Here is a 107471-nt window from a genome sequence, read left to right as displayed (position 1 = left end):
ATCAACACGAAGCCGGTCTGATCCCCGGGCGGCACCACCATCCATAAGGCTGGGCAGGGACTGGTCTCCAGTCTACACAGCAAGTGTTTCTTAATAGGGGCAAACACACACACTAAAAGTAAATACCCGTCTCTGCCAAGCGCAAGGTTTTTGTCCTCACGACAACCCCATTCTCTGCTCCTCTGACACCAGCCGGGTGCCCTGCGATTCACTTCTTTTTTTTTTTTTTTTTAATTTTTCAAATGTTTATTTATTATTGAGAGAGAGAGAGAGAGACAGAGCACGAGTGGGGGAGGGGCAGAGAGAGAGGGAGACACAGAATCCGAAGCAGGCTCCAGGCTCCAAGCTGTCAGCACAGAGCCCGACGTGGGGCTGGAACCCACGAACCGTGAGATCATAACCTGAGCCGAAGTGGGACGCTTAACCGACTGAGCCACCCAGGCGCCCCATCACTTCGATTCTGACACTAAGTGCACAGAGTGGGTGCACGGAGCTAGTTCCAGACCCCACGGGTGTCGGGGCTCAGTCCCACTAGACCGCCCTCGCTTCAGACGCCAGTCTCGAGATTCGGTTCCCGGCTCCCTCACACTTCCGTCCAGCCTGGCTACAAAATCCGGGATTCCCACAACCCCGCCCCCAAACAGGTCCCACAGTTTGCTGAAAAACCCCCGGAACTCAGGGAAACTCTATATCTGCAATGGCAATTCATTACTGTTAAGTTAACCGAGCAAGGAGGCCGTTAGACTGAGGCAGCAGACTGGTTAAGCAAACCCAAATCTAAGCCTGTAAATGCCTCAACGTTAAGAAATCAAAGCCTGAAGGGCACTCAGTCACAGAGAGCCCATGAGCTTTAAGCTCCGGCCGGTCTATAATTTCCTTTCTTGCTTCTGCGCCTTCTCTGTGTGTCTTTCCCCAGCTTCCGCAGAGCACTCCTTCCCACTTCCAAAGGTTTTTGCTCAAACTCTTCCAAGTGTTAATATGCTTCGGCTTCTCTTTTGCCACAAAGCTCACAAGTGAACGTCAGATGAAGAGGTGCGGAGGGCGAGGTCCGGAGGAGTCCCGCTGCAGAAGCTTCTGTCCCGTGTATCGCACGGTGCCACCCTCCCAGCACATGGATGTGTGTGCCAACTGGGAGGCTCCCTGAATCCCATCATTTAAGGGTCCTATGGGGGTTTTGTTTCGCAGGCACGATTGGTCAGTCATTGCCCATCGATGATAGACTCAATCTCCAGCCCCTCCCCCTCCCTGCAGGTTGGGGGTGCAGATGGGGCGGGAAGGTCCAAGCTTCTAGTGGCCAGCTCCCATCCTGAAGCTTCCTAATGTCATCTCATTCCTGTAAACTCTCATGGGTGAGGGGGCTCCTTATGAATAACAAGAGATACTCCTATGACTCCAGAGAACCCAAAGGTTTTAGCAGCTCTATGCCGGGAACCAGGGACAACGATCAGATATCTTTTTTTTTTTTTTAACTATACTACCCCAAGGGATCCAGGCACATCCACCAGAAAGTCAAACATAATAGTTGTGACGGTACATCTAAATGTTATATCGCCCTTTTTAGTGACGAAGATTCTCATACTTCACCCACTCTATGCCGGCCACAGGAGACACATGCGAAACAGAGTGACTCCATGTTCGACAGGAAAAAGGTGGAATGAGATATGTTAAGTGAAGGAGACTTAAAGGCCTAGACTTGAAGTAAAATAAAGGAGATTTCCGAGAACCACGACATGCAATGAAGACATGTTTGCCATGAACCTAAAGTTTCTGAACAACAGGACAAGTGGCCAAAACACAACTAGGATGGAGATTTTGCCAGTTCCTACTGACCAAGTAAGCACACAGGGAAATAGAGGACCTCCAGCTAGAGTCATTGCCGGGGTACGGTTGGCAAATATGGAATGAATAAAAAAGAATCCCCTCTGTCTTTTTAACGCCCATGGAATAGTTTTAAAACTGGATTACATATCAAGCCACCAACACCTTTTTAAGTTCCAAACCCAGAACTTACACATGACTACGTCCTACACCACAATAAAGTAAAACTGGAAATTGGAAAAATATGTAAACTGGGGCGCCTGGGTGGCTCAGTCTGTTAAGCGTCTGACTTCGGCTCAGGTCATGATCTCACGGCTTTGTGGGTTCGAGCCCCACATCAGGCTCTGTGCTGACAGTGAGGAACCTGCTTGGGATTCTCTCTCTCCCTCTCTCTCTGCCCCTTGTCCTCTCTCTCTCTCTCTCTCTCTCTCTCAAAATAAATTAATTTTAAAAAAGAAAAATATGTAGACAAAAAACGCCCAACTACTTGGCATAAAAACACTCTTCAGAATAATTCCCGGATCAAAGAGGAAATCAACACGGCAATTTTCAGAACCTTTGGAAAATAACGGTGATGAAAATACCGCGTGTCGACCTCAAGTGGAGATAGCCAAATCGGTAATTAGAAGCGACTTCAAAGTGTTCAATAAAAATAATAATTAACATTTGTGGAGCATTACTACGTGACAGGCACTGGGTGGGCTAAGCACTTTTACAAGCAGTTTCTCAAGTATGTCTCATAACCGATCCAGAAGGCTCTTACGATCACACAGGAGAGTAAAACCAATGCGAAACAAGCATGTAATTGAAGAGGGTAAAAGAGGAACATTAAATTAAAGCTTAAAAAACAGAAGAAATAAAGCTAATAAAAAATGGACTGAACGGGACACCAAGAGCAGAGTTGACAATTAAGCCCCAGAGGGCGCCTAACAGCAGCTTCCCATAGACCCCGGGCATCTTGACTGTGGTGTCTTCTGGAGAAATTGCAGCGTCAGCATTTGCGCTCCTTTGCACGACAGCTGTTTCTGAGACTGTGGCAGGCCTTTCTGCGCATGCCTAAGACAGGCTGTAAGTGCGGAGGAATGATCGCCGGGACCCCCCCCCGCCCACCGCCAGCACACCTCACCTCCCCACACAGTAGCCCTTGACCACTACCTGCGGAGCTGTGTGCGAATAACCCCACTCCACCATCCCTCGGGTGGGATGCCTTTGACACCTGCTTTTACTGCCCGGAGTCCCCGGGGATCACGTTCCAGTCCCAGCAGTGGTGGCGGACTCAACAACTCCTCCTTTTTGGACTGCCTTTCCCTCCCCAGGGTCACCTCCCCGCTCCCCTCCCGTGTTTCCCTGCACCAACCAAATAAACTATTTGAACTCAGCGGCGCCTGGCTGGCTCAGTCGGTTGAGCGTGTGACTCCTGATCTCAGGGTGGTGAGTTCAAGCCCCAAACTGGGCGTACAGTTGACTTAAAAACAAAACAAAACAAAAACAACAACAATAAAAAAACCCTACTTGAATGCAAATCCTTGTCTTGGGGAAACCCTAACTGCACACCAGATAAATACTCAACACACACAAATAAAAATCTATACCTATAGAGGGAGAAAAAACAAAAGAAAGAAAACCAAACTGCCCCAAGTTAGGGATGATAGCCACAGATTAAAACTAACGATTATAACCGCACAGGTAGGGAGTAACTGGTGTTTTTAAGTTCTATGTAAAGCTTTTTGCCAGCTTATTTGAAAATCGGAACAAAACGGTAAATTTATGGGGAGCTGTGACTTGTCAAAGCTGAGTCAAAAAAAGGTACGTCTGAAAAAACTAAGAAGAATGGAATAAATTGTAAATCACTGCCAAAGAACTGCATCTTCCAAATATGGTAAGTCTAGGGGCACCTGGGGGGCTTGGTCGGTTGAGCATCTAACTTTGGCTCGGGTCATGATCTCATGGTTCTGTCAGCACAAAGCCCCAATGGGATCCTCTGTCGGCCCCCTCTCTGCCCCTCCCCAACTCACACACTCTCTCTCTCTCTCTCTCTCAAAAATAAATAAACATTAAAAACTAATCAAATATAGTAGGTCGACACACAGTCCCTGAACATGACAAACAAAATCTGTATTTCAAGCCAGCAGCCAGTTGTTAATGCTAGTGAAAAAAGGAAGTAGCCTCTACAACATTAATAGTTGATGAGATATATTTCAAGTCAAAAATCTGACTAAAATAGCACCAAAAGGAGAAAATTACAGACCAACCTGACTTATGCATATAGATACAAAAATTCTGAATAAAATATTAGCCAATTAAATGCAGCAGGGTGTTGAGAGAATAACATACTGCGATAATGTAGGCTTATTTTTGTAAGAATAATGTAAGGACCAAAATTAGAATGTCTATTAATATGTTATTACCCATAAGGAGAAAAATTAAAAGATTAGCTCAATAGATACTATAAGCATTGCTTACTGATACTAAAAAAGAAAAACCTAAATAACCTACAGATGAAGACATACTTATGTAATAAGAGAAGGACTATCCGTTTAAAACCAATAGGCAATGTTGTATTTAAAGACAAAACTTTAGACATGTTCCCAGTATGGTAAAGAGTAATAAACTGTGGGGCTCCTGGGTGGCTCAGTTGGTTGAGCATTTGACTTTGGCTCAGATCATGATCTTGAGGTTCAGGAGTTTGAGCCCTACATCGGGCTAGCTGCTGTCAGCGCAAAGACTGCTTCAGATCCTCTGTCCCCCTGTCTCTGCTCCTCCCCCACTCTCACCCTGTCTCAAAAATAAATTAAAAAAAAAAAAAAGAGTAAGAAACTGTGGTTGCTACTGCCCCCATCAGGTAACACTGTTGTGGTGGTTCCAACCCTATGCAATAAGACAGGAAAAGACATAAAAATGTATGGGTATCTGAAAGGAGGAAGTTGTAACTGCCGTTCACGCAATTGCTATCTGTAAAATCCCAGAATATTTTGAAAATAAATGAAGACCATCCTAATGAAAATGGGCTATTTCCTCAGAGCAGAGGAGTCGGCCACCTTCACTTGCTTTGGTGGAAACTCAAAGGCAGGCAAGGAACAGTGGGAACAGAGGGAAGGGTTCAAGTATGTTTGGAGAGGAGGCTGCGGGCAGGCTAACTGGATGCATCTCATGGGATTGGTTTGGGGAGCATATTTGGTTTTCTCTGGTTGGTCCTGAGTTGGAATCAGGGGGAGAAATGGGGGAGCTGGCTGTCACTGGGCAAGTCCTCACTTTGCTGAGGTGATTGCCACAGATGTTTTGGTTTGACTTCTCCGGTCAGCTGCTGCAAAGGTTGTGTGTCACATGGTCATATATGATATGACTGTTGTTCATTTATATAATTAGTCTTTCAATATCAGCCAAAAAAGAAAGAAAGAAAGAAAGAAAGAAAGAAAGAAAGAAAGAAAAGAAATGAAAGCCAATGACAAAAGAAGGTAATGAAGTCCACCTGTAACCTGGATTTCTGCTGCTGGAGCATCTTCAAGCTGTTCAGCATCTTGGATTACCTTTCTCATTAATTCAAACAAAACAGCTTGATCCTACACCCCATGTAGAAAACCCAGCATCCAGTTAAATAAGATTCTCAGGGGTCTTTATGTTTCTCCCAGTTATCTCTTGCCGCGACTCCTAGGTTTCCCTGGATTCTTAGTCTTTGCCCTGAACTTGCCTCCAAAACAATTTTATTCTTCCATCATCCCTTAGCTCCACACCGGATACTGCCCCGTTCCTTCATCCGTGAAAGCACTGTTAGTCCAAACCTGTTGTATACAGCAGACTTCTTACCAAAGCAACTGAGAAAATAAAGAAGCTTCTGTGTGGCACATCAGTGTAGGTGACAACACTGACTGGAAGGCGTCATTGTCTTAAAGATGCATTTTTGATTCTTCAACATGGGGACTTCCCCACTGGCCATAATCCTTGGGTGCCAGTCTACAATAGCATCTCAGCCACTTTCTCTCCAGTCCTCCTCCTCCCTCTCCAGACATCCCTTACTGTCCTCTCCCCTTCCTGCTCTTGACCCCTCGCCCCCTCTCTCAGCCTGCTCGCAGACACTTCAACTTCTTCTCACTTTATAATAGTGTCATTCAGGCCTCTTTGAGTCTTGCCAAACCGAATATGAGGCCGTGACTTTCTCAAGCAAAAATGCCCATCAAGGCAGTTGCTTAAGACACAGATCCATAAACTCTAAAGATGAGTTATGATATTCATCTAGGAGGCAGAGTTATTTTTTAAATCTACTTTTGTGTGCTCTCTTACACGATATGAATTTGCAAAAATCAACTATATTTTAGTGTAATAATTTATGGTGATAAATTCTGTTTACAATATAAACAATAAAAAAGATGCTCAACAATAAATATAAAAAGTATATTGAACTGATATAAAGAAAGATTATAAACCTATATTGAGGAATATAAAAAAGGTTTAAGAGAGACATACCGTATTTCTGGATGATAAAATTCAATATTGTAAAAATGTCAGTGCTTTCATATTAACTCATAAATTTAATGCAATCTCAATAAAAATCCCAAGGGAATTTTTTTGTTTGCAAATCTACACCGTTATCATAAAGTCCACCGTGAAGAATAACAAATGAGAATAACCAAGAAAATATTGAAAAAGAAGAAAGAGAGGTATCTGCATTGTCACCTACGAAAATGTATTACAGTGTTAAAATCAAACTGTCTAATCTTGTTACATGAATACGCAGATGCTCATGGAAATTAATAAGATGCCCCCATCAGTTGGAATTCGGCTCACCTGCAATGACCAATAAAAATAACAATAGCTTAAACACTATAGAAGTTTATTTTTCTCTTATTTATTAAAGACTAAACAAGGTAAGATAAAACAATCTGCAGCTGGTAGAACGTCATCAAGAACTCCGTCAGCACCAAGACTTCTATTTGGCAATAACGTTCAACAAGTAACTTCTACTCATGGTCCAAGATGGCTGCCAGCATTCTTGTCATCAGGATGACATTACATTTGTCAGAAAGGAGGAAAAGACATAAAGAAGAGGAAGGTCCTGGAAGTTACATATCACACATTGCCTTATATCTCACATAGCCACATGACCGTACCTCCCAGCAAAGGAGATTGGAGGGCATTGTTTCAATTTGGGGGAAACATGTGCCCCACCAAATTAGGAAGTTCTGTTACTAAAGATAAAGGGAAGAAGGGATATTGGAATGCCTCCGGCAGCGAAGCACAGACCAACATACACTTGTGGGGTGCCTGGGTGGCTCGGTCGGTTAAGGTTCCAACTCTTGATTTCAGCTCAGGTCAGGATCTCACAGTTCATGAGACGTAGTTTTGCATCCAGCTCTGCACTGACAGCACGGAGTCTGCTTGGGATTCTCTCTCTCTCTCCCTCTCTCTGCCCCTCCCCTGCTCTCTCTTTCTCTCTCTCTTTCTCAAAATAAATAAATAAATGTTAAAAAATGAAATCATGAAAGAGCTAGACAAAAATACACCATCTTGGGTTTGGAAAACTCTTCAACTCTAACGCCAAATATAGACTCCATAATGGAAAAGATAAACAATTTTGACTGCAGGAAAATTTAAAACATCTCTCGGTCCCAAAATGCCACAACTAAAATTAAAGGCAAGGGCCAAATCAGGACAAAACGCACGCAGTACTAACCAGGAGAGGTACATTCTTGTTTTACGAGATCACAAAAGTCAGTAAGAAAAATATGATCACCCTAATCGGACGGAAACAGACAATTCATAGAAGTAAAACGCCGGTGGGCAAAATAGCATTCAACAAGGAGTGACCAAAAAACAAAAGTAAGAAAAAAAAAAAGACTATTTTTAAATAGTCTTATTACATGGGGGGGAGGGGGATGAAATAATAGTATCACTCAGTCTTGGGAAGGATAATTGGGGGGTTGAAGTAACACTCATGTGGCTTGTTGGAAAGACATTGGACCATGCCAGTCAAACATTCTGAAATGGTCTTCGGACCCTTGTAATTCCGCCGTTGGGGGTCTAAAGGAAATAATTTGAGATGTGGGCAACGCTGTGGGTACAGGGCTGTTTATTAGAGCGTCGCGTGGATAGTGTAGGAACAGGGTCTCCACCTAGTCTCTGGGGGAGAGAAACTGTAGATGCTACTTCGCCGCACTCGTGACTGGACCGTAAGTGGTGCTGATCGGTTTAACGTCATCTTGAGTCTTGTCCTCCCTTCAAAGGTGCCCCCGAAAATGCTCGTGTTGGAAAGCATGAGACGAATATCAGGGTGAACACCCCGGTGATGTGAAAGACTGTCCGCCACGTGAGGGCATGCTGCTGATAGATTTTTCCCACGCGAAAAAAGGGCACGAGATTCTACACCCACAGTATAGTCTGATTCTCCGTAACGTCCTCTCCCGGCCTCCGACCCGGCTCCTGGGCTCTCTCGCGCCTCTCCACTCTAGCCCATGCTTTGTTTCAAGCCCAGCAGCACAGCCCAGGGGTGTCGTTAGGAGCACCCATTTATTACTGGCCAGTTGAGTCACAGGGTACAGTCCACCACGCAGGGCAGGAAACCACCTGCCAGTTAGCATGGGACGTTCCCGGCAACAGGGACTTCCTCACTGGTCGTGCACCTCCGTACATTCTACCATTTCCCGGTCTTGCAGAGCGTCTTCTCCATTCCCTTTCCCTCTACCCCTGGGCCCTCAGGTGCCCCAGGCCCTTGAGCCGCCAGCTCAAAGTTTCCTCCTGCTCTGGTGGGGAGTAACTCATGGCTCTTTTTAGCTTCGCCTCCTCTTTCCAGAAGCCCACCGCGCACAGTATACAGACCGCGAGGCATGTCTCGACATTAAAACAAATCTTCCCTGGGATGAATTCTGTTGTCCTCGTAAAGGCAGAAGCAGCCGTCATCTTGTGCCTGCATGTGTGTAAACGTGGATGTCTTTTCCTCTCCGCTTCATATTTACACGTGCTTCCAGTTACAAAAAAAGACGACAAAGTGTACCCCAAATGTTAACGATGATTAATTCTGATCGTCGAGATTACGAAAGCATTTTCTTTTTTTTTTTTTTTAATTTTTTTTTTTTTTCAACGTTTATTTATTTTGGGACAGAGAGAGACAGAGCATGAACGGGGGAGGGGCAGAGAGAGAGGGAGACACAGAATCGGAAACAGGCTCCAGGCTCTGAGCCATCAGCCCAGAGCCCGACGCGGGGCTCGAACTCACAGACCGCGAGATCGTGACCTGGCTGAAGTCGGACGCTTAACCGACTGCGCCACCCAGGCGCCCCGAAAGCATTTTCTTTTCTTTCTCTTTTCAATCTCGATCTCCATCTTGATGTTTAGTTTTCAGAAATATTTATATCAGCCATGTGTCTAGATCAAGCATGTGCGAGACAGTAGACAGGCTGAGATCAAAGTTTATTTATTTTGAAAGAGAGAGAGAGAGGGAGCACGAGCAGGGGAGGGGCAGAGAGAGGGAGAGAGAATCCCAAGCAGGCTCCAGGCTCTGAGCTGTCAGAACAGAGCCCAACGCGGGCCTCAAACTCACGAACCACGAGACCGTGACCTGAGCCGAAACCAAGAGTCGGTCACTTAACCGACTGAGCCACCCGGGCACCCAAAGCATTTTCTTTTCTACTCATGTTGATATGGTTCCCAAGTCTTTTGCAATGAGTATATATTAAGTTTATACTTACGAACATTTTATTTTTAGGTAATCAAAGGTACCGACAAAAAATTCTTTTGTTACAGAATTTTACTTCTCAAATACAAATGTCTTTTACATCGCCTGAGTTCTTTTACCCACCCCCGCCCCTGCACTCACCAATACACTTAAGGAGAAACAGTTTATAAACACTTACAGAGTATAAAATACGCATTTCAAAGATGTGGAGGGGCAAAGATGAATAAAAGCAAAAAAGCAACTATTAACTGATGTGCAACACGGATCCTCAGGTTCTGAATGTGGATGGAAACTGTCCAGGATTTATACCACCAATTTTTTTGGATTTACGCTGTGGGTCGCCTTTCGGCAGCATTCGATCAAAGTTGTAGACGTTTGGCCGGATTCACGGCCCATGAATTTTAAGGTACAATTTGATAAAATCTCTCAATCTTGATGTTTAGTTTTCAAAAATATTTATATCAGCCATGTGTCTAGATCAAGCACGTGAGAGACAGTAGACAGGCTGAGATCAAATATGTGGATGATGTCCATACTCTGGTGGGAGGGAACAGTGGGGTGAATGGTGTCCCCCCACATTCATGTCAACCCAGAACTTCAGAATGCATCCTTATTCGGAAATGGGGTCCTTGCAGATGTGGTTAATTGTATTGTGAGCGTAGAAGAGAGTAAATGTGAGACGAAAATGTGGTTAATCAGCAGGAGAGACTATACTGAGAATCAGTTGAATTGACATGAGTACCATCGAAGTAGAGGAAGTGGGACTCAGGCTCAGGTCTGGGAGCCAGTTACGCCCCAATGCTACCATACGCCCTCAAGGAGGAAAGCATAGGGGTTGGCCCTGGCCTCTGGATGAGAGAGCTGAGGCCTCCGGGGTCTGCATCGATGGGTGACCGAAGACCTGGCTCCCGTCACAGAGAAGAAAGAGCAGGGGCGTGGACGGCGTGTCGCTGATGCAGCCAGTGTGGCCAGCTTCTGGGTGCAGCCTGAACGTTATTAGCATGGCATGTGCCAACTTGAAACTAATCCGAGGGCCCATGAATCTGACCCATCCGCCTCACCGCCTGCCTTGCCTGTCTCAGAAAAGATTGTGAATAACTCAGGGTCAGATGCTATTTTTATATTCAATACATTCTGCATGGGAAGTATTCAATGCATAAATGATGATAATGGAAAACCTTCCTCCCTCATTGGAGGTCGAAGTCAGTGGCCCCAGGACCGGGCAGACAGGGTGCCCAGCTGTGTCGATAAGTCCCTCGAACGCTCTCGACCTTCAGACTCAGATTGAATTACACCTTCCCCGTTCTCCGGCATGCAGACAGCAGATTGTGGGACTTCCTGGCCTCCATGATCGCACGGGCCAATTCTTACAAGAAATCTCCACATACACCTGTCTGTTTCCTACTGTCCTGTCTCTCTGGAGAGCCCCAAAGAATACAGGAGGCTTTAACTGCTTTGAAGAGGAGGGGTACATACAAAAGGAAGGGAAGGAGCTCAGTTCAAGGCAGCCGGGAGGTGCCTTAATTTAGTATAATTTGATATAAATGACTTTCTGCATCCTGGTTAGCGAGCCTGACCTTCTCTATATTAAGCCAAGAATCTTCCCTCTTGGTCCTGGCTGAGAAAGACAGTGAGGCTGGAGGGGAGCCCAAGAGGCTGCCCAGGAAGGCTGGCTCTTCCCAGACCCTATGCCACCCCCGCCCCGCCCCGGGGCTGGGAGCCACCCACCCACCTTCCCAGATAGCAAGGCCTTCCCAGTCTCATTGAGCAGCTCTGACATGGGGCGGGCATCTGAGGACCCCCTGAGTCGGAGTGTCCTGGGGTAATTGTCGCAAAGGCACATTTCTTGCCCTGCTGAGTCAGAATTTTGGGGAAGCTGGAAATCATTATTTAAACGCCTTCCCCCCCCCCCCCCCCCCCAGCCAATCTAATGCACACTACGGTGTGAGAGGCACTTGGTTGATTGATGTTGCTGCCATTTATAACCACGACCTCCTCATGGCCTCTCATCCCTGCCAGACTCCAATCTGGGGCGTCAGGGAAGGCCCCAGGACACTGGGAGAGAGACCTTTGGAGGGAGATAGCCCTGTATGGACTATCTCTGCTGGGTGCCCTGGAGCCACAGGGGCATGAGAAGGATCTGGAACCACCAGGCCTCTGGCCCCATGCTCACCATGGACACTGGCTGTGAATCAGTGCCTGTGGACCTCAGTCCTCATGGCTTGGGGTCTTCTAGGGCTGTCTTCCAGGCAGGGAGAGAGGGCTGGGGCAGGAGAGAACTCCGGGGGCTCCCTGAGGGGATCCTGACCCGCAGAGGCACCGGGCAGTGGCCAGCGGCCCCTCCCATCCTGGGGAACTTGGCCGGGCCTGGCGGGTTAGGGAGGCTCTGCCCGCGGGGGTTTCAGGCTTGGCGCTTAGCTCGCTCCAGACACAGGAGCCGCAGAGGTGAGGAGGGCAGAAGCCTAAGCCATTCATGGCGAGCCTGGGGCTGGGATGACCTTGGCTGTGGAGGGGACACAGGGGAGGGTAGGTAGGATTAGGATCCACGTGGTGGGGGGGATCCCTCCTTTCTGGGGGTAATGCCAGCGCCACCCACGTCTTGGAGAACAGGCTCTGCCCATCACACCAGGGTCCTAGGAGTAGGTGACAGTCCTGGTTAGCTGACTGCTGGGGAGCCTGGCGCCCCGAGGGCACGAGGCCGCTCTTAGGGACGGTCCTGTCCTGGGTCCCTTTCACTAGGTGGAGTGTGGAGGGAGGCTGGGGGAGATGTTTTCCTCAACAGAATGGTCACTTAAGTTCGGTTTCCTAAAATCTCACACACTTGTTCTGGATCACTTTTGAAAGCAGAACGGATAAAGGCAAAATTGAAATTTAAAAAGAAACTGAACGGTGTGGCCTGTTAAATCATCAGGTGGAGGACTGTTTTGTTGTTTCGTCCGTGTTGCGGATTCAAACGGTGACACGTCAAGTTTCCCCAAGTGGGGAGGGACACACCTGGAGAAGATTAGCAGAAGATGATGTGTCTTGTTTCATATAAATAGTTGCGTTGTTATGAAATGGGGAAAATCAGAGAACCCGTGTAAGTCAAGCGGTTGAGACGTCACTGGACCTCTTCAGTGACAGTTCCCACAACTTTTGGAACAAAAGCTTGGAATACTTGGTAGTTTTCAAACGATCTTAGCTCTAAAAATGCTTTGATCGAGTGAAAGGATCATAGCTCGTTTAATGACAGTCGGCTTTGTGTTTTCACATATCGGCTCACCTCGCCCTCACAACACCATATTGTCATTGTCTTTGTCATTGCAGTTGAGAAATCCGAGGCTACGAGAGGGCACCGTCCCTAAGACCACACCGCCACCCCCAGAGCCAGAACTCAAACCCAATTCTGTCCCACACTCCGTAATCGTGTGAAGCCCTCTCCTGTGAAGGAAAGAAGGGAGCTCTGCTGATTACAAAGAATGTGGAGCCTTCCTTGAGCGCCACGAACCCTACTTCTCATCCCAGGAGTTCGGTTTAAGAAACACCCATTTTCTTCTGTGAAAATGGATTAAAACTAAGAGTTTTGCCATTATATCTCGTTAGAGAACTCTTTAAAATGTTTCATCGTGATTAAAACACATGAAAATTCTCATAGCTCTCCTGGGCTCCCCCCTCCCCCAGCCCCATCCCCCGGCCTCACCCCCCAATAAATCCAGGGATTCCCAGGAGTTTGTAGATGGGAATTTTAAAATTCAAGGGAAAGTCAGGTGGGAGACCGCAAGCACGATAACGTGGCACATAGTGACATCTACTGGTAGCTTGTGGGATTGCATTCAGTTTCCTTCCACAGGAAATAAATCAGCCAGTTCAGGCTAATTCCACTAGGCTCCCGGGTAAATCCAAATAGGAGACATTCCTGGCGTACAGAGAAAGCAGAGGGGCGATCTTGGAATCGTCCAAAAACAGTTACAAGCCCAAGTTATGGTCCTGTCTTTGCCGTCATTAGCTGTATAGACTTGGCGTCCTGGCCACAGGAGCCTCGTCTTGAATCACAGGGGTGGGGGGCGCCCGCGTCAGAGGCTCTATCCTTGTGTCCCTGAAGCACTAAGGGTACCCACCGGGCCATGTCAGAGAGGCAGGGCCAAGACAGGCTCCTCTCCTTCTCTTCTCCTCTTCCTCTGATCTAGACACTCCTCTTTTTGTCTCCTTACATACAAATTTCTAAAATAATATTCTGACTTCCAAAAGAATTCCACGGATATTTTTAAGTTTCCAAAAATTCTGGTTTTGCCCCGGAGACCTGGCCAATCGACAGCAACGACATGTACTGTGCCCCCCCGCATTGGAAGGCCCTGTACTGACTCTTTACAAACAGGAGTCCCGGCCCCCTGCTCTTAAAGGACTTACAATTTCATCGTGGAATGAAACAGGTACATTATCTACTCCTTCCCGAACAAAAATGTTTGCCAAAGCAATTGGGATATTTTTTCCATGTGATCGTGTCTCTGATTTTATGATCCAAGTCAATGGGAGAGAAAATTCTTTTTACAGTCGGTCTTGCTGGCAGGCATCTTCGCTGCGAAATGAGTGTTTCAGGAGTCTCTCGGGAAGGACCCTTCATGGCGCTGATATCCACTGTTGTCACTATGGAACAGCGCCCTTCTCATGGGAAGCACGCGGGATTAAGAGACTTCGTGAGCATCATCTACTGTTCTTAAGCAAAGCACAGAAGGCTCTGGGCGTCCCAACCCACAAGACAGGCTATATATCTACAAGGGAAGGCACGTAGGAGACATCTTTGAATTTCCCATTAGATGAGTTTCCTATTCATCTTCACTTCTGAATGAATGAACCAAGTTTAATATTGAAGCATTTCTATCAGAGTATAGGGAGAAATTTACTTCTTATTGATGCAAATAAGGTAATAAGAATATTATGAATAATTAGTATTGATTAGGCACTGGCTCTGGCCCAGAGCTTCACAACTTCCCCAGAAAGTACCTTCTATTTTCTCTCCCCGTTTTACAGAAGAGGAAACTGAGGCACCGGGTCATTAAATAACTAAGGAAGTTATGATTGGCTGACACGGTTGATCCAGACTTTCTGCCCTTGGGGAAGTATAAACGGGGGTCACAGCACCCCCCACTGTCCACTGCTTACTCTCAGAGGCTCTGCTGTGGGCAGCTGGCACCCAGCTCTGGGCTCCGGGACTATTTGGACAGTTGAAGAACCCCGCCTTCTGCACAGGGCCAGGAGTGGCATGGTCGGTGCCTGAATATTGCTTAGCATTGCATCCGATAACAAAAAAACAACTTTAAAAAGACAGTCAAGTCCTTGGGGCCGGTCTCCGTCTCTTGGCATCCTGCACAAATCTATATGTGATCAGATTAGATTTATCTAATCTAATCCTCCTTTAGGTTAGATAAAGGAGGATTATCTAATCCTTCTCGGGTTGGGCCCACCTGTATGGTGTTCAAGTCGAAGACGTGAGAGTTTCAACACTCCGACAGGCATAAACGAATCAGAGTTCTTTTACTGTCCCCTTTTTCCTCCATCTGAGAATCGGCTGTAATTTGTGAGGTCTCCAGACCCTGCCTGAAGACGAAGCTTGGAGAGCTCCCTTGCCACGTTCCCCACCTCCCCTTCCAGCCTCTGTCCTGGCGAGGACCCCAGCCAAGCCCCTCGGGCACCACGGGAAAGCTCCCAAGGGGAAGTGTTCTCACCCTTAAAGCATCTTTGCAGCAGCGGGAAGTATAAGCTGGAGACTCCCGATCTCAGCTGGACGACGTCTGGGACCAGCCGAAGGAACATCCTGATCCCTGTATTGTCAACCCTTCTTGTAATATGTGTCATTTATCTCCTCTAGGAAAGGTGTGTATAAATTTTAATGCACTGCGCTTACGGACAATAAACAAAGTCACGGCTTGCTACCCCCATGGGTTTCCCAGGAGGAAGGGGAAAGCCGTGACCCCATGATGAGCATTAGGGGGGGCTTCAGGCCCATAAAGGGCAACGTGACCAGAGGGCTCCCAAAGGGAAGGCATCTCTGATTTGTGAGGCCCTAAGCCAATGAAAGTATGTGATCGCAAGATGGTTCCATCCTTCAAACCCCAGGTACAAAACCGTAGGTGACGCTGAACGAGGACGACATATCTCAGGACTCCAGGATTAGAGAGACGGACTCCGCTTACCAGCCAGAGAAAACGGCAGTCGCAGAAATTCTGGACAGGGAGGATGGGAAGGAAACCTCTGGCCTCCCGTCCGATGCGTTTTTCCCATGCATCCACAATGTCCTTGGCAAATGGCCGGCCTCCTGTTGTGTTGTCCAGAAACTAAGGAGAAAGATGTCTAATTCGACACTGGGGACAAACGCTTACCTCCCCTCCCCCCGTGGGGGCAGCTACAAACCCCAGGCTACCTTCAGGCGGGCTCCCTTGTAACCCGCTGAATAGACTACAACTTTCTCAAGGTGTGGATTGGAAAACGAAGCCACCTGTCCACCCCTGTCCTCCGCGCCGGCTCTGAGAGTCCCCACAAACGCACCGAGGGTCCACGTGTCAGTGTGAGACTCACTGTCAGTAAGATAGGCAGTGTTTCCTGGTCCAACATGACCATCCGAGTCAATGCACTTAGCACTCTCCCTTCACAAGTCCCAGATGGAATGAGGTCTGGCACAGAAGGGGACAAAGACTTCCGTGCCTCAGGGTGACCCGGTCCAGCCCGAGTGACCCTCAGAGACTCTCTCGTTTGTGGAGGACGTTGCCACGCAGGAGCCCTCCTGGCCAGAAGGGGGACTGCCTACACTTGGGGACCCCCTTGTTACCGTCACATACCATGGCATTTCTAAGATGATTCAAGTCAAGAAGACATAAACTTGTTTCCTTTGCTGACACTAAAACACTTCGATGGAACACATAATCTCTAACAGAACATCTGTCATCCCCTGTCTGGACCAACACAGATCTTCCTCTGTTAGGATTAGAACCTGGAGAAAAATGACCAGATATAGAAGTAAAGGGACCAATGTGAGAAGTGCCAGGCAAATTCAATATAATAAGGCTCATTCGGATACAGTCCAGCAAAGATTGAAACGTCGAAGATAAAGAAAAAAAAGGCCTACAGCCATCCAAGGAGAAAACAAACAGATGGGCTATTTAGGCTGAGAAGTAGCAACCTTAAACGCAAAAATGTCATCCAGCAGCAGGACAGATAGTAAGTGTGTGTAATGGAAAAGGATAGGGCAGTGAACGTAAGTGGGCTTCACCTGCACTCTTGAGCGAGAAGGAGTCACACACACACACACACACACAATCCTGGGCAAAAGGAATGTTCTAGAACAGCAGTCTGATTCCGTATGTGCAGGGGTCAGACGCAGTCAAACTGGGCAACGTCTTATTTCGGGATCCACAGCTGAGAGGGAGGACCACGGGCCAAAAGTGAGGGCACCCAAAATGCAGGACAGTGGTTTCAGCTGGGGAAGGAGTGGAGGGGTGCCAGTGGAAGGAACTTGCAGGTGGCAATGGGCTTGGTGGCCGCCGCAGGGGCGTTTGTCTTAGTGTTATCCTGTGACCCCACACAGATACCTGTTGTACGCTATTCTGCGTATAGAGGATGTTCCCAACAAAATTGTAAAACAGACTGAAAAAAGACATCTCAAGTGGAAAACAAAGAAAATACACCAGTGAAAACGTAACTTTTAGCAGACTTAAAGAATATATCAGCTGATGTAATAAAAAAGAATTAAGCATGGGCAGTGGTAGGAATATTACATGCAGTCTATTTCAAGAAAAGACCTGACAAAGCACCAAAAAGAGAGAGAAAAATTACTACGGACAAACTTCATTCATGAAGATAGATGCAAAATTCCTAATTGTTTTTTTTTTTTAAACAGGCAATCAGCCTAAGAAGTATGTTATTAGAGCTCATCAGATACAGTCAGGTATCGTTAGCATTTATAATAAAAATACATGCATGGTTCGACATTAGCAGATCTCTTATGATAATGTATTAAATTCAGAGAAAAGTCTCAGGATAATATCAGTAAATGCTGACAATTCATTTGGTCAAATTCAACATATTTTACTGGTAGTAACAAGAAATCAAAACATCAAGGACCCACGAAAGTATACCTCCTTGACAGAATGAAAAAATGTTCACTTCATGGGGCGCCTAGGTGGCTCAGTCGGTTAAGCATCCAACCTCAGCTCAGGACATGATCACATGATTCGTGAGTTCAAGCCCTGCGTTGGGCTCTGTGCTGATGATGGCTCAGAGCCCGGAGCCTGCTTCAGATTCTGTGTCTCCCTCTCTCTCTGCCCCTCCCCCGTTCATGCTCTGTCTCTCTCTGTCTCAAAAATAAATAAAACATTAAAAGAAAAATTAAAAAAAAATCTAGCAAATTATGGGCACCTGGGTGGTTCAGTCAGTTGAGCGTCTGACTCTTGATCTCAGCTCAGGTCTTGATCTCAGGGTTGTGAGTTCAAGTCCTGCATTAGGTTCCCTGCTAGGCATGAAGCCTACTTAATTAAAAAAATCAAGAAAATTGACTAAAACATAATTAGCACTAAATAGAGAGTTTCTGTGATATGTTCGGTTGCAAAATAAATATGCAGGATTTGACAGTGGTGATCACAACCTCAGATGCCTTCAGGCAGACAACAGAACAAACGGAGTGGACTTCACTCGGTGGGACCTTCGTGAATACCGCAGGCGATGGCTGCACGTTTTGTTCAAGAGGGAAAGTGAGCTCAGACTTGCTGTTCTGATTGTTCAAGAGAATTTGTGAAACCAGTGTTTTGTAACAAATTTCCTCGTTTTTATATGCAGATAACTAACTTGTCTGGACTAAAGATACCCATAGGTTAGATGTGACCGTGGGCCTCCAGTGGGCAACTTTTGATCAGCACTTTCCTGTACGATTTATCTGAAAATATAATGGGAGCAAACGTAAGACAGGACAAAACTTAACTAGTTTTTGAATAACTAACCGTTCGAAATAAATCGAATTAAACTTCTCCTTATGTGACACCAAATAATGTCCACAGGATAAAGATTTCAATGTAAAAAATGAAAGTAAACAAGCACAAGGGAAAAATATATAGCTAAGGGAGACCTGGGTGGCTCAGTCGGTCAAGTGTCCAACTTTGGCTCAGGTCATGATCTCACAGTTCGTGGGTTCGAGCTCCGCGTCGGGCTCTGTGCTGACAGCTCGGAGCCCAGAGCCTGCTTCGGATTCTGTGTCTCCCTCTCTTTCTGCCCCTCCCCTGCTCGCTCGCTCTCTCTCTCACTCTCTCTCTCTCTGAAAAATAAATAAGAAACATTAAAACAAATTTTTAAATAAGAAAATATAAATAGCTAAATATTTATACGACCCTAGGGTGGGTAAGCCTTTTTAAAAATAACCAAAAGGGGGGGCGCCTGGGTGGCGCAGTCGGTTAATGACATGGTGCCATTTTCCCCTATTGATTTGACAAAGATTTTTTTTTTTTTAAATGTCTTTGGGTCCAGGTTGAAAAGGCATTTATGACCGATGGAAGTATACACAAACAACATGTAGAACGATTTGGCAATATGCGTCAAAAACTCCCACTCAGCAGGTCTATTTCTGGAAGTTTAATCTAAGGAAATCAGAATACATACAAGGACTTGGTTGTAAAATGCCATTGCTGATATCCGAGCAGAGCACGAAACCAAAGACGGAACAATGCCAACGCTGAGGGAAAAATAGTTAAATTAGTCCGTCCACACTGTGCGATTCTTGGCCGTGGTTTGAAGTCCAAAGAAGTCTTGAAAAATATTATCTTTATTTATTTATTTTTAAAGATTTTATTTTGAGGGTGGGGCGTCTGAGTGGTTGGGGGTCCGACTCCTGATCTCAGCTACAGTCATGATCTCACGGTTCATGACTTGGAACTCGGCTGTCAGGCTCCCCACTGGCCTACTGGCAGTGTAGACCCCGCTTGGGATCCTCTGCCTCTCCCTCCCTGCCCCTCCCCTGCTTGCGCACGCACATGTGCTCTCTCTGTCTCTCTCTCTCTGTCTCTCAAAAACAAAAAAATAAACTTTAAAGATTTTATTTTTGGGAGGAGCCTGGGTGGCTCAGTCGGTCAAGCGTCCAACTTCGGCTCAGGTCATGATCTCACAGTTCGTGGGTTCGAGCCCCGCGTCGGGCTCTGTGCTGACAGCTCGGAGCCTGGAGCCTGCTTCGGATTCTGTGTCTCCTTCTCTCTCTGCCTCTCCACTGCTTGTGCTGTCTCTCAAAAGTAAATAAATGTAAACAAAAAATTAAAGATTTTGTTTTTTAAGTAATCTCTCCACCCAACATAGGGCTCAAGCCCATAACCATGAGATCAAGGGCAGCACCATCCACTGACCCAGCCGGCCAGGCTCCCTGAAAAATACGATACATTGCTAAGGGGTTTTTTTAATTTTTTTTTTTGAAGTTTATTTATTTATTTGGAGAGAGGCAGAGAGAGAGAGTGCAAGCAGAGGAGGGGCAGAGAGAGAGGGAGACAGGGGATCCGAAGCGCGTTCTGTGCTGACCGCAGAGAGCCCGATGGGGGGCTCGAACCACAAACTGTGAGATCATGACCTGAGCCGAAGTCAGATGCTTAACCGACTGAGCCACCCAGGCGCCCCTTAAAGTTTATTTTTAATCAGGTTTATTTTAAATTAAAACAAATAAAGTTAAGTTCATTTTTAATTGTATGTTACAGCAACTCCAAACTACAAGGCCTATAGAGAGATCAGAAAGGAAGTTCCCCAAGTGGTTTTTCCGGATTGTGCACTTGACAATTATTGTGTTCCGAATTTCCTTGTTAACGTCGTGTTTGTCCATAACGGACACACCATTTTGATTTTAAAAAGAGGAAAACTTTATTTTTAATTAAAAGATGGAGGAAGTTGGGGTTCTCAGGTAGACTCATTGATTATTATGCAACTTAGTTGTATTAGACATAGTTCATAGGGTTTAGCTTGCTGTGTGTGTATATAAATATATGTACCGTATATAATCAGCAGGCTTACCTTCCTTTTTTTTTTTTTTTTTTTAAGTTTATTTTGAGAGACAGAGAGAGCCGGGGAGGAGCAGAGGGAGAGAGGGAGAGGGAGAATCCCAGGCAGGCTCCATGCTGCCAGACCGGAGCCCAAGGCGGGGCTTGAACTCACGAACCGTGAGATCATGACCCGAGCCGAAACCAAGAGTCAGACGCTTAACCGGCTGAGCCACCCAGGCGCCCCGGCAGGCTTCCCTTCCTACTTCAGCTTTACTTAGACTGCTTTTATTTTTTTTTAATATTTTTATTTATTTTTGAGACAGAGAGAGACAGAGCACGAGCAGGGGAAGGGCAGAGAGAGAGAGGGAGACACAGAATCCGAAGCAGGTTCCAGGCTCTAGACTGTCAGCACAGAGCCCGACGAGGGGCTCGAACCCACGAACCGTGAGATCGTGACCTGAGCTGGAGTCAGACGCTCAACCGACTGAGCCACCCAGGCGCCCCCACTCAGACTGCTTTTAACGTAGAGTCGTGTGCTGAACACCGGTCAAGACAACCACCCCAGAAACACGCAAACTGCCAGGAGACGGCTGAGGCAGGCTTTCATTCCACACTCTGAAAAACTAAAATTTTATTGCAGATAATCCACAAAGTGGGTTTTCTGCATGTGGTTTATCAGAATTGCCTGTAAGTGCCTGGTTTCATCCACAGCAACTTAATACAGTTAATGGACCTTATACAAATATTTATAGGCCCAGAGAGAGATTTATTGGCAGACTTGGCCTTCCTTCCAGGCCCGGTTAACAGTCAGATCCTGCCAGCCCTTCAAACACACCGAGAAGCCGGAGAGATTTTGCCAGTGACTTGGGCACGGAAAAGTGTGGGGCTGCGAAGGATGTGACGTGCCACAGATGAATGCGAGAGTGTATTCATAAATAAAATGCCAGTGCCCAAAATAAACTGAGAGGGACGTCCAGAAGCTACAAATTAAGAGCCCACACTCTAAAAACAAAGCGGCGTTTCTCTGACCCGACTGACCGCTTCCTGTCCCCTTTGCCCGCCACCGTCCACCTAGACTCTCCCACGGGGCAGGCACCCACCCCGTGTTGCGAGGGACATCTGGAATTTCGTGGCTGTCCTGTGACTCTCCCACCAAGACTTCTGACGTCTCAAACTTGACGTGTCCACTCAACACCCTGTCCTCCCCCCTTTCCTACTCCTTCCCTCAGTCTTCCCGGCTCGGGGAAGGGGTCACATCCCCCTGGCTGCCCCGGCCAAAAGCCAGCCTTCGTCAGGGATTTCCCTTTTCCTCCGCCCGACCCCAAATGCTTCAGTAAGCCCTGCCGGTTCTGTCTCCAGAACATAAAACTATGTGCCAAAGCCACCCTCTGTTCACGGTCCCGGGCACCGCAATCCTGACTGCATTCGTCGCCTCTCATCTTCATGACTGCAATAACCTCCGGGTGGGTCTTTCTAGAACCTGCTGTCCCCTGGGTTGGCAGAGGGGTCTTTTTCAGTGTAACTTATATGTGCTGAGATCCCTCCAATGGCTTCCTGTTGCACTTGGGAAAGCCCTGAACTTCTCACCATTGGTCCACAGGATCTACGGAGGCCCCTCCTCTGCTCCCCATTTCCTCGCAAATTATTCTTGGTTCTATTTCTGGGATTCCAAGTTCATTCTACCTGAGGGCCGCTGCGCTTTTCTGTTTCCTTTTCCTGAAAGTCCTCCCACCTCACTTCCACCCCATTCAATGGGAATTGGAATTTTAAAACAGTGAGGAATTAGGAATATGCATTGAGGGCACCCACCGTGTAACCAGCAGTCAGCAGCCCTGGAGACCGGCCTTCCAGTATTTTCAAGAGAGGACACCGCCTCCAAGCCACGGTGGTCACGACTGCGGCCAGCAACAGCTGAGGTGGTTCCTTGACCCACGGTCTCCTCTTCTCTGGGACCCTTCCCCACACGTACCTTCTCTCTTGGAAATCTAAAACCCGGACATAAAGATCCATAAACTGGGGGTCCCCGGAGCCAGTCACCTGCTGTGGAAGTCCCCGAGCTGTCCAATTTCTGGCACCAGACGTCCCCATTCAGCTTTTTTCCTTGGAGTTTATGAACTTCCCAGTACTTTTTGGAATAAGTCCTCTAGCTGAAGTTGGGTTCTGTGACTTACAACTGAAATCATCTTTGAGGAAAACAATCGAAGGACCCCATCTTAACTGCCTCGTCTGCTTCCTGGAACTCAGCCTCACGGGACCCTTCTCTTTCCAGTGACTCTCGGTTACTAAGGGGTCTGTGGGATCGAGGGGCACCAGGGTGGCTCAGTCAGTTAAGTGCCTGGCTTCAGCTCAGGTCATGATCTCACAGTTCATGGGTTCGAGCCCCACATCAGGCTCTGTGCTGATAGCTCAGAGCCTGGAGCCTGCTTCGGATTCTACGTCTCCCTCTCTCTCTACCTCTCCCCTGCCTCACACTCTGTCTCTCTCTCCCTCTCAAGAATAAATAAACATTTTATTTTATTTTATTTTATTTTTCAACGTTTATTTATTTTTTTGAGACAGAGCATGAACGGGGAAGGGGCAGAGAGAGAGGGAGACACAGAATTGGAAACAGGCTCCAGGCTCTGAGCCATCAGCCCAGAGCCTGACGCGGGGCTTGAACTCACGGACCGCGAGATCGTGACCTGGCTGAAGTCGGACGCTTAACCAGGCGCCCCAATAAACATTTTAAAAAGTTAAAAAAAAAAGAATCACTTCACTAGGAATAGTATTTTTGTGCCCTCCCTCTGCCCCTGTGCACGCACACCACCATTAATTCCCACCGTTGTCAATGGCTCACCCGCACCCCTGTAATAATAAAGTAAAGCTGGTTCCTCCCCCCTGGGGTTTATTATGCTGAGAAAACACACGCGTGTGCATGCATGCCTGCACACACACACACACACACACACACACATGCATCCGTAACAATTACAGGCAGTTACACTTATGAGTCATTAAAAGCTTCCCATCAGAGCTCTTCCCCGGGACAAACATTTTAAAGTTTCCTAGATTACAGTTGATCTCACACAAGTGGGTTTTAAATGCTTCCCTTCTTGGGGAGGCATTCCTGGACCCTGGAGGAGATTAGGAAACTGCCAAGCCTTATCAGCAGCAGCCCTAGCAAGGATGTCCTCGCGGGTTCTTTCCTGGGAAGATTATCACAGTGATTAATCTCATCCACTTTTTGTTGTCAATTTCAGAAGTTGACATTTTTGGCCTTGTTCCCGGATTCCAGGGTTACTGTCAATCTGAAACCTACGGCTTCTCATATACTGACTCTACCTTCTCATTAGGAAAGAGGTGTGAAAGCGCTGGGAGTGTCCTGGGTGCCTTCTCCCAGCTAAGGTAGAGTGTGCCGAGGAAAAGAAAAGAGAGCAGGTGGAAAGAAGAAAGACGCGTGGATGCAGCAGAGAAAGCAGCATAGACGCAGAGGCAGGTCAGGACTGGACAGAGAGGAGCCCTCATTCCCAACCAGTGCCCGGCTCAGGATTGCCCACCAGCCCCTAAGGCTTCGCTTCCTGACGGCAGCTTCCATTTGGGTTGCGTATTTGCTTTTCAGTAGAGTGAACAGGGTCTGGGGCAGGGTTCTCCTGGGCGCTGGGCATCGCTGATACTTGGGGCCACATGCACCTTTGCCAAGGGGGCCATCCTGAGCTTGTGGGTTCCTTAGCAGCACCCCTGGCCTCTGCCCACTAGATGCCGGTAACGCCTCCCGCTTATGACAACTGAAAATGTACCCAGAGTCGGGGACAAAAGTGCCCCTGGCTGAGAACCACCCAGAGAGGAAAGTTTCCCCCCCCGGACAGATTTACGTTCCGACTCTCACTCCATCCCTTACAAGCCCATGACCTTGAAAACACCCACTGTTTATTTGAGGCTTGTCCGCAGTAACATTTATCTTGAAAAGTTGTTTTGGGGAGTGAAACGAAGGGAGAAGCATATAGGTTCACAATAGGTTCTCAACAAATATTTGCTCCCTCCCAACTCCAGCCTCATTTACTTAACAAATATTTACTGAGTACATAGGCTGTGAGCGAAGGATATAAACACGACACAGTTCTGGTCTTCCAGGAGCTAACCCACTCGGGGACAAGAACGGGAGAAGCACACAGGCTTAGAAACAGCAGGGCTGGGGCGCCCGGGTGGCCCCATCAGTTAAGCATCCCGCTTCGGCTCAGGTCACGATCTCACAGTTTGTGAGTTCGAGCCTCACATTGGGCTCTTTGCTGACAGGGTGCAGCCTGCTTCGGATTCTGTGTCTCCCTCTCTCTCTCTCTGCCCCTCCCCTGCGTGCATGCTCTCTCTCTCTCTCTCAAAAATAAACATTTAAAAAATGAAAAAAGAGGGGCGCCTGGGTGGCCCAGTAGGTTGAGCGTCTGACTTCGGCTCAGGTCATGATCTCACGGTCCGTGAGTTCAAGCCTGTGCTGACAGCTCAAAGCCTGGAGCCTGTTTCAGATTCTGTGTCTCCATCTCTCTCTGAACCTCCCCTGTTCATGCTCTCTCTCTCTCTCTGTCTCAAAAATCAATAAAGGTTAAAAAAAATTTTGTTTAAATGAAAAAAGAAAAGGAAAGAAAGAAAAGGGAAGGGAGGAGAAGAAAAATGAAGGCTGGGAGAGCTGGGAGCTAGACCAGTCGGGAGCTGTTGATTCCAGACGAGCTGAGGACTCCGCAACCACAATGGCGAGGTGCCAGGAGGCCCCCGGGGACATTAGAATGTGGAACCGGCAAGAGTCAGCGAGGGATTAGATGAGGAGGTGGGTAGTGAGCAAAGAAGGAGGAATGGGGGGGGGGGGCAGTATAAGCTTCTAGCTTAGGAATCTAGCTGGATCCTGAGGGCATTTGGAAATGACAGGCTCCCAGAAACTGCTCCTTTCCTATTCCGCGCCTCGAGCCCACTGGGCGCTGGGCAAAAGAGCCCACTCTCCTGGCTCCCCCTTGACGGAATGGGGCCCGACTCGATTCGACCCTCCTAGGGCTGGGCGTGGCCCGCTCAGCAGCCCAGTGACAGGTGTCCCCTGTCGGGCTCCGCTCGGTTCTGGGAAGGCCCCGGAAAACGAAAGCAATGGAGAAGCATCGCTGTTCCTAGGGAGCTCACAGGCCACACGCCAGAGACCCGCACATGGAGAGGCACGGGGACGGTGCGCCCCGCGCTGTGTGCACGAGAACCGCATCAGAGAACGTCTCACGAAGAAGCTCATCCAGAAAGGGGCGGCCGTGAGAGAGACAAGGGAGGCGAAGAGTGAATTGGCCGGAGTATCAACAGCTGCAAAGGCACGGCTGTGGGGCGCGGGGAGGTAGAAGGTGATGCTAGCCGCACAGGCAAGGGCCAGAGCATAAAAGGCATAGGGCGCTAAGGATTATCCAGGGGGTAATGAGCCACCGAGTGATTTTACGCAGGCAAGTTTCAGACGAAGCTCCCAGAGTTTGCCCAGTATTGGAGGAAAGCAGATAAGCCAACAAACATCTCAGTGCCTCGTGTTAAAACATAAACCAAGGCATGCCAAACTTTTTAAGAGTTTGAGTAAGGGGCGCCCTGGGTGGCTCCGTCAGGTAACCGATGGACTTCGGCTTGGGTCACAATCTCGCAGTCCGTGGGTTCGAGCCCCGCGTCAGGCTCTGTGCCGACGGCTCAGAACCAGGAGCCTGCTTGGGATTCTGTGTCTCCCCCTCTCTCTGCCCCTCCCCTGCTTGCACTCTGTCTCTCTCTCCCCCCGCCCCCAAAATAAATAAACATAAAAAAAAAGATTTTGAGTAAAAAGTAATTCCAGGCGGGCAGCGTGAAACTGGCTGAGGCACGTTCTGCCAACAGGAGCCTGGGGACAGGCGTTCACAGACAAGAGGTGGTAACAAAGCAAGGACGGTATTTGGTTGGCTATAGCTTAAGCTGTTGCATTACTTGGAGGGGTCCCTGGGTGCCTCAGTTGGTTGAGCTTCCGACTTCGGCTCAGGTCATGATCTCAGTCGGGTTCCTGAGCTCGAGCCCTGCATTAGGCTCGATGTTGGCAGCGTGGAGCCCGCTTTGGATCCTCTGTCTCCCTGGCCCTCTGCCCCTCCCCCGCTCATGCTCTTTCTCCCTAAAAATAAATCTTAAAAAAAAACATTTTTAAAAAGCTGTTGCGTTATTTGGGAAAGCCTACATGGCTGTTTGTGATCGGTCATTCGTAAGTTTTGAGTTCCTAACCTTGAGGCACTGACCGGCATAGCTTGGGGTTTGCTTAGACAGGGTATTAGAGGCACTAGAACTGGCCTCCTTGTTTAACGAACACTCGTATGAACCAAGCTCTGCGCCAGCCTCGTCCGACGGATGGGCCAGCCAAGCGCTCCCGACGACTCTACGGGCACTGTGCTCCAGCCAGTGTCACGTGGGGGCGTCAGCACCTTCCCAGCTGTGTCCTCTGTAAGACACGGTGAGTCTCTGGAAGCCAGGACATGTGTGGCCCTTGTACCCCCAGTCTGGCTGAGGGCCTGAATGAATGAATGACCTACCGGGCCGCTTGTTCCTGAATGTCCTGCCTTCTAAGGTCCCGTTGGCCATCTCACCGCATCTAAAGGACGCGGGCAGCCCCGAGAAGGGGGGTGACTTTGGCCCCAGGGGATCCGGGTTGTGCTGCTGTCTCATGCTAACGCTGGCCTTGGGCAAAGTGCCTACGTTCTGAGGGTTCTCACCCGTGAAAACGGGATTTGAAACAAAATCCTCACGTCTCAAAACAACGTGCGAAAGAACTTCATACCACTGCTCAAACCTACGTTGTATACTATATCATCCTCTCCTTTACAAATAAGCCTGTGCTCAAAAGTCAGGAAACCGTAGGCTGAGTTTAAGGCCTTGGATTACAGGCCAGCAGAAACGCCAACATTAAAGGTGCTTGTCAACTCGCCTTCACGGTGGGCTGCTGACGACTGCAAGTGAGATCCTGGCTGTTCCTGGCGGGCTCCATTTGGTCTCACTCCCCTTCTTGCGCCTCCTTCAACAGGCCAGGCTCACCCGTACCTCAGGGCCTTTGCCCTGCTGTTCGCTCTCTCCCGGACACCTGTGTCAACAACGTCTCATCCTCACTTCCTTCAGGCCTCTGCTCGGAAGCCGCCCCCAAGATGCCTTCCCTAGGGGTGCCCGGGGGGCTCGGTCGGTTGAGCGACCGACTCCGGGTTTGGGCTCAGGTCATGGTCTCACAGTCCGTGAGTTCGAGCCCCACATCGGGCTCGGTGCTGGCAGTGTGGAGCCTGCTTGGGATTCTCTTTCCCTCTCTCTCTGCCCCTCCTGTGCTCTCTCTCAAAATAAATAAACTTAAAACGAATACTTTATAAAAAAAAAAAAAAACCAACAAAAAGATGCCGTCCCTCAGCGCCCCGTCTACAGGAGCACCACCTCCCCTCCTCCCTGCCGCGGCTCCCCTCTTCTTAGCCCGCCTTTCTTTTCCTTCCGGTAATCCCCACAATCGTGTCTACTCCATGGCCTCCCATGAAAACACAAGCCCCGTGGAGAGAGTGCCTCACGTAGAGCGGCCTCCCCAACACCCAGGACGGCGGCTGGCACACAGGGGACGCTCCACACCTCTGGGTCGTTTGCTCAATGAAGGGCATGGGGCGCATAAGGAAGTTTTTCGCTGTCGTCACCTGTCATCGCGTGGAATCAAGAAGGACTTGCAAAATGAAACACAGCAGAATCAGACCAGACGTGTCCTCGCCAGTAACAAGCTATTTGGCCTTGGAAAGTCACGGTTTCTGAGCGTCAATGTTCTTCCCCGTAAACGAGCAGTGATACCCTCCACTTCCCCGTGTCACAAATCACAGGACTGCTGTGGCACTTAGCGGGGTCTCACACAGCATTTTATCAACAGGGTACGTTTCTGACTTTACCGTTAACTCTCCAGGCGCATGGACCTAGTCTTACTCGTCTATTATAGGACTCGGCACGGGCCAGGATCTATAAATAATTGTGAAAAAATAGGGAGCAAAGGTGAAAAACTTCCTTTGATAAATGAACCGAGCTTCAAACAGTCATGCTCCAAATGATCTTCACATAGCCACTGTGTCATTTCGTTTCCTATGGCAGACAAAACCATTGGCAATGTGTCTGAGCAGCTAGGAATATTCCGTCAGTCTGGGTTTTGTTTAGGATAAAGAATACAAACGCTTGTTTTTACTAAATGAATGGTTCTCCCGGGTCAGCGCGGAAAAAGTGCTTATGCCATTCTGATGCTTTGACCCAGGCAGAAGACACGTTCCCACGACAGAGCGCCGGCCCCGTGAGTGACACCTCCACACGATGGGGTCATAAGTGCCAACCGAGGGGCATGAGCCGAACCTCCGCTGCTTAGTCAACTGTCAAGACGGAACCAGGCCTCTGAAAATTCTGCACGTACATTTTCACATATAGCCACTGCCTTTTCAAAGAACCAGATCAACGTTAGAAGGAATAAAGTCATAGTAATGGGCAGTTTAAACAATTATTTGGTATAAGTCCAGGTTATTTTCCTATATCCATTAGACCGAGATGGTGGGGTGAGGGGTCGGGGGAGGGGAGGAAGGCTTACGTCTAGACTCCACATTAGCTCCTTCTTTAAATGCTTGTAAACAGATGTTAAAGCTGGGGAGGCGATGTGGAATGGCTAGCTCTGTGCCAACACCGGGATGGTAGCTCATTTAATCCTTGCAGACGATCCTGAGCATTATGGTATCGTCCTCACTTCACAGACAGAAAACTAGTCCGCGTAGCTGAAAGGACCTCGCCCAAGGTCACACACTGGAACTTGAACCTCAGCTATCTGAACCTGTGTCCTCATATGCCAAACTCTCAAGTCTTGGTCATGAGTTATAAATGCATGAATCCACGCACACGGTAGAGCGAGAGGAATCTAATCATGATCAGTTACCTTCTGGAAATTACGGTCACGTAATTTCCATAGCTTGATCTACCACAGCGGGGCTAACGCTCGGTTCTGCAAATCAGCTTTAGCCCAGGCCAGGGAGAGAAAGGGCATTATCAAGTCAGCCGTCGCAAAGCAAATAAAATCTGGTGAGAGGATTTGGATGTGGGAGGGGATTATTACATGTCTGGGATGATTAAAAAGAAGTTTGGGGCCAGCGGGAACCTCCGCCCAAGTGAGAACTGGCCCTCGAGCAGATACTGCAAGTTTAGGAAGGACACACTGGCCGACGTTTGTGACAGTTAGTGCCGAGTCCTGTTTATTTTGCGGCAATCTCCATCTACCGGGCCTGCGCGCTCCGGAGAAAATCCAAAACATAACAGAATGGAAGGAGTAGGGCAGTCAGGCAAAACTCTCGTCAGATTCTAGCCCGGACACTTAGTGAGTCATCTAATCTTTGAGCCTCTTTGCTCATCTGTAAAACGGGAGTACGAATGCCAGCTCCAACTCCAACACCAAAGTGTTGCCGTGAAAATGAACCGAAGCCACATACGGCAGAAGAGGGATCCTGAATCGGTGAATCATGAAAAGCCACAACTTAACCATCACCACGTTGTAAAATCAGTTCGTCGGTCGTCGTGGGGGAGGGGTGGATATGAGGAATCTAAACACGTATAATCTTTTATCTGAAAAACTTCTTAGGGATGATGCCTACCCTGGGTTTTCCTAGGAGGGAGACAGAAAGACGCACACAAAGAATTATTTGTTCGACTTCGATGGGAGGTAAATTCCTTTACTTCTCACTTAGTTGTAAAGACCAGGAAAAGATCCAAAATGCTTAATTACAGGTTCTCTAGCACGCTCTTCCGGAGAATCCAAGGTCTATTCTTTAAGATTAAACACAAAATAATTGGAGAAACTAGAAAACGGACAGGCTGTTAAAATGATATAACAATATTAAAGTTTTGTAAGAAAAGACTATTTCTAGGAGATGTGTGATGAATTTACCGGTGAAGTTCACTGATGTTTGCAACCTCATATGGTTCAGAAAAAATTATATATACAAATAAATAATAAAAATAATATGTATAGGGTGCCTGGCTGGCTCAGTTATTGAGGGTCTGACTTTTTCAGCTCAGGTCACGATCCCACGGTTGTGGGACTGAGCCCCACGTCAGGCTCTACACTGAGCATAGAGCCTGCTTAAGGTTCTCTCTCTCTGCCCCTTTTTCCCACTTGCACTCTCTCTCCTTCTTTCTCTAAAAAAAATAAAATAAAAATAAGGGGCGCCTGGGTGGCTCAGTCGGCTAAGCATTTGACTTTGGCTCAGGTCATGATCTCACGGTTAAGTTCAAGCCCTACATCCAGCTCTCTGCTGTCAGCACAGAGCCCACTTCGGATCCTCTGTCTCCCTCTCTGCCACTCCCCCGCTCTCTCTCAAAAATGAGCATTAATTTAAAAATAATAATAGTAATAATTTAAAAATAGTACGTGTAAATAAAGCAAATACAGCAAAACACTAATTGTTGAACTTTGATGGCAGGTTTATGGGCCGTGTTTAAAGTGTTCATAATAAAGCACTGGGGAACAAACAAAAACACGAGGTTGCATTTAGAGACTGTCCCATGTGAAATTTTCCATCTTTTCCCTTTTCTACCCACTGTACAGATGGTTGAGGCTGGGTGGTGGTGCAGAAAACTAACTGCAAGACGAGTTTTATCCAACTTTTGACACAATGTTATGTCACAGAGTCATTCAGCCAAATGGTGAGAAGTCAGTAACTAAGATCTACGGTTTTACGAGTCTTGTGTGGGGGCCGGGAGAATGTGAGCCTTTCCAATGTACCTAATCCAGGAAATTTATCTAGAGATATTTAAGGACATTTTGAAGACAGTAAGGCAACTACTGAAGAAAATAAGCCATGTGGTCTGCTGGGTTTAGAACAGATTCTCTTAAGTACGGTGCCTCATATGCTAATAATTAGCGCTTATCTATAAACGGGTACATTGATCTTAAGGTACATTGATCATTAGAACAAAAAGAATTGTGTAGGAAATAAGGCAAAGTCCTATACGATTTTAAGGTGTTCTTAAAGGACTACTAAAGACACCAAAAAGACTGCAAGTGAAAAGAAGACAAGAAGAGATTTTATAAAACCAGGAAGAAAAATGAAAAAAATGAAAACCCTCAAGAGACAAAATAAAATCACTTCATGAATTTATAAATGGTTTGCAGCCTACGAGCTGCAAAACAGCCTCTACATCTTTTGAGAAATGCCCACAGTTCTTTGGGAGAGAATGTCCCCCCAGGGCAGGTTCCGCACTTGAAGCTCTGCCCAAAGATCCCAGCAGAACTCCACCGACTTCTAAGAATATCAGACACTCTGAGAATGTTAAGGGAATGATCTAAGACATGGAAAACGTTTAAAGTCTTAGATTAGAGGCAACTGTCGAGGTTTCACAGTGGAAGACTGACCTATTTATGATGTGAACATCCGTGCGATGGGAGTGTTACTCAGCAACTTCAATGTAAGTACAGAGTAAGCCGCGACAAAAACAGAATATTAAAACAAATTGGGAAGTTAATAAGTGAATATACTTATGACAATCTAAAAAATAGTCTGGAATACCAAAAAGACAATTATATTGGGATACTGGAATTCCATGTTTCCCACCCCTTTCCCACCAGTTCTACCAAAAAAATAATTGTTTTTTTTTTACATTTGTTTTTATTTTTGAGAAACAGACTGAGACAAAGCGTGAGCAGGGGAGGGGCAGAGAGAGAAGGAGACACAGAATCCGAAGCAGGCTCCAGGCTCTGAGCAAGCAGTCAGCACAGAGCCTGATGCGGGGCTCAAACCCACAAACTGTGAGATCATGACCTGAGCCGAAGTCGGAAGCTCAACCAACTGAACCACCCAGGTGCCTCTCTACCAAAAAAAATTTAATTATTATCACAAAAGAATGAAAAAAAAAAAAAAAAGGATAAAAAAGTCATGGCTGGAAGGCAACTAATGAACAATCACATACGAAGAGTACTCAAGGTAAGACCTAACATGGGATATGAGACTAGATGCTCTAAGAACGGTCACCATCTCCCAACAATTAATGGTCTCTGCTATTTTCATTGAACAACAACCCATGCAAAACCACCCATTCTTTCCCTCCTTCTAATGGCAGGTCCCAAAACACATCCATCAAAGAAGTGCTCCCAGTAACAGCATTCTTGTTTATGACCAGCCTGCAGACATTACTCTCAAAGTCTCTTTTTGGCCGGAACTGATATGAAATATACTACTTCTCTAAAGTTGTGCGCTGTGTGTGTGTGTGTGTGTTTTACTATGAAAGAACAATGTCAATTACTCATCTTTTAAAACCACAAAAGCAACCTCCTACATTTTAGCTTCTTAGGGAGTCCCCAACCTAGATGGGGACTAAAAAAAAATTTAGGTTGCTTGTTTGAAACTCAGAAAACATTTTTTCCTAGAAATATGATAGTAATAAGGGAAATGGTCTGCCCAGCAAAGCCTCAGGTCCACAGTCTCTCCCTCAATTTCCTGGTCTGAAGACTAATGATGCTTCTTAATGCTTTCCAGAGCCTCCCACACAGGTCTCCATTTCCATCATAGAATTTTCTTCAGAGGGGTATTTTTAAGCTGGAAAACACTTTACTAACAATGTAATTTTTTTATCACTTAAAATCTACTACTTTGCATTTTCGCAACACAGATGACACAAGATTCACTTAAATTCCAGACGAAAAATATTTTTAAGCAATCAGAAAATTAGGGGCGCCGGGGGGGCTCAGTCGGTTAAGTGTCCAACTTCAGCTCAGGTCATGATCTCACGGTTCATGGGTTCGAGCCCCAAGTAGGGCTCTGTGCTGACAGCTCAGAGCCTGGAGCCTGCTTCGGATTCTGTGTCTCCCTCTCTCTCTGCCCCTCCCCTGCTAGCGTTCTCTCTGTCTCTCAGAAATAAATAAACATTAAAAAAAAAAATGAAAACTAGAAAAAAAAGCAATCAGAAAATTAAAAACAAAGGGGTATAAAAGAACACTAAAATGTCCTTAATAGTTTGTGGACTTCAAACATCAAAAGCAGGATGCTATTTTAAAATAATGTAATGACTTCAGTTTAAAGATGGGTGAATTTTAATTTAATCCTTTCTGCATAAAACCAAATGGTAATGTAATACCATGAGACTAAGTGCTGAAAAACTAAGTAATGAAACAGACATGTGAAACATGATTACAGTTTAAATTCTTTGGGCTCTTTTCTAAGCCCCCACTTTCAATGCAGAATGAACTTTCCCAACCTAAGCACAAGAGTTGATATTTACCACTTTACGTCTAAAAGCTGTACTTTAGGAACATTCCGCGAGTTTTCACAGCTATTGGGAAAGCTTTCAAAAGAAAAAGTGGGGGGTTGAAAAGGAAAGACAGCTTTAGACTCTGCAGCATAGCGTAGCTGGTACGAATACCGGGTTAGACCCCGGGACTGACTACATTCCTCTATTTTTCTTCAAAAACCTTTTGGCATCTGATAGTTTCATCAGCCTTTCGGTGTTGAAACAAGTAACCTTTCCTTCCCATCGTGTTCCCGATGAATGAGGCCTAAGATTTCCTAGAGGTGGACCTCAATGATTGAGTCCCCTTTATATACAAGGCAACCATTCGTTTTAATCTCCCTTGGGGCCGGGATTCATGCTCCCAACTGAACTTTCACCAGCGTGCACAGGATGTTCAAAAATGTCTCCAAAGCTCTCTTCTGGCCCATTCGGCACCATCAGAATGTACTGGAAGTGGCCGAAGAACGGGAGCCCGAATTAGTCATATTTGATTCTCTCCGCCAGGGGTTCCTGCTTGTAATGGGAAATAATTTGAATTAGGATGGAACAGTTGATAAGAAGGAAGAACAAACCAGCTAACCAGATAAACAGAAAGGTGTTCTTTCCCTGAAACTCCAGGAGGTACGCAGGAGCCAGCCAGAGGGCCTGCCCGATGAACCACAGCATCAGGAGAACCACGGCGCGTTTCCACCGCATCCTCACCAGCGGCATCACCAGGGGCAGCAGGCAGAGGTACCAAAGAAAGTACTGGGAGGTGCAGACTTTGTTAAAAGTCACGAAGATGGCCGTGTGCAGGAAACAGCAGAAGACGAGGTCCCTGTAGTAGGCGAACGACACGGCCGACAGCAGGAGGAACTGCGGCAGGAAGGCGGCGAGGCCCAGGGAGAAGCTCCACGGGCTCTCCGCGGTCAAGTACAGCATGTAGAAGTAGGGCGAGAAGTTGTGCCGGATGTCCCGCCTCGTCAGGTGGTACAGGTAGGTGTGCTCCAGAAACTCCCAGCCGTATTTCTGGTAGAAGCCGAAGCTCAGGGCGAAAAACGTGAGCCCGGCGACGGCGACGAAGAGCAGCACGGCCCGACTGCACAGCCTCTTGAGGAATTCGTACAGGCGGGCCTGGAAGGGGCAGCGGGGCCGGCCGGGGTCGCCGGGGTGGCCGCCGCGCTCCGGGAGCAAGTGCAGGGCGATGGGCAGGATGTAGGTCACCGGGTACATCTTCATGTGCACGGCGAGGCCGTACGACACCGCGGCGCACGCCACCTGCCTCCTCGCGAGCAGGTACAGCGTCGCCAGCACCAGCGCCGCGACCATCGAGTCGGCGTTGCCGCGGCTGGACACCGCCATGGGCAGCGGGTTAAGGAGCCAGAAGACACAGTAGCCGCAAGCCCGGCGCCGGCCCAGCCCCTTGAATAGCAGCAGGCGGTAGAGGAGGAAGGCGGTGAGCAGGTCGCAGCTGATGAACAGAAACTTCCCGAAGAGCTCGCACAGGTACACGTTGGGCGTGAGCAGCCAGCCCAGCAGCGGGGTGTAGCGGTACGTGGCCCGCAGGTACGGGGAGCGCCCCTCGGTGACGAAGCGCGCGGCGTCCGTGAACACCCGGTAGTCGACGTCCGTGTACCGCACGAGCAGCGTCCGGTCCTGGAAGACGCCGTAGAAAACCAGGGCCACCCGGGCGAGGAAGGCCACCCCGAAGACGCCGGCGGGCGGCACCCGCAGGCCCAGGAACCACTCTCCCCAGGGCTTGGTGGGGGCCATGACCGCGCGGCGCCTCAGCCGCTCAGCCCCAGCGCCGAGCTGCCTTCGAACGCCCGCCCTTCGCTCGCGGGCGCATCTCCCACCCGCCGGCCGCCAACCGAAACCTCGGCCGGGCGGTCGCTTCCGGCAGGAGGCCCCGCCCCCGCCCCGCTTCCGGTCGGAGGCGCCGCGCCGCGCCGCGCCGCGCTCTCAGTGGCCCGGCCGAGCGTGCCTTCCTCTGGATTGGCTGTGTCGCTGCCGCGCCTTCCCTCGGCGGGGGCGGGACCTCCGGTCCTTGAGGGAGGCGTGGTGCCCTGGCTCCCTGAGGGCGGCCGGCGTGGTCCCGGAGTCGCGGCGGCTTAGCTCTGATCGTGCCGCCTGTTCCCCCGCCGCATCTCCGGTCAGCGGAGACGGAGCCTGGGACGGGACGAACTTCGGGCCGCTCCCCCGGGCCGGAGACCCGCGGATGAAGGGAAGATGACCCGCGATCGCTTGCCGGGCGTCCCTCCGCCAGCCCGCCGGGAACCGGGGCGTGTGGGCCGGGCCCAGCGTGCGTGCCCCGTGAGTACTCGGGAAGCGCCTATATGTTGAAACTATGCCTCGTGTGCCCGGACTGGAACCGAACCGGACGGCTGCTGTTTTGTCCGGCAGCCCTGGGTGGGAGGGAGCGGGCAAGGTGTCCCCGGGTCTCGCCGCTGCGGAGTTGGCCCTTCCTTGTGTCAAGGTGGCCTTCCCGTCCCCAGCCAGCAATTCGACCCTTCCGGCCTTAAAAAGCACGTCCTGGCTCTCAGATTATGGTTTCATCCGCAGTGTGATGTAGTTGCCTCCTTTCCGCCGAGGGTGGACGGACTGGGGTGCAGGGGCCTCTAAGCTCTAGGTCGTTCCCGCAGGAGACCTTGCCTGCTACCTAAGCCCTGGCCGGTGCCTGCCATCCCGGTGCTCCGGCCCTCTCTTACGGAATGACCAGTCTCTGTTACAGCATTTGTCGCACTGCCTTGTGATACCCGATTTTTTGTTCCTCTCGCTTCCCTCGTTTTCCGCCTTGAGTTCTTTGAGAACAGAGACTGTCTTGTTCTTTTTCTGTGCCTCAGCGCCTAACACATTAGCAGGCTGGTAGTAGGCATTCTGTACAACTTGAATTGATTTTGGACGTTCCTCTTTTTTTTTTTTTTAAATCTAAAATTTTTATTTTTTTTAGCCGTCGTCACACCCGCTACCCGCAGTGGGGTTACCAAAACCAACCCCTCTCCACTCTCCAGTGCCCTGGTTTAGAGGGCCGCTTATAGGGTTTTAGTTAGCCCACTGCTGGCTGCCCGTCGCCCCATCATGTCTCCTTGGCAGGACAAAGCCAGGTGTGGCCCTCTGCTGTCTCTCTCCTTCCCAGCCTGCCTCCTGTTCAGCTAAGAGTTCTCTGTTTGTCTCAAGTGTCCTTAGAGCAGGGTGTGTGGGCACAGGGCCTGGAAGCCCCCGCAGGGAGCAACGGCAGGCCACAGGCCACTCATAGCAGCCGGGGGTATACAACACACTTGCCCAGACTTCCAGAAAGCCCTACCCCAGACAGACCTACAGAATGAGCACTTCCACTCATTCTGGAAGAGGGGAGACCCTCTTCCTGGTCAGTCCCGTTGTGCCAGAGGCCGGACACATGCTCCTCTCTATGCACATCTCCTGTAACCCTCACGACAAGTCTCCTTTTATAGACAAAGAACTTGAAAACCAAAGCGGTTAGTGCCTTGCTAGGCGTTCCCAGCTAGAAGCCCAAAGGTAGGTCTCACTGCCACGTGCACATAAAAACTGCCTCCGCGGCAGCTGTGGGGCACGTGGGGCTACAGACCGTGCTTAGTGCTCACTGTTGTGAGCACTGAGCGTGGAAACAGCCATTTCCTCTTTGCCCCAACGTCACAGGTGCAGCAGAACAGCAGGTCCGGCACCTGCAGGGCAATCTGGATCGAGCTCTGACCAGAGTCCCTCTAGGGTGGCATCCTCGGAGGACTCCCTGCTCCCAGCCCTTTTCTCTCTCTGATGTCCTTCACCTGTCTCAGCTTCTGCCCCCTTCCTCCCCATCCCCCCCCCTCCCCCGACCGTGCTCCCCTGAATTTCTCACCAAGGACTCCAGCCCATTAGCTCTTTCCCTTCTTGGACACTCACTGCACTTAGTCTGCAGAACCACCGGATGTCCTCATGTATTTCAGGTTCTATTCGTAACCTTTCAATGAGATTGTTGGGTTTCTGAGGTTAGGGATGATATCTTATCCTTAGTTTCTTTTCAGTCACCCATAATTGACTGCCATGTTAGGCACATTAGAAATGTCGGGCAGATATTGACTTACAGGTTTTACAGAGCAGGTGAGGCCGTTCAGCCTCAGCGTGCAGCTCCCAGGACTGCTCTCCCTTGCCCCGTTCATCCATCACGCAATTTACATTTATCCCTTGGATGAACCGTATTAATCGTATTAACACTCCATATTTATATCCCGATACCTTTTTCTCCCTTTGTGTGCCTCGGTGTAATGACGTGCCTTATGTGGATAGTTCCTTTTAACTGTCGTTTTGGTACCGTGGCCGCGTCTGTAAGGACAGCGCATCACCCTGCTGGTGATGGTGGTGACGATGACTTCAAACAGCCGGCTTTGTTGAGGCCTTGTTTGCAGTGTGTCAGGCATCGTGCTCGACACTTACCACGCAAAGTGGATACCCTGCCCAAATGAAGAAAGCAGGACTTAACGGAGGTCAAGTAATTTTTTCCTAAGTCCCATCATGACCTAAAGGCAGAGCTGGAAAGCAAAAGCAATTCTATCTGGCTCAGATCTTTTTTTTTTTTTTAATTTTTTTTTTTAATGTTTATTGATTCTTGAGAGAGAGAGAGAGATTGAGCAGGGAGGGGCAGAGCCAGAGAGGGACACAGCATCCGAAGCAGGCTCCAGGCTCTGCACTGTCAGCACAGAGCCCGATGTGGGGCTCCAACTCCTGAGCCGTGAGATCATGACCTGAGCCAAAGTCGGACGCTTCACCGACTGAGCCACCCAGGCTCCCCTGGCTCAGATCATTTCTAACTACCGTGTGGCTAACCTGCAAATAAAATGTTGCTGGTGCACTCTGATCTCCCTCTCTGCCTCCTCTCATTGATCTCTTGAATGCATCGTTCTCATATTTACTCTCACTGTGATCCTTGCTCTGATGATTCTTCTCATCTGCCAGTGGTACATAAGTGAGGCTTAGTCCCAGAAAGTTAGGGGAGGTGGATGTCTGAGGATTAACTAAGGCTTCCTCTGGCGCAGTTGGTTTAGTAGTGTGGCAGAAAGGCCCCGACCATCTGACCCTCTAGAGCTTATTTATTAATAGGTGGGAGGCACCATATTGGACAGATAAGGAAACAAGAAACAGCTAACCAAAAGAAACTCAGCTTGGAGCACTGTAGTCAAAGGGCTGAGATACAGACAGTAGTTGAGGGACTGAAGAAGGGACTGGAGTTCAGGCAAATAGATTGGACGGGGAGGTCCAACTTCTGTTCCTTGCTTCTAGGTGGGACAGAACCACAGGCTTGAAGGGGCCCATACCAAGCTTTGGCATTGGGCTTAGAGATTCTATTTCTCACCTCCTCCTGGAAGAGCTGCCATTTTTTCAAAGCTCACGTGTGGATTACCTCTTTAGCAATTACTTAACACTTCCCCCTTTCACTGTCTGCCTCTAGGCTCTCACCCTTTTAGAGCCCATGGCTAGGGAAAGCACGCACGTGCGTAGCTTGTCCCTAGCTAGCCTCCTCGGCCGGTGCCTTGACCTTGGTCATCAAACTGTCTTGCTCTCATTACCTTTCCAGATCTATTCTCCATCTTTTCTGCCCTGTTCTGGGCAGCGTCATGCGGCCTTCCCTGCCCTCTGGCTCCCCATCAGAATAGGCCAGTGGGGGTGACTAGCAGATCTTTGGCAGTGGCTGAGTTCGGCTGCCTGAGACCCTGCCTTCCACTGGAGCTACTCCAGCCCCCTCCCTTTGGCTCCAACTCTCACCAGGTTCCAGTAACCTTCCGGGCAGGTTTAAGGCTGCTAAAGGCTTCCTGCTGTCGGGAGTCCCTGGGTGCCTCACCAGCCCTTGTTGGTTTATTAGCCCTGCCCACACCTTTGTAAAAATCCCTTCACCGAGTCCTCTCCATATTAGCCCTTGGAGTGCACCATCTGGTTTCCGCTGGAATACTGATCAATTCAGTCACTCTTTTGCATGGATCTTGCTTATATTTTCCGCCTTTGTCATTTCTTTTTGATCGATTCCTAATTCTTTCCAGGCTCAGCCTCCTGTACCTTAGTCCAGACCTCCAACAACTCCACTTAATCATACGTCCTGACCACCTACACTACACGAGGGTCTGTGGTGCTTACCTCCCCCGCCCCCGCCCCTCCCCCCCAAGCTTTTGTAGGTCTTTTAACTGGTTTAGTGTCTCCTGTCTCTCAATTCTGCTGCTAGGCTGATAGCCATAAACAGCACTTTAATTAGATCCTTTCCTTCCTCAAACATTCTCAATGGCTCCCAACTGCCTACAGAAAAAAATAATGGGCCATTTAACGTGCCATTCAGTCCCTCCATTACCCTACCTTTGCCATCTATTCGCCTATAAAGCCCTCTGTTGCGGCTTTAGTACCCATCCCTTACTTAAGCCTTGTGCTTTCTTCCTGCCATGCTTTTGCTCATGCTGTACCATCTACAAAGGGCCGAATTTCTTTTCACTTACTTAACTACTGTTGGTCCTTGGATGCCGGATTCCAACCTCTACCCCTATGTCAACTCTCCCTAGACCTTAACTGGTGGAAATGATCTCTCGTTGCAGAACAGTAGAGTTTAGTGTCTGTTCTATTTTTTGTTTGTAATCAGTTAATTGCGTCATGCCTTAGGAGATCTGCTACCTAAGTCTTCTGTGGGCGTTTAACAGACGTATGAGCTCCACTGTATACTAGCGGTGTGAACTCCAGGCAAGTTCCTTCCCTCCCTCTTCCCTTCCTCTTGAGTATCATACATGCAGGTCTTGGGCTAAGTGCCAGCCGTGCCCGTGACCAAACCCTGACATGAGTCCCATTCACATGGCACTTAAAGTCTGGTGAGCAAGACCGACATCAGTGAGATCCATTCACAAGTGAAGTTGCCACCCCGATAAGTGCTATGAAAGGGGGGTATGTGGCGAAGCCGTAGCTTTTTTTTTTTTTTTTTTTAATGTTTATTTATTTCTGAGACAGAGACAGAGCATGAGCAAGGGAGGGGCGGAGAGAGAGAGGGAGACACAGAATCCGAAGCAGGCTCCAGGCCCCGAGCTGTCCGCACAGAGCCCGACGCGGGCCTCGAACTCACATACCGCGAGATCATGACCTGAGCCGAAGTCAGACGCTCAACAGACTGAGCCACCCGGGCGCCCCAAGCCATAGCTTTTAACAGGCATTTTGGTCTGAGAAGGGCGTCGTAAGAGTTAGCAAGGCTTGGGGTTGGCGGACAGGAGGGAGTTGCGCAGGAGAGCAGAGCAAAGCCCAGTGAGGCCGTCCATCCCTCATGGCAGGTGTCATGTCTTCTATCCCTGTTCCTCGAATGGTACTCTTACCATCCACATAAGAGGAACTCAGCATTTGCTGATGTTTCTTGAAGTTTCTTTTTTTTTTTTTTTAATTTATTTATTTTTGGGACAGAGAGAGACAGAGCATGAACGGGGGAGGGGCAGAGAGAGAGGGAGACACAGAATCGGAAACAGGCTCCAGGCTCTGAGCCATCAGCCCAGAGCCCGACGCGGGGCTCGAACTCACAGACCGCAAGATCGTGACCTGGCTGAAGTCGGACGCTTAACCGACTGCGCCACCCAGGCGCCCCAGCATTTGCTGATGTTTCTTGAACGTTCCATCAAATGTGTTCTAGCCAGACCTCGTAGATTGTTATCATCCCTTGCCTGGTGCTTGTCCCTGTGAAGTATTGTTGTCCCCCGAGGTCTCACTCTCTAGCACGTGTTGTGAATGGCATACCTGGTCCTTAGCGGATGCTACCTGCCATTGGCCTCGGTGCCCGTGACTTGTTACTCTGTCTTGTTTTCCACACAAGTTTGCAAGTTTCTTCAAAGTTTGAGGGACTGGATGTTTCGTACATCCTCCGTCCCCCGTGTCTTACGACTGCCTCGTCCCTAAACTAGTGTTGCCGAAATGTCGTGGGTAAAACATCTGTTGACGATGATACGAGACCCGTATCCTCCCTCCTCCTCCCTCTGTCCTTCCATTTCTAGGGAACAGGATTCAGTGACTCCGGGATGTGTTACTTCTTGTCAGAGACGGTTCGGGACCGGGGACCGACAACCAGATCTTTTTCGGGTGAGTGCTGGGTAAGCGTAGAAGAGAAACCCATTTCTCTGAATGTCGGGGCAAGATGCCCACAGTTAAGTGAACGGGCTTGGAGAGCCTCGAGGATGTGTGAGGAGTGCGTGCACACGTAGCATGGAAGGGAAATCGGGCGCGTGAATCACCGGCTGGAAGGGCACGGTGCCCGGGACCCAAAGCACCTGGGCTTTCCCGGATTGAGCTGAGCCAATATCCAGATTTCTGGGTCTTTAAAAAAAAACCAAAGTCGAGTGTGGAAGGGATTTGCCAAACTAAAGGCCCCCGAGGTTGATGAGGTTGATGAAGGGAGCTCCCGGAAGGAGGGAGGGAAGTGGGAAAGGGGAGGGGCCTGGCCACGTGCTCCCTTCTTCCGCCCCGCCTCACTCCACCCTCCCTTCCCTCGGGCCTGTGAGTTCGGGCCGGGCTAGGATTGGCTTCGACTTAGAGCAGAGATTCGTCCCATTTTGTTTAGCAGCATGTTGTGAACAGACTAAAATACAATAAGCCAAAGAAGCTCACGTCTTTTTTAACCAGGTAAAAAGAGCTGGTTTCGTCTGAACGCGGGGAACGGAAAAGCCGTCCCTGGACACGTGTGCTTCGGCAGAACCGGCCGATCCGAAGCCCACGGGCGGTGGGTTTTCTTACAGAGACACTAGATTAACCGGCGCGAGGAGGACCGAGTAGCAGCCGGGGGGGGGGGGGGGGGGGGGGGGCAGCGTCCCCGACTTGCAGCGGTGTGGGAACTGCCTGCCCCTCCCTGCTGGGGCCTCACAGGGAAATCTTTGCACGGTCTTCTTAGCTGGCAGGGGTGGGCCGTGGCTAACGAGGTGAAGCACAGAGTCAGGATTTCAGAAGCCTCCCGTGGGACTGCACCCTCCCCTGGGGCGGGTGGCCCCACTCCCCCTTTTCACCCCGCCCCCCCCGGTGCCCGGTGCCGGTAGTAGGACTCCCGGCATAGACAGTGTCGGGCCAGATGCAGCCAGGGCGAGGGCTGGGGCTCTGCCTCGAGGCTCGTCCGCAGCCCGACACCTGTGCAGTCCCGGCGTTTGGGGTCTAGGGTGGGGACGTCCCCATCTGTGCCTCCCACCCCCCCCCAGGGGGGGTCAGCTTCTGGTGTGACAGCCCCCCCACCCCGCCCGCGTGCCACGGGGCTGGGGCTGCAGTCCCCCCCTCCCCACCCCTGTAGAAGAAGGAAATACAGCGGACTTCAAGACCAGGAAACAGAAGGTGCTTTTTATTTTAAAACCAAAAAAAAAAAAGTGCTACAGTGACAGGACACTGCTGGGGCGGAGCGCGCAGCGTAAGTGGACTCTAGATGCCCGTGGCCCAAGCGTCCTCCCCCCGTGTCCTCCTGTCCCCCTCCTCCCGGGCCTCAGCACGCAGGGGTTGTCAGCAGCCTCATGGGCGTCTGAAGAGCGGCTTCCACGCCTCCCTCTCCCGTCCTCAAACCTGAAAGCCTCATCAGCTGTCTCCTCGTGGAGACCAGGATCACTGGGCAGAAGTCTGGAAATCTGGGGAGCCCTCCCCCCGAACCAGAGCAACAGAACTGCCCCCGTGCTAAGATCTCCTTTCTGTACATTCAGTATATTTGGTCCTATAAACATCTATATACATACATCTGTCTACATATATATATTATCTCTGTCGCTTTCTCCTTAGGTAAACCTTCCATTTGTACCATGTGCTACTTCCCAAGCCTCCGCCTACGACTCGTCCGCTAGTCCAAGGGAGACTCCGGCTTCGTGATTTCACCAGGTCCCTCAGCACCACCCTCTGTCTTCGTCACACCCTGAGTACCCTCCCTGTCGCTTGTTTTGCCCGTCTGGAATCTCCCGGTTAACATGGGTGCCCAGTGCTCTCCTGACATCCCAAGTCCATGGTTGCTGTGGTCAGGGGACCCACTGCTCACCAGACGTGGCTGCTTATAAAGCTTGTCCGACAGCCGGAGAAAGGATTTCAGCTCCGAGGAAGAGGGGGTGATACAAAGAGCCGGTTAGGGTGGGGGGGAAGCGCTGTCCTCCAGGGAGGCTCATGGCTGAGGAAGCCAGGTTGTGTTAAAAGGACAGTATGATTTAAAGTGCAGCTTAGAGCAAAGTCTGGGGTCTGGGAGGAGAATCAAAAAGGTTAAGGCAGAACATGTCCTTATTTTGTTATGCAAGAATCTGAGTCTGGGGGCCTAGAATGGACAGCGGGGCACTCGGGAGAGAGGATTTCCCTCAGGAGGGACACAGCCGTGCACAGAAGAAACTAGCACAGGATGGCTTGCTGATGGAGAAGGTACACGCACACACACAAACACACACACACGCACACTCCAGTATTTTGGGCCCTTACACACAGAAAGAAATCAGGTAAGTCTAACGTTGAATAAAGTCGAGAGCCCAGAAACTGGCTCTTTGCCTTCTGTTCTCTGTATCAGATTTTCAAGTTTTTCTGGTTCTCGTTTTCTTGAGAGCTAGGGAGCGTTGGTGGGGTTTACGGTCAGGGAAGAACGAAGGGTCTTCAGTTTCAAAACGGAGTTGAGTTCAAGGAGAGCTGCGTAGAAGAGGGCCTGGTGCAGTCGCGTGAGCCGTGACCACAGGTCCAGCCTCAGAACCGCACGTTTCTCCGAAGCTCGGCACGCAGACGCGTGTCCACGGCCTGTGCGAGTGTTGGAGCTCGTAACGGTTGGCTGAGTCCACCTTAACAAACTGCCACTGCATTCGCACGAGGACTCTATGCCAAGCCACCGTGGGGGCACGGGGGCAGTTCCTTGGCACCTAAATGAGACCAGGAGGCACTCTTGGGGTTTGGGGCTTTAGAGAACGTTCTGGTGCCCAAACGCCCTTCTTGGCCCCTCCCACAGTCCCCACCAGGGAACAAGGACTGGCCTGAGGTTGATCTAAAGCGTACCCTTTAACTTCTTCCTCTTCACGGCAGAGGGGAGTGGAGATGGGACCGGTGCCCACTTTGCCCAAGTCTCAGGAATGGCTCAGGGAGACCCCGGTGGTTGGGTCAGGAAGTATAGTCTCCCTCCCTCCCAGCACTGCCTAGTGAAACAGCTGACACTTCAGAAGGGTGACAGGGAGAATGGTGTCCACCAGCCAGAGTTCTGCCCCAGCCCAAACCCTAATAAAGCGCCCCCAATTCCCAGAGGCTCCACACAGCAGTCTGGAGGTCTGAGAATGTACTCATCCTGCATGGTAGGGTTAATGTCGCTTTCCTTGGGAATCTGTGCCCTGTAAGTACCTGGAACACCATTTCCAGACCTTTCCGTGGGGGTTGGGAACATACCGGCAAGGGCCATCCCATCCACGGGTCACAGGAGACAGATCCCCCCCCAGGGCTGTCTGGAGGATAGGGTCAGGGCTTTGGACTAGGGCTCTGCATTCGTCACTCCACACCGAAGGGTTCAGATTCCGGGATGGGCGCACGTCGACCTCTATTCTCTGAGAGAAGAGGCGGCTTTGTGAGAAAACTGGGTATCCTAAGACAGGGTCCACTGGAGAAGATAGAAAGAGGAAAACGGGGGTGACCAAGGTTCTAGTCAGAATGTGCCAGCAGAAATTACGCTATGAGAGACCCTGACTCCTTTCAACAGGGGTTGGTAGAGAACCCAGGATCAATTAATTCCAGATTCCCGTATTTCTGAGGGCGCGGACTCCAAAACAACCATCAGAGTCTTGCCTTAGGGAACTAGCTGGGTGGGAAATTAGAGGCGGGTGGGGGCTCCGGCCCCAGGTCACCAAACTTCACGGTGGTGGTGGTGGCGGTGGGAGGTGGGGGGGGGGGGGGGGGGGGGGGCTATCCATCCAACTGCGTGGTCCTCCTGATGTGGGTCTCCAAGCATGGCTGATGCGTCCTGAGCCACCTCAGCCTTAATCTTCCCTCTCCTTCCCCCATCCTGGTGTCGGGGAGTTGCGTGTCTTGGGGACGGGTGGGGTGGGCTGGAGGGGACGAAGGAAGGAAAGCTCGGACTCCAGTTGGCCTCGCCTACCCACAGGCCGCCGGGTTAAAGCGGAGGGAGTGGAGGATGGGGGCTCCCGGGGGCTCTCCGGCTAGCCCGGGTATCCACAGCCCTCACCCGGGCTGCCGAAAGAGGAAAGACCGGAGAGACGGGGGCGGGTGGGGCCGCGGGCCATCAGACGTTGCTGATCCGCACACTTAGGGCACTACCCTCCTTCTCCGCTTGCTCCCTCAAGGACTCCTCCAGCTTGAGCTTCTCGGGGTCTCCGTGGCGCGCCGCGCTGTCGCGGAGGCCGCTGGGAGGGGCCACCTTCACAACCTGGTCAAAAAGGCTGAAGTCAGCGATGTATTTGCCGCTGGCCGACAGCGAGATGGCGGGCGTGAACTCGTAGCCCCAGAGGATCTCCTCCGGCAGGTAGGAGGTGCGCACCTGGCACGTGGCGCTGGTGGACTCCACCGTCCCGCTGAGGATCAGCACCAGCTCGAAGTCCCCCTCCCCGCTGCGGAGGGGGAGGTCCTTCAGGGGACTGGCCTCATCCACCACGTGGTAGAACGTGAGCGGCAGAATGAGGAAGGGGCTGTCCGAGGCCGTGTCCACTTGGAAAGTCACGTTGACCTGGTTGAGCCGGATGTTCTCGCCCTCTTTGGTCTGGTGGGTCTGGAGCAGTTTGCCCGTCACCTGGCAGCCGATGAGGAGGCTCTTGCGCATGTTGGCAACGCGGATCATGAGGCAGGGCTTCCCGTCGTGGGCGGCCACGACGGCGTGCTGGCTGAAACGGATGGTCTCGGCCCGCTTCTTGGGCCGCGCGATCTTCGCCAGGAAGGTGCCCGTGATGAAGATTTCCAGGATGGTGGTGAGCACCAGCTGGGCGATCAGCAGCACGATGGCCAGCGGGCACTCCTCGCTGATGTAGCGGAAGCCGTAGCCGATGGTGGTCTGGGACTCGAGGGAGAAGAGGAAGGCCCCCGTGAGCGTGTGCACCTGCACCACGCAGGGGGTGTGGTTGGCCGGGGGGCCCAGCTCCAGCAGGTCTCCGTGGGCCACGGCCACCAGGTACCACACCACGCCGAAGAGGAACCAGGTGCCCGCGAAGGTCGCGGAGAAGAGCAGAAGCTTGTAGCGCCACTGCATGTCGATGAAGGTCGTCCACAGGTCCTTGAGGTACAGGAAGCGCTTGTCGGCGATGTGCTCCATTCTGACGTTGCTGCGGCCGTCTTTTGTCAGGACCCTCCGCCGTCGGACCCCTGGGCCCACGAGGGGCCGGCTCTCCGTCTGAGTGGTCTGACTGTAGTACACCTTGGCCACCGACGTCATCTGGAGGGAGCGAGACGGCACAGCGGGGGTTACTGCGGGAAGCCAGCCAACTCCTGGCCACCGCCCACGGCGAAGGAAGAAGTGGCGTGCGTCTCGGGGTCACCGATCTTACCGTTAGCGCGTATTTACTGAGCACTCGCTATTCGCCGGGCGCTGTGCAGGACGCTGGTAAGCCAACAATGCAAATGACCTCACCCTTGCTCTCCAAGAACTCCCAGCCTGGTGAGCCAGACACACATTGAGGGAGCAGATAATGGCAGGGAAGTCTGATCTTTGTGATTCTCTGTGACAAGCACAGGTCCTGGAAGGTGGGGCCAGAGGAAAGCGTCCTCCTGGTCTCTCTTCCCCGCAAAACCAGTTCCGTCAAGATCTCTAATTCTGAAATAGGATCCCTCCCCACCCTCATGAATGGCAGGGCAAGAAAGACTACCCTGTTGAAATCCTTCCAGGCCACCCCCACCCCCCCGAAAACACACAAACCCTTCATTTCCCTGCCTTTCCCCTAGCCCCAGGGCAGTACTCACTGGTGACAACCAGGGGACTCATCTGGCTCAGAAAACAGCGGAAACTGCCCAGCCCGCTACCCTCTGAGATGTTTTCTAAGGGCCTGGACCATTTTCACTGCATATTATTATTACTACTTCATCATCGCCATCACCATCATCTATTTGCATCATCCGGGGGAATTCGGTCTGGGTCAGGTGGCGTTGGGAATAGCACGGGCAGGACCTGAGCGGAAAGAGCTGAGCGATGGGAAAGGAGGAGGGAACCACCACGCCGAGGCCTCCTGGCGGTGCAGAGGGAAATGCCAGGTCAGGGGCGGCAAAGTGGCCTTGACCGGGTGAGGTAGGAGAGTTGGTGTGGATTAGCGGTCATGTCCGCACAAGCTCAAATTCAGGATCGCTGTTTGTCCTGATGGAAGAAAGTGGGACAAGGCTCCGAAATAGGAGACAGCTCGCTTCACGCAAGGTGCCGGTAGCTCTGCCCAAGGAGTAGCTTGTACTTTTCCAGCAGAGATAGGATTTCAATCACTGAACCCTTGGACTCTGGATCTGATGACCAGACCTTCTGGGAAGGAGGAGGGTGATCTCCGGGGATTTGGGTCCTACTTGGAGAACAGAGAAGCTCATCTCCTTCTCCATTCCAAAAAATCTGGGCCATCGCATCGTCATTCTTCACGCTGCTCCCTTACCCCATCTTCCCCACGGCCCGACATCTGGAAAACTAAATTATTTGGGCCCATTTAAACCCCCCACCCAAGTAGACCCTGAATTGGAGGTCACCAATGGATGAGAATCCCGGAATGTTCAGAGGCAGCCGGGAGCCTGCTTACCAGCGCTCGTCCACTTGGGACTTTTGCTTTGGAGCAAAAGGGAAGCTTTATAATTCTGAGGTTTGGAGAATTACGATTTCGAGCCCAGGTATAGCCCCCTTCAGCACTCAATAGCAGCAGTAAAGACAAAGCTCAGCCCCCGCATCTCTACCATTTTAAAGCTCGCCCATTAGTGTGCCTTCTCGTTTGATCCTCAAACTGGAAAAGATGTGGAACCTTCCTGAGAGACTCTGAGGAACTCAGCGGATGGAGGAAGCCCTGGAAAGCTGTGGTTGAGTGAACGTAATTTTTTTATTTTAGTTTCTTTTTTTTTAATTTTTTAATGTTTTTATTTATTTTTGAGAGAAAGAGAGAGAGAGAGCACGAGTGAGGGAGGGGCAGAGAGAGAGAGAGAGAGGGAGGGAGACACAGAATCGGAAGCAGGCTCCAGGCTCTGGGCTGTCCGCACAGAGCCCGATGCGGGACTTGAACTCTTGAACCGTGAGATCATGACCTGAGCCCAAGTCGGACGCTTAACCGACTGAGCCACCCAGGTGCCCCTAGGGCGGCGCAGAGAGGGAGAGAGAATCCCAAGCAGGCTCCTCGCCGTCAGCAGAGAGCCTGATGCGGGGCTCGAACTCACAAACCGCGAGTTCGTGCCCTGAGCCGAAACCAAGAGTCAGACGCTTAGCCGACTGAGCCACCCAGGCGCCCCTGTTTGCAACATTAATTTTATTCAGAACTATAGAACACGCGGCCACCAGTTACGAGGGTGACACAAAGCTGGGACAGATCGCAAATGCAAGGTCTGGGGCAGAATTAGGACCCAAAAGGAGCCAGAGGAATGGGCTAAGTCTAACAAAAAGGATAAATGTCGGGTTGCATATTTGGGCCCCAAAATTATCTGAGCAATTCCGGATCGCAAATACTTGGTTTGAAGGGCGATCGCACGAACAGGGGTTTGGACCTGCTCTTGGAGCTCCAAGAGGAACCGCCAGCACCGATGAATCCACACCACAGAGGAAAAGATTCCAGATCCAGACGACGAGGCACAATGTAACAATCAGGACAGCCAAACGTGAAAGAGCTTCTCGGGAGGCAGACAGCGCTCCGTGTCTGGGGGTGTCCAAGGGCAGGATGGACTTGCACTTCGCGGAGAGTCCACAGAGGCGGTGCAGGCTCCCACCTACCCTCACGGGGGACAGGATGCCTGCCCCTTCCGCGCCATCTCTACCCCGGACGTCCTAGGGCGACATTCGGGGACCCATCCTCAAAGTCCTAGCTTTGTGCTGAGGAAAGATTCCGCCTGACTTCAGGAACGGAAGCTCTTGGGGCCCAAGGGAAGCCTCGCTTATCCTCCCCAAACAGTAGCCTGTGATGATGTTATCCCATCGCAGTCCGTAAAATATGGAATTTGGCCCTCACACTATGAAGTAAGTACAGAAGTCATTAGAAACAGGCTCAGGAGGGCCGCCTGGGTGGCGCAGTCGGTTAAGCGTCCGACTTCAGCCAGGTCACGATCTCGCGGTCCGGGAGTTCGAGCCCCGCGTCGGGCTCTGGGCTGATGGCTCAGAGCCTGGAGCCTGTTTCCGATTCTGTGTCTCCCTCTCTCTCTGCCCCTCCCCTGCTCGTGCTCTGTCTCTCTCTGTCCCAAAAATAAATAAACGTTGAAAAAAAAATTTTTTTTTAATTAAAAAAAAAAAAAAAAGAAGAAGAAACAGGCTCAGGAGATTTGCCCCAAGTAGATTAATGGTAGAGTTGGAACCAGAACCCAGGGCTTTGGGATCCGGTCCAGAACGCTTTTTTTTTTCTATTAATTAATTAATTTATTTATTTATTGTTGTTGTTTTTAAGTAGATTCCACACCCAACGCGGGGCTCGAACTCCCAACCCCGAGATCAAGAGTCACGCGCCCCACCGACCGAGCCAGCCAGGCGCCCCCAGGACTTTGGCAGCAACCGCTCCCGTGTACCCGGGTCCATTCTCACGGGTGCCGTGGTCTGGGGAAAGCGCCTCTGCGGGGCCCTGTGCAGGGAACACGGAGCGCGGCGTCGGGGCTGGGCGTTCACGGCCCCGGCTGGGACTCTGCTGTGACAGCCGCCTCCAGCTGCGTGCCTGCGGTGCCAGCCTTTCTCTCCGCCTCGTCCGGCTGTCCCCCAGCTGCCACGCCACCTCCCACGGCCAGGCAGCTTTGTTCTCCGAGGGGGCGAGAGGCGGAAGCGGACAAACGATCCGCCGCGCCCCCACCCCCAAGCTGGCCGGGCTCCTGGGAAGGGAGCAGCCCCAGCCCTGCCGGGCACACACACAGTCCTGCCTCCAGGGGGTGCTGTGTCCCCAACCCGGGCCCAGCCAGATCCCAGGGACACGGTCTGACGGTGAAACCAGCCCCCAAGTGGTGAACAGACGGAAGGGGACACCATCAACTTCTCCCGTCTCTAAGGAATGTACTAATGATTCTTTCTCTAAGACCAGGGCCATCAGACCCACGGGGGTGTCCGGCCCGCTCCCCCCCCCCCCCAGCTCCAGACTCTCACGCTGCAGGTAGGCCTGCGAGCTCGGGAGTCAGTTATTCTCCAGAATGGGTGGGTTTGTCAGAGCCCCTCTGGAGCACAGCTCTGCTCCGGAGCAAGGACACCCAGCTGTCGTGACCGTCGTGACTAAAATCAATCCTACCGCTTTGGGGAGCAAATGCAACCTCTGAGCCTAACATTCAAGGCCCTGCATGGTTCAGTCTCTGCCTACTTGGCGGCATGATTCCTGCCGCTTGTCCACCCGCACCCCGGGCTCCAGCTCCGCAGAGGGCCTCACCGCTTCACCCTTCGTGCCTTTGGACCTGCCGTGGCATCGCTGGCTCCGTGCCAGCCTGAGGACCTCCTGCCGATCTCTCAAAACTCGACTCGAGGGTGACTTGCCCCCTTTTTGAAGCCTTCCCTGACCATCCAAGAAACAATCAATCGGTGCTCCCCATCCCCCAGGCCTCACCCCAGCGTGGGTCGGTGAAGCCCGGGCCTTGTACACGTTCCTACGTTAGACCATCTGAGCGCTCTGCCGTGGTTTGTCAGCTGTGAGGTCTTCATTTAAGGCCGTGGACCGTGACTCTCGCCTGTTTCCCCAGCACCGGATACAGTTTATTACCAAAGACTGAGGAAGGGGACGAAAGCTGATCTGGACCCAGAGAGGCCCGAGTGAGGGCTGCAGCCTTGGTTTAGCTCCCGGGAGACTGGCCGCCGAGCCTCCGGAGACCTCGAGGTGGAGCCGCGACACAGGGGGAGGGACCCAGGCTTACCCTGGCTCCACTAATGCTGCAGGGGGTTACAGACACGAGCTTCAGAGGCAGGAGAAAGCAAGTCCCAAGGCACCCGTCCATCTCTCCTCTGGGTCAGCGGGAGGATGGAGAGAGAGACAGCTTGGCGGTGGCCGTGGACACGGGAGTGGGCCACGCCAGATGCAGAGAGAGCCTGAGCTTGGCCGTGGCCGTGGACACAGGAGTGGGCCACGCCAGATGGAGAGAGAGACTGAGTCTGGCCGTGGCGGTGGGCAGGGGAGTGAGCTACGCCAAGTTACGTGCCTGGAAAAGATGCGTCAACCCCCACCCGGGGCCGTGGCAGAAGGCACAGGGGAGAGCCGTGCACCTTCTAAAACCGGTCAGGTTGGAGAGGCAGGGAAGGGACCCTGGGCAAAGGCTCCATCTGTTTCCTGTGACGACCTGCCTGAAAGGAGCTTTGGGCCCTAACACCACCTGTGTTCATTCCCCGATGTGAACGAATCCTGGGTTCCCAAACAGCTGAGGACGCCATCGTCCTGAGTTACCACACTCAGACTCTCGCCACGCCAACATGCGTCACACAACTGCCAATTTCCACTCGTGTCCCTTCCTCTCATCTCCCGGCCTGACTTCGGGTCCTCTCTGCCTTTCGGCCTCCCACTCACCTGTCCGCTCTTTCTCTCCCCGAGTCCCTCCCACGCTGCGACGCCCGCTCTCTCTCCCCGAAGCACACCTCCGATCACGAACCCGAGAGCATTTACCCAGGTTCAGTACCTACGGGGGATTAAGATCAGACTCCTTGTCTCGTGGCGGAGGAACCTGAGGCTGGGGGGGGGGGGGGTGACTGACTTGGAGTGCGCGGCTGGTCTCAGGCTCGGGTCCCCTGTCTCCCGAGCCCACCGGCTTTTCATTATAGTGTCACCGCCTCAGTGCCGTCCCCAGCTCAGGAAATGTCCGTGTCTCTGCGTTATCGATCTAGGAGCGACCAGACTCAGCCGGGCATAGGTGGCCTTCCCTGATCTGTTTGCAAACCTCCTTTCCAGCCTCATCTCCCACCTCTTTTCTCCTATGGCTTTGGGCAAACAGCTGGTCCCTGCCCTACGCGCCCATGCGTTCGTGCTCTTCTCCCTCCCTCGCCTCCCCTCTGTCCTTGTCCCTACATACCAAAATATCCTTCAGAGCCCAGGATAAATGAAGCCCCTGATCCCCACGGCTTCACTTAATACCTCCCTCCTCTGACCCTCCATAGACACGCGCATATATATCACCGTCTGTACGTTTTATGGGACATCGATCTGGCATAGCGCCCATCTTCTGCTACAAATAAGCTTACTGAAGTAAGGATTGAGGCATACTACGTTTTCACTACCCTGACGTACGATTAGGACACATAGTAGGTGCTCCAGGAGTATTTCTGGAGTGAACGAATGAGCAGAAGGGAGAGAACGGGCCGCCCCTTCCCGCACGGTGGGAGCTCTCGTCCCACACGGACGGACAGAACTTCGCTCGGGCCCAGAGCCTCTCCTCCGAGGCTCTCCATCCTCCCCCCCTCTTTGTCTGCTCTTGACTTTTCATATGTTTTCCCTTTCTCCTGAACACACGGAAACCCCAATAACTGGTCGCCAGCACTAACAGATGTGCAAGCAAGGAAAAGATGTCCTCGTGTGTAATGACGCGGCCGCCGCGGGAAGAACCCGGCAGTTCCACACATTTACACGACAGACGCTTTCTTCAGCGTCTCCTGCGTGCCAGATTCTAAGGACGACAGACCCCGGAGTCACAGAGATGAATTCGACGTAGGTTCTGGCCTTGAGGACCTGCCAAGCCCAAAGGGAGGCAGCCATAAAGCAGGCAGGAGGTGGTAAGGGCCACAGACGAGGTATCCGTGAGGCACTGGGGGGATGTGCAAAGGGAAAGGTGACATTTGGCTCAAGGGAGCACTCCATAAGAATGTTATTATCCCCTTTTAGGCCAGGAAACCAACTCAGTGACTACCAGCCAGGAGTTGGGTTTTCCCTCCACACCTGGCTATCTCACTCAAGAAAGGCTTTTATACAGAAAGGTGGCATTGGGACCGGCGGGTCTGAAGGTTAGCCAGGATTTAGACACTTGGAGGCTGGGGGCTAGGGGGTCAGAGAGAAGGTGCTTCCAGGGAAGGGGAGGAGAGAGAGGGGAAGGAAAGGGGAGGGCAAGGGAGGGGAGGGGAGGGGACGAAGCTGACATTCGGGGAGGCCAGGAGACACAACTTACAAGCAACAGAGCCAAGCTTTGGCTGGATTCCAAAGTCCTTCCTCCTATAGCTTCAGGCTAATACTAGTGAATTTGCCTCCACTGGGCAAGTTCCACACTCAGCCACCAGAGGAGGTGACGCTTCGACCTGCTGACAGGTTAGCAGGACAGCAGTGTCCCCAGCAGTGACACCCAGAGTGCATCTCATGACTGGCGGTGATGCTCTTTTATTGTGATCTCTGCGTCCCATGATCTGTTCTCTTAGGCTGGCGTGGCAGGTCCCTACTGTCCCCATTTCCTCCTTGGACCCTGCTCCCAACTGCCTTCCCACCTCTTCCGCCTTCCTTGCTGCCCACTCGACCCCTGGTACGTCGTGCCGGCTGATACTAACGTGCGTTTCCCCTTCCGTCCTTGTCACCTTCCTGTCTGTCGGTCTGCTCCCCCCGCGCACATCTGTCTGGATCGTCCCTCAGCCTCCCGTGTCTCACCCTGGAGATGTGCTTTGTGAAGGTGGCGAGGTGCAGGCAGAGCTCAGACCTGTGAATTCCCCATCACACTCTGCCCTCCGTCTACATCCTGAGGCCCGGGGGTCAGGAGAGGCATTGTAAGCCCCCTACCCTCCTGTTCTCCCCACTTCCTCCCTCCAGGAAAGAGCCTCTTGATCTAGGGGCTGGAAATGGGATCAGAAAGGGGGGCAGTTTCCTCAGGGACCCGCTCTTGCTGTGAATCCGTCCAGTCGCTTTAGGCTCAAAGGTGTCCCTGAAGCCACCACTAGGGGGCGTGGGCATCATGAGTGTCTGGCTGGAAACCGGCCTTTGGGGTACCCGCGGGATCCGTGCCAGCACCTGCCCGCCTCGCTCAAGTGCCGTGTGTTGGGCAAGCCCTGTACACAAAGTGAGGGGTATGGGGCACCATCGGCCTCAGAACCCGAGGCCAGGCTCACCCGGGACAGCGAGCGAGGCGTGTGTCTGAGCACAACATCCTGGAGGTGGAAGGAGGCAAAAAACAAGGGTGTTTTAAGACCCTGCCAGGAGCTAAGAGGCAATGTTACCGCGTGCAGAGTGGGCTGGACGGGGAAGCAAGAAACTTAGGGGCCAGCCTCGTCTCTGCCACTGACAGCGGTGACCTTGGGCAGTGTCCGAGCCCATCAAACCATCGTTTCCTTAATCGGGGACTAAGGGCGTTTGTTGCATCGGCCCCCCACTTCTCAGACTAGTGGGTCAGGAGGTCCTGGAGGCCACAGGCTTAAATGCATCTTTCCTGTGGTTTCAATTTTGCTCAAAGACTTTGAGGGGAAATCTTATTTTCATCCTAAACCAACAACAGACAGAGAGTGGAATGAAAATTTTACCTAATTTAAAAGACAAAACAGATTTCAAGGACATCCGACGTGTGACAGGTGAGGGCTCATGTCTGTATCTTCTCAGGGAACATTCCCTCCCTTCTGCCTTTCAGGACCAGTCGGTGGGTCCGTCTCCGGGGCGCTGTGTCTGAGGATTATCAAGGTCCCTCCTGGCTTTAAGACCCCGCGTCCGGCCCGAGCCCTCCCCCCACGTCGGGAGAGAGAGAGAGAGGAAACAGCCACTCAGCCTCCTGTCCCCAAATATATTATCTCTTCTTTGGACACTGACTCCAAGTTGAATAGCGACCCTGGAGGCTTCCAAGGAGCTGGCTGGGCAGCTTTGGGGCCTGAAAAGAAGCAGTTCTGGGCTCCCAAGTGCTCTTAACGCAGAGAGGGGGAGAGGGGAAGAGGGACGGGTACTAGAGGGAGGCCAGTAAGAAAAGCGCCGGGTTACATAAGCCCTCGAGGCTGCAAGAAAAATGGAGTTGGTTTGGGGTTCTTTTCAGACGGGATGGCTTTATTCATTAATCTCCCTCCTGTCCTGCCCCAAAGAAAATAAACAAATAGAAAGGAAGCCAGATGCTCCCTGGAGGTGGAGGTGGGGACAGGAGGGCAGCGAGCGTGTCCGGGGGCCTGCCTTTCCAGCTGAGTCACTATTCCCTCTGCCCGCCACCCTCGGCCTCCGTCCCCTTCCCTCCCATCCTCTGGCCTCGGCCTGACACCAAGGCCCTGGCCCAGGGAAGAATAGGCTTTTCTTCCCTTGTGTCAACGTTTGGAAAGTTCTCCTAGTCTGATCAAAAGAGAGGATAAAAGCCGTCAAAGCATTTCCTGGGAGCCTGTGACCCCTGTCTGGCCCTGCTGACCCCTCTGTGTGTTTTCCAGTCAAGAGAGGGAGGGACACAGATGGGGCCATGTCAGATGTTCTCCTCCGTCCAGGCACCACCCCTGCCTGTCAGCGTGGGCTGATCGGGGAGCACTGCCCCTTCCTCTGCCCCCATCCCCCCCGGCAGTGTCTCTTGCCCCCTGCAAGCAGGGAACCATGTTTCTGCAGAGAACTGCCCAGAAGGTGGCATCTCGGGGACCCCCTCTTTCCCCAGCTGGATGGAGGATGACTTCCGGTCACGTGCGGCAAATGGGCACCGCCTCCTTGACGCCCCTGCCTCCCCACCCTTCACCCCTACCCCGAGCACACCTCCCTCCCCGACTCATCACGCGGGCCAGTGTCCGCTCCTACCCAGCGTCTGGGACAAGCGAGGCCGCACATCCCGGTCCTGTGTGGGGAACTTGGCCCCGGGCAGGGTTCAGCTGAGGACGAAGGGTGTGCCACTGCCCCCTCAGTCCCAGCCCCGGCAATCCCAAGAGCCTCCCGGCCTGGCCCCGCTTGGGTCCTCACCTCAGAGCAACAACTGCCCCTAGATGTCAACCCACCCCTCCTCACCTCGACGGGGGAGACCTCGGAGGGTCTGGGCGGGTTGGGTAGAAGCAGGGCGAGGACCGAGAGGTCTGCGGGGCTCCTGAGAGTCTCCACGGGGGAATCTATACCCAGCTGATGCCCCAAGATGCTGGCTGAGGGCATCATCCTCGCGGAGAGGCTGGTTATGAGTGGGAGAATTCGCCCCCAGCTGCGCCGAGGGGCCGTCCAGAGCGCAGACAGGTGCGGGGGAGTGGAGGAGACCAGGCTGTCACCAGACGTGCCCCTCAGCCCCGCGCGGGAGATTACCTCCCCGCCACCAGGGGGCAGGGCTCCCCCGCTCTGCGTACTCCCTGCCTGCTCCCCCCACCCCCCACCCCATCCAACCGCTCCGGCCCCCTCCCCGGCTCTCTCCTTTCACCGTTAGGTTGAACCATCAGAAATTGCCAATCAAAACAAAAAACCGGGTCCCGTGTCAGCAATATCAAATGGTTCGATCTGTTAATACTTAATAGCAACAAAGGTAAAAGCATCCGCCACCACAGAGCACGTTAGAGGCAAGTGCCCTCGGTGGCAAGCTGGCGGCGGTTGGTTAGTGCTCTGGAGCTCTCTCCAAGGTCACAGCTGACCTTCCCATCGCCACAGCCAAGGGCGTTTCCGGGGCCTTGACGCCAGCAGTCTGCAGCACCTGGCCCCGGGGCCGGTGGTCCCTTCTTGGCACTCTGTCCTCTGGCCCTTCTTGCGATGTGGTGGGGACTCCCTGCCCCCGCCCCCTGGTTTGGGAGACGTCGGTCCCCTCTTAAATGGCCCTGCTCCTTCCAGGCTTCGAGATTTGGGGCAAATGGGTTAAAGTCTCTGCGTTTCCCTTCCCTTCACCTGCACGGAGGCTGGCGCAGGGCCTGCCCGTGGAGGTGGGGGCTTCCAGGAGCGCTCCGTGCAGGGTCCCCAGGTCGCGGAGCCCTCTCTCCCTCTCCGCCTGTCCTCCAGGCTCTCTGCCACCCGTGCCTGGCTGTTTCCTCTGCACCCAGCCCTTTTGCCGTGGCCTCTCCTCTGCCCCTGACTGTGGGCCCCACCCTTGGTGTTCATCTCCCGCCACTCTGTGGCCCTTCCTCAGCTGCCCAGCCCTCCCTCCTCACCCCTCCTCACCTCTGCCCTCTACCTGGAGCATTCCAGCGTCAGCGTGCTGGACGCCTGTCCTCTCTCCTCCGGGGGTGGAGGGAGTCCCCTCGGGCTGTCCCCTCTTCACAGAACTGCCATCCATTCAGAACCTTAGAGTCACCCTGGGCTCCCCTCCAGCCCCACATCCGGGTGGGCGTCTCTCCGTCTCCCCTGAGGCGGCCTTAGTTCAGCCTTGGATTCTCCCTCACCTCCGCCAGGCGCTGCAGTGATCTGGCCTCCCTGCCTCCGGCCTCACCTTCCTCCCCTGCTCCCCTCAGCTGCCCCAGGCCCTTCAACAACACGGATGCCTCCCATCCCATCGTTCTGCCTGAAATCTGATGGGCTCCACGGCTTTGGCAGCTTCCTGACATACCCTCCCCCCCCCCATCCCATTCTACTCTGACGGCCACAGTCTCTTCTTCCAGCACTTGTCCCTAAGCACCCCCTCTTCTGGCCGTAGAGCGACCGTTCACTCTTGACCATGGCCTTCAGTCGGCCTGCTTGCGCCCGCGAGGGGCTCCTGCGCTTCCCCAGCCTCGGAGCCCTCGGCAGACGCCCGCTGTCTCCCTGCCACGTCTTCCTCCGTGTAGCACGTCCGGCTCCGTCTCCAGAGACCACCAGCCCCCGGAAGGTGGCGACCAGCCATAGTTATCTCATAAGCTGCCCGTCTCTGCGTTTAACCCAATTGTTTAACATAGAGGAAGGACTTAGACTGGAAACCCCCAGTCTGACCCCGGGGGGAAGGGGATGTCAACCACACAGCCTGGGGGCCATCGCACACCCCACCCCCCCACCCCTAGCAGATATCACCCGTTCAGACCTTTGCTCGCCGAGCCTCAGAATCTTCCTCAACATGGTGGCCCAGAGAACCATTTCAGTCAAGCAGAGTTAGCCTCGCAAGCAAAGCCTATTAGTTTTCCTGGCCTGTCTGGGTCACAGCCAAAGTCCTTACCTATTCTTTCCCACTATTTGCCATCCTGGTCTGGGTCCTTTTCTAGCTATGGGAACTCCAGTCAATCTCTTAATCTCTGCGGGGCTCAGTTTCCTCACCTAAGGAGGCAATAAAACCTTCCATTGTATGGTCAGGATCACACGAGATGAAGTACGTGAAATCTGTAAGGCCCTTATGCAAATATGAAGATATTATTATTATTACCCTACTTTGCAGATGAAGGAAAGTGTCTACAGAATTAGAGGAAGCGGGGCTCAGAGAGACAAAGTGTCTCGCTGACGTTTGTTCAATGGCTCAGCCCGAACGTCTGTCTCCGAGCCCCGTGGCCCTTCACCCGCCCCGCCTCTCCATATGCCAGGGGGTTTCATGATGCTCCTTTTTCAGGGGAACAGTGACTCGTGGGGTAGGATTGACTGTGGCCCCAGAATCGGAAGAGGCTTCCAATGCGCTATTCTCCATCCCACCTCCTGATCATTCCCAAGATGAGGCTCCCCGCAAAACCCTTTCAACCTGCCAAGAGGTAGGGAACGTGAGGGATGCAGAAGGGCCACATTCCTCAGTGACTCCCTTCGACCCTGTGCCCTCCTGCTTGGTCCCCGCCTTGGTGGCTCCAGGCAGCTGGCAAGCTTCTCAAAGCCCGGGATGGCCAGGCCCCAGGAGATAAGGGCTTTGGTGGGAAGGCCGGCGAGCCACCGAGAGCTGTCACCAGATCCGCCGGCAGGGTCTGAGAAACTAGACAGGAGCCAAGCTGATGGGACCTTAGGGTCCCAGGGACCAGTGCGGCTCCCTGCCTGAGTTAGGACGGGGGCCTGAAAGCGTCCACACACTTTCTTGTCTGCGGCCTTAGAAGTTGCTGGGCCCGGGGTGCTAGAAGGTCCGAGAGCGTAGGGGACGGGGAGCCAGAAGAGATGCTCCCCGGTGTGGAAGTACATCAGAAGCAGCTCCTATGGGGTCATTGTACCTGCCCCCCTCCTTCCAGGAAGGAAGCAGCCCCTCTTCCCCAACAGGGGACTGTTTTCGGAACTGATTCCTGAACTGTATTTTGCTCATCTTTGTGTGCTCTGCAGTGCCCAGAATGGAGCTGGGCTATTTCTTACAAGAGCCCATCGGATTGCGCCTCCATGTGACTCTTTCTTCCCTCCGGCCCCTTTCCTGTGTGTGACATCCTTCAGCCCCGGGAGGTCCCGCCTCCCAACTTCCCTTAGGAACAGGTGGGGACACTGACCCGGTCTCCCCATCAGCCTCTAAGCCTTTATTCGGGGTGAGAAGCTGGGTTTTCCATAGCTTCCCTCAGCCCACCTCCGTCACACCCTCCGGACTCTCTCTAGTGGGGGTCCAGATGGGGAAACTGAGGCCAACAGCAGGTGCACAGTGCTCGGCAGGACAGCTTCCACGCCAGACGTCCAGAGTCTCCTGTGGGAGGTAGACCCTCTGCACGGTCTAGGGTCGGACCACTCTGGACTTGAGCTTCTCCCTGGACCGACCACGTGCTCCTGGTGCCGCCCGTGCCCCAGTACTGAGTGCCAGAGGGCTCAGCGTTGGAAGAACGGGAGGAGAAGCCCGAGAAAGAGGATGGGGAGGAGGGGGAGGGGGAGCAGACGACCCACCTCGTAAGCCCCAGAATTACAGTTGGGACGGAATCGGGGATAACCGGTCTCTGCCGGCCTCCCCAGCATCAGCGTCCTCTGTCTTCTCTCTGCCCTCGCGGTGTCCCCTGTGCAGTCACGCCAAGCCTCTCCCAGGCCTTGGACAGGCCATGGCTTCCTCTTACCAACAGCTCTCGGCAAACACTGGGGCCTCGTCTGGGAAACCCTCTGCCCCCTCCCGCTGGGCCTGGTCAATCCCTACCCTCCTCCCAGGCCTCAGCTGCGAGGCCACGGTCTCCGGGAAGCCTCTGCAGACGCCCACGCCCCCCGCGTGGGTTGCCGGGAACGTCACCGCCTGCCTGTCAATGGTGCGCAAACCAGACCCACGAGGTTACCGACGGGCCCAGGTGACCACAGGCCAAAGTGTGTTTGCAGCCGAGTCCACGCTTTCCACCTTGCCACCTTAGGGTCACGGAATGCGCATGCTGGGAGGCCCCCGGGTCATCCAGGCGGATTCCCCGGGTTTCCTGAAGAGGAAGCAAGGCCTAGGAAAAACAAGCGGCTTCCCTACGACCTCATAGCTGGCCAGCAGCGCACGTGATTTCTGGTCAGAATCAGAGCAAGAACCGCTGACTTCTTCCTCGTCCCAACCTCTCTTCCCATGAGACTCTTCACTGACCTGGGGTCTCGAAGGGCCAGATGCCAACCTGGGAACATGACCCACTGAGCTCGTCCCCTGTCCACCCACAGCCACGGCCCAGGGCGCACCCCCCTCCCATCCTCAGGCCTCCAGAATCCCCTCGGCCTTGCGGCCACCAGCCCAGAACTAGGCCAACAAGGAGAGAGCTAAAAGGAACGGCGAAAATGCGGGCCTGCAGGGAGGGGACGGAGTCAGGGGTGCTCTCTGCTGGGGGCTAAGACATGGTCAAGGGACTTCTTTGAGAGACCTGGGAATCCCACGGTGCACCGGTGCCCTGCGTGTCATGGGAACTACCTCCCAGGCCAACCAGCCTCTATCCAATGGAGACCAAAGGTGGTCCCCTCTGTCATCGGGGACAGTGAGCTGACCACTTCTTTCCGTCCTTCCCCTTTGCCTCATAATACCTTGTACCCGGGAAATGCCTCCTGTTCCGTCTAGATGCACTGACTGCTATCGAAACAATTTTTTTTTAAGTTTTATTTATTTATTTTGAGAGAGAGCGCGAGTGGGGGAGGGACAGAGAGAAACGGAGAAGGAATCCCCAGCAGGCTCCACACCATCAGCACCAAGCCCGACGCGGGGCTCGAACTCAAACCGTGAGATCATGACCTGAGCCGAAATCAAGAGTCAGATGTTTAACCGACGGAGCCAGCCCGGTGCCCCGAAGCAATTTAATCTCACCTTCACCCCTGGTGGAGATGGGGACCCGAGGCACCCCGTTCTTACGATGCATATTCAGGGACTGAGCCACCTTCCCAGCCAGGGGTCCATTCCCTTTCGACCCTGGGGCTCCCGGTTCTGTGTGCAGAGCTACCCCTGACCCTCACACAAGGGGCCTAAGGGGGCCCCGCCGTCACCCAAGAGGGAGTCTGTCTACCCACCCCCCCCTCATTCTACTTATTTCTCACCCACCTTCCCCACTCGAAGTCAAGAATGAGGCAGGAGCGGCATGAAGGCACTAACGAGACACTTGTAGATTCTAGAGGAGTCTAGAACTACATTCAGAGGTGGCTGCCCTCCATCCTCCCTCTCACAGGGACTGATGGCCTGAGTGCAGCCGGGGCGCCGATGGCACCCTCCTTCTCCACCAGGGGACGCGTGAAGGGAAATCTGGAGGCAGAAGAACCACACCAGGGAGTAAGGGCTGGGGGGGGGGGGTGCTCCTACATCAAGAAGACGGATGGATGAGGCAGCTTAAGCAGAACCCGGCAGCCAGAGGGGGGGCATTGGAGGGAGAGGGGGGGTTAAACAGCCAAAGGGTCCTGTCGATTCTGACATAAGGGAAACATCGTGGAGATCAACGTCCAACGACCCTCGCAGGCGAGGGACCCAACATCTGGAGCCGTCCATCTAAGGAAGTTGCTGCAGGTGCTGTGACCCCATCTGCCGCCCCAGGTCTTGGGGTCCTACTGGGCCCTCTGTCCCTTCTCTTTTTAGACTGCTTGCTCCCGGCTTCCGAAGGATGCCCCAGACCAGAATAGCAGGGGAGGGAGGCATAGACATCCCGGACGGATCCTTGAACAAAACGGAGGGTGTTAGCACGGAAGGTCAGAGCCGGGCATCTGAAGGACTTCTAAACACAGATCCCAAACCCTAAAGCCTAGCTAAGGAACGGGCGGAGTTTCTCCCTCCAGCCATCCAGAATCAATGGCAGGAGTGGGGCCGACGTGAGGGCAGGAAATGAACAGAGGTAGGGTCACCCTGCCCTGGGACAGTGGAAGGGTCAAGGTGACTTTCTGAGGTCCCTTCTAGACCCAGAATCCTCTTTAAGGTCCCTGTACCTGCTGTTCTCCACCCCCCCCCCCCCCCCCCGCCAGCACACCCCCAACCCCATCCCAGGGAAGGTGGGGACTTGACAGTGACCAGTCCCAGCCTAGCCACCTGTACACGTGGCGTCACTTCCCAGAGCCCTAGTGGGAGACGGGAAATGAGCACTGCCCCGCCGACCTCTCGGGCCACGAGGGGCTGTGACACGGGGCGCGTTGGGCAAAAGCAAGGGACAGTCACGCTGGACCTGCGCCGGGCGGGCTGGGTTTGCTCGTGGCACACAGCTCCCCTCTTCGCGCTCGGCTCGGCGGTGGGGCGGGGTTCCTGGCCCCCGAAACCCCCGAGGTGGGGCGAGGTGGGAGCTGCACTCAGTTCAGCAGAGGAGGCCGTGTCCGTGGTTAACGTATAAGCGGTCAGGTCTGGGGCAGCGGGACATTACCCGCCCCAGGGCTACATTCTTGAGGTCACAACAAGTGCAAACTTGTTATAACCTGTGTTGGAGCAGCAGGGGGCAGAGAGGGCAAGGGGGGGGTGGCGCTGAGCCGCCAGCGGCTGGCAGAGGGGTGCAAAGGGGATGAGGGGTGGGGCGCGGCCGTGCAGGTGCATACGCACGTGGGTGGCGGGAGGACCGAGGTCTGGGCACATCCGCTCCAGCGTGCGTGTGGGATCCGTGTGTGGGGCTGCATAGATGAGTACGTGCCTGTGTGTCTCTGCATATATGAGCCCAGTGGAGGAGGAGCGGAGGCGGGCAGCCGCGGGCCCGGCCAGGGCATGTGGAACGGAGGAGTGGGCGCTGGGGACACCCCTTCCCCTTCGCTGGCCTCCCAGAGCCTGCAACCCAGCTCCATCCACAGACTGCACCCTCCCCCCCCCCAACCCCCTCCCCGTGAGCTGGGGGCCTCTCCCCACCAGTGCCCAGCTCCCCAGCCTGCCCCGGGGGTGGGGGGGAGGGTCGCCTCCTGCCCATCCCCCCTGGCCCTGGGCCCACTCCCCCGCGCTCTCTTGGCCCTCCGGACACTGGGGCGGGTGGGGGTGGTGGTGGGGGGAGGCTCTGAAAGCAGGTGACTGTTTGGGGGAACTCGGGGACAGAGCCCCCATTGTGCCCGCCCCGGAGCCGCCTCAATGGAGCTCTCTGGCACAAAGGGGCTTTGACAATGGGCAGGCCATTAGTATGCAGGGCCAGCCCCTCGGCCCTCTCCCTGTCCCACAGCCCAGAGGAGGGAGCTGGGGGGCTGCTGGCCCTGCCTGTGGAGGCAGGGGGTGGGGCAGGGCCGAGACTGGAGAGATCTTAGTCCCTGGGGGCTCCCCTAGGGAGACAACAGAGGGAGCCTCGCCTAGGGCCCCCAAACCAGCCACTGGCCACAAAGGCCTTTGCAAGTGGAAAAAGCCAAGGGACCGGTCACGATGGGGGAGGGGAGCACTCTGGGGGCCAGGCCGGGCCGCCGGGAAAGAAGCAGGTGGGCAGTCTGAGCCCACCCACTTTTTGCCTCAGTTTCCCCCATCTATTACCATCTCTTGCCCTCTATTCCAGGGAGTGGTGTAGGCAGGAGACACGGAGCAAGGTCTCAAACTTAAGCCTGAGGGTCTCCGGAGTTGTCGGGCTGGGGGGGCTGCGGGTCGGATCGGAACCGCCACCGGATGCAAAATCGGTGTGTGCGGGGGGTGGGGGTGAGGCAGCCGGGGTGTCTGGGCTTCTGAGGAAGGCGGCACCTGCAGCCCCAGCTCCGGCTCCGGGGAGCGTGGCCGAAGGGCCAGAGGGCCAGGGCCAGCGGTGCTGCAGGGTGTGTGTGGCTGCCTCGGGCCTCCCCCACGCTGTGGGCAAGAGGTCCTCCTGCCCAGGGGGGCCCCGCACCCTCCTCCACCCACCCCCGCCACGGGCACCCTCCATGGCCCAGGTACTAGCTTCGGCCCCACTCCCCACCCCCGCCCTGGGAGGGGGCGGCCAGTGCGGGGCGGGGGGGGGGGGGGGGGGGGCTGAGAGCAGGCCCAGACCTGGGAAGGGGGCAGCGAGCAGGGAAGGGGCGCCACTTGAGTAGCAATGTTTGCCCAATCAAGACTTCCTCTGTCCTGGGCCAGAAACCCCCAGGAGAGAGGGCTGAAGTCACTTTAGAGGACTGCCCCGGGCAAGACAGAGAAAGCTTCTGGGCTTGGGCACTTCTCTTTTCAGTTGTGCTGAGGGCAGGAGGCCCTGCCTGTTATCTGCCCTCGGGGCTTCCTGCTACACAGCCTTGGGCCCTGGACGGCTCACCTGCTGCTACTGGGGGAAAGGGAAGGCCTGCTCCCTCCTCCCAGTCAGGACTTCGGTTCCAAGCCCTCCCTGCCCCCAAAGGGTCCCCAGCGGGGGAGGAGGGGAGGGCTGGGAGTTAGAACTCCTAGATGCAGGGCCAGCAACCCTGTGAACCCTCCCAGTCGCTCTCCGTCCCTGGGCTGGGAAGCCCCCTCCGCCACAGGGGAAGGATCACCTGTGCCCCTCCCTCCCTGCCTTCCGGACCCTGGGAATTCTTCAGAGGCAAGGCTCCTGAACGTCGAAAGAACTCACACTACGTAGCACTGCGCTAAGCCCTCTTCTAGAATTCTGTCATGTAATTTTCAACAACTCGAAAAAATAGGCACTTTCTTCAAGCCCCATTTTACAGATGAGAAAACTGAAGCACAGAGATGTTGATGATCTGCCCAAGGTCACACAGCTAGGGAGGGGTAGAACGGAGCCCCACCTGTTTAACCACGGCCCCCAGACCGCCTGCCCAGTGAGAACACTCAGAGGGGTGTGGGCAGCCGAGATCAGCCAGGGTACTCGGCTTGGCGGGGGAGGAGGCGCGGGGATTGAAACGGTTTTCTGAGAGTCCTCTGGACCTAGTGATTCTCAAAGCGTGGTCCAGGGGCCCTGGGGGTTCCTGACACCCTTTCAGAGGCTCTGTGAGGTCAAAACTGTCTTCCCAACATTGCTGCTATATTATTTGCTTTCTTCGCCTTCATTCTCTCATGAGTGTTCAGTGGAGTTTTCCAGAAGCTACGTGACACATGATATGGCGAGAGATTGAACGCAGAAGCAGATATGAGAAATTGTCTGTTTTCTGTTAAGCCACACGTTACAAAGACTCGTGAAAGTGTGCGACATCACCACTCTTCTTGCTAAACATTTTGTTGCTTTGTTTTTAAAATCTAGCGATTCTGGGGGGGCCTGGTGGCTCAGTCGGTTGGGCATCCGACTTCAGCTCAGGTCACGATCTCGCGGTTCGTGAGTTCAAGCCCCATGTCGGGCTCTGTGCTGCCAGCTCAGAGCCTGGAGCCTGTTTCAGATTCTGTGTCTCCCTCTCTCTCTGCCCTTCCCCCGTTCACTCTCTCCCTCTCAAAAATGAATAAACATTTCAAAAAATAATAAAAATAAAATATAATACAGCCACTTTTCATTAAAAAGATATCATACACGTTGACATGCAATGGGTTTGTGGTTGTTTTTAAATGAATTAATAAACAGTTTAAGTCTCCTCCGTTTTCATTTCTGACATATCAATAAATATAACCCACATACACAAAAGGTCTTTGGAGTCTTGAATCATGCTTAAGAGTGTAAAGTCCTGAGATCAAAAGACTTGCGAACACCACCCTAGACTCAGACATACTCGCTCTCTCCTCCTGCCAGTTGCCCATGTCTTGTCCCCGGAAGGGTCAGTGGGGAGGTTTAGACGTGGGGAGAAGGCCTGTGCCCAGGTCTCCTGTTTGGGACTAGGGGCGAGGGAACAGCTAGGGGACAGTCCCAGGGAGAACGTAAGGGTAAGTGGTCAGGCCTGTGCCCCACCTGGGAGGTGTCCCCACAGATCTCCCAGCTCTCGAGCCCAGGGGGAGGCTCAGAACAACTGGGATGCCCCAGACTGGGCTCTGACCTTTGCCTCTTCCGCCCCGGACGCCTGCCCACAAGCCCAGCACGAGGCGGGAGCGGACCTCCCTGGCCAGGAGAGAAAGGCTCAGCGGATCCCCACAGGAGTTTTTGGGTTTGGGCCAACATGCTTAAAGAGCTGGAAACTGGGGGTCTTGGGGTCTGCTGCTCGCAATCTTAGGGTGATGCCATCTCCACAGGATGGGGCTGTTGGGGGGAGAGGGGCTTCTCTTGAAGTTCCCCAGGGAGTTCAATCATAGGGTCTAACATATACACACCCCACTCCCAGACATTCATAAGCCTCCAAAGTCGGGATTCTCCCCCGCAGAATTAGCCACCAGAAAGGTTTCCTACCTAGAGTCAAGCTGGTCAGAGGGCACTCTGTTCCTAGGAGCTGAGGGGTCCCCGGAAGGGAAGAGAGGCCTTTGCTTCGGGGGATCCAAACCCTGCAGGGTCACGGCCCCATCCCAAAGGAGCCCCGGTGCAAGGAAGGAGACGGATGTCCCCTCCAGCACTACCATTCGATTGCGTTGGACATCCGGGCAAAGTCACAGACACAAGGGACAAAGGACAAGCGGACTGCTGAGGAGAAAGGGGTACAAGACGGCAGAGCCCATGGGGAGACGCGGGTGGCGCTGGGCAGGAGGGATCAGCCTTGGAATGGGAATGGCCCCGCGAGTGCCCAGAGGGAGAGAAGAGAAGGTGTTCAGGGATGGCCGGTGGACACGTCCCCCACCCCTCTCAAGAGGGCAGTCCCAAGAGATGGGGTGCTGGAGGGGAGCGAGGAAAGCTTCCATAAAGTACCTTGAAGACTGCGATGGGGAGTTTTCATCTGAAAACCAACAGGGGTGTCTGGGTAGGAAAGGGACAAGACAAAACGGGTGCTTCGTGGGGACAGTCCCAGGGGGAATTGGGCGGTGAAGAAGAGGGAGGGAACGGAGGAGAGAGGGTGGCTGGAGTCAGGGAGGCCTTTAGGGAGGCTGCTGCGGACACTCGGGCTGGTTGGGGGACAGCGGAAAGGGCGGACATGTAAACCAGGCGGCAGAGGGACAGGCTGGCTCGCGGGGGACAGCTGAGGTGGGGGGCCGCTGGCTGGGAGGGAGAAGTTGCTCCGGATGGGCAAACAGACTGTTTTAGGAAAGCTCAACGTCTCAGTTCACACTTCGTGGACCCCAGTAGAAGACGGGACGCCGGCCTGGAAACAGGGAAGGAAGCTACGGGAGAGGAGACCGGGCCCACGTGGGGCCATCTGTGGGAACGAAGACGGGAGTCCCGCCTGCATCTGTAGGTGAGGATTCTCTGCCTTCCCGAACTCCGGAAGGGTGGAGCGACAGAGCCCCGGACTTGGCCTCGGGAGTACCAGGGACGGGCTGTGGTAAGGCCCCGGGGGCCGGGAGAGGCAGAGTCGGGCCAGAGAGAGGGAGCACCACCGCAGGAAACACACGTGTTAGGTGCTGAGCATCACTGCAAGCCCTCTACCAGCAGAGACTCGTTCAATCCCCAACTGTTCCTGGCGCCATCATAAGGCTGAGGGGACGCACGTCGTAGCTGCCGAGCGGTGGAACCGGGATTTGAACCCAGGGAGTCTGACTCCAAGGCCAGGCTCTTAACCTCTCCACCCACGGCCTCCCAGGTGGGGCCCGAGCGGGAAGAAGCCCTGGGACCACGTGGCGGAGTGGCCAGGCCACCCGGGAGAGGCCTCCCGACGGCTACCGCGTCCTCCCTGTGCTTCCCAGCTCCCCTCAGAAGCCTTAAGGATGGGCCTGGGGGCTTAGGGTGGGGTTTTTTTTGTTCCAGAAGGTGGTCTCCCGTTCCTTCCCAAACTCCATCTCAGATTTCTTTCCTTTTTTATGGGATGCGCTTCCTGAAGTCGAACCTAAGTCCTTCCAGCCGCGGCCCCAACCCTTTCCAGGGCCTTCTGCCCCCTGGAAAAAAGAACGCCATGGCCGCGTACTGGGAAGTCACGGCCTAAGAGGCCGGAAGTGCTCAGGCCCACCTCTCAGCCCTGCTTCCCCGGGGCCACTCGGGCCAGCTCCTACTTCTCTCCACATTCCAGAGCCAGCCCCTCCCTTCTCCCCACCGCCTCAAATCTAGCGCGGGGCTGGCGGACACCCACGGGAGAGGTTTTCCCACAATCCCCTTCTCTTTGCCCTTTCAAGGTTCTGGCGGGGGAGGGGATGGAGAGGGTCCCCCCCCCACCCCGAGGCACCGTGCCCATGCAGAACGGCAGCATCATGTACGAGAAACTGGAATGAGGGAAGAGAGGCGATGAACTCAGCCCGTGGGGGAGCCGCGGTGACGGGGGAAACTCCCGCAGCTCGGTTTCCAGGAGCTGCCCTGCCAACCACCCTTCCCCGGGCGCTAAAACCCTTGCAGTCCAGACCTGCCCACCGTCTATCTTTCCGTAGTTCCATCCCAACGGCCTCCCTGCCCCTTCCGGGGCCTCCCCACTGTCCTGGACCGCTTGGCCTCAGCCTGGACAGTGGCACTGACCAGTCAGGCAAGAGGAGAATCTAGGCCGGGAAGGGGAGGGGGAGTGGAAGGTTTTTTTTTTTTTTTTCCTTCCGTCCTACATAACCCTTGGCAGGAAAGTTGGGGGCTCCGTGGCCCCACGTCTCTTTCTCTCCCCCACCGATGCCGGGGGACTCGGCCCGTCTTCCGTCTCGCGTGCAGAGGCCGAGCATCTCGCCAGGAGGCCCAACGGGCCTTTTCTCCTCGGAGGAAGTGGGTCTCTCGGTATGACCCGCCCCCCAGGACCCTAAACCTCTCACTGAGCCCACCCAGATCCAAATGCCAAGCCTCTCTGGTCCCTTAGGGAGGACAAGGGAAGAGAGGTCCCTGGGTCTTCTGCCGGGCCCTCCCCTCCAAGCCAAACGACCTGGAGCTACAAATGAGCTCATGTATGGAGGTGCAGGTAGGGGCACGGGAAGAGGTGGGGGGTGCCGGTGGCCAGACAGCTAACCCTCCCATACGAACGCAAGCGTCCCTAGACTGCATGTGAGGCAGATGTTGGGAACACAGATTTTCCCCCCCGCTCAGCGTAGGGGGCTGCGGTGGAATTCTGCATTGGAACCACAGAAGGAATGGACCCATAACCCTGCTCACCAACCCCCCCCACCCCTCCATTCCGTGGAGTCATTGCCATATGATACCGACTGAGACAAGTTGGCTGCTCGGGCTCCGGCTGGGGGGTGGGGGGTGGGGGACGGCTCAGAAAACAGCAGCTCCTTTCAGGACCCAGGCTGGCAAGGGCTCCGGGAGGCCGGACTGGCCCAGATCGCCCCCCAACACCCCCTCTCTCCCTCCCTCGCCACCACCGCCAAAGGACAGAGGGGCGGGGAAAGGGGGTTGGCCCTGCCCGGGCCATGCCCATCGCCTCCGCAGACCAGCCCTGGCCCCTCTCCCTGGCGTGACGCCGTCCCTCCCCCTCCCTCATTTCCTGCTCCCTGAAGAAGTAGCTAGAAGCCAGAACACCTGCCTCCTTCGACACTGGGTCCCCCGCAACCAGGCCACACCCTGAGGGATTCGCAGGCCCTACCCTCAGCACAGGACGGTGCCCACCATTGCGCCAGGAACACGTTCGGAAACTCGCAGAGATTAGGGAGAGGGTCCGGAGATGGAACCAAATAGAACGCAGCGGGGGCTGCTGGCCCCTCCTCAGGCCGATGGCTTGGTGCCCTCCAGGCCCTGCCGAGCACCCCTGCACCGAGACCCTCCTCACGCCAGGGGCCCAAATCTCTCATCTTCTCCCCGCCTCCCCCCCCCCCCCGGCGGAACTCCCAAAAGCAGTCCCGGTGGGGGAACACATCAGACACCACAGCCGAGGCAGACGGGCCCCAAACCTTTAGCCAGAATTTGTGCTGATAAAGCAACAAATTCACGTCCTGAGCCCTGGCCTCCTTTGGGCCCTCCACCCCCGCCTCACTCTGGGTGCTTCATTAGCAGGAGTGACATCTCAAGTAACCAGAGGCCCCCCTCCCACTCTGTCCCACATCTGTCCTTCTACCCATCCCAGGGGCACAGCTCTCCTCCCCCAAATCGGGAAGCTTTGACCCTTATCTCTTTCCTCACGCCGCTGCCCTTGGTCACTTCCTGGTGGGGACAAGGGCTGGGATGGGGAAGGGGCATCTCTGCCTGGAGCGTGAATGTCTCAGAACCCAACCTGCCCTTCTTCCTCCCGCAGGAGCGGCCCTGCTTGCTTCCCAGGGACCCTAGTGTGACCTACCTGGGGAAGGGGGCAAGAGATGGGGGGGGGCTTGACATGCAGGGCAAGTGGGAGTGGAGGGAAGAGGCCAAGTGGGCAGGGGTCCCAGGCACACCAGGCTCCCGCGGCTCGCTAATCCCAGCGGTTTGTGTCTCTGCTCCCATGTGTGGACTCGTGATCAATGGGTGTCACTACATGAGTGTCACAGTGTGGGGAGGGGGAAGGGGCTGGCATGGGAGTGGGGGTAACCTGACCATCTTGGGAAGAGAGGGCGCTGTCCGGAGTGCCGGAGTGGGCGATGCGTGGTTACCTGTATGTGGTGGTCACTGTATCCCTTGAGAGGGCTGTGATGCCCTGCCGGGTCCGCCTGGTGGGAAGGGGCATCGGGAAAGCCCCTTCTTTAGCCCAATGAGCTGGAGGTGACCAGCATGGGTAAGGTTTCTTTCTTGGGGAGCCCTTCCCAGGAGGGTCTGTTTAGGGTCGCCCAAGGTGGGAAGCTGGGGAACAGGACAGTACTGCTGAGACCAGACAGGGTGGGGACCGAAGGGTTGGGGTTCCCCCTATCTTTGGGGAGCGAGGTGGGCAGGGCTCCATCAGGGCCAGGGTCTTACCTTGGGTCCGGGGTGGAGTGGCCCCTCGGATGGGCAGCGGGACAGACGGACTGACGGACGGACGGACGGACGGACGGGGCGGGCAGGAATGAGGAACCGAGCCGAGCGACGGGCAGAGCCGGGACTCTTAAACCCGGGGCTGGGATCAGATAAGGGCTGGTCCGGGGGCCGGGGCCGGGGTCGGGCCGGCCGGGGGCAGAGCTGGGCCGGGCCGGGCCGCCCCCTCCCTCCGCAGCGCCGGAGCCAAACTTTGTGTGAATGGAGGGGCCCGGAGGGGGCCGGCGGGCGGGGGCGGGGGGCAGCGGGCGGGCCAATGGGGACGTGGAGCGCCAGGCCCGCGCCGCCGGGATTGGAGAGGCCGGGGCGGGGGGCGGGGCGCAGGGGGCAAGGAAGCGGAGACCCAGACAGATGGAGGCGCAGGGCCGAGCGCAGCGCCCGAGGAGCGGGACCCAGACAGACTCCGGGAGGGAAAGGGACGCGAGACGATGGGCGAAGCGATAGGGGCTGCGCTGGCACGATGACAGGGGAGAGGCGGCGGCGGCCGTGTCAGCGACGGGGAGCGGGCGCGGGGGGCGGGCCGGGCCGAGTTAATGAGCTGGAAATGAACTCGGGACGGCCCGGTGGCCCTGCGCGCAGCGCCAAGGGGCTGGCTGGGGCTGGGCTCCGGCGCGCTATCCCTCTGCCGGTCACCGGGCCCTAAGCACTGCGTGAGGTCCCGGGGGCCGAGTGCGCGGACCAGCCTCCCCGCCAGCAGCCCGCCGGGTCCCGGAGCCGCGACGCGGCGGGGCGCGCGGCGCAGGTGCGAGGCGCTGGAGGCCGCAGAGGGGGCCGCGTCCCTCTACTTAGGGGGTCCTGGCAGATGTGGGGCATCTGATAAGCGCCCTGAAGAGCGCAGAGGATTCAGGTCCTGGGAGATGATGCGCAGGGCGTCCGAGGCAGAAGGAACGCAGTCACCAAGTCCCCGGGACACATGGAAATACAAGTCTGCTTGGGAAACGGCGGCACACGGGCCCAGTTCTTCTCAACCCCGCCGTCACCAAGGACTGCTCTCAGTATCCGAATCCGTGCTTCCAGGGGTTCCAATCCACAGGCTCCCCCCCTGGGCATTTATTAAGGAAAGAATCAGTTCCCCATTTTGGTTCATCATAGATATTTAGATATTTAACTATTAATCAGTAACCGGCATTACCATCTTGAGTTGATATACATCTTGGAAAAAAAAAAAAAACAAACAAAAGCAAAGAAACCTGAAACGTTTTAGTTTAGTTCTGCCTCTAAAAGCCGTACGCTGGGTAAATGTACATTTGAACTAGCCCCCCTGGGGGAGGGAGGTGGGCCGCAAGCCAGGCACCACAGGTGAGGTGTCTGTGTTGGGGAAAGAGAGGACGGTGCCAGCTGGGGGGTCAGCTCTGGGTTCCTGGAGGCAAAGTCTTGGGCCGAGGACAGACGAAGCCCTGGCAGAATTTTTGGAAGATAAATCTGGAGGTGAGCGAGATGGTTTGGAGGGAGGGGCCAGCAGACCGCAATGCCAGAGCCTTGATTCTTTTCTCCTTCTCACCTCATCTGAGCTAACCAGAGCCTGCCCCCTCCTCTCTGCCGCATCCTTCAGCTGTGCCCCAGGACACCGCCCCTCTCTGGCCAGGATCTCTGCAGCTGCCCTCTCACGAGCATCCCCACCTCCAGTTTCCGTCACTCGAACAATCCTGCGGATCATGAACTCCTACATTTAAGGCTGAACACCTGTAAGGTACCAGCTCTCTGAAACACAAACCTGACTGTGTCCCTTCCCAATGTAAAAGCCTTCAGTGGCTGCCCGTCGGCCAGAAGTAAAATCCAGATTCTTCGCCGTGGGACAGAAGGCCCGCTATGACTTAGACCTGGTGTCCTTCCAGCCCCATCCGCCTCCACTGGCCCTGCGCACCCAAACCTACAGCCGCTCGCTCCTCCAATGCCGAAGGGTTGGTCCTGTGTTCTCTTCGTGTCCTTGATCTCTTTCTGTGTCTGAGGTGGAGCCTTCATCACTGACGTCGCTCTGGCTCTCATCTCCAAGTTACACTCAGATCTCTGTGTTCAGCCTTGGGCTTTCTTTAGAGCATCTCAGTTCCAGCTGCTGGCGGGGGATTTCCACTCCGCCCGGACAGGCCCCAAACCGAACTCATCTTCTTCCTCCTCAAGGCTGGCAGCCCTCGTGACTTCTTTATTTCTGTGTTTCTCCCGGTCAATCACATTTTTTTTAAGCTTATTGGTTTATTTTGAGAAGGGGGAGACACATGAGCAGGGAAGGGGCAGAGAGAGAGGGAGAGAGGGGATTCCAAGCAGCCTCCATGCTCTCAGTGCAGAGCCCAATGTGGGGCTCGAGCTCATGACCTGTTAGATCTCGTCCTGAGCTGAAATCAAGAGCCAGAGGCTTAACCGACTGAGCCACCCAGGCGCCCCTCCCTGTCGATCAGATCTAAAAACTGAAACTGATCTCCACTCTTCACCTCTTCACCCTTCCCTCTGCTCCACCCCTTGACACGTCAATTAAGCCACCAAATCCTGCCAGGTCTCTCTGTTATATTTCTCTAGGATGTCCCTTTTCATTTCATGGCCACAGCTAGGATCAGGAAGATCACTGACAGCCCAGGCCCTGGACCCACCCTTCCCCCTTCTCTCCATTCTCAAAGGAAGAGACAACCTGTTTTCACCATGTCAGTCCCTGCACCCCTCTGTCAACCCCCAAACAGGGTGCCCCTTGCTTCCTGGGCACGGTCCAAGCTCCTCAGCTCGACGCTTTTAGGCTTTTAGGGTATGCCTCAGAGAGGCCAGGGAGGAAAGAGCCAAGGATGGGAGCAGAAGAGATATCTCGTGGTGAAGGAGAGGTCTCTGGAGGAGTTCTTTCCAAATGGCCTGCACCTTCCCTGGAAAGCAGAAGAGCCATCTGCTAAAAATCACGGTGTGGGGCGGGACCGGGCAACTAGAAAGAGCTCAGAAGTTCTAGAACAGCAAGGGTGCAAGACCGTGGAAAAGTACAGATAGCTCAAATGGAACTGTGGTTTTCTACTTTTAAAAGAGTGACTTAAATGGAGTTTTTGTCCTTAAGTCATGTGTTACAACATATATACACATGCACCCATCGCATATATTCCTTTGTAGATGTTGTCGAACAACAGTTCTCACTTTCTCAAATCTTTTTACGGAAAAGAGGTCCTAAGGGCGCCTGGCTGGCTCAGTCGGTAGACCATGCAACTCTTGATCTCCAAGTTGTGAGTTCAAGCCCCATGCTGGGTGTAAGGCTTACATTACAAAAAAAAAAAAAAAAGTCCTAGAATAGTCACTAGGAGCCCAATAGGGAACCCATGATAAAGGACATAGGGAATTGGTATTTGTGAGTGTTTATGATAGAAGATACGTATATCACTTGAGATGGGGAAACCGAGGCTCCGAGAGGTGAAGTGGCTTGCCTTGCCTATGGTTACATAGTTAGAAGGTGTTAGTTTCAGAACCTGAATCCACACGTGTTTGGCTCCAAAGCTCCTCTCACTAGAGTGAATTTGCGTAGGTAATCTTGTCAACAGGCACGCAGGTTAGTATGAAAAATTTGCCACGGTTGTGACATCCATGACCACCACCTTCTCCTGGGACCCATCCGTTCCCCGTGAAGTGAGGACTAATTCTGGACCACCCCTCCGTGGTGGGTAGGGGAACCATCTTTCTCTGAAGACCTCCCCTCTTCTCTCAGTGTAGCCAACTGTCTTCTCGATTGCTCCTTTCAGATTCATTCCTTCCGACTTCGGCCTCGTCTCCTCTTTGACCTTGCTCTGGAAAGAGTGGAGACGATTGATTGCATTGCACACTACGGGGCTCCGAGCAACATTTGAGCTCAACGAATTTCCATCAGTAGCGGGCACCTCGTAGCCGGATGATCGAGACCACAGAGGACCGCGAGACGGAGGGACGAGGCTACATCGCCCCAGCCACTAAAGGATTATTGTTTAGGTATACACACCCCCTCCCTCCGCGAAATGCAGTGTACATAAACCCACATTTATAGGACGGAAGTTGAGGGGTGCTTGATCACATCGCTAACGGAGTCTTCCCAGAATTTCTTTAACGAGGTGGCTCCTCTCGTATCTTTCCAGTTGGGTCCCACGGATTAAAATCCCACTGACACCCAATACACTGTGGTAGCGGGGAGACTACAGGGAATAAAGAAACAACCAGGGACCAGGAGCTGGGATGCCTGGTCTTAGTCCTGCCTAAGGACCCATCCCAGACCTGGAAGGTGAGGACTAATCCTGGACCACCTCTAAATGCCAGGACTTTTAAATCCTGAGCAATCTGCACCAATCCTATCAAGCAAGATAGACCTGTTGATGAGAAGGCTCTGATCCCCTAGCTGTGCTGGAAAGAGCCAGAAGGCCAGGATGTGCCTCAGCCTGGGGTGCCCAGTGGGGTCCCCCCTGTCCTGGTGCTGTGCTCTGCTCCCCTCCCCGCATTCACTCTGACCTCCACCCGCATCCACTGCTTCAATCGTATTCTCCCTCTGCTCTGAGTTTTCTCGGGCCCCAGCTCCCTTGAATTTATGACAATTGTTATCGTTTCTGCCAGATTGGCCTCCCTGCTCCACTAAATTCATATCCTCAACCATCTCCTGTTTTCCCATCATACTTCCTCTCCCACCTCCAAGATTTTACCCAAGAAGTCTCATGATCTCGTTCAAGGAAACCTTCCCAGACTGGTTGGTCCCAGGGCTCCCACATACAGCTGTACAGGCTGTGGACTGCACAAAGGCACTCACTGAGGGGGCAAGCTGAGAACTGAACGGCATTCGGCTTGCCAATCCTTGCACCCTGGCTCAGAGCTGTATCTACTAGAAGGATTCCCCTTTTTATTTTTATTTTTGCCCCAAAGTACCACTTACTCTCCAAGCCACATGCCATAAGGAATGCACCTGCCCAGAGCGGGCTCCTTTCTCTACCTTGTAACGAGGTTCTTTGTGGACCACCTACGTGGCCCTGGCCGTGCCCCTCCCGCCCTCAACATTCTCAAGTTCCAAACCCAGTCTCCCACCATCACCACTGTACTGACATGTTTTACCAATTCCTCATAAAGTTGCTTTCCCTGTCGGGATACCAGAAAGCTGGGATCTCGCACCCTGGAACCCAAGAAAACTTGATTCCCTCCCTCTGCTCAAGCTCAATGAGAAACAAGGGATTGAAGTTAGAGACCAGGTGAAGTCCAGGACCTGCACTGGGGAGAGGGGGGAGGCACCTCAGGGGCCGGGTGGTGGTCAGCGGGACTGAGGCAGGGGGCTGGCTGACACCCGCCGCATGGGCCCGCCAGCCCTGTGACGCCCCCCCCACTCAGGAAATGGGGCCAGTTCTATGCAAATGCTCTCTTGCCCAGGGGTCCGGTTTCCTCCCTCTGAGCTCCTGGCACAGCAGAACCAACGTGAGCAGCTGCTTGGCAGGACAGAGAAGGGCAGGCTAGCAGTCCCAAGGCTCAGGTGACAGGGCCGGGCCCAGGAGACGGGGATGTTGACTGGGGCTTTAACAGCCCTCCTGATGCCAATCTCGGGCTGAAAACTCGGTATTTCCACTTGGAACAAGAAACGTGGGCAGGAGGGCTGGGGAGAGGAGGGCGGTGTACCCGCAGCGCCCCCTGCAGGCCTCACTGGGTGGCACCGAAACAGAGGAAGGAGGAGCAGGGTGGGGTATCAGGAGATGCCCCGGATGAGGGTAACAAGGAGAAGAGAGATGTAGCCAGCATCTGCGAAGCATTTACAAGGTGCCAGGCGCTGCCTCACGACAACCCCCAAAAGGAGGATACTCTCTTGGAGATGGATAATTCTCATTTCTCGGGTGAAGAAAGCGATCAGAGAGGTCAAGTAACTTGCTCGAAGTCACCTAGCTAGCAGCGGACAGAGCCGGGACTTGAACCCGGGACACTGCCTCCCGAGATTATACTACTCAGTCACCACCTTCTCCACCTCCCCAGATCATTCCAGCAACTTCTAAGCCTCCAGTGTCCGTTTCTACATCTTCCCGGCCCCGCAGTGAGCCGGGGACACACGTGGAGGACTGTGACCGCTCTCTCTGCCTCTGTGACGCTTGGCAACTCTCTTCCCCTTTCTCCTTTAGTGTCTCGTCCCTAAACGGAGAACCCCATACCCCTCTCGGAGGGTGTCTCCCGGGGTCTTTAGAGGAGGTGTGTGGCCAGGTCATAGCTGGCGCTCAAGGAATTATCGGTAGTGATACTCGCGTTCTGTGTCTGCCTGTCTTTCTCCCCCACTGGACCACGTGCTCCTCGTGGGCAGCGACCAGGTGTCATTTCTGTAACCACCCCCACCTAGCACTTTGCCCAGCACCCGGGCTCTGCGGAAGTTTGTCGCACGGAGAGTTTTAAGCCCTCACCTAGGATTTTCTCTCCGTTGGACGTTTGCGTTGTTTCCAGACTTTTCGCTAGTAGCAAAATACGCTTTAAAGCCCTTCTATCTGGGTTGCCTCGTGTGATCCGCACACCCCGTGAAGCAGGTTCAAAGGGGAGGTTTGTCCGCGTCCGTACCCTGTGAAAAGTGGATCGCTGGTGGTTCAAGGAAGGAAGCAACTCCTTGGGTCACGCCATAAACCAGTGACAAAGATTAGAGCCCCTGACCCCGCCTCCCTTCCTCGGGTGGACCTCTTTTCTCTCTAGCGATCTCCTCCTGGATCGGGATGGCCTCTCCGAAAGGGGGCGACATGATGGTGCCTGCCTGAGGGTCATGCCTGCACCCAGAGACCCCTGCTGGAGGTGATGAGATGTCAGCTCCCGGGGGTGGGGGTGGGGGGCTCGGATCCCCAGGAGATCAAACGCCTTATTCCCAAACACGCCAGGGCCCGTATTTTCGCAGAGCAAGAAGCTTCTCAGGGAGCGTGCCAGCTTTCTCCTCTTCTCTTTTTTTTTTTTTTTTTTTTCCTGAGGGGGTGAGGAGGCGAGCTCTGAGTTGTCCAGGAGGAGGGACTCGGGCTAAAAATAGCTGTGGCGTGTGGCTCAGCCTCTAGTGGTACCCAGGACTGGGGAGGGGAGGGGGATGCTCTAGAGCTGTCGCCAGACTGGTTGCTGTGGAAACAGGAGAGGAGCAGGGGAGCCTGGGAAGTGAGGATGACACGGACGGCCAGCCCTAGTCGGAGCTGCCGCTACGTTTAGGAGGAACAGCGGTGTCCTGTGGCTCCCACCCTCCAGGGGGGCCGGGGAAGGGGTGGTGTCAGGGGCATGGACGCTACCCCCCAGGGGTCTCTGCTGCCGGCTACTCTCCTCTCCACGCGCTGTGAGTTGAGTTGCGGGGGGGGGGCTGGGGCTTGGGCCCCTAAATCCAAGGCAAGCGGGGGCTTGGGAACAGCTCCTTCCTGAGGGAGCTTGCACCAGAGCCCCTTCCAAAAAATAAATCCCCCCCCCCCTGCTGGCCAGCACTCCGCAGGGGGAGAAAGGGAGATCCAGGAAAATGTGGCACTGGGGTCTTCTGGACAGGGGTCACAGCATGCACAAGAAACAAGGAGTAAGCTGGAGGAACAGGAGTCTCTGGAGGGAAGGTGCAGAAATCAGGTCTATTTCACGCCTTTACCTCCCCACTGAGAAATATGCAACCTCCGCCCAGGAAGACAGGCGAGGGGACACGAAGTAAGGCTCGCCTAGATCCCTGGGGCGGTGGGAAGCAAGAGAACTCTGGGGGTGATCCGACCCTGGGGTTCCTGCCCACCCCTGTGCAGAGAGGTCTGCCTAAGCAGGCAGATGGGGGCTCAGATGACCTAAGAACCCGAGAGAACATCTGGAAGCCTCCCTGGGGCTGACGCTAGGAAAAGTGGGAACCAGGTACTTTTTTGCATGACTTGGGGTCTCTGAGCCAGTCAGTGCTTAGAGAGAACTTCTAGCGGGCATCCCTGGCTTCGAGGAGGGAAAGGGAAGCTCATTGTGGGGGGAGGGAAAGACCCTGATCTGCACTGGGCCCTGTGTCCCCTGACTCCTCTTGGAAAATCAATGTGGGGGAGGCGTCCCTAAGTTCCAAGGCATCTTTTTTTTATTTTTCCTCCTGCCCTCTACCCCAAACACACACACACACACACACACACACACACACACACTCCAGCCGAACACCTCATTCCAGAACTTAAATTGTGGAGCGCCGGGATTGGAGTTGTATATCCGAGCAGTCTCTCCCCGGGGCCTTGGTCAAACATCCAGGCCATCTGTGATCCTTGTCGCCTTCCTCCTGTCCAGCCGCCCCTCCCCCATCCCAGCCAACCCAGGTTTCCCCGGAGTGGGCGGAGAGAACGAGTCCCAGGAAGAAGGGAAGGTTGAACAGGACCACGTCCTTCTTCTAAAGCTTTCCTTGCAGGGGTCTGGGGCCGGGGGAGGGGCTCTGGACCTCTCTCTCAGCACACTGCAGCCCAGATTGCTCCTGGGGGGAAGAATCTGAAGCGAGATCAGGTGGGCTTCCCTTGGAATGTGAGCTCTGGGCCATATGGTGGGGGGGCTGTGCTTAGGGTAGCCAGTGGGAGTCTGCCGCCAAAGAACGGGAGGGAGCGGGGAGGTAAATGTGGGTGCTTAGTGCTGCACTGGATCCGACTGAACGGGGCTCGAGGGGGGACGGGGACTAGAGGGGTATACCAGCCTAACTCCTCGTGAACTTTGTGCTTCCTCTACCCCGGCGGTCCGTGTTGATCTCATACCCTGCAGCCCTGCTGCCCCTTTTCAGGCCGTCCCCACGGTGGAACGAACCCGGGGGACGTGGGGCTGACACCCATCAGCGATGAGCGGGCTCAGTCCTCCGGGAGGACTGCCAGTGGGAACGTCCTAACGTGGGAACGTTCAGCCCCTGCCCCCTGGAGATGCTGCCCTGACCTTCCGCCCCTTCCACGTCTTCTCGGGCAGCAGCGGGGGGGGGGGGGGAGGGAGACGACAGATGGGGGGGAAGACGACAGATGTGGGAGGGGGCGGAGCGAGCGAGGGGCGCGAGGGCCAAGGAGGAGGGCTGCGTGCGGGGTTGGGAGGGGGGGCGGTGAACTTGGGACGGGACGGTGGGGGTGGAGGGCACGGGGCCCGCGCAGTCTGGGGCGCGCGCGGAGCGGAGGGGGGGAGGGGGGACGGTCCTCGGGGCCGGGGTCCTTGCCCGGTGGGGGGGAAGGGCAGTGGGCCGGCTTAGGGTGTGAGGCAGCCCCCCACCGCGCCCCAGGGTGGGGGCCGCGGGGCGCCCCGGGCTGGGGGCGGGGCTGGGGCTGGGGGCGGGGCGGGGCTGTGTCTGAGGGCGGGTCTGGGGGCGGGGCGGGGGCCGCGGGGCGTCCCGGGCTGGGGGCGGGGCTGGGGCTGCGTCTGGGGGCGGGGCGGGGGCCGCGGGGCGCCCCGGGCTGGGGGCGGGGCTGTGTCTGAGTCTGGGGGCGGGGCTGGGGCTGGGGGCGGGGCGGGGACCGCGGGGCGCCCCACCCCCCACCCCCGCCCCCTAGAGCCGGCCGGCGGGGTCTGAGGCTCGGCGCTCCCGTCCCGCAGGCCCCCTGCGGCCGCCGCCATGGCGCGGGCCGGCGCCCCCCGCTCCCCGGGCCCCGAGCCGCCGCGCCGCCGCGGCCGCCAGCGCTACGTGGAGAAGGACGGCAGGTGCAACGTGCAGCAGGGCAACGTGCGCGAGCCGGGCCGCTACCTGACCGACCTGTTCACCACGCTGGCCGACCTGCAGTGGCGCCTCAGCCTGCTCTTCTTCGTGCTCGCCTACGCGCTCACCTGGCTCTTCTTCGGCGCCATCTGGTGGCTGGTGGCCTACGGCCGCGGCGACCTGGAGCACCTGGGCGACGCGGCGTGGACGCCGTGCGTCAACAACCTCAACGGCTTCGTGGCCGCCTTCCTGTTCTCCATCGAGACGGAGACCACCATCGGCTACGGGCACCGCGTCATCACCGACCAGTGCCCCGAGGGCATCGCGCTGCTGCTGCTGCAGGCCATCCTGGGCTCCATGGTGAACGCCTTCATGGTGGGCTGCATGTTCGTCAAGATCTCGCAGCCCAACAAGCGCGCCGCCACGCTCGTCTTCTCGTCGCACGCCGTGGTGTCGCTGCGCGACGGGCGCCTGTGCCTCATGTTCCGCGTGGGCGACCTGCGCTCGTCGCACATCGTCGAGGCCTCCATCCGTGCCAAGCTCATCCGCTCGCGCCAGACGCTGGAGGGCGAGTTCATCCCGCTGCACCAGACCGACCTGAGCGTGGGCTTCGACACGGGCGACGACCGCCTCTTCCTCGTGTCGCCGCTCGTCATCAGCCACGAGATCGACGCCGCCAGCCCGTTCTGGGAGGCGTCGCGCCGCGCCCTGGAGAGGGACGACTTCGAGATCGTCGTCATCCTCGAGGGCATGGTGGAGGCCACTGGTGCGCAGGCGCGGGGGGGGGGGGCCGGGGAGGGACCGGGGGTGGTGCGGGGGGGGCCGGGGAGGGACCGGGGGTGGTGCGGGGGCGGGCCGGACGGAGGGCCGCCCCCCCCGGGGGGGCCGCGAGGTCGGGGTCACCGGGAGCGGGGTGGGGGTGGCGGCACGGTCGCGGAGCTCACACTTGCTGCGTGGCCCGCGCGGCCCCGAGGTCCTCTGGTCCCGGCGACGCTCCTGACCCCGGGAGGGCCCGTTCTCCTTACCGTGCCCATTTTCCAGACGGGACATTGCGCGGCGAGGAGAGGTTGAGACGGGTGTCCATAGTCGCGGGTGTAATAAGCGGATAGGGCAGGGGTAACCCGGCTCCAGGGTTTGGTGGTCCAGAATTGGAAGGTGGAAGAAGGGGTACCTTCAGGGCTTTCTCCATCGCTGAGAGGGTCCGGACCCCTGAACTTGGTGGCGAGGGCCTTCCGTGGCTTGAGCCATTCCTGGGCTGGAGCTTAGGAGCAGGCTGACAGCTGGGCTCACTTCTGCCTCAGTTTCCCCAGCCATCCGAGGACTCTCGACTTCCACTGACCAAGGAACCAGATGATCTTAGCATTGCTAGCCCCTTTCCAGAAGGAGCTGTCAACACCCCCTGCCTGGGTGATGTCCGGACCTTCGACTCAGGCCTACATAGTGAAGGGTTTGGGAGCAGGTAGGAAGAGGCCAGCGCAGGGGCGCAGATGAGGTCCTTCCAGGCCTCAGATCTGGAAGCCGGAGGAGGGTACGAAAACCGCAGAAGGCTGCGGGGTATGGCCTGCGCGGCGGCCTCTGCCGGCTTCCCAGGCTGGTGCCCTCAAACCCCTTTCCTGGCCCTTCCTGCCAAGCCTTTATTGCACCACCCTCCGCCCCCGTGCCCCCCGTGGCTTCCTCACCGCCCCCCCCCCTCCCGCCATGCTTGCCTTAGCCCTTGCCCCTTCCCCTCCTCACCCCGGTCCCGTTCCTTGCTGTCCAGCCACTTGTCACTCGCCTGCCGGGCCCTGAGCAACAGCCCTAAGGAGAGGGGTCCCTGCTGCGCCCTCCCTGCCTCACAGCTGCTCTCCCCCCAGGGTCCCTTCTGCCTCTTCTTCCCCTCCCCCACTGGACACTTCCTATTCCACCTTCGCCAGAGGAGTCAGAATGCCAGTGTCCCCAAGGTGTCTCAGGGCAGTGCTTGCAATGTGGAGAGCCGGTCCCTGGCTAGCTAACGTTCCGTCTCCCGTTCCCCCTTGTTCTGAAGTGGACAGGAGCTGGGGGAGAGACCCTAGGGGAGGGTCGCCTGCCCTGATGGGTGTGCCAACCCGCCAGGGAAGACGGGACACAGCCCCAGGGCGAGCAGGACTGGGGAGGGTGGCGTGGAGGAGATCGGGAGGGGAGCTCGTCCGACGTTTCTAGAGAGACAGAGCTGGAGAGGACGGTAATATTTTGGGTGAGAGAGTCAGGATTCAAAACGCTTTTGAAAAGCCAAGTAAAATGAGCCAAAGCCCAACGAGATGACATTTAAAAGGAATAAATATAAAATTCTACATTTAGGCTTTAAAAAAATCACTTATGTAAGCACCGCATTGAAGAGCTGGGGCGAAAAAAAACCGGGGGTTTCAGTTGGCCACAGGCTTAATGTTGCGGCAGTGTGATCCAGCTTCCAAAAACGCTTATGTAACGTAGTCTTGGGCCCTATTAGCGACAGCCTCATGGCCGGGAGAGAGGTGGTGAGCCCTCTCCATGCGTGGCGCGGGCCACAGCCGGACACGTATCACGCTCAAAGTGCCGAAAGGGGTCCCCTCGGCCATTCAGGTTTGCAATCAAGACGGCAAGATCGGGGGGAGCCAGGTCGCATGAGGAAGGATGGAGGGAGCCAGGGATGTGCAGCCTGAAGAAAAGACGTGATGGGCCCCGAGGCCCCTGTTTTCAGATACTTGAAGGGGTGTGAAATGGCCAGCGGCAGAGTTTAGCTCTTATTAGAAACAACCTGTTCGGGGCGTCAACGCTTGTGAGGCGGTGAGCGCCCCATCCCGGGTAGTGGGAAGGAGAAGCTCGATGCCCGTCGTCGGGCTCCAGTGGGACGGCCTGTGTGCAGAGGGAAGTTGGATAGATGGTCCCCGAGGTCGGTGTCAAGGTTAAGCTTCTCTGATGGGGCACCTCCCACAGGGAGGAGGGGAGAGCGTGGGCTGGGGGTCCAGAGAGCGAGGGCGAGGGCGGATGCAGAAGAGGGGGGAGCTGGGCGGGTACAGGGGTGGAGAAGGGGGAGAAGATGGGCTGGGCCAAAGAGGGGTGGGGAGGGACAGAGAGAAGGGTGTGGAATAGGGTCGTGGAATGAGAGGCAGGAGAGGGAAGCCTGGGGCTGGGATCCCCGCCCCGGCCCCGCCCCGGCCCCGCCCCGGCCCCGACCCGCGTCCCTCCCCGCGTCCCTCCCCGCAGGAATGACCTGCCAAGCTCGGAGCTCCTACCTGGTGGACGAGGTACTGTGGGGCCACCGGTTCACGTCGGTGCTCACGCTGGAGGACGGCTTCTACGAGGTGGACTATGCCAGCTTCCACCAGACCTTCGAGGTGCCCACACCCTCGTGCAGCGCCCGGGAGCTGGCCGAGGCCGCCGCCCGCCTAGACGCCCATCTGTACTGGTCCGTCCCCAGCCGGCTGGATGAGAAGGTGGAGGAGGAGGGGGCCGGGGAGGGCGCGGGCGGAGGGGCTGGCGCGGACAAGGGGCAGAACGGCTGCCTGCCGCCCCCGGAGAGCGAGTCCAAGGTGTGACCAGTTTTCCTCCAGACCCCTGTGGCAGGGCCAGACACCGGTACCTGGGAGCTGGATGGCGCGGGCGGAGGAGGAGGCAGGCAAGGCCCCCCCGGGGGACGCACTGAGGCCGGAGAGCCCCCTCAGAATGGCAAGCCCAGAACCCAGCGGACGGCGCGGGGCCTGGTTTCGGGAGGACGGACGGTGGGGACGGGTAACGTGCCAGCCTGTGTGTGTTCGGCCCTCACGTCTGTTCACGGGTGGCTGGATGGACAGAAGGATGGATCTATGCGGGGCTGGATGGGGAGACGGGAGCAGACGGACGGACGCCGGCGGGGAGGTAGACGGACAGACGCAGGTGGCGGGCCCGGGGCCGCTGCTCGGCCCTAGGGCATCTCTGTGCGAATTCTGGAAAGGCGCCCTTTCCCTCCGGAACCGATGCCGTCCCGAACCAGAGGGCACGGCTTGGGGAGCGGAGTGCGGGCTGGGTTTTAGTCCCCACTCACCTCCCCGGCCAGCCTCCCCGTGCTGCGGCCGACCTGTCTCGCTGGACACGGTGGCCCGAGCTGACCCCGAGGAGAGAACGCCGGGCGGACGGAGGTGGGCCGGGCCGAGGGTGCCCGCCCCGCCCCGCCCCCACCACTGTGACCGGAGCAGGAGGGCGGAAGGCTGCGGGGGTGGCTCGGCCGGGTGTGAGTGACCTTGCCCCCACGTGCAGGGAGACAGGGCCCCGGGGAAGGAGGAGCAGGGACGGCTATTTTCTGACAGCGGGACGAGATCTCATAAATAGCACTGCAGCGGCAGGAGAGGAAGAGGGACGCTCTGGGGAAGAAGGGGGGCCAGGAGAGATCTAGAAAGTGAGTTCGCTCGAGCTAGGGTACAGGGGCCCGTGGGAAAGCGGAGTTTGTCCTGGGGCACGGTGACCCGGGAGCCACCGGTGGGGCTCACCGGGTGTGCGTTGGGTACAGAGCACTGACCCAGCACAGGCGGGGCGGGCGCTAGGAGACCTGGTTCCCGTCCTCGGGACACGGTGTCCCTGAGGCAACCGCACCAGGTGTGGCTCAAACGGAACCCGACCGTCTCTCGGAGCAGAGGGCGGGAGGGTTCGGTGATCGGAAAGCTGGGGGCTGAGTAAGGCCCAGAGAACGACAGAGAACGAGTAAGCCAGCACTTGTCAAACTGGCGTGTCCATCAGAGTCGCCTGCAGACCTTGTGGAAACGCAGGCGGCTGGGCCCCGCTCCCGGAGTTTCGGCCTCGATAGGTGTGGGGTAGAGACCAAAAACTTGCATTTCTAGCAAGTTCCCAGGTCATGCCGATGCTGCTGGTAGGGGGGCCACACTTTGAGAACCACTGCTCTACATAGACTTGCAAGTCACGTCAGGAGGTAGGGCATTTGAGCTGAGGAGGAGCTGAAGGGTGGTTGACGGGGGGCTGAAGGGGAAGTGTGGAGAAGCTGAGGGGGAGCCGAGAAGAAACTGAGGAGTAGCTGAGGGGGAGCTGAAGGGAAGCTGGGGAGTAGCTGAGCTGAGGAGTAGCTGAGCTGAGGAGTAGCTGAGCTGAGGAGCTGAGGGTAGCTAAGGAATGCTGAGAACCTGAGGGAAGCTGAGGAGTAGCTGAGGAAAAACTGAAGGTCGCGGCAGGAGGAGACTGGATATAAAGGATGGGCTATCACGACTGGGAAAAGGGACCCTGAAATGCAGGCTGACACGTTTACCCCTGGGCCCAGGAACTCACCTCTCAGTGGAAGCGCCGCAGTGATAAGCTGGAGATGGCGTTCGGGGAAGACGAAGCCGTCAGGAGTCCTGGGGGCGGCGGGGGGCGGGGGGGGGGGGGGCGGGGGGGAAAGGGCATCAGTGGCCCGAGACTGAATCCCCTGTAGAACTGACTCAAGAGGTGGGATTGCACGTGGGTGACCGTTGGAGGGAGAAGCGAGAAGGTCAGACATCGGATGTGTCTGTGGCCTGTTGTCCACCCAGCTGGGCCAGCCGCCCCCGGAAACGCTATTCCCATCCCACCTCCACCCCCTGCCTGGTGTCATCCGAGTCGCCGGGGGCAGCCCAGCAGGACGGCGAGGGGAGAGCAGGGGCAGCTTGGGACAGGGTGGAGGTGGAGGGGACCTGGGGCTGGCCTCCTGGGAGAGGAGTGTTTGTCCAGGCAAGCGTGTGCTCCCACGACACCGGTCCAGCAGTGACCTCCACCCCTTGGTCCTGGCCACACCCTGCTCCTGTCCTTTAATAAAAGACTGAACCCCTCAGAGGAAAGCACCCCGGTCTGTTCCATTCCAGGCCGGGAAGCAGGATCCCGTGGGCCCCTGTGCCTCCGGAAAGCCGGGAAGGGGGTCGGAGGGAGCTGCCGGTGTGGGTCCGCTCAGAGAAACGTCTGCCTCACGTCACAGGGCCACCTGGGTCACCACGGGTCAAGGATGAGGTCCCTGAGCCCTGGCCTCGGCTGTCCCCTCAAGAACAAAGGTTGGGGTGTGGGATAGGGTCGCTGGGTTTAATTCGGGGAAACGGGCGGGGGGGGGGGTCTGGACCGGAGGGGCGGGCCGTTTGTATCCAGGCCACTCGGTGACCGCTCAGGGCACCACCGTGCATGGCGCAGGGAGTCAGGAGACCTGGACTGTACTCCCAACACGGTCGCTAATTAGCTCTGGGACTCTGGGCCTCAGTTTCCCCTCCTGTAAAAATAACACTTAGAAAACTAGTAATGTCGAGAAAACTCGATAACTATTTAAACAGCTGCATTAAAAGAGGTAAACTGGGTGCCCCTGAAGGTGCAGGGCAGCTAAGAATTTTCAGATCGGAGACTCTTGAAGCAAAGACAAGTTTGAGGGGCCCTTGGGGCGCTGGAAGGGAGATGGGCCAAGGCCTGGGGGATACAGGCAGGCTGTGGGGGGCATTATGGGGGGGCTCTGTGGACACAGGCCCTCCCCTGGCTGCCTTCCTCCCCACCCCCCAGGGGGCTGTGCTCTGGGGCATCTGTTGGGCTGCGCAGCCACAGAATAAGGAAGACCCGGAGGGAAAATGGGAGGAGTCAGGTCCGAGACCCTGAGGACCAAGAATGAGAAGGCAGAGGGGTGTGGGGAGCTCAAAAAAGGGCTCATCAGAAGCCCCTACCCTGCAACATGGGAGGAGGCTGGGAGAGGGGGCCCGGCTCGGTGCACTCACCCCCTCTCTGTGCTCCCCTCCCCGAGGAGGAGCCCCGACAGGGATTGGCAGGGCACTGACAGCTCGGGCAGCAGATGGGACCCAGGTGTCCCCTCCTGGGGTGGGTGGCTCGGCCCACAGAGGCCAGATGGTGTTTATGGTGGGAAGGAAGGCCTGAGTCGTCCAGAATAGGCGATCAGCCCCCCAACAGACCGCCTGGCCACACCCCTCGGCCCCAGGGCAGGAAGGCACGCCAGCCCTGGGTTCTATAAAACAAGTTTATTCACCTTTTAGAAAAACGAATTCTAGGACAGGGGATGGTCTCCCCGTGGGATGGGCATGAGATCAACAACAGAAGGCCAGAGCGGGGAGCCGGGAAGGGAGGAGTGGGGGCTGGGGAGGCCAAATAAATTAAAGGAAGGGGGGACAGAGGGAGAGGGGAGCCAGGCAGCCAGAGGTGCTCTTGGAGCTGGGCTGGAAGACAGTCCACACCTGCAAGAACTGGGGGGAGAGAGCGCGGGGTGCGCTAAGGACAGAGCCCCCTCCGGTGCCCGCTTCTCCCCCAGGCAGGGCCGGGGAGGGGCACTCACCCCAGCACGCGGTGGCAGGGAGGCCGGGGCCGGGGTGGGGGGAGACAGCAAGGTCTGGGGTTCTTTGCCCTCACCTGGGGAGCAGCGGGTCACCGTTTTCGAAGCCTCTTCATGAAGCAGCAGGTGATGGTACCAAGGACGGTGGCCCCGGTGACTAAGGCGACCCCAGCACCCACCAGCAGGGGCACAAACAGGGTGTCCAGGGCTGGGAGAGAGCGGACGGCTCTGTTCAGCCCGGGGTGCCACTACCCTGCCACGCCCGCGTCCCAGCGCCCTCGCTGCCGGGTCGCGGGCCCCCTTCCTCCATTCCCAGACGGCGCCCCTGCCCTCTCCTCCCAGACCAGGTTCAGCGGGGATGCTGGGGCCAGAATGGGACAAAAGCGGGCTTTCACGCAGGAGAAGGGGGGACGGGAGCAGGAGGGGCACAGGGGAGGGGCAGAACAAGGGCCCCGGCTGAAGCAGGGGGCGGGCGGGGGTCACTCACCGTGCGTGTAGGGGTACACCGTGACGGGCCCCGAGCGAGCGCTGCCGGCTTGGTACCAGCTGTAGTCGGCATGCCGCACCCAGGCGCTGGGGGCGCAGTGGTACACGCCTTCATCCTCGGGCCCCAGGCCGTGCAGCCTCAGCCGGTGGCTGCGGGGCCCCACCAGCTCCACGCTGACCGGGCCTCCTCCAGGCCGGACGCCCAGCTCTGCCACGCCGTCCTGGCCCACGCCGCCCACCAGCCGGGCAGGTGCAGGGCTAAGCTCCCCTTCCTCGGGTCGCTCCACCCACCACCTGGCAGCCAGGCGCAGCCCCGGGGGGCCACCGCGCACAGAGATGTTGCAGAGCAAGGAGGCCGTCTCCCCACGGTACACGGTGCCTCCCGCCAGCCAGGCCACGGCCTCCAGCACCACGCCTGCAGGACGAGGACGAGGACGTGGGGTCAGAGGGGTGTGGGGTCGGGACTGCTGTCCGAGCGACACCCCAGTCCTGAAGAAGAGAAGCGGGGAGACCGAGGCATGGCAGCAGCCGGGGCGGAGCAGGGGGGGATGCACAGAAGCAGAAGGAAGAGGTCCCACCAGCCCCGGACCCTGGCCAGGCCCCAGCCACCCCCTCACCTTCCTCCCGCACGTGCACCGGGAGTGGCCGGGAGCGGGCACTGGCCGCTTCTCGAAGCCGAGCCCCAGACCCTCGGACGTAAGCCTTGGCCAGGCAGCGGTAGGTGCCCGCGTCACCTGGCCTGGCGGCCTCCAGCCGGAGCCGGTAGGTTCTGGACGCCACCTTCTCCATGGCGATGTGCCGGCCTTCATAGCCGGGGCCCAGGCTGCCCACACCCTCTGTGTCCAGCTGGGCTACCAGGCGGCCGGGCCCAGGGGCCCCGGCAGGGGCCATCTCCCAGCCCACAGAGTACGCAGCGTGGCGGCCTGGCGGGGGCAGCGCCCCGGACACGTTGCACAGCAGTTCCAAGGGCTCTCCGGGGCCGATCCGCCGTTCCCCGGGCCCCACGGCCACTGCCAGCTGGCTGGCTGCAACACAGGACGGGGAAGGGGCGTCACAGAGGCAGCAGGGGGCACAGAGCTCCCGACTCCCCATCTGTAGTTCTCTCCTGGACAGCGGCACTGTCACAGGGTAGGACCGTGGCGCCCACCCAGGGCCTGACTCTCGGCCCTTGGCCGTGGCCCTCCCATCTCCACACCCAACTTCGGAGCAGAGAAAACCCACCACGGGAGGGAAGTGATGCAAACGGGACGGCTCACTGGGGAAGACGGGCTCCCTGGAGTCGGGCAGGGACCGTCCGGTGCCCGCCCTCGGCCACGGGGCCCACTGCGACACCACAGCCCCCAGCTCCCACCGTGGGCCCGTGGCACTCACACAGCGTCTGCACGTCCACGTGGGCCAGGACAGCTCTCTTCTCCGCGATCTGGGCCCAGGTGCCGTCGGGATCCTGAATCCACTCGGCAGCCGTGCAGTGGTAGGTGCCCGCGTCCTCGGCCTGGGCGCCCCCCACCACCATGCGGTAGCGCTCAGCCCCCTCCTTGCCCAGCCGCAGCTCCCCTGCAGCCAGCCGCTCGGCATAGGGAGCCCCAGCCTCCACGGCCAGGTCGGGCCGGAGCCCCACGACTTCCTGCAGCGTCGCTCGCCCTACGGGCGCCTCGGGCACCGCTCTCCCGAAGGACACGGCCAGGTGCGTGTGCTTCTGCGTGCTCGTCCGCGCTAGGCAGCCCAGCGCCAGCTCCTGCCCCTCGTGCACCGTCAGGCGAGGCGGGGAAGCGGGGGCCTGGCGGCCTCGGGGCCCCGGGGGGGTGGCAGACACCTGCAGCGCATCTGGAAGAACTGGAGAGAACAGCCGGAGTGGGGGAGGGCCGGGAGCCGGTGGCCCTCGTTGCTGTTCCCCGTGTGCCACCTGCTTCCTGAAATAGACCGTGGTGAGCTCCCACAGGGCCGGGTGATCTCTTCTCCAACCCAGTGGTGCCAGGGACGGTGCTGGGCACCCCACAGGCGCTCGGTAAATACTTGTCAAAGTTCATAGCCCAGCCCGTCGCCTACTCACCCGTATGTGTGGAGCCGACCCCTGTCTGAACTACAGAAAAGTGGCTCTGTCCTCCTTCCCAGAACACAAAGAAATATAAGAGAGCAAGAATGTCACGTGGCCTCACTCCTCCTACCCTACCTCCACTTCCTCCCCCTCCGCCCCCAGATCTGGATCCTGCAATCTCCAGGAATGGCCTCTATTCACCCCAGCAGGCTCCCCCCACCCGGGAATGGAGGGGACTGGCTCCCCCTTTCCCCGGAGGTAGCTCCATAGAGCAGGAAGAGCCAGCAGCTGGAGCGAAGAGACCTCAGTTAGAGGCCCAGACCGGCCACCGGCCTGTGGGCGATGTTGCGCGAGTCCCGTAACCCCTTTGGGCCTCAGTTTCCCCAGCTGCAAAACCTGAGGGGTGGTTACACGGGTCCCTCCTGGCCCCGACGCTGCGCCTTCTGCGTGGGTGGGCCTCGCCCCCCGCCCAGGGCCGCTACCTCTCAGCTCCACCTTGCTGCTGTAGCTGCCCAGGTAGCGGGTGTCCGTGGACGGGGTGTAGCACTCGTAAATGCCAGCATCCTGGGCCTGTAGGCGGGCGATCCTGAGCACCACGGCGTCCCCCTGGAGACGCTGCACCTGCACCTCACCGGCCGCCACGCGGGGCCCGAAGACAGCGTAGGAGAAACGGGCATCCCTGGTGCTGACGATGCCCAGCGCGGCCTCTGGGGCCTCAGGCCTGTAGAGGAACCACTCGAAGTCCTGCTGGGCAGGGCCCTCGTAGCCACTGACGTTGCAGGGGATGGAGACGGCCGTGCCAGCCACGCGGTACAGGGGCCCCTGTGGGACCAGCACCTCCCGGGCGAAGCACTCGGCTCCTGTAGGGAAGGACGGGAGATGCCGGAGATGCCTGGGTCCCCACCGCATCGCCCACTACCAGCCCCGCTCTTGACCCCTGCCCAGTGAAGGACCGGAAACCTGGGGAAGGCTGGGACCCAGCTGGGACCCAGGGAAAGGATGCCGGGAGGTAAGACACCCGGATCTCGAGTTGGTCACAGACCCGGGTTTGCCTCGGGACCCAGAAACACCCCATTTCCGGCGGGTCAGAAGTAAGGCCCCTACGGGCAGAAAGAAGTCTATCTGCTTCCGTTCCTTGATTCCAGCTGTACCTGGATTCCCTCCCCCATTTCCCCGCTCTCGTGCGTTCTGGGCCCGGTCAGCGGAGCCTTCCAGCTAAGGGACTCTGAGTCCCCACGTCCCTCTCCTTTGTTGGAGGGGAGCTGGCAAAATCTTGCTTAGAAGGGCGGGTTGGCTCAGCTGTGTCACCTGGACCAGGGGACTCCAGACAATGGAGCCAGTGGGCCGAGCAGGACAGGGCACAGACCCAGTCAGTTCTCACCACACAATGCCCTCCCCGCCCCGTCCAGCTGTGCCATGAGCTCACTGCTTCTCCCATCCCACAGGGCTGCCGAGGCAGCTGAGGCCTATGGGGCAAGAACCAGCCTCTGCCCTGGCCTCCGGGGGCAGAAGATCGCTCCCCCAGCCCCACCCCCAATCTTCTAGGCTGACCCAGGGGATGCACAAAGCCCCCCCTCCCAACTCCCTAACAAAAGCCTTCATTTGCATACGGTGTGCATTCATTTACATAAGGTTCCCTCTGTGTTGGGAGGCGCAAACTCGGGCCACCCCTTCGTGTCTTTCTCTCCTCAGACAGGCCAAAATTCTCTTCTTCCCCACGCTGCCCCCACCTCCAGGCCCTACGCTGCCCCCAGCAGATACTCCTGAGGCCCTCGGAGGGATCTGCTTCTTCCTTCTCTCCTTGCATCCGTCCTTCCGTAGCCCCACTGGGCAAGATCACAGAACTCCAGGAAGGAGGGCTGGGCCAGCCCCCTGCCTCCATTTCACACAGGAGAAAAGTTCAGGCAGAAGTATAATGTCTTGACCAAGATCCTACTATCCTTAGATGGCTTCCACAGGTCCCTGCAGAGCGACAAAGCCAGGGAAGAAGAAGGGGAAATCCTAGCAGAGGCCCGGGGAGACTGACCTCACCAACCAGAATTCCCATCACTCCCAGGGGCATACCCAGGGCCTTTCTGCAGAGGCTGGAGAAAAACACCAAGTTTGTGGTCAAGCTCTGCTCTCTGGCTCCTCCAGAAGCTGGGCTCTTAGCCCTCTCCTGTGGCTGAGTCCAGGGAGGAGGGAGGCACTTGCGGTCGCTTGGGTTCAGCAGGTTGGGTCCCGGCCCCAGCCCCGCGCCCCGTGCCCCGTGCCCAGCTGCATGGACACATCCCTTGTTCTCCCAAGCTGGTTTCCACACTGGAGGAGAGCTAAGAGCTTCCATTCTGACAGTGAGTGAGCCTGTGACTCAGGAGGGCCCTACCCTAGGGCATTTCATAATCTAGGTGACGGTGGAGACAGCTGAGCTGACACCTTTGGGCCTCCGGGCAGACTCTGCTCAGAAGGGCCCCCTCCCACCTTCCTGGCTCCACAGCTGCTGATGCTTGGAGATCCCCATGGGAAAGTCAGCCAGCCGCCTTAGGAAACCAGCTGCCAGGCAGCTCCCTTCCCAGGCCAGAGCGGGGAGGAGGGGCAGACACCTGCTTTGGGGTCCATCGGATCTGGGTTCGAATCCAAGCCCTAGCGCTCACTAGATGTGTTCTCTGGGGCAAGTCACTTCACTTTCCTCATCTTCGGAATGAATGGAAATACCCGCACGCAGTGGGCAGGCAGATCTCTGCGGGCTCTTCCAAGTCTGTGCCCCACCCCTCCCCACCTCCTCTGGGCCCTTCCCCTCCACGCTGCCCACTGGGGACAACGGGCCAACTGCTAGGCAACCGGGCCCCACAGCAACTCCCTCCTGCCTCCCACCCAGGGCTCCAAGGAGAGGCCTCATTCTGTTTCCCCAGGGCCCAGGGACCTATGCAGCCAGGGGCGAGGCTCTGCTTGGCACAGCGGTGGGGCTCTGGTCTGGAAACAGGCTGCTGGGGCTACGTCGTCAGCCTGCGCCTTGACTATGGCAGCTTTGAATCCGGGTGGCAAGGCCACCCCCACGCGGTGCTCTTTCTTGCTTCAAGGGCTTGGGTCTCCCCAACATCTGTACAGGCAGCCTCCCTGTCTGGAAGCCATGCTCCTCCCCAGACAAGCTCCTAAGGGAGCCCTCCAGTTCAGGCCAAAAACAACTGCACTGTCAGGGCCCTGATGCATCCACCCAGCGGTGGCCAGAACACCTCGCCATGATCACCCACCCCCACGGATGCAGGGTGCTTGGAGATCCCAGCATCAGTCTCCATGGAGCCTGCTTTCCCCTGAGGCGGGGAAGGTGGGGGGACTAAGGGGGTGTGACCAGCGGTGGGGGGCTACAGAGTCAAGTGCGACCTGAGAGAGAGAAAGTGGGCAAAGAGAGACCCCGCCCCGCGTGGAGACGGCGTAAGAGGCGGAAGTGCCCCAAACATCAGATGATGAAGTGGGGCGGAGGGGAACCATCAGGGGAGACTGAACTTCAAAGATTATGGGCAGAACCGGCCCCTGGGCCTCCAGCCAACTCCGGGCAATTACGAAGACGGGCGAGCACTGCCCACGCAGGGAGGGCACTCAGAGCTGGGCCTGAAGCTCAGTGTGAGGCGGAGGGAGACGTAGCATTTGGGCGCAGAGACCCCAGGACCTGAGTACGCCGACTGAGAGGTGGGGCCGACCCCGCGGCCTGGGGGTGGCACCTCGGTGGGTCCTCACTGGGCCCCAGCCCGGGGCCTAGAGCTGGGGGTCTGGCTCGGCGGGCAGCTGGGCGCCGAGCTCGGGGAGGCTCGAGGCGCCCCTGACGGAGTAAACGGGTGCGAGGGGCCCCGAAACGCTGGGGAGGTGGGCCGGGCCGAGCGCCAGGTGGCAGGCACCTGCCGGCAGGGTTGGGGGCCGGGGCGGGGGCCGGCTTACCCAGCATTAGCAGCAGCAGCGGGAGCCGCGGCGAGAGACCGAGGGCGCCCATCCTGCGCGGCCGGCTTTGGGGAGGCTCCGGGGGTCGGCGCGGGCTCTGAGTGGACGGGGGCTCGGGGGCGCATGCCCGGGTAGGGGGCACGAAGCGGAGCAGCGAGGCGCGGGTGCACGCAACGGAGCCGAGCGGCGCGGGCGCTTCCAAGTCCCCTCCCTCCCCCTTCCTCTTCCTACCGCTTTCCCTCCTTCCGCGGAGACCATTCCCGCCCCGCCCCGCCCCGCCCCAAGCCCCGCCCCGACCCCGCCTGCCCCTGGCCCCGCCCCGGAGCCCGGGCTCCACCCCGCCCCTAGCCCCGCCCCGCCCCGATCTCGGTCCCAGCCCCACCCCAACCCCTCATCCCGAACTCTCCCAGACCCCGGACCCTGGACCCGTCCCGTCTCCGCTCCGTACCCGGACCCTGGACCCCCTCAGACCCCGGACCCCGGGCCCGCTCAGAGCCTCCCGGACCCCGGTCCCAGAACTAACCTGACTTCTGACCCCGGCCCCGCTCCGCCCTTCTCGGTCCGGGCTCCGCCCCAGCCCCGACTTCAGCCCCGCCCCGACGCCGGGACCCGGGCCCGACCCGCCTACCTGGGTCCGGGCTCCGCCCCGACCCCCGGCCGGCACCAGGGGGCGGCACTTGGGCTCAGCCAAATCCCTGCCCCGCATCGTCCCACCGCCCCGCACCTTCCGGCCTTTTCCTGAGAGTTGGGTGAGGGGGCCTTGGGGTCAGTCAGGTGACTGGCCACGCACTTAGGATCCAATCACTTGCCGTGGGCCGTTAGGCCTCGCTGCAAACCCCGCTCTAGTGAGGATGGGCGGGACCCAGGAGTTCCGGAATGCGGAGGGCTGGGGCTGAAGGGCGCAGCGAGGCCTCACAAGGTCGCGGGAGACCTGTTTGCCACCCCCTCGGGGCAGAACCAGAGGGAGTGGGTTAGGAGGGTGCGCCGTCTGGGCGCCATCACTTCCTGGTTGGGGATCCCGTCCAGTTGGTTAACGTCCTTCAACCTGTTTCCCTGGTGGCACACTGGACTGAGACGACATCCACCCCAAGGCGCTTTTGTGACGATTAACCGACATAATGTACACGAGGTTCTTGGCACAGATGACACGGAATAGGAGATAGGGTGTTTATGGGGTTTAGTTTTCGTTTCTGAATGATTATTTAAACCGCTTCCTGAGAGAGGTTTTGCTTAGCGTTTATAGGAGCAGCGAGGCGATTGCATGAAGGAGTCTGTCTCCAGTGAGGAGAGCTGGACTCCGCTGGCACTGGGAACGGTGGGGCCTGCCCAGGAGGCGGGAGGATGGGAAGAGGGTCTCTTCCCAGCCACGGAGCAGGTGGGGCATGGGCAGGTGCAGGAAGGATGGGGCCAGGTAGGAGAAGGGACAGCCAGGTCTGCAAAGCGTAGGCTGTCAAAGGAGCCGGCCCTGGGAAGTGACCCCACAGCCCATGCCCCTCCCAGTCCCCACGCCCTCCCAGTCCTTTTACAGAGGAGGAAACTGAGGCCCCAAGAGGGGAAGTGACAGAGGTCAGACCAGATCTTCCCTGGATACAGTCAGTGCCTGGCTCAGAGGAGGTGCTCAGTTGAAGCCACATTCAGAGATCAGAGAAACTCTTTAGCAGAATGCGGATCTCAGCAAGGGACAGCCCTCCCTCCCAAGACTTCCAGGACTGGCCCAGGTGCCTGTTTCCTCCCACTCTGAGATATTCACAGCCTGATTTCTCCAGATCCATTTCACCTAAATCCATCCATGGGTGGGACTGAGCTATGTGAAAACGGAAAGGCATAGGGAAGCTTTAAAGGAAAACCGCTCTCCCTTTTGGGGGGGAGCAGAGTGCATTTACTCTGCCTTCCTGATGCTTGAGAGCTGGGAGACGTTGCCCATCCCATCCGATCGTCCCAATGCCGTTTATGGGATGCCTACACAGTAGGCCCCTCCGGGTATCGTTTCTAGTCTTTGCAGCATATTTTGCCAGATGGTGTCATTTAACAGATGAGAAACTGGAGGTTCAGAGAGGTTAAGCGTCTTCGCCAAGGCCACACAGCTTTTAAGTGGCCAGTGTCTGATGAGCTCAGGCCTGTCTGTCCCCAGAGCCCCAAATCTTCCCACATCCCACTGTCTCCCTTCTCAAGCTTCTGCACCCTATAAACTTACTTAGTCAACAAACACTGACTAGGCCAGGCCTGGTACTGGGCACCGGAGATGCTGTGACAAGCGTGGCAGACCCCGTCGCCTGCCTTCAGGGAACATACGGTCGTGCCAGGGAGACAGGCCATAAGCAAGTAATAGCCCACCCCCAATGTGAGCGTTATGAGAGGGCAGAACCAGTTTCTTCCCCGAGCCCCTCCCTGGACCGGGAGTTCCGGAGGCTGCCAGCAGGGGGCGCCCAGGGCCTAGGCCCGAGTCCCGCTTATGTAACCGGCAGCGCTGAGGGGGAGGAGAGCAGGCCCAGCGCCGGGGCGCGTCGCGCAGCAGACGGACGCCCGCACCCGCCAAAACACAGAGCAGCTTCGTACCGAGGCAGACGTCACTCACACGCCGCGACAGAGCGACGCACAGACACATGCACACAACACAGGCGCCCGCGCTGCGGGGGAGGGACACACCCTGTAGACGGGAGAGGGCCCCTGTACCCTCCCGGGGTGGCCCCTAAAAAGCCACGCAGGCCCACCTGGCGCCTTGGCTGACGCTTGTGGAGCTGTGAGCGGAGAGAGGAGGAAGGCTGGCGGAGACAGGAGGGAGGGGGCCTGGGATTGCAGAGAGACACGGGGGAGGGGTGCACCGGTGGGCGTGGAGGGGGCCCTCATCCCTGTGGCACCACCTGCTGCCCACGAACCCCACGAACAAGGGGTTGCACTGAGTGTCGTCAGAAAATAGTTAAGATCCGTGATCTGCCTTAAAACGACTTCTAATCCGGGGGCGCCTGGGTGGCTCAGTCCATTAAAGGTCGGACTCTGGCCCAGGTCACCATCTCACAGCTCGTGCCTTCGAACCCCTGGTGTTGGGCTCTGTGCGGACAGCTCGGAGCCTGGAGGAGCCTGCTTCGGATTCTGCGTCTTCCTCTCGCTCTGCCCCTTTCCTGTTCATGCTCTGCCTCTCAAAAATACATAAACGTTAAAACATTTCTTTTTACAGACGACTTCTAATCCGACGGAGGTGTCACACATTATGGGCACAACTACGAAGACGTGGTCTTCTGAGAGGCACGCTCAAAGACTGGACGGTTAACGTGTCTTGACCTGTGCCAGGCGCGTGATTTAATCTCCCTTAGTCCTGGCCAGAACCTTGGGAGGTTAGTGCTATTATTATCCCTGGGAGGAAACTGAGGCGGACAGAAGTGCAGGAACACGTCCAAGGTAAATGGATTGGTTACTGTCCAAATGCAGGTTTGAGCCTAGGATTGTTTGAGGTGTGGAAGAGCCTGGGCTTCTGACCCCCCGTGACGTGACTTCTTGAAGGCAAACGTGGACCCAGCACTCACAAGCACAGACCCAGCTGTGGACCCAGGCAGCGCCTTGGAGACGTGACAAATGCATCAAAGACACAGAGACACATACCCGGCAGACGTCAGACACAGGGAACGCCACACACACACACACACACACTCGCACACACACGTAGTCCTTAGCTCACACACACTCTATCTCTCTCTCTCTCTCTCATGTGTACAAATCCCAGCTCGGTGGAGCTAAGGGTCACACAGAGGAATGTCCTATGATCTATGTGTGTTTATAAGGCCGTGACCGTACCGCCTGATGAGCCATATTTTCCCACCCTCCAAAAAGGGAAACTTCTCTCTGCCGACTTGCTGGAGAGGCTCAGGCAAAGAGACAAGACAGAGCCGGAGCCAAAACGCCCCTGCGCCCCAGCTCGCACCGAAACGAGAGGCTTCCACGCCGGGACCCAGGTGCACACCCGCAAAACCGGAGTCATCTCCCGCACCCACGCACATGCCTACTGGACCCTCTCCCTCCTTCCTCCCCAGCCAGGCACCCCGCCCTCATGAGGGACTCCTGCACTAGCCTCTGTGTGTGTCTGTTCTCTGAACCTTCCTCTTGTCCTGGCTGAGCCCACACTCCTTCCCCAGCTCTCAAACCCTATGCCAAAGGTGTAGACAGCTGTTCAAGAACAGAGGGGCCCCAGTGCCACTGCTGGCCTCAGCATGACCTGGCCCTGACTCCCAGGGAGGCCCTGCCATTTCTATACCCAGGATTAGCGCCAGCTGCCACCCACTCCCGAATGCCAAGGATGGGTCCCTTTGAGCTGGAATCCCCTCGCCCGCCCTCCCTGGCTCCCCAGTCCGGGAGTGCTGGTTGCCTGGGCTCCTCCCCCTCCCCAGAGGCTCCCCGACTCCCTCTCCCCCTCGCCCAGCCAGCTGATGGCGCAGACATCCCGGTGGAGGGTAGCCCAGAGCTGAGGCAGCCCCCGCAATGTGTCGCTCAGCAGCCTGGGGGTGGGGGAGTGGGGAGCGGATCAAGGGCAGAAGAAGGCAGCGGTTTGCTAGACAGAGATTTGTGGGCTGCGTCTTCTAGATGAGCCTCAGGGGACAGGAGGTGGTGAGTGCCAGGTGGCTGCCTCTGAGTCATTGAGGTTGAGCAAGGGACAGATTTGGAGAACAGGTCATTGATGAGTTTGTGCACACCCAGCTCTGAGCGAGATGGGGAGGAGGCAGCAGTTGTTTGCTAGTACTTCCCGTGCACCTGCTTTGTGCGGGGCTCCCCGCTAAGCACCCTGCCCTCACTCAGTCTTCCGGTCAGTCCTCCCAGCACCCCGCAGGGCGAGCGCTCTCGTGGCCTGTTTTGCAGATGGGAGAGGAGGCCCCGAGAGGTTATGTAAGTGACCCAAGGTCACCTAGCTACATGGCAGCACTGAGATTCAACTGTAAGCTTTTTGACCCTGGAACATTCTTCTCCCTCCTGCTTCCCTAACCTGCACACTTATTCATATTACACACAAGCATCAGTGCACACGTATTGTATAGGCACGCCTCTACAACCTTTTGAAGTAGCTTTTCGGGGCGCCTGGGGGGGCTGCGTCAGTTAAGCGTCCGACTTCAACTCAGGTCATGATCTAATGGTTTGTGAGTTCGAGCCCCGCGTCGGGCTCTGTGCCGACAGCTCGGAGCCTGGAGCCTGCTTGGGATTCTGTGTCTCCCTCTCTCTCTGCCCCTCCCCCCGCTTGAGCGCGCGCTCTCTCTCTCTCTCTCTCTCAAAAAATAAATAAATAAACATTTGAAATAGCTTTTCCACCAGTGCAATCCCCAGCTCTTAGCGCATAGTGGGTGTTCAAGAAATGTTTGCTGAATAAATGGATGTGGCTCTGGAGGCTCAGGAAAAGGGGAAATCAGCAAGAGGTGTGTGTGTGTGTGTGTGTGTGTGTGTGTGTGGCGGTGGCCGAGGCGGCCCTGGGAATACAGGAACCAGGTGGGTTTCACACACACAGAACCTTCTAGAACTTGAGTGGTATTACAGGCTCCCTTCTGACTCTGGGCTCCAGCCCTTTAAAGTGCCCTCGGTGGGGAAAGAGAACGGAACCAGGATTCAAGGCTTCTCCGAGGTGGAAGGGGTCTCAACTCTTCCTCTAGCCAGAGGATAGGGAACATGAAGAGAGGTCTGGGAAGCGTGTGTGGGAACACACAGCCACCGAGCCCCCCGCTTGTCCCCATCCGCTGCCCAGGTGCCCGCGTTCTTCCCCCTCCCCCCCGCCCCCAGGCCCTGCCTCCTCCGCCAGGCACACCTGGACTCTCCAGGGACCCGGCTGAAGAGAGGACAATTGCCCTTTTCCCGGTCCAACCGAAACAAGGGTGAACTTTTTCCAGAGGCCCTCCGTTGGGAAAGCGGAGAGAAAACAAACCCAGAAATAAAGACTACAAAAACAAAGAAGCAGATGGGCCAGCGGGGCGCCCACAGTCCCCTTGCTGATGGGCCCCCCTCCCCTTGCTCCCAGCACCTCTGCTCTGCGATGCCGGTTCCCACCCGGCCTTGCCGTTCCGGGCCTGTTTCTGTCTACCTCTCCATCTTGGCCTCGAGCTTCTCAAGGCCTCTGCTGTGGCTCTCCTTGGCTTTGCCCGTGGGGGAGAGCCCAGCACAGTGGCTCACAAGGAGTGGAAGCCCCAGACATTTGCCAAGTAATTGAGCCAGCAGGGCGGGGAGGCGGGGTGGGGGGGGGGTATGTGGGACAAGTAGGTGAGTGAGAGAGAGGGAAGCCCGGGCTTCCTCAGGGGTGGCCAGATCGCCCCCATGGAGGGCACCGCCCCTGCCTCTGGAGTTTGCCTTCCCCGGGTCACTTGCATCCACAGGTTGACGGAAGGCTTCTCCTCCTGTCTCAGAGCCCGAACCTGCCATCCCTCGGGAAACAACCCAGGCGGGCTTCGTGGGCAACCGGGAAGGGCCGGGTTCTGTCCTCTGGGGAGGGAAGGGTGCTGGAGATGGGATTCAGCAGAAGAGGGCACGGCAGTCCCGAGGCCAGGACACGGAAAAGCAAGGCCAGAAAATAACAAGCTACCAGGCACTGAGCATTTGGATTCTCAACACCACCCTGTACTTAGGGCTGTGAAGGAAACCTAAGCTCAGAGAGGCGGAAAGTTTGTCCAGTGAGCGAAAGTTCTAGGATTCCCTCTCCAGGCATTCTGGACCACACTGCCCCGCGGCCTCTGCAGGGGACAGACCATCCTCCCGCGAGGGAGCTGGTGTTTGGGGGGGGGGGGGCGGCAGCAAAAAGAGTGCGGGTCCAGCCAGCTGGCAGGACAGGGTGATGGGGTGAAGGCCCCTGCGGGTGGGCACTCGGGCCCAGGGCGTTGGTGCTGAGGATGTCAGCCCCTGAGCTAGATGTCCCAGAGCGAATGTGTGACGTCTCTCCCAAACAAGTGCCTTCCTTCTGGACCCTGATTTGAGCTAGCTTTGTGCCAGCGTCCCTCCCCCATCTGCAACCTTCCTCCCTCACGGTGACGTGCCATCAGTCGCCAGATCCCGAAATTCTACCTCCCCAAGATCTTTCTCATCTGCGCTCTCCCCTCGTTGTCGTTGCCACTGTCTTGTCGCACACCCTCACCACCTCTTGGCTAAATTATTGCCAGAACCTCCTCCTTGTCTCTCCCTTTCAGGGTAACACCCCCGCCCACGCACACACACATACCCCGCAGTCAAGTGAGCCTTCCCAGACCACTACGCCCCTGCTCAAAATTTGGAAACTCCTCCATATTGCTGGTAGCGATATGTCTCAAACTTGCTGGGTGGTAAAAATACAGATTCCCACCCCCTACTGCCCTCCTGTGTCAGAATTTCCAAGAGATGTGCCTGTTCTTCTGTATTTTTAACAAGCACCCCAGGTGATTACTACCGTGAGAGCCTTTTAAGACACACTGGGATTTAGAACTCCCCCCGGGGAAATGGCGCCCCCACCCATCTCCGGTGTGGGCTCTCGTGTTTCTTCTTTGCCCCCCGGGTGCTCCAGGCCTCGGTGCCTTCGCCCACATGGTTCCCTCTACGGCCCGTGCTCTGTCTGGTTCTCTGAGCCAGATCTTCCCTATCAGTCAAGGCCCAACTGGAAGGCCACCTCCTCCGGAAGGCCTCCTGATTCTGCCAGCTGAGAAGCACCCTCCCCCTTTTCTGAGTTCCCACCGCCCTATACACCAGTGGCTTCTGCACGAGCCATCCCGGGGATCCTTCTCGGCGCCCTGACAGCCCAGAAGTTCCTCGTGCAGGTTCTGGAACCAGCCTCCCTGAGTTTGAGCCCCAGCTCTCCTAGTTGAGTAAGCTCCACAGGGTCCTTGTGTTTCTGTTTCCCCCTCCAGAAAACAGATTCGTTACGAGGACCCAATTAAGTAACGCACGGAAACCGCCGGAGCAGCAATATGGTGCCTCAGTAGCTGTCACTCTGACGAGCTAGAGAGCCCAGGGACAGACAGTCCGGCTTCCGTGGCTTTCAATCCTGCCGCACACGGAATCATCTGGGGAGCTTTTAGAGGACACTGATGCCTGGGCCCTCCCTCAGACCCGTTTAAATATGACCGCTGGGGGAGAGGGCCAGGCGGGAGACAGTAACACAAGGGTCGGGGTGAGAAGCCCTACCCAGTCAGCCCCTCACTGTATTGGCAGGCCAAGGTCACAGCAGTTAATGGCGGGACCGGTCCTGCGTGGCGAGCCTCTGCCCTCACCCCAGTTCACCCCGAGCTGGAGCAAACGAACAGGAGTCCCCGAGGGCTAGAGGCTGGCCTTGGGCAGAGCCAACTAAGGTGACTAGGTGGCATGAGACTTGGGCAGAAGGGCCGTGGGGGCGGGAGGCTTGTCCGCCTCGGCTGGCACAGTATCCGGGCATAGTCTCCGCACAGCACCTTGCACAGCATCAGGCAGTCGGCACTCGGCAAACGTTGCTTGAATGTCTGAATGATTCGGTGCCCGGAAAGCCAGCAGGTGCCACCGGCGGGGTCCTGGGGGCCACTCACATCCCCCAAGAGGCAGCGGGTGCTGAGAGCACCCAGGCAGGAGCGCAAGAGTGATCGTGTCCTGGGCTTGCAGAGAAACCAAGGCACAGAGGAGGCCGGACTCCCGGAAGCCCCCAGGAGGGCGGGCGCCTTATGTGGGAACAAGGCGGTGGCCCCGTGTGCCAGATGTTTGCAGGGCATCCGGTCCTGGCCAGGCCTCCGGAACACCACTGGGGGCAGGCAGACCAACAGAGTTGTATCCTGGGCCAAGCAGAGGGGGCCCTGGTAAAGGAAGAAGGAGGTAGGAAGGAGGGGGCTGGGGGCCGAGCCAGGCTGCCTCTTGATAGGGGGAGCAGGGAGGCGGGGTGCTCTGGGCCAGTGGCCGGGTCAGATCTCGGGCCAAAGCAAACCTGCCTCAGGGGGCTGGAGGGCCTCTCCCTCCCTGTCCGGATGGAATCAAAGGCAAACAGGAACCCTAGAGGGCCCAGCTGTGACCCCTGACCCCCAAACTCAGCAAGGCCCATTAACTCCATGCGCCCCATCACCCCTAACATATTTTTCCAGCACAAAGAATCTCTAGAAACAGACTAATCTGGTATTTGCTGATCAAATGCCAGCCAAGAAATGTCAGGTTGCTGCAAACACTCCCTGTCCCCACCAGCCCTTCCCTCCTTCTCCCCTTCCCTCCTTCTCCCCAGTCCCACCTCACACGGGGGCTCTTTGTAAGAAACCAGGTAGCCCACGCCCAACCCTGAGCCTTTCCCTGCCTGTGTGCCGGTAGTCAAAGGGATCACCCTCATTTCTGCGGGTCACAAAATAGGGGTACCTGCCTCCCTCGGTTCCCCCTCTGAACCGGGGTCTCCAGGTGGAGGGTCGTCACACAGATATCACTGCAAGTAATCTCTCCTGTTCACCTGAGCTGAGCCATAAGCCCAGGAGAAGGGGACCCGGAATTTGGCGACCGTCAGAGCTGGAGAGGGCACCTCAGATTTTCCAGCTCTCCTCATTATTCAGATAAAGGAGCAAGGCCAGAGTGGGGGTCACCTCTGGAGGGCCGGCACGGGCACCCGGAGCTGTCCAAACCCAGACGTCAGTGCAGAGGGCAGAAGGAGGTGGGACAGGAACAGAGGCAGAGGGACAGAGGAACCTTCTGGGTGTTCTTTTCTCCGTTTTCTGAGTTCTTTAGAATAGGATTTTTAACAATACAAAGGATCATAAAGATCGTCTGGGGGAAAGATGAAAGACAACAGAAGCAAGGAGAGACAGAGAAAGAGGACTGCAGAATCTATTTTGAGTAGATTGGGAAGAAAGACCAGAAGAAAAGAGAGGAGGGGACATCAAGGGAGAGACGGAGGGAAGATCCGACACCGGCCTTGTGGTCCAGCAGGGAAACTGAGGCAGCAGCAGGACTCAGACAGGTGCTCTGTGGCTCTGAGCCCAACCAACCTTCCCGCCACAAGGCCACTACAAGTCAGGGGTGGTGGGGAGAGGGCTGGGGAGGAAGGAGGGTGAGAGGCACCTTTCTGGGACACTTGCCATGACCACCCCGGGCCTTTCCAGGTCCCCCGTCCCTGCTATCAGCCCAGGCCAGCCTCCCCCTGGAAGGAGAAGATTCCATCCATTCCCAAGAAGGCCCTGGGGGGGGGGGGGAACAAGCCTGGTGTGGGGGACAAGAGCACGGGGCCCTGAAGAAGGAGGAGACTTGCAGGGCACGGAGGAGGGAGAGCAGGGGAGGTCCCCGGAGAGGGCTGGACGCTGGGGGAGGACGGCTGAGCTGGGCCCGCATCGGGACTGGGGCAGAGAAGTGGGGTGAGGGGCGGAGGAGGGGCGGTGGGGGTGATAGAGCCTCCCCAGTGTCCCTCCCTCCCCCCTCCCTCCCCCACCCTCTTTCATGATCTTGAAACAACCTTCAAGTCTGGGCTGGAGGCCCCAGGAGGCTAGTCACTTAGGAAACAGAACTGTTTCTGGGAGACCTTGACGGCCCAACTGCAGCCGAGTGGCCTCCCCAGCCCCTCGTGCACGCACACATTCTCCCAGGGACTCTCACGTACACCACGCACTCCCGCTCACACACCCCGGAGATCAGCACACGCCGGGACGCAGGCACTCGGGCTGGACTGACCACACAGGAGAACCAGGGCCGGCCTCTCCCGTCCTCTGGGGCTCTTCCTTTGGAATTTCCATGTGCTACGTTCACGTGGCCCCTTTCCCACACGCTGGGCCCCACACGCCCGTGTCCCTCAGTCACGCACACACATGCACCCCTGCTTCCCACGCTGACCGAACAACTGGTTCAGGACCACCCATCCCCACGGACCTCTGCCCTCCTCCCAAACCCACTCCCCAGCCAGGCCCGGGCCCCCCTCCCCCCCCCCCCCCGCCTCCTACTTTCCAGTCCTTCCTGATCTCTGCTCTGTCCGTCTTACTCCCAAACTGACCGCTGGCTCCCTTCACAGGCACCGCGGCTCAAGGGACCGGGCGTCCGCACCGCACTGGTGTCCCGGAGTCTGAGGCCCGCACTGGAGGAGAAGGAAGTAGGCTCCCAGGGCCTCCGTGATCGCCCAGGCGGGGGGGGGGGGGGGTGGGCAGGGACGTCTGAGCAGGAATTGGAGCCGGGGTGTCCTGTCCAGCCTTTCTTCTGTCTGAGCCCCAAATGTGTGAGCAGCACCGCCCTGGGGGCCGCACGCCAGCCCCGGTGCTGGGTATATGGCCCCAGCCGTATGCGCAGAGGGAGGGCACGGTCCTTTCCGGTATGGGCCTGGCCGCAGGGACCGGAGCCAGGCCCTTGGAAGGACTGGGCAGCCCTGGGAGGTGCCAGCAGGGGTGAGTGTGGGGGAGTGAGACTGAGGCCTACGCGTCTGCAGGCTCGGGCCGGTTTTCTCTCCCACCTCACCTTGCGTCCCGGGAGCGCGGGGCGGAGAGAAGGGATTCGGAGCCGGCAACCGAGGGACAGGAGCCCCGTGAGCCCCAGGGGGGCCCCTCGTCTCCCCGCAGCCCAGGCCAAGACGGCCCTTCGGCTGCCCCGCTGCCCAGCGACCCCGCCACCTGTGGGCCACCCTTCAGGGACTTCTGCCCAGGGCCGTCCCTCCTCAGGTGCAGCCACCCGCCCCCTTGCTGTGTCTGCAACTGCCTCCCTCTCTCCCCTTGAACTGGGATCTGCTTTTCGCTTCCTGTTCCCTCCGATGCCTGTTGTCCCCCAGGCTCAACTTCAAGGTCCGCCGAGGGGCCCGAGGACGGAAGGTGTCTGTCCCCATCCTACCCATCCTTCCAGCTGTAACCCGAGAGGAGAAGGACAGCGGAAGCGCGATGTGACCTTCCGGATCCCTGAAATGGAAAATCCCAAGTGCGGGCCCGGAGGGGGCCAGTGATTTGGGGAATTCAGGCATGAGCACTGAGCCCTGAGAGTGGATTTGCTGGCACAGAGGTCCGTAATCCCTCCGGAGGGAGTTCCCTCTGGGGCCAGAGAGGACCCAGCCCAGCGAGCGGGCACATCAGGCCTCTGGAGCAGAGGCCCCATCCTCTCCCTCCTTCCCTCCCGGCTTGTCTGGGCTCAGGGCTCCCAGACCTGCTCTCCCTCCCCCTGCTGGCTTCCCTCCACTCCCTGTCTGTGCCCAGAGAAATGGGGACACTCCAGGAGAATCCCATCCTCTGCTCCCGGATGGCAGGGCCGGGATCGTTTCTTCTCTATCTGCCCCTCGCTCTCTTTGCCCCCCATGCTTTGGCTCTTCTATTAAAATGTGAGGCAACACCCCCAGACCTGCTGGTCTGGTCCCAGCTCCGCTCTACCCCTGTTTCCTTCTGGTATAAGTTACAGACACCCCTTCCGGCCAGGCCAGGCCCCCTCCCCACCCCCAGGGACTTCTCCCAGCTTCCCCCCCTGCTTCCCTGCGGAGGCCTGTCCTGTGTGCTGCCCACCTGTCCTCCCTCCATCCCTGGAAGAAGGAAAGAGCCACCTCCTTCCTGGTTCTCGGGTCTGGCACGTGTTATTGTGGTGACCTCCAGATGCCTCTGAGAAGCTCAGTATTTTCCTCTCTTTTGACCTACCTGCCAACCCCAGGCATAGATCCAGCCTAGGGCTTCTCAACCGAGAGTGAGGGAGGGAGTCGTGCGTCCCTTCAGTAGCAAGGGGTCAACACGACCCAGAGCTATTAGCATGGACGTCTGCGCGGCCGGCTCCAGGGCTGTCCCCTCTGCGTCCCTGTCCTTTCCCCAGTCGCTTCCCTGGCCCCTGGAGTCATGATTCTTGAACTCTGGACAGGTTTCACCTGGAGGGCTTGGGGATT

At 56.0% G+C, this 107471-nt stretch overlaps 4 protein-coding genes, 1 long non-coding RNA gene and 1 other non-coding gene across 6 annotated transcripts; 2 read left to right on the top strand and 4 right to left on the bottom strand.

Moving 5' to 3' along the window:
- Positions 1-33501: 33501 nt before the first annotated feature.
- PIGM (phosphatidylinositol glycan anchor biosynthesis class M) lies at positions 33502-35540 on the bottom strand. The gene has a single exon (XM_030303031.1). It carries the CDS (start codon positions 35461-35463, stop codon positions 34189-34191), a length of 1275 nt encoding a protein of 424 aa, XP_030158891.1. The 5' UTR covers positions 35464-35540; the 3' UTR covers positions 33502-34188.
- A 259-nt stretch (positions 35541-35799) lies between these two features.
- LOC115505106 lies at positions 35800-45525 on the top strand. Its single transcript, XR_003965919.1, has 3 exons — positions 35800-36003; positions 41685-41769; positions 43435-45525. It is a non-coding gene; the product is annotated as an uncharacterized LOC115505106 (long non-coding RNA).
- LOC115505750 lies at positions 37259-37385 on the bottom strand. Its single transcript, XR_003966117.1, has one exon. It is a non-coding gene; the product is annotated as a small nucleolar RNA SNORA43 (small nucleolar RNA).
- Positions 45526-45528: 3 nt separating the features above from the next.
- Positions 45529-71621, bottom strand: KCNJ10 (potassium inwardly rectifying channel subfamily J member 10). The gene is made up of 2 exons (XM_030302518.1): positions 71450-71621; positions 45529-47035 (listed from the first exon to the last, which is right to left on the bottom strand). The coding sequence occupies exon 2, from the start codon at positions 47033-47035 to the stop codon at positions 45896-45898; it is 1140 nt and encodes a 379-aa protein (XP_030158378.1). The 5' UTR covers positions 71450-71621; the 3' UTR covers positions 45529-45895.
- A 6936-nt stretch (positions 71622-78557) lies between these two features.
- Positions 78558-84583, top strand: KCNJ9 (potassium inwardly rectifying channel subfamily J member 9). The gene is made up of 3 exons (XM_030302517.1): positions 78558-78737; positions 80951-81816; positions 84252-84583. Exons 2-3 carry the CDS (start codon positions 80970-80972, stop codon positions 84581-84583), a joined length of 1179 nt encoding a protein of 392 aa, XP_030158377.1. The 5' UTR covers positions 78558-78737; positions 80951-80969.
- A 3390-nt stretch (positions 84584-87973) lies between these two features.
- Positions 87974-94960, bottom strand: IGSF8 (immunoglobulin superfamily member 8). The gene is made up of 7 exons (XM_030302511.1): positions 94727-94960; positions 91300-91677; positions 90154-90615; positions 89400-89807; positions 88784-89197; positions 88374-88504; positions 87974-88210 (listed from the first exon to the last, which is right to left on the bottom strand). The coding sequence occupies exons 1-6, from the start codon at positions 94776-94778 to the stop codon at positions 88389-88391; spliced, it is 1830 nt and encodes a 609-aa protein (XP_030158371.1). The 5' UTR covers positions 94779-94960; the 3' UTR covers positions 87974-88210; positions 88374-88388.
- Positions 94961-107471: the final 12511 nt, after the last annotated feature.

Source organism: Lynx canadensis, chromosome F1 (genome assembly GCF_007474595.2).
Source record: "Lynx canadensis isolate LIC74 chromosome F1, mLynCan4.pri.v2, whole genome shotgun sequence".
NCBI classification, from domain to species: domain Eukaryota; kingdom Metazoa; phylum Chordata; class Mammalia; order Carnivora; family Felidae; genus Lynx; species Lynx canadensis.
Note: the sequence above shows the minus strand (reverse complement) of the source record. Positions and strands in the feature narration are given on the sequence as shown.

Coding starts and splice junctions, on each gene's coding strand:
- PIGM (XM_030303031.1), bottom strand. CDS start 35,463: ATGGCCCCCACCAAGCCCTGGGGAGAGTGGTTCCTGGGCCTGCGGGTG.
- KCNJ10 (XM_030302518.1), bottom strand. CDS start 47,035: ATGACGTCGGTGGCCAAGGTGTACTACAGTCAGACCACTCAGACGGAG.
- KCNJ9 (XM_030302517.1), top strand. CDS start 80,970: ATGGCGCGGGCCGGCGCCCCCCGCTCCCCGGGCCCCGAGCCGCCGCGC. Junction 81,817..84,251: donor GGGCATGGTGGAGGCCACTG/GTGCGCAGGCGC, acceptor CCCTCCCCGCAG/GAATGACCTGCCAAGCTCGG.
- IGSF8 (XM_030302511.1), bottom strand. CDS start 94,778: ATGGGCGCCCTCGGTCTCTCGCCGCGGCTCCCGCTGCTGCTGCTAATG. Junction 89,198..89,399: donor GGTGCACGTGCGGGAGGAAG/GTGAGGGGGTGG, acceptor CTCGTCCTGCAG/GCGTGGTGCTGGAGGCCGTG. Junction 88,505..88,783: donor GGTGTACCCCTACACGCACG/GTGAGTGACCCC, acceptor GCTCTCTCCCAG/CCCTGGACACCCTGTTTGTG.